Source organism: Plectropomus leopardus, chromosome 1 (assembly GCF_008729295.1).
Source record: "Plectropomus leopardus isolate mb chromosome 1, YSFRI_Pleo_2.0, whole genome shotgun sequence".
Lineage (NCBI taxonomy): Eukaryota > Metazoa > Chordata > Actinopteri > Perciformes > Serranidae > Plectropomus > Plectropomus leopardus.
Window position 1 is genome coordinate 12158880 of NC_056463.1, and position 144179 is coordinate 12303058.

Below are 144179 nucleotides of genomic sequence, written 5' to 3' on the forward strand. Positions count from 1 at the left end.
TGAAATGTTGGACTAAAACCAAACTAAAATGATTTCTAATTTTGTTTATTGATCATTAAAGATAATTAGAACACTTGAGATTTAAGTTTTCCGGCACAGCCCGCAGCTGGTAGAAGTATCAAAATAATAATACAAAAAAACTTGTTTTGAATGTGCTATTATAAGTGTCTCACATTAGCAATAAAAATAATGAGTGTATCTGATGAAATGTCTTTGCTTTGTTTGCTGGTAGGTTTGATTGTTACGGGCTGTACGAATTGCTTTTGTCTTCTTTCCTAACATACACAATGCCACAGATCTGCACAGAAGAAGGAAGACAAATACACTGAAAGGGCTCCACCTGTGCTTATAGAACCAAGGCATCTCATTGTGCAAATTAAACTTTTATTCAGCATTATACAGATGCCAAGTGCTTGCACACCTCACCTCAGATGATAAATCTGGGTCACAAAAAATTCCCAGGTCCCATAAACACTTGAAAAAAATGATTAAGCCATGACCTTTGGCCATCAAGGGAAGGGACAACTATGTATCCATGTCAATCTTTTAGACACATACACAGATGATGGTGCAGAGAGAGAGAGAGAGAGAGAGCATTGATTTTGGTTATTAACAGGATAAACTGATAAACAAAATTTTCAGCCTGTTGCGTTTAAATGGAGGGACTCTGAATCGCTTGTTTGTGAGCAGAAGTTGGTTTTCTTATGAGCTAAAATAAAATGGTCATGTAAACAAATGAATGGGAAGACACTAAGAAAATGAGAAGCACCCCCCTTATGGTGTTCTATAACTGTAGTGACCCATTTTGGTCCATTGTTGTATCAGCGAGTAGCATAAACATGTGAACAGACACAGTCCTTTTGCAGTTGTAAACACACAAACATGTAGAGACATAACACATAGATGAAAATCAGCTTCATTTAAACTGCTCATTTTAAAAAATATAGTTATTTTATGGTGAACATCTATGAAAAACAAAAACAACACTCTTGCTTCCTTTCACAAGGTCCATTTACTAAAGCAATGTCCAGACTGGCTTTCTCAACATGACAGTATGGTCACAGAGATGGATAATGTATAGAGAAATTCCTCTACTGACTTTGAATTCTATTATCTGATCATCTCTAGGGAGTACTCTAGTATTTTATTATGTCAACCTACACTTTGAAAGCACTTGATTCTGTGAAGCAAGTCAATTTCAGTTCAGAGTTTATGGTAAGACAATGGATAAAGCTAAAGTTGTCATAAGCACAAGAAAGCAGTAATTCTTTTTAAAAGCAAAGGTAATCCAATAGAAGCCCAGGTGGGCTAAGAGGCCATCTTTGCAGTAGAGCCTCTCTGCTTTGGGCTGATAGAGAGACAGAGAGACAAGGATTACTGCCATCCAAACACCTGGCCACTCATTGTGGGATGAGAAGCTATAAATCAACTGAGGTCCCCATTTTCGCGGCTCTCTTGTTTTCATCCCTGTCATATACACCCATTCAGCTGAGATTGGTGTATTGAGTTTGCACTTGTATTGAACCTGTTAAGTATGGACTGGGACTGTGTGTGAAGTGTGTGTTTGTTCCATTTTCTTCTCTTGTTGATGTACTACATGCTCAGAATTGTGGCAGATAATAAAAATTTAAGTTTTATCTTTACCAAAAAATAAATAAAAATAAATAAATATTTCCAGAACTGTATTTGTGGACCTTAGTACTCCCCAAAGAGGAAAGTAATTTGTTTAAAAAAAAAAAAAAAAGTTAAACAATAAAAAAATGAAAATGAGCTATAAATTGATGATAAACACTTATCGTTACTGACATATTGTCTTCATTACACCTTTTCTATAGATAGGAGAAATATTCCCTCCCCTGCCCAGTTATTGTCAGTTAAGTGCCCCGGCTGAGCAGCTGCCTCATACCAAACTCCTCTGTGCGCCCACATTACACTGATGCTTTATCTGTCAGACCCACGTTTTAATACCCATGTTTATTGACTGTGACAATTTAGTATAGCACAAAAACTGTATGGATTTTTTTTTATTTCTAGTCTATCAAATGTCCCAAGCCCCCTTAGATGAATGTTTTGTTTTGTTTTGTTTTGAGGTGTTTCTTGTTTTTACCTATATTTACATTTTATTTTGAAAATAGACTGTATGCATTTAACGTGTAAATTGAAAAGCTGTCTCCATGCGTCTAAAACTGACCCTGGAGGGGTACCTAGAGCATCACAGTTGGGTGTGCAGGACCACTGACCAGGCATTGGTATTTTACAAACTAAAGCTGAAAATTTGTTGCTCAGGGGGGGTCTGTTCAGAGAGTGGAGGACCAGATTCAGAAAGATTCAAAAGTGGGTGTCATGGTGGTTTTGTCACATCATATCTAGGCTGTCTTCATAAACTGTTCTTTATTGGTTTTTATACAAAAAAGTAATACAACCACATTTGTACATGTGTATTAGTGTGTTTTTTTTAAAAGGCTGCAATCACATGATCAATGCGCTGACTGGAGTAAACAAGGAAGTAGTCCTGAGTGGTCTTGTAAGATGGTTAGTTGGGATGGTGGAGGGGTCACAAAAATCCAGACTTTCCTCTGGACTTTCCTCTTTTCTAAATCTAACCACAATTACTTCTGTTGCCTAAACCAAGCCACGAAGGCTTCCACTGTACTTCATGGGGCACTAATTTGTATGATGTCATATGAGCTGTTGTTCATATGACACCATTTTATGAGAATACGTTGTCATATCATAAGTCTTACTAGATACATTTGAAAATTATTATAATATATAATTATAATTATATATAATATTATAAATATATTATAGCCCACCTGGGCTTTTATTGGATTACCTTTGCTTTTAAAAAGAATTACTGCTTTCTTGTGCTTGTGACAACTTTAGCTTTAACAATTTATTGTACAAATCAAGTTGATATGTAGCATATACATAGCTACATATATGTATATGTGAATTATAATTATTTTACTTCAGATTTTATATATAGCTGAAGTAGTTTCTTTCGACTCACTCAAGACACACACATATGTGTATGTTTCCTACTTTGCACTATATGATCAAACTAATGTCTGGCAGCAACATGAAGGTTGATTGTTTTTCAGACCATCTGTGCAGAATTTTCCTGGATATGTGCTCAAAAGCATTTGTGGCATTTCTGATTCAACCAGCATGAAATGTTTACACGCCTGGTAGCTCAGTGGATAGAGCGGGTGTCCCATGTATAGAGGCTGTGTCCTCGCTGCAGTGGCCGCGGGTTCGATTTCGGCCTTGGCCCTTTGCTTCATGTCACCCCCTCTCTCTCTCCCCCCTTCATGCTTTCTCTGTCCTATCAATTAAAGGCGTAAAAGGCCCATAAAAATAATCTTTAAAAATAAATAAATAAATAAAAGCGCCTTAGATTCTTGTATTTAGCCCAGATCCTGGTCTTAATTAATACTAGAGTTGTGTTTAATAGACACACTCTTTAACACTGATTATGTACAAGTAGCCAACCCAACGTCTCTTCTCTGTGTAGGTGCTTGCTAGTCTCATTTCAAGAATCTGAATAGAGAAAAGGAGAAAACATAATGGATACAACATGGGACTGATGAGAAATAACCCAAGCCTTGTAGCCAGAGACTCTGAAGGACTGACTCATTCTAATGGGAAGTGCCCTTTAATGAGAATTGCTAGTGATTGTAGGTGGTAGTATTAAGAAAGGCAAAGGAGGATTGAAAAGTCAAGGGTCACATCCGCTTACCTCCTCGGGCTTTGTTCTCCAGTACCACAGTGGTATACAGTGTGCATGGCGCTGCTTGCATTATGCTCCGACATCAAAGAGGACACTCATTTTCTGTCTCTTTAGCAAAAGACCTGGAGATACAGAGATGCTGAAGAGGTGCATGATCATGTTTTTGTGAGGACCAGGGTGGGAATAAGAGGGGATGTTGCTATCGAGGGATAATGTGTGTTTTCCGTTGCTAAGGAACTGTCTGGTAGACCATCAGAATAGACAGAAGCAAGAGAGAGATCAGCTTTTTTTTTTTTTTAAAGAGACTTTTATGGTTTTTGCAAAGTCAAAGAAGATTCTTAAAACTATTTTCAAAAGAAGATTTAACTAAACACTAAAAAAGAAAGTGAGAATGTATTTCCGTTTACTCATAATTTACAATATGCAGTCTCATAAAAAATGAAATGTAGGAGATAATAGCAACATATGTAGTTTGAACATGACAACAATTATAGATTATTATTTCTATTATAAACAAAGATGAATAAAAATGTATTAGATCTGTTAACCCATTGAATCATGAACAAAATAAAATACTTCAAAATTAGAAAAGAAAACAGTAAAAATTACAAGACAATTACCCTATTTTTTTTAAGTAAAAAGAAAGTTAAAAAAAGAAACACACAAGGAAAATGACCCGTAAAAAGTAATTTAAAAGGATGAAAAAAAATCTGTATCATGATTTGAAATAAATATCTAAGTAAATAAGTAAATATGATCATTTTAAATGTAAGTTAGTTTCTGACTTTTTCTTCTCTCCCAAGACAATTTCCCAGGCTATTAAAAAATAATTATCTATATACAGTAATGTCTTGCAATTTGTGAAACATATTTTACCAAGTTTTGGATTGCCTTTTCCCCAATGTTTTTGAAAGAAATCACATACTGTATGCATGCCAATATTTTAGTGAAGAGAGTGTTTACCTGTGTTTACCTCATGTTTACCTTTTTTTCTAGTGGACTGGACCACCTTAAATTACAGGCAGAGTCTCCATAAATTACTGTTTACATCCCAAAATTGTTAGTAATGATCCAAAGATACAATGGAATTAGAATTATGAGCAGTCAGAAAGCGATAAGATCTTTCAAGAGAGAAATTTAAACTTATTTTAAGAATAGAAAATAATAGTTATATAATAAACATCATCTAGCGTGTGAACACACCTGATTATAATGTATCTGTCTCACAAATATTGTGTTTTTGCCAAAAAATAGACAAAATACAAAGGTATTACCAATACTTTCACATCAAACCATCTGCAGGACTGCATTTCTCATAAATATATCTTCTGTTGTAAAGTGGATGTTAGTGTTTTCATGCCCTCCTCACTCTGTCATGTGCATTTATTTTGAAGAGCAGGAAGGAAGAGTAATAAAAAAAAATCTATTTCAACCAGAGATAACCCAAAGTTGGAACTTTTTTGTTAGAAAAGAGGATCTGTTCGAAAATTGTTTCTGTTGGAAGCTAAACAGTTTGTGTTTTGTCCTTTAGAGGAACCTTGCTTCATGCTGTAAAATTGCTACTCTGCTTCTGTAACTTCTGTTGCTAACCTGAGCAGTGCTGCTGCAAGCATGATAAAAGGCTGTTACAATTCAAGAAGCTCACTGCCACAGAGGACATAGAAAAATCCCAGTAAGATTGTTTTCATAAAAAATAGTGATTAAAAATATTAGTCTCCTAAAGCTCAGAGCTATACCTCTGTATGTTGTTTATAAAGGACAGGTAAACCTTCAGGATTTGGGTTCATTCTTAAATGTAGGTCTTACAGCACTGAACCTCCTTGACTCTTTTTTCCTCCCTCCACTTTTCATTCTTCCCCTGTACAGCTGGCAGGGGCGTAGCACCAAATTCTGGGCCCCACACATAGGCAGTCTTTTAATTTATATTTATTATTTATTCTCAAAGTCAGTTTTCGTTCTTTCATTTTTGGAACCCCTTGGGGAAAGACATGACAGTGTATGTTGGCACTCGACAAGAACTTTATTTGTCTTCATACGAACAAGCATAAAACAAAACTGCGAACTCCCTGTGGTGCACAGAATACATTAATAAATAAATAAATAATTTAAAAAAGTTGTACATTTAGAAATTTTATTGAAGTATTAAAAACAGATCAAATAAATAATTAAAAGCAGCATAAACAGTCACTCACTCAGCTTTAGCTGCGTAAAGAAAACAAATTATAGTGCATGGTTGCACTAAACCATTTTACATGTTTAAGGGATGAGTGAAGCCTCTGGTAGTGTAGACTATTTTTTAAATTGAAAGATTGGTCAGTCAGTCAGTCATTTTCTGTAACCGCTTGTCCTCGTAAGGGTCGCGGGGGGGCTGGAGCCAATCCCAGCTGTCATCGGGCGGAAGGCGGGGTATAGAAAGATTGGTCTTTCAGCCAATTTATACAGACAGTTTCTATTTAGTTATTGCACCGATCGCATAGAAATAAAGAATTGAAAAAAGAAAAGGTTATATTCGAGGTTTTTTGATGGCTTCTCTCCCATTTGGGCCTTCAGTAGTCATTCCACTTGTCCTCCCACTGTAATGCCCCTTGCCTGGAAGCTTGACTTTGTCTCCCGCCGTTCAATTTCAATTACAAGGGTCATTATCAATGGCTGTAGATCAAAATGCCTTGGTCCGCAATTAGATAGACCAAAAACCAATCAGACCAACTAAATCTGGGTGTTCACCCGGTTATCTTTGGGTCTGAATTAAGAAGCTGATGTGAAAGTCTCTTAAACCTGCTTTCTTTCAAATGGCTAGCAGGCGACAACTCCACTGGTTACAAAAGGGAGTCTGATTTTACTAAAAAGTCAAAGTGAAAATTATCTTACTTCTAACTTGATTTATTATCTCAGTTAACATTTTCGTAATGAGTTGAGGTCTCATTTGCTCGTTTCAAGTCTTCTTCAATACAGCATGATGTTCATTTTGTAAATTTTGGTCCCATTTAGAGTAGAACAGACAACAAAGCAGGGTATGCTTTTAGGCGTGGCTACGTTAAGACTGACGATGCTAGCATGGTGGTGTCCTGTGGTTCTATGTCAGATCCACCCTCTCGTTTAAATGCAGCCCTCTGGCTCCAAAAAACAAGATGGCAATGTCCAAAATGCCAAATCTGAGGCTTTAAAAGGATGGTTCACAAACCAGTGAGTGACGTTAAAATGGCTATGTCCACTTCTTTTATACAAACTGTGGTTTTCTTTGTGCCTGATCTCTTTGGCAATGAGCGGGGCCAGCTGGTGAATAATACTTTTTACCAAATCCTGTCTCAGGTGCAATAAACAAAAGTTCTAGAGGTGAAATTTGGCTTACAATTTGTAATATAATAACAATGTAAATCTTTGAGCTTGAGGAAAGGTATTAAGTATTTCCAAGGCAAAGGCTCAAGTCCAAGTTAAGTCAGAAGTCATTGGTGTTAAAGTGTCTAATGTTATCAAATGTATGACTCAAATCCAAGGGATATGACTCAAGTCCACACCTCTGCAGGTTATGAATAAAGTAAGCCAACTGAGAACTACAGTCTCTTATTTCACATTTTGAGAGTTTTTGTTCCCCAAATATCTGCTCTAACCTTCACTCTAAGAGGTTTTGTGGGGCTGTAACAATATGATGCCACTTATGCCTTTTATTCTGGAGAAGCAGGCATTAGAGGTGAACTCAACACTCAGCAACCAGTAAACTGTAACAGAGGATTATCTATGATAGGCAACAGGTGAAGTCAGTGATTAGACATTGTAAATTATTGTCTGGAACTTCTTGCTGGCGGCAATGTTCCTACTGGTGTGGGCAGGAGAGAGAGAGAGCAGGAAGGCATCTGAGCCAGTCGCAGCTGCAAGATCAGGACCATGGAGAGCGCCACAGTACAACGTCTTGACATGACGCTGCTGTGAACCAAACAGTGACAAAAGAATAATATTAATATAACATCAATTTAACAAATACATGAATACAAAAACAGAGTAAACCATACAATTTAATATACATGTCATTCTGTGAATGTGGTGGCTAATGCTGACTTTTTTAAATGCACTTGGAGCGACTTCAAAGGTGGTGGTTTTTCCTTTTCTGTCACATTTTTGATGCAGTTGCAAAAACATATTTGAAGGTTGTTTTTGAAGGTTGTTTTTGTTTCTAATCCAGCAAAACATAAGATTTACTCTCTGTGCTTCATGTTGCAGGCTGTATTGGAGGCTGAACCAAAAAGAAAGAGAACAGGCAGAAGCTTGTATAATTGATTTTCAACTGATACCACAACTTCTTGAAAATTTACATTAAATTAAAATGTATTTTTTTAATCTTAAACCATACTCTCAAGCATATAACTTAGATGATTAAAATAAGACAATTAAAATACAGCAAACGTGCGCTGAGAAAACTATTACAAATATTTAATTTATTTCATGGTCTACTGTTCCTTCCCTCTCCCTTTCTCTTGGTCTCCTACTGTCTCCACGTGTCCATAATAAGACCCCCCAAAATATCACATTGCGATTTCTTGCCTCCTTCTTCCTTGTGTCCTGGCAGAAGACTACAATTACATACAGTGTCCATAAATTACTATGTTTACTCATGCCCCAAGCATGGCCTTCACCACAGGTATTAGAGCACGGGGGTGGAAAAAATCGTAAACTTAAAGAGAGAGAAAAGGAACAAATGACAAATATATAATAAAATGTTCATCTGGTGACATTTTATGACTGACAACCATATTTTTATGATAATAATAGTCTCGCTGTCAACTGTATTAAAGAAATATGAATTCAGTAATGACAACTTCAAGCCAAATTCCTATGAATTACATATTCGACTTTATAATTTAGTAATTGGATTTTGGAGGGATATTTTGCTCCTAAATTATTATTAGATATATTTTTTTATGTATTTATTTATTTTCAACTGTTTAAGAACTCTAGCGGCAGAAGATCTCTGATAATTTCCCACATCTACTTAGTATGACTATTTTATATGCATTCAGTGTTATCTGTGGGCAATATATATTTACCTCATATCTTAAATGATATCAGGGGCAATGGTTTCTCCTTTTGCATACAAATGTAAACCAATTCTATTTGAAAATATAAAAAAAAAGGCACCTGTAGCAACATAAATATATAATTATGCATACAACAAATATAAATGTATATAATTGGAACAGAGTGTAAAGTACCAGAGTTGAAATCATATCAGTACCCTGACCACATAAATCAACTCTCAATCAGAAAATTAGTTTTGCAATGTGTACCTCAAAGCCTTTAGTTTTGACATAAAGTCATGTGCACTAATTAACAGGTACGTGGTTATAATTAAATATAGATGCTACAAAGCCAAAAACATCCCAGAGAGAGTGAGACAGCGTTTTAACAGTAACCCAGACCGATTAAATATTTACCTTGCTGACCTTAAGTATTTTGCCTCTGCTCTTACAGATACTCAACCAAATTATAAACAAAGACACATTTTAAGATAATGGAATCAGACTCCTGTTTTAGGCATGAAAACAAACACTATAAAAAGACTCACTAATCTGAAAATCCCCACAAACCACATGGTGAGAATACCGCACATGTAAAGAAAGGCTGGTTATGTGCATTGATGTCTTTGATTAAGATAGTTTGGAGCTGGGGGTTGTGACTTCCATGAGGAAGGCTTATTAGCAGTCTCTAAATGCTCTGGCAAATGGGCTAATCTATTATATACAACATGAAGCACTTTTAAACAGGTAAAGGGGGGTTTGAAAAAAAAAGAACACATTTGGAGATAATTACGCGAACACGCTGGAAGTGAATTCATAATTTACTTGACATTCAGAGTTCTGTATTATATGCTTAATTAGCTCTATTTTGAGATTTCTCGTAATCAGAGCACTTGATCTGCCATGCATAGTGATAGTGTGGGACTATATTCAGTTTATCGCATTTTCTAGAAAGTAAACACATGAAGACAGATAAATATCCCATAGATATAGTATGTACATGTATAACTACAGTATTTTTAAATTTTTGTATTACACATGATGGTTTGCAAAGTCATGTGGTCAGGTGATTCTTTTTTACTGTTAGATGCCACATTGATAGGCTTTGCTCATTTTGCTAATTTTGCTAACAAATTGCAGTCACGAGTCCAAATATGCCAAAATAAAATGTGAAATCATGCACTGGGACACAAAGGCCCTTCTGAACTCACCACTAGATGGTGCTAATGTGTTTCCCACCCCCTGCCTATCAGCAGATGGGTGTGCTTTTGCAGTACTTGAACCATTTCAGGTTAAACACATAAATTAAACATACTCGTTTCAAAAAGTCTTAGATGAATTTCCCTCTGTGGTAAAATTAAGAAAAAGACATTTCAAAGGCTCAGCTTAGTATGAGTCTGTGTGTGTCCTCTGCAACCACAGAAAAAGGCCAAAAAAAAGTGTGTGGTTGCCATGGACAACCAGAGATTAAAGTATAGAGTAAAGTATAGAGGGTACTTTTTTCTTAACAATTGATGAGGGCTGTGGAGATTTAAAAAACACTGGGAATGGATAATGGAAACTGTGCAAACTGAATACAACACATCACTGTAAATAAGCTATTACTTCTCAGTCTATTCATCTTATGGGGGTGCAAAGCAGCTTTTGGCTGCAACAAATAACACACCGTAAATAACTCTGATGCTTGTGGGAAATGTACCGAGTGTAAAGCGCCACAGCTCTGCGTGTTATTTTGCATGTGAAACATCATTGTGAGTAACACCTGTAGGCTCTTCATAGAGTCAGAAGGTTGTCTCCTGTTGTTGTGTACATCCACTGATGATGAACACAACCCATATGCGTACTTCAAGGCCTCGAGTGTCTACAAAGACTTGCAGTAGCTCTGAGGGAATCAGGTGCTGCACTCTCACTTCAGCATGATGCACATCTAAGCACAGGCACCGCACCGCTCTATGGGGATGGGTTGGAGTCTTTGTCTTGCTTTCAACCCCCTTTGATATCGCCTGGTGGGAAGGTGGGGGGAAGGGGAGGTGGGGAACAGGCATTTGCAAGTAAAAGACGGGAGAAGAAAATGCAGAAGTGAGAGAGAGGAGGAGGTAGACAAGGAGACAAGGCGGGTGCAGGGTGGGATCATTCCTCCGCTGATGGAAAGCAAAACATTTACCTCCTGTTTCACCTGTGCTGCCCAGGATCAGAGCACAGAGCCACCATGGATTACTCAGTACATATGTTAGCTTGTTGTTATTTATAAACAGTGCTGTGAGAGAGAAACAGTGGAGTTTAACACCATGGATGAAAAGAAGATACAATCTCGTATTTCCCTGCTACTGTAAATATAGAACACTTAACTTCACCAGTGAAACCACACTATGAACTTTAGGCCTTGTAATAGCATCTTGTGACATGTGATCCTGATCCCTGAATCCTATTGTTAACTCTATGTCCATCTTTATGCTCCAATCTACAGCATCTATATTTCCATTATATAGTCATGGTGCTGTAAATGCATGACATGGAATGCATTATATGGCTTTAAAGCTGCTATAATCAATGTTTTTATTTTTTACAATGGATCATATGGTCATGTGGGATGTTGAAGGGATTGCTTTTAGTGGTCAATCCATAAAAAATCAGCACCCAACTCATCATCTTCTTAGTCATACATCTCTCAACTTTCCGGTTTAGGTTCAGAAATGGACAACGAATCTCCACTTCCTCCTACTGTACAAAAAAAAAGCCACAATATCCTGAAAATGGCCACAGCAGCAATTTCCACTGTATCGAGATCCTGCCTATACACCCGTCTGACCAATCTTGAGCCATTGATCACGAGCACATTGATTGACACACGCAGCTGTCAGTTGTGATGTCAAACCCTCATTTTATAGCATCAGATAACTCTTTAAACCAAACTTAGCAAAAAATGAATGGGTGATAAGAACTACCTAGAATGAAATAAACAATCTCAAGGAAACATTTATTTTTTCCCATCTGCTAACATTGGGGGGGTTAATGACTTATTCTGTAGCTAGCCACCAGGGGGCCATTGAAATATTTTGGCTTCACTTTTGGGGAACTGTCAGGCCCCCAGAAGCTGTGCCAGACTTTGAAGCCAATTTCGTAGTCGCCAAACAGTGTAATTACACCATCATATGATGCCCTTCGGCCTAAAAAGACTTTTTCTCATTGACCCATTATACAGTCTGGTTAACATATTGCAAGAATTAACAGAAATTACACTTTTTTTCTGTTCTCGAAAATAAAGTGTGCCTTTTACAAATGTGACACTTGTGGTCCATTCAGAATGGACCCACAACCCACCAGTTGGGAACCACTGGTTTAGATCAGGCCCCTTGGAAAGCCTCTCAGCCTTGCTTCCAATTTTTCCCAGTCATCACTTGTAGTATTGCAGCAAATAGTCCCCTTTATCCCAAAATGCATTTGCCCCATAGACCACCATTGTAAGAGAGACGTCTGTAAAAGTGTTGACAGGACACTTCAAACTGCAAACATTGTCAGTTATGACTCTTTCTGCTCTAAATTTGTAAAACATTTGTAAAACTTTTCTGGAACTGAAAAAAAAAAAAAGGATTTGAAACTGCATGATGTTACTACATCTGGAGCACATGGGCGGGGCCGGCGGGAGAAACACTACTGCACATAATCAGTGGACCACTTATCATAGAAGTGTAATTGAAGATTAAAAACGTTTTTGGCACACAGGCAAGTATAGGTGCCATCTTGACTTCCAGTAGGTATTATAGTATAGTTCAGATGCAGCTGTCAGGCGGCTGTTCAGGAGAATTATTTGATGAGTAGGGAAAAAACAAAATTGCTTTTATAATCATTACCTTAATCGTCTACCTCGATATATTGTTTGGATTTCTGAAAAGACATTTGTAGCTTTACATTAAAGTATGCTTTATTCTTTTAAACTCTGGATATAATGATATGTACTTTTAGAGAGTGAACTGAGATTCAGTCGTTTAGCTGCTGTATACATAATGGACTTCCCTCTGATTCCTCTTGAGAGCACGGCAGTTTGATGTGTTGAATGTGACTCACTCTGCATTAATCTCCATATCTGTTCACTGAAAATAAGAAAGATGTCTAGAAATGTCCCCCCTGTCTGGAAAGCTGGCCACCGTGGTACCGCACAGCAGTGTCACTCCCGTCACCTTAAATGGGTGGGGGAAGGTCACTCGCTGTTGGTGTCTGTCTGTCTGTGTGTCTCCTCCCTGACATACAAGCTGACCGAAGTGACTGTGGACCAGATGGACCCTGATGTGGATGGCTTGATCAAGTGGAGCGTTATCAGACCACCCACTCTGGCTGACATAAGCTGTGAGGGCTAAGCGTATTAGGAGGCGGGGGGTCCACGGGGACTATGGAGACACTTCAGAGTAATAAACTCATCAGGAGAGAGACAGATACACCTGTTCGCTACAGGGTGACTGAGACAGAGGGCACCGAGAGGGAAGGAGATGGGGAAGATGGAGGGAGGGGCAGTTGGTAGAGACGGAAAGAAGGCGATAGCAGCTGAGGAGGGTTGAGAGAGAGAGATAAAGATGAAGAGACAGGGGCGCTCAGATACAGAGGGTGAGACTGTGACCATCCTGAAAGTCAAAATCGCCTTAGACAAGACGAACTGAGCTGGCCTAGTTGAGTCCAAGTTGAGGCAAACACCAAGGAAGAAATCTCAAATCCTGTTTTTAAATCCCCAATCTCTTTAAATCAAAGTGACAGTGCTGCTCAGAAGTCTTATTGAGTGAAGTCGCACAATCAAGAGTTCATTTTGGGATTATTTTAAGGCATGATTAACAGTCATTATACCCAGCTCTCTAAAACAAGATCTTGAAATATTATGTAAAAATGCGAGATAAATGATTTTCAAAATGCAAATTCAAAGTGGTTTTGTAATAGTCTAGTCTTTACAGACATGGGCAGCTAACACAGACAGGCAGCCATGTAGGGAGAGAAACTGAAGATCAAGTCCAGATAAAGTGAACTGAGATGTAAAAGAGGAAGGAAAGAGACAAATCCGTTCCTTCCACATACAGTGAGCCGGACGCAAGACAAATATAGACACTCTACTAGGTCACCTATATAAAATTGGTTGGTAATTTTCAAAAATCCTACAACACTTGTTCTTTCTGAATCTCCAGAAATAATGCAGTGACCCATATGATTCTATCTCCTCTGTAGAAAATCACTTTGACCTATTTTGATGTAAAGTAGTCCATGTTCTTATTTCAGCCTTTAATCATATAAATGAATGTGAAAATGTAGATGAAACAAAATAACACATTATGACATATGTTTAATAACAGAGGTGTTTTTAGGATCAGAGGACATGGGGGGCCTGATCCTGACCTGAGATGAGGGGGCCTTCCACTGCACTTTTTTTGATGAACAAGCTCATTTTGATGGTTTTTAATTCAGTCATTTACCCATAAAGACAGGTTTTTCTTTTTACTTTACAGATTTGTTGTCGATTGTAAGTATTGAGTAGAGAATACTTAACAAATGCTATCATTAAACATTAATTTATCTATTTTATTTTATTTTATTTATTCATTATTTAATTTACAATTAAATATATGTATTTATGTAAACAGTGGTGGAATATGACTATTCATTCAAGCACACGTATGTGAGTGGAGATCATCAGATCCAGGGCATTTTTTAAAATGAAAATCTAGTTTAGATTTATACATGTAATATCTAATATTTTACAAATTGCAGGACAATTTGCACAGTTCCTTATTGAGTGTTTCCCATGTTTTTGAAAGAAATCAAACCAATCTGCTCAGGTTTTACTGGTTTAAATACTTGTGAAAGGGATTTGAACTCAACACAAGACAAGTGATGCTGTTCCAGGTTCCAAAGGGTTAAATAGTATAGACATTATTGAGTACCATTACAAAAATATGATGTTCAGCTCCCTGCAAGAGTTTTAGGAACATATTGTCCTTTTGCGTTATCATGGCACATTTAATAGTCTTGATTAGTTTAGTTGTGTCAAATCATGCATTTAAGTCACTTGTTTCAGTACAATTTGTCAATTAAAGACAAATCATAGAGAACAAGCTTGTTACGGTTGTATTTGTGGTGTTGTTGCAGATCACCTGTGTATTTAGTGACACTGAAGACGGGTGTGCATCATGATATCCTCACAGGGCTTTCAAAAGTGGTGGATGTAAGGGTGACTTTTTTTTGCAGTTGATGGCAATCTATTGATGTAGCCAATGCGTGTGGGGTGGTTGCAGAAAACTAAATTCAACAATACCTATTTTAACTGTCTCTTACATAACTTTTTTTTTTGTTTTTTATTTCATATTATTTGAATGCTTGCATCTGTTGAGCTCCCCCTGTGCATACCTGAATGGATGGTATGCTCCAGATTGAGAAGATAATGCCAGTCATTGTTTGCAGTGAGGGATAAGGTGGCAGTTCACTGTGGGAAGTGGGGTTTCATTATTAAATTTTATTTCAGCTCCAAGTTTTCTTTGTTGAACTTCTCATCAGTTTTTGTTAATATAATGCCACCTTTTTGCATGGACTGCTGCCCACGCATGTTGCATTGCTCATCATCCTATTCAAAGGTTTTTAGTGTCGAACAGTATCTTTTTCTTCCTTTTTTTGTCAGCACATCATGAAACCATGAGTGGATACATCTTTCATTTTCAAGAGAGATGAATTTTGGGAACAAGTAGGAGAAAACATGAAAATATGATATGAAATAGGATATGACTATGGTTTGCTGTTTTGGCTGATTTGTACAAAACAAAAAAGGAGTCAACAGAGCAGAGTTTGAGCGTATTTTAAATCAGATTTTTCAGATATGTACTCAAAATGGAATTGGGTCTTTCAGTAGCTTTAACTGAACACACATTTTAGTCAGTATCACCTTCTTAAAGCATCAGTATGTGACATTCAGAGCATCAATGTAGCAGTAAATCACTACTTCCTATGTAGAGATATAGTTTATTAATGGCGTCCTGAGCAGAGAATGAAATCATGCTACCTTCGTATGTGTTGTAATCTGTGGTTTGTTGTGGTTGGCCGGTCTGGCTGCGCATGCATGTTAGTGCATGTATGCATCCTACTTGCGAGCTCATTGCCCCCGCTTTTCACTGTGCTCATACAGCTGTTACTGCAGTTGGTGGCATGGCAACTATGGACATTTACTCCAGTACTGTATTTAAGTACAAATTTGAGGTAATTGTCCTTTACTTGAGTCTGTTCTCATCATGCCATTTTATAGTTCTACTCCACTAATTTTCAGAGGGTGATTTTGTGCTTTTTACTTCATTACCTTTAGCTGACAGCTTTAGTGTCAAGTTACTTTACATTTGTGATTTTTGCTGAAATTAATTTTAAAAAATAAGCAGGGTTTATAAAATGTGATGAATGAAACTACCCAACAGTTCATACAAGTAGAGCTGAAACGATTAGTCGATTAATCAAATAGCCCATTGACGAGTAATTTTGAGGCTTTGGGATTTTTGTTTTGTTTTGTTTTTATAGATTTTCTGCATAGAGTGCTTTACCTTTCATACATAATGTACTTTTAACTACATCTTCCTATACTTACTTTTATTTATTCAAAATTTTCAGTGCCAGACTTTTACTTATCACAGAGAATTTTTGCTGTGTGGTATTATGGCTTTTATTGCTGATTTTGGGACGGCGTGTCCCCCTACTCTTTATTTAACACCTTTAGCTCTGTTAGCACTGCTGCTGTTGCACTTTTCTGGAGTTAGCACCATTAGCTGCTAGCTACTGGCTCAGCTGCCTCCACATTGAGAACCCTGTGCAGAAAATTAAATTTCACAGGGAGTTCTTTTTCAGCCTTGTAGCATTTCATACAATATTATTTTTCAGGTGCTCTCTTCCAATTGATATGTGTGCAAAGACTTGGTTTAAGCACGTTAATATGAACATCATCCTGAATGTCATCTCATGTAATTGTGTAAAGCAATACCTTAATTTTCATAAATTAAAATTGCTAAATGAATAAAGAAAAAGGAACCTTTATTAGACTGAGTATTTTTACATTGCCAGGCCTGGAAAAAAAGGAGTCATATTGTGCTAATACGTGTTGATGAAAAGCTATTGTCTGCTTATGTTTTTCTCAGGGGGACTCCTCTGTCACTCTGGTAAGCCCTTTATGCGCTAAATAAACACCTCTGTTTGTTGCTTTAATTTATCTCTCTAATATTAATAAGCAACACATTACAGGGAAAGATATAAGTGGTTGGTGCTAATACAAATAACTATGCAGTTTGATCTCTACAAACGGTTGTGCGACAAACAGTTGTATGAAAAGTATTTTGGACATTTCTTCATCATCTGATCAATAAAAACACAGGAGATGCAGCACTTTTAAAATGTCAAAATATTTATGAGTAAAGCCATCCAGAAGAGAACTGATAGTTGATTGACATTTTTAAATATATGGCATTATACAGTGGATATTAATTTTTTTTATTTCACAATAATTGTGACTTTATTATGTTAGCATCACTATAACCATAAAAGGATGATTTAATCGTTTGGTTGAGGATAGCTTTATACAGTAAAAAATCCAACATATAAAATGATTTAATCATATATAATGAAGGAACAATGAATGATGAGAAATGTTTTGTTTTTTATTTTGGTTTGTTTGTTTGGTAGAGTATGTATTTTTTCATTATTTGTAGAGAAGTAATGTATATGGCAGACCAACATTGAAAATCAAGCTTTGACAAAGGTCACTGTTGGCGTCACCTCTTCATCTCAGCATGATACCTGGTGCAGCAGGTTATTATTTTTTTATTTGCACCACACGGTGAATAAAAGACACACTATAGGCATGCCCATGAGCACAACTATCATTACTGCACCTATTTCCCGTATCCAATCTCAGCTGGACAAATGTGATTTGGCTCTTTAGGTGGATGCTAAGAAGCTAAAGGAAGTGATTACGATTCATCTCTCACATAGTTTCCAAGAGAGTGTTATTCTGCTAAGAGCATGCTGAGAGCATTAATGTATGCATCTGACCCTACATCTTAATTTAAGGCATCAGTATAGAAACGCAGGATGCTTGTGAATAAATGCATGCCTGGCGAAAATGAGTCATAGGTTCCCTGTGGTGTGCAAAATAAATCAACTGGTGAAAATCTCACGAATTTAAACAATATAAACAAATGCCTTTTTATCCGTGTTTCAGGCCTCCACCTGCTGAAGCCTATTACAGCTCAGGATCCAACATGAGGACTGTGATGAGACAGAGTCTGTTACACAGTGAGCGTTGATCAGGAAATATGTCTTGGAACGTACAAACAGTGAACATTTGGTTGACAAACAGCAACAAGCACACTAACAGATGCAGGTTGTGTTTCACCATTAAACACATTCATCCTGTCCAATGCATTCTGAAAAAGTAGCATTTGTTACCTGCGGCAAATGTAAAGATAAATTTGAAATTAACATACTGTATAAACACAAAGAGCATAGACACAGACACTCGATGCACAGTATATGTAGGGCAGCAGTATTTCTATCAGCTCTTTGAATAAACCATTTTTTTTCTTGAGACTTGATGACACTGTAAGCGGGGTCAGGGATTTAAGCTGCTCTGTTGCAAAGATGGCCACAGAGCTGGAAGAAAAGAAAGCGGCTGCGAAGTTAAAATATAGATAAATTCCCATGTCTCAAATTGTAAACTGTGACCATCAGAACTTACCTCTGTGAAACCTCTTCCAGACCAACACAGTGAAGTTAAACTGGCCTTGGTATTTCATCTGAATGGATCAATGCATTTACATCAAACTTGGCTCTCCAACTGGCCCTAAGACCAGAGGGTGTTGAGGCTGAGACAGGACAAAGATTTTGAGGGGTTGGGCCAAGTCAAGACCAAAACCCAAGCAAAACCCACACTGCATGACACACTTACGATAAAATAGGATTTGCAAACCATAAGTACTCCTCAAGTTGATCTAAAAGACCCACTTTCCATAGAAAAACGAAGATTGTGAGTAGTGCTGGACGTAGCACATTCTGTGCCCAAGGCTTTTTTGTGCTGCACCCCAGATGGCTTTTGCCTTTTATTTTTTTCTTACTCTAATGCTCTCCACATACAATTCACTCCACCATACCCATCAGCTCCAGCATGTTCTGACTGTGACTATCACTCACTGATGAACGCAATAAGGTGAACTGCATTGCTAGGACTCCAGGACAAGAGGTGGTATCCCGTCTACTGACCAACCACATTAGATCTTTGGATCAGTTTTCCTTTATGTTAAGATTTTTCAAAACATTCTCATCCCAAGTCGTCACATATCGCTGCTTTGTCAGTGGACTTTAACAGCTATATATTATGCTCTAGGTATCCTCCTGCATCTGCTGTTGACATCCTAGGATGCCACAACCAATGCTGAGGTGTCAGCAAAAGTACATGGTTAGGTTTTTGGAAAAAAAAATAAGCTTGATTTTTTTGAATGTGAAAGTTTTGGCTGCAATTTTGGCACCCCCCTTTGGGTGGGGAGTCCATGTCAGTGGGGGTCCTGAGCCTTGTAAGTCCAGGCCCATTTTGTTGGGAAAAAAAACCTTTTTTCTGGTGTGGGATTCTGATCCTGATCGATAGCAGCCTCTTGAGAGGTCAGGGTGGGGGGCGTTGACCACAGTTTTTCCTGCCTACCTCAGGGTCCTGGGAGCATACAGGCCCTGGAGGGACAGCAAATTGCAATCAATATGCACAGGCAATTTTAGTGATATCTCTCCAAATGTGGTCTTGAAATAAAATTCTCCTTGTCTAGGACTGAGACAAGAGTGAGTAAAAGTGCAGCAGAGACGAGACCTTTAAACAGTGGTTTTGAAACATTCTTGAGTACGGGAACACTGATACAATGGAGCGCAACACTTTAAATGCCTGTGAAGAGCATGTCTGAAAGTGTGTGCCATTATCCACATTTCTAGATTCATTGTGTCCTTTTCTGAGCTTTCAGACTTTACACCCTTTTTTGTGTGTGTCCTTTTGAAACAGATACAAACACTTTTGCCTTTCGATGCATGTGGACAACACTATATACTGGTTCATTTGAAGCTTACTCAAACCTTCATTCACCTTGAGACAAGTTTTTAAAATGTGACTCTAAGAGAGAGTGACAGCAAAGATACAGTGAAGAGATTACTATAAAATATTATTTTTTTGCATTTCAGTTTAATTCAGTAGTTTGGCTTTAAATTTGAGGGAACTACAGCTTCAGCAGTCTCTTAGATGCTCAGAGATTATCCTATAATAATATACAGTCTATGAGGTCAAACTCAGGTTGAACTAACTTTCAGTATAGCGTGTCATATGCAGGTCACCTGTAGGAATGAGTATTAATATTAATAGCTTAGTGCAGTCAGACTGCATTATACATGGGTGCTGTAACTAATGTACAGTACAGAGGGCTTATGTCTTTGAAGAATGAAAGAGACACATCTACGTAAAAATATCATCAGTGCTGCTGTCTCAGCTTTCATGCTATCATAGGCAAAGACAAACGGTGTTGGAAACCAGCTCTTCCCTCCTGCCGAACCACAGCAAAGTGAAGTAAACAATACTGCTCCCCCCTCTCCTTCCAACATGGCAAAGAGCTGAACAGTGTAAAGAAGAAGAGAGGCACAGATTCAGAAGGCAACATGGAAAAATTTATATGGGAGACAAACAACAGGCAGGTAAAAAGTAGTGGTGAAGGAGGTGACAATTTGCTGCTGGAAAAACTCTCCATGTGTAAAAAGTCAGCTCTGATGCCTTTTTTTTTCTCTGACAGAGTAAGAGGAGAAAAAGCTCTGACTCCACACGGTCTGTCTTCATGGCTCAAATTTCTTTTAACAGTGTAACACATTTTTATTGCTCGAGGGAAAGAGAAGTGAAATCAGAGAGTGTAGGAAAAAGGAGGAAAAAGCGAATTCAGAAATGGGTTAAAGAGGCCTTCTCCCTCTTATTACCACCTGAAGAAAGGCCATTGCCATTAGATTGAAATTTAATTTACGAAATAGTGTTTTAATGCAGCTGTTCACCAGCAGCCCATTCCAAATACGCTTTCTGTCAGTGCATTTCCTGAGGGCCATTTAATTGGGCTAATGAAGAAAGCTGCTAATGGCTGGGTTTATCTCTGGCAGCACTGGTGACATTTCATCAAGGCAGTTGGTTTTCCAGGCATTGTTTTAGCCCAGTGTTTAGCGTTGCGCAGTTGGCGAGAAAAAAAGGCGAAGATGTTATTTGAGCTGATTATTGAGAAAAAAAAAACATGATGGGGACAATGTTGTCTTGAGGAAAATGTATAAATCAACTTCACTCAGAGGCAGATTGAATTATTTCTCATTATTTTCCACATGTTTCGCTAATCAGTTAAAAACAAAAAACAAAAACAAACATCTGGCTCATTGGTACTCAGCGTTCAGTCTCAGGCTCTTTGGTCTGGGAATGCCTACACTGTAAAGTCTGACATGTTGATTTTACTTAGAATAATCTTGGAAATCGATTGCCTTAAAAAAGGAAAGTAAATATAGCTACAAATATTGATTTATGTTCACTTTATATCTGTTTATTTTACTTGAAATTTAGCTAAATTTAATTTTTGCATTGACTTAATTTTGTGAAGTTGCTGCAACTTAAAAATGACAAGTAAAATAACTTTGTTCTTTTTAAATGTGTACTTCAGTACACCAAGTTAGTGTGACTTAACTTGATCATACCAAAAAGAATTTTGCCAATGAAGTCAGGAGATCTGGATGTTCTGTTTTCTTAACATGTTTAGGAATGTACAAGTATGACTGACTAGTATGAAACTGGCAGAAATTACAGATATATCGCACAGTACATTTAGTTTACTGAAGCTGTTAAAACTCAAAAAGATTGATTTCATTAAACAGGTCATTTTTCAATTGCAGCAACTTCACAAAATTAATTAAATTGAATTTAACTTAAATTTAAACTAAATATAAATTAAGATTAATAATATTAATATTAATAATTTATATTTACTTACATTTTTCAAGGGAATCAGTTTCCTATATTATTTTAAGTAAGATAGACTTTACAGTGTATATGACCTGAAGACTTCAGAAGGTACACCAAAATATGCATCGCATTTGGATAAACACACACACACACACACACTATGCAGATAGAGACAGTGATGTGACATTTACCTTCATCAGTTATCAACATCCTGACATTAGTACATCAAACCTGCTGTTTAATAATGAGCTTCAGTCGCCTTCCGTCTAATGAATGGTTCTGACACTCATGTCGTTCCCTCCTGTCACAGAGAAAGGTCAGCGGGAAAGTCATAGAGGTTGAGACCCATGTTTATACATGGATCGACTACAAGATTATTCTGAACAAAGCTGACATGTTGAAATAGCAATACCAAATGAAGGGCATGGTTTAACCCTGAAAAATCCGCAGCTCCGTGACAACAGTCGAGTCAAAATACAACAGAGTCCTCAGGGCCATAATCTGACTTTCAATTCCTATTTAATTAGTTATGATGTGTTTTAAATGCTAGTAATACAGATATTGGAGGCTTTGTGCCGCAGTGATTCCAAATACTGTTACACAGCAAGATGGTAGGAAAGCTTTGATTACTGTTGGCACCCTGATGCACTGGCAACCTGTCTAGTGTTTGCCACATGGATATATTACTGAATGGGCCTAACAGGCGCATGCCCAGGGGCCCAAAGTGTGCGGGACCCCCCTGGCCTTCACCTGCAAAATGTCACTCAAATTAACACGTACTGACCGAAAAAGGACTCCGCATTGTCAAAACAACCACAAAGAGACAAGAAACACAATGAGACACAAAACAACCACAAAAAAGACATAAAACAACAGGGAGACACAAAACAATCACAAGGAGGCACTAAACAACCCCAAAGCGACATAAAACATCCACAAGGAGACACAAAACAACCTCAGTGAGACACCAAACAAATGAAAAAGAAACAAAACAACTACTAAGAGACACAAAACATTCACAAGAAGACACAAAATAACCTTAAAGAGTAACGAAATGACCACAAAAATACACGAAACAACCATAAAGAGACACAAAATGACCGCAAGAAAATATACAAAACCCTTAATAGATACATAAGGACTACAAAGACATGCAAAACCACCACCCATTGTCTCTGAATGCACCCATGCCTGTGCAATTAAAGATGATTTTCATTATTGTATAATTTGATGAACCAATACAAATTAAAAGTCCAATGTGACATCTTCAATTTCCTTGTTTTTTGTGACCAACAGTTCAAAACACAAAGCTATTCAATTTACCATCAAGAAAGACAAAGAAAAGTTTCATATTCTCACCACTGAGAAGCTAGAAATTAGTAATGTTTAGACTTTTTTTCCTTTTGAAAAGTGACAGTTGATTGCCAAAATAGTTGGCAAGTAATTTTCTGTCAATCAACTAATAATTTCTGCTCTACTTTCAGTGCTGGGAAAGAACTTTAATGGACAGTTTCTGTTGTTTCTTCCATTTAAAACGGGAACTAAAAAAGGCAGGATGAAATTATGTTTTCAAGCTATAATTGTGAAAGTACAATACAGAAAAAGACTGCGTGATATCATTGTCACTTCAAATAGTTGCTGCAATCATCGACTGAATCTCGTTATTTTTCATCAAAATTTCCCAGGTATTTAGCACTTTTAATAACCTACAAAGATAGTTAACAAACTAATGCTGATTCTCAGGGGAAATAACAGACCATGAATGTTTCATAAATACTGTTTCCAGATAAAGGCATTTATTTTTACTATAACACTATTTTTTTTAGTTCAAACACGAGTCTCTACAGTAGATGATGGAAATATGCCAAATTAAGAATGACTAGTTCTAAGATGCAACATAAAAACACACACAAAAAATATAATTCTCTATTTGTAACCATAACTATATATTTGTTGTGTAACAAAAGAGAAATTGAGCATGAGGTTAATTATTTATTTTATGAAGACAGAAGGGATGCTCTTTTCAGTAAAATGTTCTCTATTTATGTTGATTCTTTTAGATGAACATGAAAAATTTGAGTTATGTTTTATAAGGGGAACCTTGTTTTGTGGCAGGCTTTTGCTGGCCTGGGACAGACGGTAGACTGTTTTGTTTGGGGACTGAGCTGTAAGGTAGCAGATATTTTGGAATAATCACTTCAACTACACTGTATTGGTGTTTGGTAAAACCTTAGACACATGTTTGTGTGTGTGACAACTTTTTCACCGTTATTGGACTATAGTGATCTGCTCTTTTGCACCTAAGCAATGCCTAAAGAAGTTGGAGTTGAAGTTTTCTTTTAAAGAATGCAAAACAAAATCATAAATATGTGTCCACTAGACACAGAACAGAAAATAAATTTAAAAAAAAAAAAACTCAAAAAGCTAGGGGAAGATCCTTCTTATATGAAAGCCAAATCTGTACAAACATATATACATACATATACATGCATTCACACACACAAAGATATGGAAAAGCGCATGTCCTTATACTTGGACATTCTTATCAACCTGTACTAGTTCTGGACTTGGGGACATGAAAAATAAGTAAATAAAAAAGTTAAGTTGGAAAACACGTAATTTTCTCTATTGTGAATATATTCCAAATTGGTTGGTATGTCTTTCTTAAGCCATTTTCTGGTCAAAGCATTTTTATATGCCACAAACAACACTCTCATCAAGTATTTATCTCACTTAGCACAGTGAAGCTCTGAAAAATAATCTAATCTGTAAAGAGTATAACATGCTGAATCTTTTTTTAAATCCCTTTTTACCGGCTGTCTCAAATTACCTGACCCTGTTAATTTAGAGAACTATTCAGTTAGTTCTCCTCTTTTACATTACACTCATCATTTTGTCTCTGCTCTGAAGCCATTTGAATAAATCACCGAGGATAAAAAGAACAAAATGATCTTTTCTGGTTTTGATAAATGACCTAACTGAAAATTTACAAACCTCTCCAGCCTGGCCCCCCCCCCCCCCCCTCTCTCGGCAAAGCTGTCCAACGCACCGTTTCCTTTATTGTAAACAACAATGAAGTGTGATATTTGAAAAAACACAGATGCACCACCGGTGAACTACGAGCCACCAATCATTTGTAGTCTGTACCCAAAGCGGCTTTTGAATCCCTCCTTCTCTTCCCACCTCTTCAAATTCATTGGCTGCCAGGAGAGTAGCGACAATGTTTAATGCACCATGCGGTGTCCGGACTTCAGTCAGTGAGAGGAAGCGTTCTGTGTGCTTAGGGCTGTGTTACGTGCGGAAAATACTAAATCACCACTGCGCGTATATATTGAAGAAAATCACGCTCTTTTTTGACAGCTACGGAGCGACTTGTTCCAGGATGCGGGGTTGTTGCTGACCACCTCCTCAGCAGCTGTCTCTCTGTGTGTTTGTGTGTGTGGACTTTGACGGGAGGACGGAGGACAAGGACAAAATGCCACTACGGGAATCAGTCACTCAGCGCTGTTTCGGACCGGGGAAAAAACTGATCGCCCTTTTTTGAAAAAAAATAATCACTTTGGATCTACCGCACTACACATCTGGATTTCTTTTCTTCTTTCTCCTCATCATAGAGTATTTCTCCGAACAGTTTTCCTGTCATGAAGAACGGTGACTCACTGCAGGCAGAAGGCGAGTCGCTGCATCCTAATCAGACAGCGGAGAGGACTTCAGCTCATTGACATTACAGTCATACTTTTCTGGAGCACTTTTTTTTTATTTCCACTGCGCTGCACTGTAGCCTACGTGTGCAGCGGAGGCTTGTGGCTTTTCTCTCTGCACAGAGGAGGGAAAGAGGGGGAACGGGTGGTAACTGGTAGGGGATGAAACTCTCTCTGAACCCTGCTGGAACTGACTGTTTTTTGTTTTATACATTTTTTTGGACTATTACGGCAGTTTCTTTTGGTAAGTTTGTCTTTTTGTATATTTTTTCCTCCACTAGAAGCCCTTTCTGTTGCTCGTTTCCCAGCCTCTATGCATGCGGATGCAACAGCTTCTTCTACTGAGGACCGTTGAATTTTGCAGAGAGCTAGAGAGAGGGAGGGAGACAGAGGGCATCGGTGGAGAGAATTACACGGCTGTGCTGAGATGTTGGCAGCTCATTTCCGATTTTTTTATAAGGCTCATTGTAAATATCCGGATTATGCGGATTTGTTAATGCGTGTAAGAGGCTCATTTTATACACACTTACTCAAATAGCCGCCACAATAGGCCATCTTCACTTGTATGCCTTCTGCGGTGTTACCATATTATTAAAGTTGCCCTGTTCCAGTTTTCAGTCAGCATAATGTTTGAATGTGCCTCCATCACGCTATAGGGTCAGCTCGTGCATTGCACGTTAGAGATAGATTAAAAACAGGATGTTTGTAATGATACATGGAGTAAATAAGCTACAAGGGGGAATCGTAATTTCACTGTGTATCTGTGCTGCGCTGAGTGTCTTCCCAAGGTTAACTAATTGACAAGCTTCCCCCATAATTGTGGAGATGAATTACACATGAGCCCTGTTTCATTTTTGGCTCAGTGGTGGATCAGATTGTTTTACTGGCAGAATGTCTCCTGTAGCTTAGTCTGTTTTTATTTTTTATTTTATTTGGGTGTGCAATATACATTGTAACATTTTTTTTCTGTTTTCCTTCTTAGGTGGTATGAGTGAACACTTGCAATGACTATTCTGTTTGGAGACCGGATCGCGATTATTGCTCAGATGAGTCTGGGCGCTCAGCTGAATATAAATTAGGTGTTCAGCACCACAGATTGCTGGAAGAGGCAGAGGAAGAGAGAGACAGAGAAAAGACAATCCACTAATACAAATGCCAAGGCCTCACATGATGAACAGAACTCTTTATTTGATCCCGAATAATAGAAACACCAAATTTGAGCAAAGTATCAACAGGTCAAAGGAGGCGTAAACACAACAGATTATAGAAGCCTTTACAGAGTGGGGATGTATCTTTCCATTTTGTTTTTCCTCCTCTTATGGGCTCAAGCCCTGACATTGAAAAACTTGAATTACTCTGTCCCAGAGGAACAGGGTCCGGGGACAGTTATTGGGAACATTGCCAAAGATGCCAGGCTCGGACTTGAACAGGTTGGGCAGGGAGGACAGGGTAAGAAAGCCAACTTCAGGGTGCTGGAGAACTCGGCTCCGCATCTCATCGATGTGGACCCCCAAAGCGGACTGCTGTACACAAAGCAGCGCATCGACAGGGAAACCTTGTGTAAGAGAAACCCCAAGTGCCAGCTCTCCATGGAGGTGTTTGCCAATGACAAGGAGATCTGCATGATCAAAATAGATATTCAGGACATTAACGACAACTCACCCACTTTCCCCTCGAATGAGATTGATATTGACATTTCTGAAAACGCAGTGCCAGGGACACGCTTTCCCTTGACCAGCGCGCATGACCCAGATGCAGGGGAGAACGGCCTGAAAACCTATCAAATTACACGCGATGACTACAATCTCTTTTCCTTGGAGGTAAAATCCCGTGGGGACGGGACTAAATTCCCAGAATTAGTTATTCAACGACCATTGGACCGAGAAGAACGAAGCCATCACACCCTTATTTTGTCAGCCACAGATGGCGGGGAATATCCTCGGTCAGGTACCATGCAGATAAATGTTAAAGTTATAGATTCCAATGATAACAGCCCTGTGTTTGATCAGCCCTCGTATGTTGTGGAAATTCCTGAAAATTCCCCTCCTGGTAAAGTGCTGATTGATTTAAATGCCACTGATCCTGATGAGGGCAACAATGGACAAGTAGTCTATTCTTTTAGTGGCTATGCCCCAGAGAGAATCCGGGAGCTCTTTTCCATAGATTCCAGAACGGGGGTCATAAAGATTCAGGGTGAAATTGACTACGAAGAGAGCCCTGTTATTGAGATTGACGTCCAGGCAAAGGATCTAGGTCCCAATCCAATCCCAGGCCATTGTAAAGTCACCGTTAAAGTGCTCGACAGGAATGATAACTGGCCGTCTATAGGCTTTGTGTCTGTGAGACAGGGAGCCATCAGTGAGGCAGCACCCCCAGGCACTGTCATTGCTCTGGTCCGTGTCACGGACAAGGACTCAGGCAGGAATGGGCAGCTTCAGTGCAGAGTGCTGGGTAATGTCCCTTTTAAACTTGAGGAGAACTATGATAACTTCTATACGGTAGTGACAGATAGACCATTGGACAGAGAGGTGCAGGATGAGTACAATGTCACCATTGTGGCCAAAGACAACGGCATTCCCCCTCTGAACTCCACAAAATCCTTCACCGTAAAGATTCTGGATGAGAATGACAATGTTCCTCGCTTTACCAAGTCAGTGTATCTTCTTCAGATACCTGAGAATAACATCCCAGGAGAGTACCTTGGCTCAGTTCTGGCACATGACCCAGACCTTGGCCAGAATGGCACCGTGTACTACAGCATTATCAACTCCAATGTGAGTGGGGGTGATGTCAACACCTATGTTAATGTGAATGCAGCTAATGGAGCCATCTATGCTGTGAGGTCTTTTAACTATGAACAAATTAAATATTTTGACTTTAAGGTTCTTGCTAGAGACGCAGGATCTCCACACCTAGAGAGCAACGCTACAGTGCGCATTAGCGTTCTTGATGTCAACGACAACATCCCTGTTATAGTTTTGCCCCTGCTCCTAAACGACACGGCTGAAATCCATGTGCCACGCAATGTTGGTGTTGGCTACATTGTCACTACGGTGAGGGCGGTGGATAATGACTATGGTGAGAGTGGGAGGCTCACATATGAGATCTCTGATGGCAATGAGGAGCACCTTTTTGAGATAGATCCAGTGACTGGGGAGGTGCGAACGGCCCATCCATTCTGGGATGACGTGAACCCCATTGTGGAGCTGATCATCCGAGTATCGGACCATGGCAAGCCAACTCTAACTGCGGCAGCCAGGCTCATCATCAAGGCCTCCAACGGACGTCCTCCTGATGGACTGCCACACACAAAGGACAATCAGAACTGGGACATGTCGCTGCCTCTCATTGTGACTCTAAGCATCATATCCATCATGCTTCTCGCCGCCATGGTGACCATAGCGATCAAGTGCAAGCGGGAAAACAAGGAGATCCGTACCTATAACTGTCGCATAGCAGAGTATTCGCACCCTCAGCTGGGTAAGGGCAAGAAGAAGAAGATTAACAAGAACGACATCATGCTGGTGCAGAGCGAGGTGGAGGAGCGGGATGCCATGAATGTGATGAATGTGGTAAGCAGCCCTTCCTTGGCCACCTCACCCATGTACTTTGACTACCAGACACGCCTGCCACTCAGCTCACCAAGGTCAGAGGTCATGTACCTCAAGCCCACTGCCAATAACCTCAGCGTTCCCCAAGGCCACGTGGGATGCCACACCAGCTTCACAGGCCCAGTCACCAGCACTACAGACACACCTACTAACCGCATGTCCATCATACAGGTAAGAGAATTAGCACTCCTCTCCTTCACTGTTATGCCACCATTTTCAAGTCACAACCCCCTCAGAAAGCTTCCTATATCAACATTTGCCCTGTTGTTTTGTAAAAATGAAAAAAAGGAAGATAAGGACAGGCAGAGGCAGAGAGAGCCAGAAGCACAGAGAGAAAAGAAGAGAGGGAGGGGTGAGCATTAGAAGGATTAAACAGTCATTCTGGTGCTCTCACAGAACAGAGCCGGTGACATCGACACAAATCAGTTGTGCTTGAAATATGTCACGGCAGGCTTTTGAAATCAGTTTCCATGTAGAAATTTTTCATTAATCACTCAATCACTGTCGTTTCACTCCTGGGGAATAAAGAGTTTAGCCTGTGGCTGAGATCTAATCAGGTGTGTGGGGGTTTTTAGGACAATTTTAAAATTCATCCCACATAAATTTGCATGTCCAAATCTGATACAGATATACAGAATCACATACCTCTATAAATGCACCTGTGCACAATACTTACAAAAGCTATAATGAAATAACGTGAGTAAGGTTTCTCCAAATAGTGCGGATGCGTGTTGTTCAATCAGTTTAGCTCCTTGCGTTTAATTCTAGCGATGTTAATTCCTAGAGATTAGCAGATTCTACTTATTTTCACAGCTACTTTATACGTCTTTGTGTGGAGTACTTGGGTGCATAAGCCTCTAACGTGATAACTTCTCTGTGTCTTTGGCCTTAAGCCCATTAAAAGTCTGTCGTGTCAGACGCGGATTAGGGCCTGCTTAAGACAGTGGTATGTAACACTGAGGATAATGGGCAGTTGTAGCAAACCCTTTTTTTTGGATGTTAACTTATAGTTCAGCAATGAAAAATTATGTCCTTTAATTTGATAGAAATAATAAACAGTCCTCATTGAGTTTTGTTATATTTACGCCTGTCATTTGGCTCAATTTGAGAATGACATTCCCTCAGGTTACGTCCCGACGGACTGTAACTATTAGTCTCTCCATTAAGCTCTCCGCTGTCTTTTCTATCCCACTATTTGCGCTGGATGTGGATGTGATGATGACTGTGATCAAATGTGACGTGTTCCCACCAGGGAGGAAGGCCACTGTCTGTTGTTCCCACTCAGTCTGGGCCCTGCTTCTATTATGAGCCAGCTGCATAGGGCAAGGGTCAGCGCAAAGACCGTTAAGGCTTCCTAATCAGAGGGACAAAATAATTGCTGGTCCATTCTGCAGGCTGTTTCTCTGCTAATGTAGTGAATCGTGATGATGAATTTGACTGCACGGGGCTGTTGCACATCCATTTTGTGCACTTACTTTTCTCTCTCCCCCCCTTCTGACTGTCAAAGGGAACACAAGCAGGAACTGCAGCAACACATTCCTTAGTGTCTTGTTTACAGAGGGTCCCCTCGACGCATCAGGCGTGCAGGGTGCTCTGTTGTATTATTCAACAGAAACCTGTGTAGAGGGAGATGGCCTGAGGCATTAAGTTTCTTCAGAATCTGTACAGAAGCGTATCACTTCCCCCCCTTCCCCCGCCTCTGTCTCCTCTCTCAGTTCGTGTGGACAGTAAGTAACCCGAGTCAGACGAGAGTGGCTATGGGAAAAATGTCAGGAAACAAAGACAGAATTCCCCTTCCATCGATCCCAAGGCCTCTCAGCCCATCTGTCACTACAGTTGCCACAGGAGGAGAGGCTAAATAGGAAAAATAAATAAAAGAAAGGATAAAGCGGGAGAGCATATCGCCTGCTCAGTCAGTTTCACAAGGGCACCTTAGTGCTGCTGTCTTCATCCGCACCTAGTGGGGTTACTGTAGCTGCCTGCAACTCCCAGTCTCTTGCTGCTGGCCTCTAATGATGTTTTATAGTGGTGCACTGGCAGACAGGCTGGGCTTGGTGTCTAGCTGGGAGAGGGGAATAATATGAACATATCAGCAGAGCTCCGCTGGCCTTATCATTGTCACCGCCGTGCCAGCACCCGGCCCAGTGGAGAGCTTCATTTCATTTCTAAAGAGAATTCCTGGGATAAGGAGATGGATGATACGTAATGATGCCTAATTCCGCTTAAGGCGTTGAAGGGAATTACTTAGTGTGGAATCAAGGTTAAAACCAATCTGCTGCAAAATTCCTCAATGCTCAGGAAGAAGGGATTTCAGGAAATTGCTCCATAGAGTCAGCCTGCATGCGCCCACTCTGTCTTGAATTCGTTTTAGGATTTTTGTCCCACATTATGTTTTAACTCCAGCAGCTGTGCCAGTCTGTGGCCCACTGACTGGTTCAAAAGTTTCTCCGCTGCTTTCTTCCTACTTTTTTTTTTTTTTTTCGTGAAGCTGCCCTCGCTGTTACCAAACATTCAAAGACTGTGTGTCATTACTTTTTTACGGCCCATAATTTATCATATTGATTTGTTTTGATAAGTTTTGAGTGTAGTAATTTGATTCACCATGAAACCCTAATTAAACCGAATCCTGTCTCGGTGGGAGACCATCCATGTTAATAAGGTGCAGGTGGTACAGAGGCAAAGGGGGAGTCTGAAAGGCCATAAAAGCTGCCTTTAGGTGGCGGCATTCTGCCTTGTGTTGGGTGGCATTGAGATGAGGGTGTCAAGGAGAAAAGGGGCTCTGCTGACTTGACATTGTCACTTGTCACTTGGTAGGGAGGCTCCTGCTGCACTAATGAAAAATGTCAGACAGGAATACATTAGGAACACGTGGAATATAGAATATTTCTCTGGAATTGCCTGTATGACACAATTTTGTTAAAACTGTCTTGAGTTACCAAGAACACACTGAATCGATGAAAATGTGCACACATGTTTACTGCATATAAATTAGAAATTCAAGGCAGATTTCTCTTGTAACAATTGATAATAATCCAAAGTCTTTGAATGGATTCTCAAAGTGATTGGCAGCAATAAACCCATTGAGTGATTAAAAGGACGCTTAAAAAAAGGCAGTTAAGAGGTGTGACTGTGATCATTTAAGCAGCGCCTATACAATATAGGAGATAAAATGCTCGCTTCTTTGATCTGTTTAGGTTGAGCATGTGCATGCCAACAATGTAGCTGCAGCAGATGTTGAAAATGGGTGCTTCCAGGAATGGTCTTACTCTGCATAATTTAGGGAGATTGTGTGTGTGTGTGTGTGTGTGTGTGTGAGAGAGGGAGAGAGAGAGAGTGGGTGTAACGTCATTGTGCATTCCAGGCATGTGATTTAAGCCTTTAGCTGGCAGGCTCCGTGACAGAGCCCCTCTCTTTTATGAGCGGGACAATCTTGCATTTGTCCGAACCTTGAAACACCCTTCCTCCGAGAAACACACACACGTTCGTGCACACAAACACACAGATGCACATGTAACCGGGCTTGGGATGTTTTTACGGATTCTACCGAAAAGTCTTATCAAAGCCTCCGCTGTATATTGTATTGAAATTGCTCCCACACTTCAGTGGCCACTGAGGCAATGAATAGAAAAGCGCTCTTTATTTCATTTCTCTCTCTCTCTCCCTTCATCTTTAGATAACTGCTTTCCTCTGGAGCTTTCTATGGAATGAGTTTGGTAAACCTGTATGTACTGAGGCCCGCTTGCTGACAGGATTGAGCAGCTCAGCAACTAGATGCAGTCAGTCTCAACAGTCATTTATAGGAATGAGAGACAGTTCAAGAAGCCATTTGTAATTTGTGTACTTTTGTCCCCCAGTTGAGCTCTTCTGGGCTACTAGGCCAGATTTGTTTTATTTGAGCTTGCCAGTACATAAAAAAATTATCAGCTCGCCTTGGGGTGTATCTTCATATTTCCTCAAATAAACCTGCTGCTACTGTACATAACACTACATGCTGAAATGAATTATTAATAGCCAGTTTTATTTTTCTTCATCTCCCCCAAGCTCATATGATAAATACAACTGAGAGGAAGTGCAGTCAGACCACAAAACGTTGCTCTGGGGAACAGCAGTAAATTATGTTATCTCCCTATAACCAAAATAAAGAAATTTTGTCATTGAATGTTCCCTCTATTAGCTGTCATTAGTGGTATTTCAGTTTGCAGAGGGCTTGTTTTAGCACAGATACATCAGTGTGTCTTGGAGCTGTAGCAGAAGTGTAACGCACAGCACAAAACAGCAGCTATATTTGCATCCTCTTTCATTAATAAATCATAACATTTAACAAATCAAAGGGAAGCGGAAGATGTCACGATAAATATGAGAGGTCTCTGGCTACACATTTGTGAACATGGAGTGGGGGCAGAACACGGGGTGAAACAGAAGCTATTTACTCTCTGTAATAAGCAGCATTTGAGCATTCATTTACTTTTCTTGGGTGTGTTTGCAATGTGAGAGAAGATGAAGATGAATTTAGTAATATTAAGCCCATGCTCTCTTACTACACTTACTATATGTTGCAAAGACATTTTTTCAAGTTTTGGAAAGAAAAACTGAAGAAATCTGCTCCGGTAGTAATAAACACCACCAATGTCTTCATCTTTACCCTCATTTTTAACATTTTCTGTGGCCACTATCTCTGTGAAAACCATTAAACAGGCGCAGGGCTGAAAGTTCTTCAAAGATTTACACAATTAATAGTTCATTTGCAGAAACATATTAGGAGTGCTCAGAAAACTTTGTTTGAGATTGGAGGCAGCTGTGGAAGTGAATGTTTTATTTATCACAAGTTCTCAAAATCCAAGTAACCCTGCTAAATAATTGAGCATGTAGGTCCTTGACTTTGCCCACCACTAAACACAAGTTCCCCTGTAACTTAGAACAACTAATGTATGTTATTGCAATACTCACTATGTTGCAACACGAAAAACATTGTGGGTGACTAAAGTAGTTTAATAATATTGTGAACATACTTTGTCTGGTAGATTCCAGCTGCAGTGTGTATACATTATACTGGTCAAACACTAGACATCCTTTCACCCAGCTGTTGTTCATTCATTTGGACACAGCACTTTTCTGTTCTGCATAATTTCATTATTTTTAACCAACCCTCTGGCCTGGTAATGCAGGGTAACAAAGAGATTTTGTTTTTTTTTTTCAACTGTTGAGAAAGAGACAGGATATGAGAACACAAGTTGACCTCCCTGATAGCCAGATTGGCCGGACACATTAAACCAATTTGCTTGGTTGAATAGGAAGCAGCCTATTGGAGATGACATGGGCACGATAATAAGACTGTGGATTGTCAGTGGACGTTCTTTCGAGTTATTGTGCACTTTGTGTTTGCATGAGTGTGTTTGTGATTGGGTGGAAGTGAATGACCATAACTCATCTGCCTAATTCACTGACACCAGTGTTTCAAAATATCATGTCATACTGTCAGGTGATTTTGTTGTGGAGCAAGTCTTGTTGAGCTTGGTTTAGTTTCTGTACAGACTGGCATTTAAAGCGGTTTCAGATCAAGTCCTATCAGACAGACGCTGTAATTACCTTTTTATTCTATTCTAACAAGGCTACAAAGACTCTGACTTGCCTCACATTTGTGTTTATTGTGGCTGTTTCCTCTCATGACAATGTGTTTTGTTTGCTTGACCCTGCTAATACAGCAGGTTGCCAACATGTTGTATTTCAAATGCACACCTACTCACCTGGATGGATCTGTATGTTTTGTACCCGACAATCCTTTTACTGTAAGGTGTTTTTTTAACATAAACTCCTTCAATACATGACATTTTCTAGAAGAAATAGATTCTGACCAACAAGCAAAAAAAAATCTGTTCATGCCCCCAGTAGATTTTGAACCATTTTCCTTGGTGCTGTTGGCATTCTGCTCAAACAACTCAAGCACAAGGAGCCAACCTAGCATCAACAGAGGTCACAAAAACAAGAGAACAAAACATAACCTTCACAGTGGAGAAATCTTGCCATGTCCGTGTGCGTGTGTATGCATGTGCACACGCGCACATGCCCCTGTGCTACCACCAGCTGTGCTCTGAAGCACCGGTCTTGCTGGGTCCCTCAGATTGGAATGGGCTTCCCTGTAGGGCCTGCCTGCCCCCTGAGGCTCTTAGATCCCTCCTGGGATCTTTAGTCTTAACGTTTTGAGCAGCAGGGTGCTGCAGCTGCTGCAATAGACAGGTATATATGTATATATGAGTGACCTCACAATAATGTGCGCTGAGATGCACAGCACACACAGGGCTACATTGGCGTACATGGCATGACGATGTATTCTTTGAACTGCCAGCAGCTGGGTCTCCTTGCTGTAAATCAAACACTTTCAAAGTCAAACAAAGTGGAACTCGCTCTGCTGTGTCTTGGCACTGGTCCAATCTGAGAGAGCTTTTATTTCTGCCACATCTTCCTTCACTGTGCCCCCTAGGCATGTGCTGTAGAAACAACACGCAGCTCAAAGAATGAGTTATATGAATCTGTTCTCACCTTCTATCTCATTAGTATAAGAGAAATGATTTATCCCTTTCTCCCTGGATCTAACTCTCCTTGTCCTTGCCTTCTACAGTTCAGCACTTCTTCAGCTTCATCAGTAATGTGATTAATTGACTGCAGGGATATACCATGAATACCATCTTATTTTCTCTAATTTCACCTAACTACATGTCAAAACAAGCTACTATGAAGCAGGCTGCTTCTCCCTGCCCAATAAAACCACTGGAGTATATTACAGTCCAGAAATGTTGCAATTTGAGGAGCATTTTTCTAAACGATGTAATCCTGCCAGTGTATGTTTGCATGTTTGTGTGTGTCTGAGAAGGTCTGAAACTCTAATGGGAGAGATCCCACTGTCTCCTCTGTTTCTGCTTATATCTGTGGCACAGTTTGAAACCTGACTCCCATGTCTAAAGCCCTGTGTGTGTCTGAAGGGAATTGACAGCCACTGTGTTTTCGCAGTGGCTGTTATGTGTTTGTGGCAACAGAGGCGAATGAGTCGGCACTCTCAGATGTTATTGCCTAAACAAAAGGCCCCACTAAGTGGCGGGCACACAAGATTTGTCATCAAACGTTTGACAGTGGGTCCTCTCTTCAGGGTAGCAGTGGCGATGCTGAGTGCTAATGGCGTATGGAAAATTGTATATTTGGCCCAGTCTCATCTTTTTCTATTGTACTTCATAGATGTACTCAATTGGCCCCTCACTGGGTTCATGTCTTAGAGAGAAATCTTTTTGGGGCCTTTAGCATTCAGATCAATTGCTGGTTTGCTCTGTTTCTTATTGATTTTTCCTCTGTTTGGGACTGAAATACTGTATTTCATTATCTATCGCTCCAAGCATTGTTTAGTTTAAAAAAAAAAAAAAAAAAAATAGTGCTTGCTTTTTGCCCTCCACTCGCTCTTGCTCTGACTCTCTCCCTTTTGCCTTTCTTTCTCTCTGCTCTTGTCATCTCAGATAAGCGATGCAATTGCTCATGTTACTGACGACCCAAGCCAAATTCATAATGATGAGATTATCTTGTCAACAGTACAGAGTGTATATGTCTGCCGTATTGATCTGTGCACAGTCTTAATAAATGAAGTACCACGATGGAAGCGTTGGCTCAATGATAACTCTGAACACATCTTGCTATTTATACACTCGCGACGCTGCTGAGATGATGATGAATGGAACTTGTGTATTCTGCCTCCTTTTTTCCTCTTGTCTTTCCTTCCCTTCTCCTTTTCCTCAGATTGATGGGGCAAAACAGCCCCATCTCCCCCACGCACACATTGTCTGGAATGCGTCCTCTTTGAGGTCACGTTGACATGCTGAGTCGATGTTCTCCCAGGTGGAGAGACATGGTGCTTCTGTGGGAGGATCAAATCAGATAGACTACAGGGAAGGGAAAGCAGGGATGAAGAAATTACTAGCGCTGGAGCAGGGTGACTGTGTGTCTTTAAATGACTGAGGTTTGAAGGGGGGGGGGGGGTTATCTGCGCATTTGAAGAGAAGGTCAGCGGGGTTTAGAGCTTGAGATTATGTGTGATTGTTTCTTCCGTGGGCTAGCTGATTAATGCTAAAGCTGGCCTGACAGATTCTTAATGCACCATAGACACACTTAAAAGAGACTCAGAGGAGCCGGCGTCCAACACTTTGACAACGGAGCATTATTCTAAAGCTCATTCTGTCAGTTTTTACCTAGGTGTATGGACAATATCCTTCCTGTCTCCTATTCCTCCGTTCCCCGGCCCCTCCTTTGCTCAGATACCTCTGACCTGATACATATACAGTAGATAGGTCACCTTGAAGTGAAGCTGCACAGAGTCCATCTGCTGTGTGTGTGTGTGTGCGCGCGCAAAGAGAGACAGAGAGGGAGAACCCAGGTGTGTGTATGTGCACTTGTGCATGTATTGATATTAGACATATGTGCGCTCACATTCAGTGCGTCTGTGTTTTGTGTGTTTATATATCTGCATTTGGCCTTAGTTCTGGGCTTTGGGGAAATATCAAAAATCCTTTCATCCACGGAACGACTCCTCCTCTATCAATTGAAATGGAATAATTTTGTTCTTTTAATGTTGTTGTTCACGATCCCTCAGCTTCAGTTGTGTTAACCTGCAAACCACATTTTGTGGATGGTTTGTTTCAATAGCAAATTATCAAATGCTTGTTTCTTCAGTCATATTGTGCACAAATACTGGAGAAGAGGGCTTAATAATATCAGTTTGAAAGCAAATTAAAGGTGTGTTTTCAGCAGCCTGAAAACAGGTTGATGATACTCCATTTTTAGATTGCAAGGCTGCAAACGCTCAGATTTTCTAAAGAATTAATTGTAGATGCTGACTTACTGTAAATGACTATTGCTCATTTGGCTATTACCCTAAACACCGAAAAATACAGACTTTTGTTCAATTGGTTCTGTAATGGATTTTTGTATTGTAGTTTGCTTAATCATATTGTTTCATTCAGTTGCAATTAATTATATAAATTCCATCATCTAACATAAAACCTATTTTTTCTTAAAAAGTGCTTTCTGCTTTTATGCTCTCTTGCTGAGAGTTAGATGAGGAGATTGATGAGTGTATCTTAGCAGTTTCATCAAGTCTGCTACGATACAATTTTAATATGATTCAGTGGTACAAGGTACTGACACTAGGCAGCTAACAGCATTTGAATGTTCAGTGCAGAGGTGCACTTGGACAGAGATGGTGACATAGACATGCCATGGGAACTTCAAAATAAGGGTGTATCTTAAAGATGACGATATGTATCAGTGGTTCATTTTGCAAATTGGATATTGGATTGTTAATCATGGAATCAATATATCCAGATTGATTTATCGTCCCGCTCCTGTCTACAGCCACCTGAAGTGACAGTCAGCATTGATTAGGATATAGCTTAGCACCAATTCTGGAAACCAGCAGATACAGCGAGCCTGGCTCTGTCTGAAGTAGGGTTGGACGATATTGAAATTTCCTCGCTGATAGTACTGCTTTAAGAAAAACAACAAGACAACAATGTGCAAAATTATCAGCCAAAAAAAAAAATGTCAGTGAAGAGATAAGATGTAAAAGAGAGAGACTCACTTAGATATACACTTAGAATATGCACTTAGAATATGCACTTAGAATATCTATAGACTGAAATATGCAACACTCAGAAGTGGCCACATTGTGTAAGGAAGCTAATTACAGAGAGATCAAATCAAGGTCGTTTTTATTTAATAACATGTTGAACAACACTGATGTATAGAATGAGGATAACAGATACAGACCTACTTTGCGAAAGCCTGGGTGAGTAAGGGTTGATCTCTCACAATAGGTTGAGTTTCAGTCCTGCTGCTCTTTCTGGGTGGCAGACTTGCGTATCTGATGCCTTTTGAGATGGGAGTGGAGATTTGTGGTGTTTCCATCTTTAGTCCTTACTAATTTATTGCACAGCTTCCAAATCACCTCTTTCACATTCTCTGGCTGTCCTTAATATAAAGAACTGTCAAACTGAGAGTGGACATCTTCTCTGCTGAACACGTGCATTTACCAAACTGTCAAAAATATTGCTTATATGTTATTATAGGCTTCTTGCTCAGTAGTTAAACTACGTCTGTGCTCGTTGGTGACATTCATGCATGCATGTCTTTAAATTTACAGTAGGGCGGGCCTCTTACCTCTGTAACAATTTTTAACTTTTGGGCTGAGTTGGCTTCGGATAAATGAGGGTGAAGCAAGGTCAGTGCTGACTCAAGACTTCAGTTAATGGCAAAACTGTTGTAACTATTGATGAGCAAGTGCTGAATGATTAGTAGCATACACACTAAGATCACACACTGCACCCTTTACTTTCTTTGCACTGCTTCCCTCCCAGTTTCAATGGTATATATTTAATTCTGCATCAAGTAAAGTCCTCCGTCTCCCATTCCTCTTTTACTTTTTTCCCCAAAGTTTAAATATTTTCCCATATCAATAATCATAAGACTGGTCCCAGCTGCACGCTGCCCAGACCAGCTGCTTAAATGTGTCTACACAAAACGTCTCAAGTAGTGAGGGAAAACAACAGTGCTATTTTAGGAGAACTGGCAAACTGCTGTGTTAGGGTTTTTTGTGTGTTGGAATAAATATCTATGCCAAAAGCTACAGTTATCATTTACTCCTGGGGCTAAACTGCCACAGATGTGGATCGTGTTGATAGCAGTACAAACGTGCTGTCTTGTGTTGCCCTTCCTCTTCAGAGCAGAAAAGTTTCCTCCGAGACAGCAGCTGAGACTGAATTGGCTGCCGAGCTGTTGTCACGGTTGTATTTTTAACAGTTAATGCTGGTAGACAGAAAGAAGTAATATTGCAGAAGATAATTGCAAACATAACTGGGCCTGTAATACTTGAGTAAGATTAGAATGTGAAGTGCTTCATGCCCTTTTCAACTGGAGTAACAAAAACACCTTTTTTTTCAAGGAAAACAGAGATGGGTTCACAACCTGCTCCAGTCAGACTCTTTTTGTCTAGTGGACTGTGATTTAGAATGTTATTTTATTCACGTCCAGGTTCAATTTAATGATTTTTTTTTTGGTCTGGTTTGTCTAGCATTGACTGCCAACGCCTGAACAGGCTGCCTCATTATATTGCTCTGCACACAGGTGTGAGTGCACCTCATAATAATGGCTCAGGGATGACACATATAAACACTCTAGTATGTTTATGTCATTAAATACTCATGTGTATTGTGATTTACTTTATTCCAATGGTGAAAATGATTTTTAGTTGTTTGCATTTCTAAGTAAACAAAATGATCTGAGAACAGTTTTTATTTGGGTTTTTTTAATGAGAAGCGTGAAGAATGTGCATAAATGCTACTTGAAAAATCCAAGTACAATCCGATGAAGAAGATGTGATTTAGAGCACAAAAACCCCTGAGTGTAGTTGGAGAAAACTGATCTGCTATCTATTATCTCCCCTTCTGCAGACAATTTTAGAACTGGTTGACATTGACAAAGCTCACACTTCTACTTGTTGCAAATCCAGACTTGTTGTATACAAGATAATAATGCAGCATTAATACAAACATCTTAGCTATGTCTCAAACACAGTAAAACAAAGTCATTTTTGACAGAGTTTAGGGAATTATAGCATATACTGTACCAGGTAACCGGGCCATGTGCAGCATCACTGCCATTTTTGTTGCTTTATTACTTTATTTACCATAATTTTAGTGCTTTGTGAAAGGTCGTTATTGTTAGAATATTACTTGGTATATTTAGGGCTGCACCATGCAAAAAAACAAATTCATATTGTGAGTATTTTGACTATGGGGATAGCAATATGAGTCATGATTTTTTGTGGAATTGCTTTTTTTTTTCAATGGTCACTAAAAAAAAATAAAAATAATAATAATGATGTGATTTTTTTCAGGGTTCTGCGTCAAACAAGCAGTTCCCTCATGTCTGGAATATTATTTGTAGGTTGGGACATCTCAGTAGCAACATGATGCTTCATTTACAATGGTATGTTGTGACACAATACAGTCCCTGCAATTTTGATATTGCACTTAGCCATATTACGATTTCCAAAATAAATAATAAACAAATTAAAGACATGGTCTTTGTCAAATGCTGAAGATAGAAGGGAAATGAGGCACAATAAGTGGTGTAACACTTTTTTCAGCTTTAGTTGCACCTGGTTGTTATGATACGGAATATTCACAGAAGTAAAAATGTCGGTACAAGGTAGAGTATGTCCCCTAGATGAAGGAAAAGATGGAGCATGTGAAAAGTCTGAATTTCTCCTCCATTGTTGCTGTTGTTCGGCTATGTGATGGTTAGTCTTTGTGGTATTCATCCCAACCCTACTCCACAGTGATTGAACAGCTGTGTAAAAAGTGACAGTGAAAAGTATCCGTAGAGTTTTACCCAAAGTGTAACATTTTTTAACTTTTGGCAACCATAAAAAATGGCAAACGTGTGACACTCATAGCAGAATAGACGCTCAGCACCTTCTCAGTATAAATACACGGCACTCCAATGAAAACAAGTAAAACATGGTGGTTATGGCGATTGCTTGCCATACTTTGCTGGCTTTTTAAAAACGCCGTATTGCAATATTGCCATTTTCACCACAACCCTACATATACCCAGTACATCATTTGCATTATAAGAAGAAGTAAGAAGTAAGAATTTATGTATTATTTGACAAGATCTTGGTAAAAATGAAAAAAAAAAACAAAAAAAAAAAACAATGAGTTGTGTATCCTGTCACAAAGGTAGAGATTGCTTGAGTGAAACACTCTTTCTAAATTCAATTTATTTTATTTTATACTGCAGGGCCATTGTAAAATGGGTCACAATCAAATTGGTTTTATTTACTTCTATTTAGCAGGGGAAAAAATAAATAAATAAAAGAGTGCCAGTTGCCAGTTTGCCAGTTTGCTGTAGTATAGAGCCTCAGTTGTGTGCTTCCAATGTGGCAGCTTATTGTAATCTTTACCCGAGGGGATGTTGGTCAACATCATAGCGGTTTATGGGTAATGTTGTCCTTTTTAGTTAGATAAGGATGATTCATTCAATAATAGCTTAATCATCCCATTAATAAATCAATTACATGCACAGGAGTTAAAAAACAGATTATGATATATTTTTTTGTAATTTGTGGTAAACAGATTATTCTGTATTACTATATGCTTATTAAGACAAGCCTTCTGAGCCATTTTGTTTATGCAGGATTTAGTTTAGCCCATCATTTGATTTTTCATGCATCATAAAATAGGCTAGACTGTAGGATCTCCAGCACCTGTAATGGTATGTGTGTGTGTGGACTGTCTAAGTGAGAGAGAAAAACATGTTCAAGGATATGCACACTCTCAAGAGGTTTGCATTTTATTATTTTCTACGTGAGTTGATTCTCACCATGATAATAAAAGGCTTAAGAGTGGAGTTTAACAACGCTTTGTTGACCATCTCCCAGACTCAGAGGGGGGGTCTGTTTATCCCTTGGAGTTTTCTTTTCATGCTCTTTTAAAGTAATTTAGTCTCCAAAATTAAATGACAGACATTATTACAAAGGATGAATGTACTCTGCAAAAGCAACTCTTAGCAAACCAAAAGAAGCACATTGATGGACTCTTCATAGCAGTTCCTCTTAAAGGCAAATGCAGCAATCCTGCATTTACATTAGGTAACTACCTTAGAAATTTGACCAAAGCAGTCATTTGTAGATAGAACAGAAAATGATATCCAAGCCTGCTCAGGCTCTTCCTCAAAAGGAATATTAAAGTAGCAGTTACCGCACAGGTTGAAGAAAATCAGCCTTTAAGTAGTGTTTTTGTCCCATCTCTTGATGAAAAGAGGCAAGCGCGACCGGCTCAGCCCTCCCTCTGCCCCTGCACCCCTCCTTTCCAGTCTTTCCTTTCTTGCTCCTCACCTATCAATAATTTCTGTCTCCTACTCAGTGTGTGGTTGGATTAACAAGTCAGCTCCTTCATTTGCATGTCATTTTCTAACTATATGAAGTGGTTTTGTTGAGATTTAAGATGGTAAAAAAAAAAGAAAAGTTGTGCCACTAAGATGACTTGATGCTTTCCACTGGGCTCCTAATAGGCATCTCTAATGACACTGTATGGTCAACCAAAATAATAGGCAATCAATGTGAGTGGTTGCATATTAATTATGAATATTGTGTCTTTGTGGGTTAGCAGTGAATATGCAAGCGAGAGCTCATGCTGTTTATACAACTGTATATAAAAGCCTCCAAAGTGCTACTTAGCTCTATTTAATGACGGAAAAAATAGCCCCATTCCCTACCAAATGAACACCAACTCAAAAAAAATAAAATAGAATGCAGTCACGTTATGAATTATGGCAAGCTGTCATTAACAAGATGAGAGTTTTGAGTTGGATTAGAGCTGCTTGAGTCACCAGCTTCATAATAAACCAACAGCTCTTACAAAGAAAGTCCCATAGTAGTTGTATTGTACAAGAAACAGCCACAGTACTTCAGCGGCAACTCCAACACATGCAGATGTGGGCGACTTTATTCAGCTTGTGTTGTATTAGATTTGTGGTGCTGAAGTTGAGTTCTGTACAATTAGAAATGGGAAACAGAGGAGAGACTTGTCAGTAAGAGAGATACTTTAAATGACTGATCACTGCGGGAAGGACAAATAATCAATATAGTCTGTAAGAGTCTCGTGATATGTTATCGTTACACTGGCACTAATTCCACATTATGTTCTCCTGTGCTACTGAGGCATGTCCTTCCCATAGTAATAGAAAAATATAAAGGACATTGAAAGGACTGTTTACCATGGTCTTTTGACTCGTAAAAAGGAAAAAAATGGAAAGTGCTGTCAGTTGTTATGGTGACAGCACATGTCAGTGGGGTCGTAAAGTGTGTCACATTGACTAGTTTGAGTACAGCTGTGCACCAATTCAGGTTTCTCTTTTTCACCAAATTAAGACTAATGTTAGCTTAATTCCCTTGTTAGCTCATCATGAAACACACTTCATTTAAACTTGAAAAAGAGAAAAAAAGCCTCGCACTCATGTTTAATGTCTTTCTCACACATTCATTCATTTAATTGTGGAAGTCCGCCATGATTAAAATATCTGCTGCCACGTATTTATTTTACATTTTTGGAGCTGGACCAGTCATCGGGAGCACTATCAGAATATATATGCACAGTTTGGTTATTCATTGCTCCACACTTAGTGCAGAGTACAGGCGCAGCAAACATCAGGTACAGTGAAATTGAAACTTAACTGTCGTTCTTCTGGGTCAAAAAGTTTACTTTCACTCACCTCTGCAGCAGCTGCTCCTCTCATCTATCCACCAGATCAACAGTTCAGTTATCCAACCTGTGACTCAAACTCCACAAACTGCAGCTGAGGAGTAAAAGAACTCATGAAAAGTTCCACCTTTGCTTTAATCACAGACCCGCAAAAACACCTGAGAGTTGACACATAATGATAAAAGTCAATCTACAATACACTCCCAATGATGTGGAAAATACTGGTATAGATAGTAAATTCACTGTTACAATAATGGTTGAAATAAAACCTTACTTTGCCGAGTTTGACATAAAAATGTGCTGATCTACACACTGTTTATCCCCACAGTCTCTCCTTCTCTCAGCTTTTCGCTGAACAGGGGCTCTCGGTGCATCATGTTTCAACAAACATGCAATTAATGGCAATAAAAGAGAACAGGAAGTAACAGTCACAGCAATATTTTAAAAGTCATGTTTTGCTCACTTCAGTAGGGCTGTAAGCTTCTGATCCGAGATTGGTTGGTACTCATGTTCGACCATATTCTCATTGGTCGGAAAATCGCTGGTGTTTCTTTTACAAGGCTGTGCGTCTCTTCCCAGCTGGAAATAACAGTTGTTGTTGTTCAGCGCTTGTATTTGTCCTCTGCGACGGCTGGTCTTTTTGGTATTTGTCTCTCTAGAGCCCTACACTTTGTGAGTTTGCAACTTGCCATTAGTCAGTTTGTTTAAGTTCTTTACAATTAGAAATGGGAAACAGAGGAGAGACTTGTCGGTAAGAGAGATACTTTAAATGACTGATCACTGCAGGAAGGACAAATAATCAATATAGTTCATACAGAAGTTAGCCCGTTAGTTGCTATGGCAGTGGTAAACATAAAATGGTTACTGCTCTGACCATCTACTTACATTGATTTGAATGGGAATGTTCATTCTTTCATTCTTCTTTTGTGTTCCTTTCTTTCTTTCAGACATTTCTGAAATATTTCCCGCTACACAGTGTTCAACATCAACTATCCATAAAATGAAATCTTTTCACAAAACTCGGCAGGAAGCCAGAAATTGTACATGCATCAGGTCCATTTAAAGAGCATGCTACCTCATATGAAACAAAGTCAGAGCTTTAATCATCAGTCACACAGAGTGTTTGCTCACTCATTCATTTGACACTTATGGTTACCTGCCATCCTGTGACAAACATCTTGGTATAGAGGAAAATCAACATAGCTTATGCAGGTGACTCACTGTAGCAAATCATTCTGCAGAAAACCCTGCGGCAAGGGCTTTTTTCATCTTCTGTTATGGTCTGACCAGTGAACAACATTATGAAGTCAGTCAAGTCTGCAGCTGGACTTTGTACCTCACAGATACCAAGCAACAAAAGACGATGTATTCTGCGTTCAAAATATTCTGATAATGAGGGCTGTAACAGTTCCAAAAAATTCACAGTTGAACATGCAGCGTGGTTTGGGGTCAGAGTTCAGTATGTTCAGTATGTTCAGTATGTTTTTTTGTTACAGCTGGGAAAAGGAAACACAGAATTTCTTTTAATTTATTTTGAAAACATTGGCCATAAGTCCTGTGGTCAAAATGCAAAATAAATGGATACAGCTCCTGCTAAAACTAGCAGAACATAAGAAATACAGTAAAAGCAGTGGAGTTCAGATGAATGACCCAACAGACGAGGTGTGAATGTTCATTTAGTAATTTTCTGCACTGAAAAAGAAACATTTTTAAGTCTTTTTCTTAACTTTAACAATAGCATATGTGCCCAAATTCAGCCTGTGCCTCATGTCATTTATACAGCTGCACTTGTTCACACCCAGGAGATGCCATTTTAACTACTATTTCGTACATTTATCCACAACACAGCTCACTGGGGCACTTTTGAATTATACTAGAGGTTGTGTTTGAGTGTTGCTGACATCTGGCAAAATTGCAACCAGCAGTAGAGTATTACAGAGCTCATTTTTCATTTTAGTTTGTTATGCTTACAGTAGGTGGACATATTTCAGAATCATTTTTTGGAAGAATTAGTGCACAGGTTGCACTGTTTTTCTTACCTGTTTTCAACATCTTTCCTTGTTGGATAATTTGCAAATAATGTACAAATGCTGTGTTACAAATTATCACACATGATAATTGTCACCAATGGCTTGCTTTTTAAAAAAAAATATTTTTGATAAAAGACAAAGAAAGTCCATGTGCAGCACACCATCAAAATGACAAAAGAAGATTTTTCAACAGAGAAAACACTCACTCTGAATATCAATATGGATGGTTTAGTATGTAGGATTTAATGGCATCTAGCAGTGAGGTTGTGGAAGAGAAATTGCTCCCATGTGTCCAGGGCAGTCTCACTCCCAACTTGTCAAATTCTGATGGACACTTGGTCAGTGGCCTTTTGGTGTCAAACACCAACACACAGAGGCACTCCTTAGCAGCGGAACAAGATGATCTGGGCAGCGGCATTTGTTGATGCTCCAGGCAACAACCATAGTATAAAGAGCAAGAAAGTCCTCACAGGGCGGGCGGTAAGGGTGGTGGATGGGTCAAACAAATTCTAGACTTTCACCCCAGAGACTGCTGTTTGTGTCCAGTGTGAGCTTGAAAGATTCATAGATGTTTTAATAACGACATGGTGTACTAGTCCAATACTATGCTAATGGATTTTGTCATATTAAGTTAGTAACAGGCGTCCTTATCTTAAGTCAAACCATGATGGTTTTTTTTAAATTCTAAACCTAATCACATGCTTTTGTTGCCTAAACCTAAGGAAGTAAACTTAAAAAGGATTTTTTTTTTACCTACATTGCATTTATTAAGCAAAAACTGTACATACAAGTTGAAAAGAAATGATGCATGTAAGAAGTGTAAACTGCTATGGCGTTCGTGAACATCCCAAATTGATGCAGGAGGGGGTTATCTCGAGTGTCCCTTTTTTGATGTGATGGGCCACTGATGAAAGGTTAATATTTGTTAAATTAGGATTGAGAATGTGTTGATGGACCAAGCATGTAGGAGAGCTATGGTAGCCAGTGTTTGATTTGTCCACTTTGGGTGACTGTAGAAATAAACAGCTCATTCAAGGGTAAGAAAACACAACAATTCTTATTTTCAGGTGATTATACACTAATGAAAACATAATTATGAACATTATATACTACCTCTGCCAATAGATACCCCTTAATCCTACACACTGGCCCTTTAATTGTGTAAGATGTCTTCTTTTAAAGAGTCATTTATGATTAAGCACTGTCTAGAATCATTAACAATGTGTCCATCTGGACTGATAAGACCTAACTGTGGTTGAAATCTGTCTAGTCTCTATTTACCGGCAGCAGCGGCACTTCCTTCCTTCTCAGAAATTCATTTGGATCTGACCTCTTGTAAGTTATTTGGAAGATAGTGGAAGATATTTAGCAGGCAGTAGACTGTGATGGCTTTAAGTTCACTTAAGCCCATTGATTGATTGGTCTGTTATCTCCAGGAAGATGTATAGGACCAGCTAATTAGATTTGATCACTTACAATTGCTCCTCAGCCACTAGGTAATCAATGCAGTCTAATTATTGTCTAGTTTCTCCGCCCCTTTCCCCCTTACTTCCTTTATCATTTTCTCACTTTGTCGTTTCGCTCACTTTTCTGTTTTCCTCTTTTATTTCCTGAACCCCCCCCCTCACCAGTTCCTTCCTCTGAGCTCAATTTCTTCCTGTTTTATCCTTCACCCACACTTCCTCACCATTTGGCTGTTGCTGAGCTGCTTTGACAGTTTTCCAAGAGGAATAATCTAAAGTTTCCTTGGTGGTAATGTAACACACATACACAACAGAGATATAGTTTATGAAATCGAGAACTGCAGTCCAGATATTTTTCGCCTGAAGTTGTACCACGTGAAAATGAAGGGTTGACAGATCATCAGCCTGACCGATTACTGTGGCCGATATTTGGCATTTTGCTGATTATCTGTATTGCGCGTGGTGTTTCATTTAATGAATGCCTATTAATTTAAATAATTAAAAAGTGCAAAGGATGAATTTGAAAAGATGAACTTTTACTTTGTAAAACCTCAGGAAGCTGTTTTTATTTATTTGTTTTACATTTTTACGACCTTATAAAAAAAAGTTGATGGGAACTTGCTGTATTTACGTTGAAAGTTTCAGCTTTGATTAAACATTTCACTAAAGGCATTTTAAACAAAGTGTTATATTCCGAAATGAAAATATTGACAGAAAGATTTTAATTTTTATTGTAAATGCATATCAGTTACAAGTATCAGTTATCCATCTCTTTAACTACTAATTATCGGTGATATCTGATAAACCAATATCTGTCGACCCCTAGTGGAAATTGTCAGCTTGTGGTTGTAAACGGTGTCATCAGCAAAAGTGAAAGCCCAGCTTTGTCCACTCGGTGTTTCGTCTCCCCATACTTGCATATATTTTGGCCCTGTGTCCATGATTTTCATAGCTTCCTCTTGGATACATCCTGGTTATGAACTGGCACATGGTCACTACCTTTTATAAGACAGCTGTGCCAAGGAACATCCCAAACACACCACTCACATTCACTGACATGGAGAAACACCTGCACTCACACACATACACACAGAGTAAGTGCTATATGTGTTTTTGGAAGACAGCAAAGGACAAATGCATGTATCATACCTAGCAGGGTAGGTAGAGGGAGGAGGGTGTACTCTTGTTCCTGTGAATAAAGGAGAGCTGTCCAATGATGTGTGAAAGAGAAGCTGCAATTTGTCCTCTTTCACCACCCCTACCCAAGATATCAAACATACACACACACACACAGGTACAGATACACACAAACACAGCCCTGAAGAAACGGACAGTGCCCCAAAATGCACCAACAAGGCCTGAGAGCAGAATAGCACTCCAATATGCTCGTCCCATTTGTCTCAATCGGCACGCTGTCTGCTCGGTCAGTCTTAGGGTCTCAGTGGGAATACAGAATAGAGTGCAGCTTTTTACACTTACTCAGCCTCACTGTACTCAGTATCCCTCTGACCTTTGTGGCCTTGCTGCATGGACTTGATACAACATATCATTTAGTGCAATTCAACAACAGGCTTTTGCAAGTCTCATCCACACAACCAGTAAAAGTGACCTCTGTTGATATCTACACAAAGTGCATTAACCCAGAACTGCTGGATTCATCTTCTGTTCAATAGGTTGGGTGCGTCTCTGAACCCTTTACGGTCAAAATCTCAACTTTTAGGTCCATAAGCAGTGAGAATTTACAACCTTAAAGGCCAAATATACAGATGCTGCAGTTTGGGTCCATTCAATTTAGGTCAGTTTAGTTCAGCTCAATTCAATTCACTTTAGTGCATTTCAGTTCAGTCCATTTTAAGAAGTCCCACAAGGGGAAATTAGAAGGCGAGAAGAGCAAGCATGCAACATGAAATACTCAATGATACTTGCGATGCTAAATTAATTTATGTACTGTATAATTCAGTGTCTGATAATGATAATAAAACTGCCGGACATCTAGCCAGTTTTTATCATCCCCCGCCTCCCCAAATTATCCTGTATTCATTGTGGGCTCTGACTGGCTAAGTACAAAGCAGCCCATACTGGCCATTATCGATCCATTAATTGGAAAGTGGCCCATTGTAGTGAGAGGGCAGGGCAGTTATGGACAGACAGGAAGAGATGGAGGCTTAAGATCAGCCTGGACTCAAATTGGCAGGAAAGAGGTTTCTATGAAGTGGCATAATGTGCTTTTTATTGGCTTGGACGGGGATGGAGGTGAGGTAGACGGATGTAGATCATATGCAACTTTATATTAGGGCTGGGTAGCATGGAGAATATCAAATCTCATGACATTTTTTTATGACTGGCAATTTTTATTTTCTCATATTCAAATTAAACAAACATACTATGGTCTTCAGAATACATTGTAGTACATGCAGCATCCAAAAAACCACAACAACAACAGTGAAGAAAAAATAAAAACAACCCACCCATCCCACCCATAAACTAAGAGGGGTCAACCTTCTACCATATGACTTATTTCTCACTCTGTTAACAGAAAAACAATATGGATGGACACCTTAGGAAACACCTAAATCTCATGACATTTTTGACCGACTACCTCGATGTTGATACTGAGATGATTGTTACTGATGGTCGGGTTGACGACTGGTGCCTTCACACAATTGATGCAATGAGATTTTAGATAAATGATAATTAGTAATGTGGATATAATGACTAAATGGGACAGCTAAAATAATAGAAATTACATCACTTTACTGTAATGTAGCCTCTTCAACCAGGAAAAGACAACACTCGGATATGACAATATCCAAAATCTAAGACCGTACCCAGCTGGCACCAGATGTTAATATGACATCAGGAAGACCTTGGACTTTTGCATTAGACAGAGACATTAAACTTTGGTTGGAATGAAAATCAGGTTGACGATATTTTAAATGCCTAATGACGTGAGCATTTCATGTTTCGTTTATTATTTTATATTAATATATTGCCGGGCCCTACTCTTTTCAGCATTTTATTGTTCTGTTAATTGCGAAAATTTGTAATACGAGATAAAGTGGAAAGACACATTTGCTCCCTTGCTTTTCTCCATAGGAGGTGTCTACCTGGTTATCGCCTGCATCTTACATTTAGCACCGTGGCTACCTGAAAGTGCTGATCTGTCCTCCCTCTCTGTCTCCACACTGTCGCTGTCTCTGTCTCTCTCTCTGCGCAGTCTTCATCCTCTATGACATCATTCTCCTAACACCAAATTTTCTTCACTGCTGCTTTGTGTGTAAATGTGATTGACACAATGCTGTATTTATTTTTAAACTTTCAACAATTTTGAAGGAAAAATACAGACTTGGTGTGCCAAGGTCTTAAGAATGACATTCATGATTTTTTATTTTATTTTTTATTTTTTTAAAGAAAAATTAAAAAAATAGTCATGGATAATGTGCAACAGAAGTCAGGGGCGTATATCAATTTTACACTCTGTTGAAATACACTAGACCTTTGCCATTTCAAGTTCATTTCATTAATTCTAAAAACTACAGTGAAAAAGGAGAAACTATTTTAATCTATTGTGATGTACATTTCAATATTTGCTCTATGTGCACAGGTGCAGAAAGTAAATGAAATCCTTTAACAATCAAGCAAAACCTTTTTCTGTTCATGTAATGTCCTTTCATCCCGATCGGATTCAGTGCCAAAAGTGCCGAGTTGATTGAAAAGTATGTCCAAGGACGAGTCCCTGGTCATAAAAGTACAAGGGGCACGTCAAATATAAAGACTTCCATCTCCCCTTTTTGAGAAATTCAGGCTGTTATCATTTCAATGTCAAATGATTTCAAGCGTTCATTCTCTTCTTACTCCGTGGTCAGATTCCAACCTTTGATATATTCTGCGGTTGTTTTCTTTTAATCTTGGCGAGGCTGAGGTGGAATAAAGTGTTTAGGTAGAGATAAAGGTGTCGGAAAAAGCATGGAAGGTCAAAGTACTGGGTGGCCTGTCTGACCTTCACACACCATTTTTTCATACCGAGCCACCGCAGAGCATGGATGACATTGAAATACTCTATCGACTGTGAGTCAAGCTGTGCATGTGAAAAAGCCTGGCACAAGGAGACATTACTCACTAAACATGACATTTTACTGCTATCAATTCAGGACAGAGAGTTGTGGACTACATAGGGTAATTATTTGTGTTGCTGTGATGTATACTGCTACAACAATAGGAAAGCTATTTTTTCTCAAAGCCATTTGTTTCTACCCTTCCTACCTCTACCCAGCAGAGACTTTGACATATTCCTGTAATAATTTTAACAAAATATAAACACATTAGTCTCTTTCTACCTGTGTGGCTTATACACCTGATTGCTTTTACATTAGTTGTTTTCATTATTAGTAAGGCTGACAGGCACTTCTGTAAATGCCAGAAAGAAACTGGGATCTTTGTGACCTTTTAGATCAATCGACATGATTAAAAACCCTCATATACCGTCCTTTGATATAATTAACAAGAGAGAGAGAGACGGTACTTTCCAGTGCCAACGTGATTGATCCAGTCTGTAATGCACTACTGCATACAGTGCAGAGGATTGAGGAGTGTTTGTGCAGTTTATGCAGTGCAGGCTTTGTATCAGTATTCCATTATACTGATGTATTTCGTCAAACGGGCCATACTGTTCCTTTGTGCGACTGTAGACTATAGTGCATCAGTGTGTCTTTGTGTGTGTATGTTTTTCTCTATCGATCCACATTCTGTAGGATAAAGCCCCCTGTGTATGATCAGGTAGCCTCATATCGAATAAGCACCACATGGTTCAACACATACAAGTCCCAGTTCTTCGCTAACAATCTCTCAGATTCTGCAGAAACACAAAAACTGTTGAAGCTCAGGTTTTCTCACAGAAATGTTTTGAAAGGAACTAGCAAATTGAATTTTAATTTCAGTGCAAATAGTGCTTTAATTTGGTGATGGGATGTTTAGCTGACAAGTTTTCTATGCTCATCATGACTATTGTCCTATAGCAGCTATTGATCATGTCTGCCACATTTGATGCTAAGCTCTCTCTCTCTTTATAGTATGTGGATAATGAAATGCTCAAACCTAAATTATATAGAGATCACAGTCCTCTCTGTCCTCTACCTCATTTTTTCTGCATAATTAATCATATGTCACTGGGAGATCTTGTGTCTCAGCAGGACTCATTCCTGTAGAGCCCACTACATACTTTTTTCTCTTTCTCTCTCTCTTCTCTGCAGACGGACAATTTCCCCACTGAGCCTAATTATATGGGTAGCAGACAACAGTTTGTTCAAAGGTAAGACTTTGGATCTATAACCGTCACTACATCTCAGACCTTTGTTTTCTTTTCGCCAATAGTCTCAACACAGTGCCACAGTTACTAAACTGACAATTGTACTGAGTCATAGCAGAAGGAGTAAGGGCATGTTCATTTAATTAGGTTTAAAAGTAGTCACTAACAGTGTTCTCTATAATACATAAAACTCCATCACACAGAATGCCTTCTTTTTATTTCATTTTTAGAAGACATCTTTGATTTTTTTTGTTGTATTTTTGTCATGTTGTACTTAAAGGTCCCATATTGTAAAAATCAGTTTTCCATGTCTTTTTTTATATTATAAAGCATGTGTAGGTGCTATATAAATTAGGGCTGTCCCTGAAAGTCGGAGATTCAAATCATCAGTCGGACAACCAACAGTCAATTAAGATTGCCTCAAGTTGGTCAGCCGTTGTTTTGTTTTTTGTTTTGTTTGTCAGTGTGTTGTGCAGTGTGCTTCTGGGGATATTTTGGGCCCCAGATTTTGCAGCGGAGTGAGCGCTCTTGACTTTCTTGCTATTCTTTGGTACAAGCAGATGTGAACATGCAGGCAGCAGCACAGAGGACAAGAGATGATATGAAACATCTACTCTCTTCTGCTGAGAAGTGGTAAATTTAGAGCAAACAGCAACTTAATACAACACAGTCTCTGGCTTTTATCGCATATCTAGTCTATCTAGTCTTGGCAAGTGTAGTTGTTTACTATATAACGTGAATGCCGCTTTCACACTAAACGATTCCCTAAACGTCCGTTCAAACTTTATATTGGGGGGGGGTTGACTATATTGAACAGTCAAATCTGATTTGATGCATAATTCTGAGTCTAGTAAAATTAAAGCATGTAAACATGTTCTAGTAGTAACCCATAATACAAGTATGAACCTAAATGAACCTGAAAATTAGTATAATATGGGACCTTTAAGCATTCAGGGATGCTCATTAATGTTTCATGCTGTCGCTAAACTTCCCCTGATGGTTAAAACGACAAAAAAGTCTTAAAAAATCCTCATTCAAACACTGTGAACTAACAATCTACTTTGTTTGTTTATGTGTCTAGTAGTTCAACATTTAAAGACCCAGAGCGAGCAAGCCTCAGAGACAGTGGTCATGGGGACAGTGACCAAGCTGACAGCGACCAGGACACCAACAAAGGCTCCTGCTGTGACATGTCTGCAAAGGAGGCCCTCAAGTTGAAGGCTACAGGTGTGAAACCACCACCTTTGGAGCAAGGTGAGCCCTCAAAATCCAAGTGCATGAAAAATGAAAGATGTGAGCCATACGCACTTGAACCATATAACTATCAATCCTTTTTTTTTTTTTTATTTTGGTGTAGTTATTTGTATTAACGATTGAGCTCCTGACTTGCTTGAATGCTCGCAATCTGAACTTATACTTGGCTACTTTATTCTCCTCTACTTTGTTCTCTGCACTTTTCTCATTTAGTGTGTGTGTGTGTGTGTGTATTTAAGGGTGTGAGCGAATGCACATTCTATACACGTCCTCAGTTTATCAAAGCAGACAAGCCCATTATGTTTTTATAAGCCCAACTACTTCAGCCTCTCCATTTAGTCCCCCTTCCCTGAGCACCCGTCTCTGAAACTTTGATAATGGAACATGGAAAATGACTTAGTGAGCGGCAGGAGATGTAGCTTCGTAGTGTGGTGATTAAATATGAATAATTATTCTAAGCGCTGTGGGTCGGGCAGATTACACATGACATGTGTAGAACAATAACTCCCCAGATATGAGTTGTTGCAGTGCTCCCCACCCCAGCCACCTCACATGATTAGTGCAGGGTCAGGGGAGGCAAAGAACCCGAGATTATATAGAAACAAGTACAGGGACAGGAGGTGGTATGGTAAATTTCTCACTGCAGCTTCATCCAGTCTTGTACTTTACTGGTGGGCCATTACCTGCTTAGCAAAACAGATATTCCCACAGAAATACAAATTCACTAAAGTCTCAACACTAAGAAGTATCTCAGTGACTGGCTCCAGAAGTACAGTGCGGTATACTGAACATGGATTCTGTGTAATGGTGCTATTAATCCAGGGAACAGAAGGGCTGTTTTACTCTTTGCGGAAGGACAATGACAATTTGTGCAACACTCTGTGCTGCAATATGCATGTCTGACTAGATGGCTTTTTATTTCCTTTCCATTGGTTTTTAGAATTAAAAAAAAGCCACACACGTTGGCAAGAGAAATTGGCCAATTAAAAAGCTCCATATGTTTCTCATTTTGAAAATGTTCCTATTTAATTGTCCATGAGGGACTGACAGAATCACGTTTATACACACAGAACACATGACAAACGCAGCCAAGAGTGTTTTGGGCAGTAGTCAGTCGGTAAAAAAATGTCCCAGTGCAACATTGTTGTTGCCTGATAGTGCCAATCACAGCCTGTCCGTCCACCTTTCTGTTTTCTGTGTGTTGTCTTCGATCAGTATCCTTTTCCCAAATTTGTCGCAACCAAACAGCACAGTGCTTGAAACTCAGGCTGCAACCTGTTTCTCACTCACCACTGCTTCTGCTCTCCCATTTATTGTCACACTCCGCTGTGCTTTCACCCCCGCTCCGCGAATTTTCGTTTCACATCTCCACCCCTCCTTGTTTGGGGGGAATCGATTGATGTGAGATTAGACAGTTAACTGGCTGCAGCTGGCTGTGTTTAGCCAATAACATGTGGGCTCGGCTAAGATGTGGGGGGGAGGGCAGGGGCAGGAGGTCCAGGCATGGTGCAAGAGCAATGATGAGGAGTGAGGGGTGGCGAACAGCGCTCTGGCAGCTTTCCAGTGCATCTTTATTAAAACACCTCCAAAGCAGCAAATTATGCCTCACTTTGAGTTAATACTTACACGAGGAAACAATATTATGGTGTGATCTTTTGCAAATTACATCTGCTCAGGAAGGTCTGCTTTCATGTTTTATGTCTTCCCGCTGTTTAAGATGAATCGTAAGACGGTCACCTTGCGCCTAAGCTCAGGAGTAGTCCCATCTGCTGCTTTGTCTTAAACAGTACAGCTCATGTACAGGTAATTTATTATAGTAATTTTATGGCTAATTAATGAGGCTTAGTAGAGAGAAAAAATGAGAAAGCTGGTAAAGGAATTATGATGTGCTGCTCTCCTTTCAGGCAGTGATATCTGTGGTTTAGGCCTTTGAAACCTGGAGAGACGTCACTTTCCCGGTTTTGCTGTCAGGTGCCTATCACAAGTATTTAAAACTGATTTGGGCCTTGAGAAAACTGGTGTTTCCAAGATATGGGAAAAATTAGCAACTTGGTAAGAAATGCTGCACGAATTGCAAGAAATTAGTAGATTTAGAAAATTACTTTAAAAAAGCTAGGGAAAAACTGTATACATAATTATCATAATTTTTTATTTGAAATTAGGTTACAGAATTATTCTAATTTTGTAAGCCCTTTCCAGGGGTTTATTCCCTTTTTTAAAACTTTCTTTTTCATCATTGTACATATACATATATGTATGTATAAGTATATATATTATTTATTCATTTATTTCTTACTAATTTCAATTAATTTTATGTACTTTACAGTTTTTTCTGTTTTTGGTTATTTTATTTATTTATATAGTTTATTTGATAGGCAGATTTGTGAATAAACATTGTACAACTTCCGCCTCAGGGAAACAAGTTGTAGTAACTGATGTTTCACATATAGAGATTATAGCAATTGCTAGTTTCCAACTCCTGTCCCTAGTTAGTTCTTTCGGTGCTCATTGCCTTTTTTCCATGTTTGAAAGAAATCAAACTGATTTGCTTAGGTTTCAAAGGGTTAAATAAAGCTCTCTGCATGCATGGACTTGAAATGTACACACACAGGTATGTCTATTATCAGATGGGAGGAATAAAAAAAAAAAAAAGGAAACAGGAGCTTGTCATTGGTCACTCTCCCTGGGGTCGATTTCCTGCAGGCTTATTTTCTTCACATCTCAGCACTTAGCATCTACTTCATAGGTCTCTCTCTATCACCCCTCCTTCCCTCCTTCATCCCATCTTAAGTCCTCCGTTTCTCTCCAAGCATAGCCCTCCCAATTACTCTCTGTAGCTCTCTGCTTGCCTGCCAGGACTCTGCGGCCTCATTCACTGGCTCAGTATAAATAGAACTACAAGTGCACAAAGCATGTAGTTCAAGTCCCAATCAATCCCCAACCCTGTTTCAGTTCTTGGCCCTTATAGTCACCAGGTTGTAGCCTACAATGTACAAACAATTGTGTCTTATTTTGATTTTGCCATCCTTTTTTTCTTACTTCTACCTCTTTCCCCTCAGTTTCTCTCTTTTTATTGTGGTTAAAGGCATCAGTAGGACAAACAGAACTCCCAATTTCCGTGCTTGTAATTCATCTTCTTCTCAGATGTTCAGTGTGTTTCCCTCCCCTGACAACATAATCTGGACATCTTCGCACTGGGGACCAGTCTCAAATTGATTAATTAGCCCTGCAAAATTGGTAGCAAAGTATTAATTAAGCTTAAGTATATCAAATGCATTTTTTTGCCAGTTTTAAACGGCGATTAATTGATGCTCCAGCGTGCCTGCAGCAGACGTTGATACAGGCTCGTCTGGCTCCGGCGGAGTGGCTGGCAGCACATCGCTCGCCTCTGTGGAGATGACTGCCATAGTCGCTATCACGAACAGACAGGCGGCAGTGGTGTAGGGAGATGTTTCCCACTGATAGGGCTGTCCGAGGAAATGGAGAGAGAGGGATGATGAAGAAGGGGGGAGGAGGACGACCGTGGAGGGACGCTGTTTGACAGGGATACTGTTTGACTGTACCAGCTGACCTGTCCTAATTAGCTGCGATTGGAGCGTGATAATCAAGCCGCCTGCCTTGTTTTAAAAGTGAGGCATGAGTGGGACAGAGGAGGGGGGGTGGGTGGGGTGATACCACAAGGACAGCATGGTGGATACAGTGAGGAAAGACAGCATGAGATGTGTTTCTATGACAGCGCAGTAGAAGGCAATGACATTGGCATTTCCCCGGTATTTGTGGCAGGGTTATAGAAATCCTCGCCCCCACAACGTCCCTCAGCTCCTAAATAGCTTAAATAAGGAAAATGTCATGCTTTGTCAATTACTCTCACACAAACTTTTGGCGCATACACACCCAAACAAAGATGTAAAAACACACACAGGCATGTATACTGTACACAAATAAATGATGATGTTGTATATTTAATTGTTACTCACCAGACACTGTGTTTATATGACGCTTGTGTTCTCTGTTGGTGATTAATAAGTTATAGAGCAGAGGATGTCAGTGAGTTCTCAGAACTTGGATACATGTATAATTTATATATCAAACAGGGACATCAGCCGAAAATATTTTTGACAGGTTACACTTATTAGTTTATAGGTTTGTGTTTACTGTACAGCACCTCACTGTGCATCAGGTCTGATAGGAACTGGCTAGCTAGAGGCCGCCATTGATGTACACTGCGTTCATGTAATGTCACAATAATGGAAATGACATTTACCCACTTGGAAAATTCCCATGAATAGCCTCTCATGTCAGTAAAACAACTCAGCAACTCTGGAATAATTTTATAACATGAGTTGCTGAATTGATGTCATAAATGCATAAACATAGCGGCAAAAGTCAGCATTTGGTCAATGGTCAGAAACTTTCATTTATTTACGTATTAGATATAAATTTTTGATCAGATGTAAAGTGTAATATGGTATTAATGTTAAGTGCTGCCAATGTAGAGTGGCCTAGACTTTATAAAAATAAAATATTAGCACGCCCACTTTAAAGTATATAAAAAAAAATTAAAAAATAATAATCTGAAAATAGCTATCGACGTCTATCAATGAGCGTTTAAACGCTCATAGCATTAAAATGCAACCCATTTTCTTTGCAGCGTCCATGTTGTTCCCACTATACGACTTCAAAGCTCATGAATACAAAAAGGTTGAAAGAACGACTTCCCAACTACAAAACTCCGGCCTTCCGACATCACATGAAACAGCAGTTTTAAGAAAACCTAGATTCGGCACAGAGGCAATGCCTCATTCACTCCCTAATATCCAATTATCAATGTCTCTTTGGTGGCAGGATAACTTAAAAAGCTGATTTTGGTGACATATAGACAGTGACAAACTGATAGCCTAATGTTTGATTGACGTTTTGGCATAGTGTGGACCTTCATGTCTTTATGAAGCACTTGCAGACTTATAACTCTTTTTATACAATCTCAAAAACTTAAAAGAAAATCAAAATCCTAAATTCTTTAGTTCAACATGACTCTTTCAGTTAAAGCTATCTAAAGCCACGGCAGAGCTGTTGTGTGTTGAATTTATTTCTGATGCCTATAAATTGAAATTTTAGCAATTAGTTACTGTACAGTATTGTTTGTGTGATGTCAAATATCTATCTAGTTATCACAGGATAACTTACTGTTAATATTTTATATGCGTATGCTGCTGGGAACAATGAGAGCCCATAAGAGCCTATTTATTCCTTTGGATATAGCCTAGTGCTGTTAGATTTCACCACCATTATTATTCTCATTATTAGCATTTTCAATTAAATACAATACCCATAACAATAAACCTAGTATATCTTTTAAAAAGCAATTCCATGTAATGGATTTTTAAGTTCTCATTGTGACACTTACAAGCAAAAAGAGGTCACGGCTTTATAGTTGTCCATCTGTAAAATCACAAGAAAATGAAGTCTTTACATGTTGTTTTCTGGAATAATAAGTTTCTCCACCAGTCCACACTGAGACTAAGCAAACTAAATATTCAGACGTTAATCCATCTTAAATATTCACCCATCTTCCCTCGTGGCAGTCTTAATCTTAAGACTCTAGCATTACTGTACTTTTCCAAAGTGTTTCAAGTTCCCTCAATCTCCATCGTTCCTATTTTTCCCTTTCTTTTTATTTGCAGCAATTAATTTTAAAGCATGAGCGAACCTTTGATGAAAAAGAAAATGCAATTCCGTGATTAATTGACTGGTCAGAAGTCAGATCAGATGCCCTTTTCACACTTGCAGCCATGGCAACCTCTATCCTGCTCACTTTGGCCTTCAATAAACCTTTATCTGACTGCTGGAAAAGGGCATTCCATTCAACAGCATTCATATTTCATGGACAGATAAATGCAGACACGTTTACATGCGGCGGGTAGATGTGTATTACCCATATGATTCAAATAATTCTGAATTTTTATTCAAAATGCAGCATGATCACTCGGTTTTAATCTCAGCATTTGCATGCATGTCATTTTTGTCACAAAGAGTGTACTTAGGCCAGTACAGCTGATAAACAATACAATTCATGTTGCATTTGCTAATGCATGTGTGTGTCATTTGGCGGTGTTTATATTTATAATGTATAAAATATCAAATGCTTTTATAATGGTGGACCAGATATACCTTTTATATGTAAAACTGTACACCAATTAAACCAAAACAATATTATTAGTGGATAAATAGTGGTGGATCTTCCCAAAGGCAACATTGGTGGTCTAGGGTGCCACTCCAAACCCCGAAAAATATGTTAAAAAAAAAAAAAAAAGAACATAAGGTATATGGTGGAGTGGATGGAGTGGAGTGTATGTGCAAAGAAATAGTGTAAGAGAAAATAAAAAGGCATAAACCATATCAAATAATCAATATAAATAAAAATAAGAGGACAAAATTTGAATTTTGGACATAATGTAAGAATTTTTTTGTTTTTTAGCTTTTGTTAGTTTTTTTAATTGCGTTACTTTCAGATGAGCGCTTGTTTTTAATAAATACAATAATTTTAATTTTAATCATTTTTGGGGGGGTTGGGGGCTTGCTCAGGGCACTGAATAAAAAGTCTGGCACTGTGTGTGAAAGATGTATTTTAGTCACTCGGATAGTTTAAGTTGTTTCTGAGCTTTCAAAAGAAATCCTAAAAAAGTGATGGCTGTTGTAATTATGTAAATGATGATTTATCACCATTTGATGAATAAGTTTATGTCTTTCTTTGTGTTAAAATAGTAATTTCTACGTGAGTTCGCTTCCCTCTTAAATTATTGTTTAGAATATTGAGTTTTCGGCTGAAGTCAGAGAAGGACGGAGACCGACAGGGAGAAAGAGAGAAACACGAAGTTTCGCAGCACAATTGAATCTGAAATGAACAAAGCAACACTAAATCTGGCTGCTCAAAGACAGGCTGCTTGAAGACGCACTGCTTTTGTATCATTTCCAGTGGGCCTTGGATCCAAAATGGACATGTGACGGAGCCACAGCACAGCCAGAACGTGACTCAGTCACATCTTTTGGGCAAAGTGGCTTTTAGACATTTATTCATCGGATGAAAAAAGCAACCATTAATGCCGTTATGGTCGTCTAAAAAAAGCTGGATCAGTGACATGAGAAAAGACAAAGATTTTCATTTTTCTTTACCATCAATAGCTGTGATATTTGCCAACAGCTTATGATATTATGATGTATGATATATCTCTTATACCCTTAGATCAAGAGGCTTTACTGCAATAATGCAAAAGGAACTCTTAGTCCTTTATAAATGTATATAATCTATAACAACAACAAATACAACACAATAATTTCTCAGTGATATAAATTTGTATTTAAAAAAGTGCTTTTATTCCCCCATAAATCATCACAGCCAGAACTTTTCTGCAAGTGGAAGCTGAGCCTTTAATTTTTACATAAAATTTTCTGTTACCAAGCTTGCGTAATCAGCTAAAGTCTCCATCAGGGTGTACTCTCCAGTGCAGAGGGGGCATCGTTAAAGTGCTATTCCACACACAGTGTTAAAGTAATTGTTCTGCAGGTTAATGGACAAACATCTGCTGAGAGAGAGGCTTCATTTGAGGAGCATTGTAATTAGTTAGTTTACAAACATTACTCCAAACAGGTAGCATATGGAGGAGTCATGGTTTCATGTGATGCTATCACATCTGTCTGTTTAAACATGATTAATTAAGGCCATCAGAGTGTGTTTACAACCGTTGTTCCGGTGGAGACATGTACGTGCGTCACTGTAGTCAACTCTCTCATAGCTGCATGCTCACTGTTTGTCATCATTATTAAAAACAAACAGGATATATTTGGCTTCTCTTCATGAAGTATTTGTAGTGTTTTAATATCAAACCTGAAAGGAATGATGTAAAACGCTGTAGCATGACCTTGGGGAGTAGATTAGAAAAGCAAGCAACATCTGAAAACAGCAGCCAGATGCTCATGTTTCTTGTTACGGTTTGTGCGAGCCATTGGACAGAGAGGATTTGTCTCTGAGCCTTTCATCTTTTTCCTGCTCCTCATCTTCTCAGCCCTCCGTGGCCTGTCCCTGGCTGGGCTGATAGCCTGATTCATGGCAACATCACCAGCTACTTTCCTGGTGAGGAGATTGAGAACCATCAGCAATCTGGACCTCTCCAGGATGCATCACACAAAGTCAAATAAGATTTGTGAGTGTGTGTTTGTGTGCCCGTGCATGTGTGCCAGATCGTGTGCTCACCCCATTCTTAGCGGATATGGTGGTATCGCACAGCAGTGAGGCGATTTGCGGCTAAGCTAGTGGAATCCTGTGGAAAGCCTAAAATCTTGTGGGGTGAAGGGAGGGGAAATATCACAGTCTTAGGATTTCTTCTCTCTCATTATGGAAGATTTATAGGGATTAGTCTATTTTCTTTAATACACGAAGTTTTATTAAATTCCATTGTTATGATTATGGTTCAGGAAGGGTAATGTCCATTCTTGTGTCCTTCCTCTTGTGCTTAGCGTGTGTGATATTGGGGCCGGGCTGGCTGTGGGGTGTGATTTCCACCTCTAAACCTCAGCCCGCCTGCATGGTGGCTCACCCCCTGATCCTCATTCAGTCAGTGAAGCCTATCTCAAGCACTGTGACACCACAGTGTTGGGGAGGATTGATGAATATCTTGGACTCTTAACCACTTGGGCTATAAATCTCTGGCATTATCCCCTCACCCTGGTCGCCGCAGTGAATAATTATGGCATGTTTATGGAAGCAATGAGTAAAAATATGTCTTATTTCACTCTAAGCACCATTACAGCCTCTCATCATAGCATGATTGGACTTCTCATCTTGAAAAAAAAACTGTTAAATCCCAATGAGAGTGCTTTTCTCTGGCCCCTTCAAATAAGGGCCGGTGCCCCTAAATGCTCACGGCTGCCCAGCCCTCTCTTCTCACACTGCTCTGTAATGAGAACATTACTGGGTATTAATCCAAGTGTGTGTTCAGTCATATTGAAAAAACACACAAAGCCATTAAATGCTGTGGAAACGTTATTCAAGACCTATTTGGGAATGTAGGCGCACTGAGTATGAGGATTAGTCCAGAGTCATGGAGATTTAAAGTTAATCACTCTTCAACCATATTGTTAAAGTTCCATCCACTGTTAGGGCCAGTAAACCCTCAGTGATATTCTAGGTTTTTGGGTTTTTTTGTGTGTGTGTGTGTTTGTATTTTTTGTCATTCTCTGGAAAGCAGATTTTACATGCACAGTATGAAAGTCTGACAAAGGAAAATCAGAGTTTTCTCTCTGAACACAATATAGATTTTAGAAAAAAGCCTACTCGTTGGAAAATATGTGAAAAGACTGAGAACTGTGTAGTACTGCATTGTGGAGTCAGACTGGTAAACCGTTTTTCGCCATTTCTGTGTCCAGGATTTTTTAGACTCTTGTTAGCAGCTAACTCAGAAGCACATACATGCATACATGGAGACGTCTTTGTCATAAGCTTCACCTGCAGATTAATTTGAATGCATTTCCCTCAATGCCTCATTTGTGTGTAATGGAACTCCGAAAGTGAGACGACTGTGGGCGGTTTGATTAGTTTGCATATTTCATGTTTATAGTTCACACATGCACACAGACTTGCTTGCTGTAAACACACTTTTAACCTGCCTTTTCTTCCAGAGTGTATGTTTTCACACAGGAAATAAAACCTGCCAAACTTGTTCTTCCACATGTGTAAGATATATTCCCCAAAGCAACAGCAAGAGAGATAATCCGGTGTTTTATCAGCTCCATCATTACGGCAGACATGTTTCTGCTCCCAGTTGTTCCCTTTGTAATCACATGAGCAACAATAATAGATTTGGTGTCTGTGCTATAAAAGAAATTAATTAACATTAACACCCCAACGGCATTGCAGCCTACGTTTTTTATTTTGTTGCCGTTGTTTCCAGGCATGGGCTTCTCACTGAAAAGCTGAGTTAAATTTGTCATTACAATGAACACAATTAGGATGTTATCCTTACTTTTGATGCTAAGATAATGTAAGATGGAAGGATACAGAGAGTAATGATGAAGATGAAGAGTGCAGAGAGTGAAGCTGCAGTTTTTCAGCTTATAGGTGCAACCAAGTGAGTAAAAACAGGCTTAGAATCAGTGTGGTGCAGCCTGGTGCTTGTTGGTTAGATGCACAGACTGACTAACAGAAATAACGTCAATTCAAGACTGATTTGTACAAGTCTGAGTGGATACGTCTTGGAACAGGCTGCTGCTGTACATTTGCACTGTCCTTGTCTACATTTCTGTGCGGCGTCAAGAAAATCACAGCAGTCGCAGCATGTGAAATGCCCAGCTTTCTGAGGGGTTAAATGAAGAAGCTCTTAAGTTAGTTTGTTGTCACAGTACCTCTCTAAGAGTATGTGTGACGGAGCAGCAGAGGAGCTGTTCCAGTATCTGCTCTCAGCGGGTGAAACATGTTGTCCAGCACAGCAGTAGGGAGGATACTACGGAGCAGATTATAATGATACAGAACGTCGTCACTTCCTGGACCAGAGCCACTCAGCAGCCATCTGTCCTCTGTCCACGGACAGCCGGGCATTTGTGCATGCGTGTGCTTGTGTAAGTGTGTGTGTCTGTGTGTGTGTGTGTGTGTGTGTGTGTGTGTGCGTTGGATGTAATTTGAGACATAAACCACACTCTTGCACATATGCTTTGATAGCCTCTTTTACTTCCTACCTATCATTTTTCAGTCATAGACACCATCATCTCTTCCAGCACTAATGTAAGTAACCTGAAAATGTCATTGGTGGCAAACTTGATGATTGTTGAAGCAGTTTCACTTAAAAACAAACAAACAAACAGTGGATCCTTGTGAGTTTCAGTCAATTTAAAATTAAATACAAAAAGCTTCTTGTTGTGTACTTCACTCAAATCATTATATATTGAATTGAAATAAGATTTTTATTGTCAGTTAATCGGTATATGTCCTTATTTGCAAAAGATTGGTTGAATAATTATAGAAAAAAAAGATTAACGGTAGTTTACCCTCCTTGACGGACTTCTGTTAATAGCCTTTATTACAGTCGAGGTAGTTCTGCCATCTGTAGTTTCTGTTTTTAGTTAGATCTCTTGCAGACAACAAGAAACTAATACGGCAAGAGTCCATAAAATAAAGGGCACATTACAAAGACTACAGAAAATGAAATGTAAGATAAATATTTGTAACACTTTTTGGTTTAGTTGTATATTTCGAGGTTGAAGTAAAGACTAAAGAAGTTTTTCACTGCTGGATAGATGTTTGTTTTGTTTGTTTGTTTTTTTTTGCTGTTTATGCAGTAGAAAAATGCAAATACTTTTGAGACTGGTGCTACATGGCCATAGAAAACAGAAGTAAAGGGTTGTGGCATTGCTCAAGAGGTAGAAAACCTTCAGCTGACAAAATGCGGAAGCCAAAACAAAACAAACACTCCAGCTAGTGGGATGACATAACGCAAGCTTTGACATATAACAATATGGCAAGCAGCTGCTAACAAACAAACGTGAACTACATTTCAGGTGTAAGCTAAAATATGCTTCTGGAAATAATTTAGGCAAGAAATGAATGCAGTAACACAATCTTGTTTTATATGTGATCAGCTCTGCATTTTGATTGGAGTTAAGTCTAAGTTTGATAAAAATGAGGGGACGGATCTCTCTCTCGATCCGCTTCTATTCTCTTTGTGTCCATGGTGGTGCTGTGCATATCAAAATACAGAAGTACAATATGTAGTTTGAGCAACAGCCCTAGATCCAGTAAATAGTATGTATCCCTTTAAAGCTATGTATATTGAACGTCTATACAGTGTTTTTACATGTTCTTCTTTACAGTAAAACGCTGTAAATTGGGTGTTATACCAAATGCTCCCTGTGAATTCATTGGCACATTTTGTATTTTCAATATGTTACTTTTTGCTTTACCCTTACCTGAATTTACATCTAAAATATGATATCAAACATTAGACTTCATTATAGAGAGACAGATGGAGAGACGAGTCTTTTACTTTTGAACACTGATATATTGCATCTGACAAATTCACACCTGTAGCCTTTTCTCACAATTAGAGGAGCTGATTCTCTCATCAGCTGATAACTATATTGTGGGAGGTGAAATCAAGGCTGGCACCGATCTTTTATTCACACGACTCTGTCTGATCCCACCAAACGTATTTCACTTTCACTTCCGCCGCTTGCTTAATTAATTATTGTAGTGTGTGTGTGTGTGTGTGTGTGTGTGTGTTATCTCTACGTTTTACTGACATTTTTCAATACCAAAACAGTTTTTTGAATTAGCAAACTGGGTGGCACACTTTTCATATTTTGTGCGACTCAATAGCCGTGAACCATTCTCTGTCCTTTGCGCTTGATACAAGAGGCATCTTTGCTACTGACAATGTGCAATTATTTACAAACCGAGACTGAGCGGAAAAGCGGCATCTGTAAATGTGTAGTTATATTAATTTTTTTTTTTTGATTATCTTCCTCGAGTTTTGGATCACACAATGCTGTGGTTTCACAAATATTGTGCCCAGTAATGCCATATTGGACACAGCAACATTATTAATTACAAAAACTCCAAGTGGCATGATTGTTTGATCAATTCCACGCAGGCAGCTACAAACAGGGGGAAATTGTTCAGCTTTGATTATGTGAAAATGAATGCCTGGTAAAAAAGTTTCCCTAGACAGTGAATTCAGCACTGAATCAGGAAGACACAGGCGAAGGGGCCGCTTTGTCCAGGCTGTTTCCTTTGCTGATGTGAATGAATATTTGTGGTGCCCTGGGGCATTGTTTCCCCCATGTTACACTGCATCAGGAACCAGAGAGATAAATGGGCCCGGCCTGTCCAAGGCATCAGGACTTCTTCTCTGCTCAACCATAACTAGTAATGTCCTTTCATCCACTGCCTGCAGTGCTATAGATAATGGAGTGTTTCAAGAAGAGGAAACGCTACAACAAAGAGAAGGGATATGGTTTATACAATTACAGTGGATTTGGATGATCAGAACTGTCAGAATAGAAGACAAATTGGGTATAGAAAAGAGTATATAGAGCAAAGTACGGTGTATTAAATAAGTACAAACTCAAATAAGTTGATTGTCAGTAGGGCTCGGCAATAAAACAATATTAAATTGAAATTGTAAAAAAATAGTTTTTTTGTTTTTTTACTTAAGAGATTACTCTATTATTTGTCATGACTGTAGATGGAACAATTAATCGAGTAGGCTCAACTATTAAATAAATTGCCAACTAATTTGACAATCAATCAATCAGTTTGAGAATTATTTTTGAGAAAATAAAGTAAGAATTCTCTGATTCCAGTTTCTTAAATGTGAATATTTTCTGTTTTCTTTCCTCTATAATATTAAACTGCATATCTTGGGATTATAGACAAAACAACACATTTTATGACATTATCTTGGGCTCTGGGAAACATGTATCAATGTTTTTCACTGTTTTCTGACATTTTTTTTAATAACTAAATAATTAATTGAGAAAATTATGTTGCAGCCCTACACTTAATCCACTTAGACATCAACATTACTGATGATTAAATTTCAATAGCATCAATAGTCACAATAGCATTACTGAGGTATTTGCAAAAAATATAGTGATATAAATTTTCTCCATATCTCCCAGCCTTAATTGAAAGAATAAAAATCTAAAAAAAAGAGGGCGATTATGATCGAAGGAAGAAACATGGCAACCAGCTGATAAGTGGTCAGATGATTAGAAGAAGCAGCTCATGGATGGATGGATGCGTGGATGGATGAAAAGGGGCGGGACAGCAGGCCGGCTCTGTGGGAGATTGGCTTAAGTAGCATGGTGCCTGGCCTCCTGCAGTCCCTGATCCACCTTTTGAAATTCAAAAGAAAAACCTGTCAATGTAAACACAAACCCTGCTACAACACGTCTGAACCCACACACACACACACGCCAGTGTGTGCAAGTATGTCCCTGTCATTAGGCTGACCCCTGCAGCTGTAATAAATAAGCGTTAAAGCATTTGCGTCATAAATAGCACTTTGTGGTATCTGTGTGAATGGCAGTACGAGCTAGCTGTATTAATTCATCAAATATCTCTGGTACACGTGTGGCACTGTACCATAGTTTTCTCACTGTGACGGAGATTGAGAGAGAGAACGCGTGCATGTGTGTCTTGGAGAGTATGTGAGAATGGTGACTGGGAGTGTTTTTCTAAGATAACCTCAGTTTGTTACTTTTTGATCCTGCTAAATTAAGATAAGGGGCTTGGTTAATTAAACTGTCACATGGCAGTACCTTGAGGAATTGCGAGGCCAACACAGCTTTAATTGGGTGGCTGCTATTGTCCCTGTGCTACCTCCCTTCCCCGGGAAGCAGCCCCACAGAGGGGAAAAAACACCCTCGTGGCCACTGGCAGAGGAAGGATGAGTCAAAGGAGTGATGAGCTAAAACATATAATGAAGAGGGTTGGGGAAAGACAGGGTGATGTGATCTTAAATGTGTCAAGTATGTTCCCTGCTCAACCCTATGTAATTTGAAAGTAAACTATGTAGGGATATCAGCTACTGTTTTTTGTTTGTTTGTTCTCTTTTCAAGAGTTTGATGTTCAAGATTTTCTCGTTTTTTCCTTTTTTTTCCCCTTTCATTTGGACTAGAAATTTTTCCGTATATTTCGGCACATTGTTTGCAAATTTGTAGCTTCCCCTTGGATGCTTACAGCCTGGCACCTGGTCACTACTTTTTCATAAAGCCATGACTAAGGATGCCCCACGTTTATTAACCTTTTACTAAACAGTTAAAAAAGAGCCATATGAAATACAAAAGGACAAAAGGCCTTTTCTTTTAGTCTGGATTTCGGATTAATTTAAATATTTTATGATGCAAATGTTTTGCCTTTTATTTTATTGTATGATAGCATTGCTGACAAACAGCCAACTAGCTGCATAAACCTGCATAAACATAGGCCCACTGCCCTCCCTTCTGGTGTCTAGCTAATGTTAGCCTTGCCTTAGCCTACCCAGTCGCACCACTCATTCTCAATTACCGCTGGATGAAAAAAAAATTACTGCTGACTAGATGGCATAGCTTCAAAAACATTGTGGCCACCCTCTGGTCTCCTTCTGGGTAACCCTTGTGAGTAAGCAGCTTCATTTTGAGCTGGCAAAACCCCTTTAGTGTGGTTAACTAGCATATCGGTATGGTAGCACCACTAGCTGTTCTGACACTGCTGTAGGCGATAACGGTGCTAACAGGGATAACAACTGACAATACTAAAGGGGTTTGCGGTTCAAAATTGGGCGGGGGCATCCTGGGCAAAACTGGAGGGTGGGAACAATATTTCCACATTAATGCTGTTAGCAGTAATGTACGGTGCTGCTCCCTAATGTTAGCTGCCACCAGACCTGGGTGTTGAACAGTGCAGCAAAATTAAAACTAGCAAAACTGATCTAAAGACCAATATGTGAACCAGTTAAAAATAATCTCAGTGGTTAACTGTTGACATCCCAACCTCACCTGCATGCTCGAACATCCTGAACACAGAAATACAGGCAGAGGACTGAGTCACAGGTGTTGACTGAGGGGGAATTACTTTTTGATGAGTCTATGAATTGTTTATGTATTTATTTATTGTAGGAAAAGCATGCATATTGTACATTTAAGCCACTAAACATATGCGATGCCCACAAAGGCTCTATGACTGGCTGCAAAACAAGTTAGACTTAAAATAAGCAGTTTTAATTGCTGCTTCAATATGCATGAATGAGAGTTGTGTAATTTTCCGTACATTGCAGTAATCTCTGCGGCGCATTAGTTGCAAGGCAGGTCTCCAAAGCCCCACGGACAATGTCAGCAAGCTTAAGATGCATCTGTAATTACCAGCAGCCAATTAACAGCTGACCTCGCCATCCCACCTCGAAACCACAACAAAGATCTATTATGGAGATTTAGAAGGCTTGCAGTGTAAACATGAACAACTAAGTGTGATGGATCTTCATACAGAGCTTATGGGTGTTTGTGCTTCCTCTTTTGGTTCACACACACACACACACACACACACACACACACACACACACACATACACATACACATACTTCATTGAAATTCAGACCACGCTGAGGTAGACAGTTAGGTGTGTTGCAGATGTTTATTTAATTTTTTTTTTTTTGCTGTAATAGGTTTTAAAGTGAGCACCACTCAACCTATATATGCTACTCCCACTAGTTACCACCAGATTCACTCATGTTTTCAGTTTGTTGGAATTGGCAAATTGAAAATATTTATTACATCGTCCTTGAGTGCAGCAATACATTATTTTAGCTGAATTTTATTACACTTTAGGTGAAATGCAGCACAGACATTTTTCTGCAGCGCCACACAATGCATCATATTAATTGAAATGTCTGCAGTTGTATCTGATGCAGTTTTAGAAAACAAGTGGGATTATTGTGGGATCTTAGAAACAGAAAATAAGCATTACTGAGATCATTATGGGTTCGTAGAAACATTGTGAGGTTTTTGTTGCTGCTGGGGGAAGTATCCTCGATAGCCCATTTCGGGGTGATGTTTTGAAAACAGTTGTCCATCTGTCCCTGAAGGTGATCAAAATCTGCCTTGATTAACAAGTGGGAAATCTGGCTGATGGTCCCCTGCACTGCCTCTCATCCCCTCCCAAGTGGGGATCAAAGAGGATGAAGTTTTGAGCCTAGGGATAATCTAGTTCCCTAGATTGTGATAATGCTGCTCAGGATGATCATGGGGATGAGAGCTATAGTTTGGGTGTGCACAAGGCTATGGGTCTGTACTTGCATATACTTGTGTGGCTGCCGCTGGTGCTCAAAAGAGAAGAGGCACACAATAGCAGAGCGAGCCAGTGAATTAGTACACGTCGACTGATAGAAAATACACACTCTTGCTGTAGCTGTATCCAGGCAACCACATCAGAATTCAAGACGTATCAAACAACAGGTGACTGCCACCATCTTCCTTTTCAGCTTTGAGGTGCTAAATTATGACCACTTGTGCTCTGTTATGAATTATAATACAACGATTTGAAGTGACAAAAAAATTAGACAAATCCTACTGTAAACAGGAGCTTACTTCATTTTTGCACACTTTGTTTACCAGAAAACACATTTGCAGTGTGAAATGTAGTCAAAACATTTAAATTTCTTGCAAATAGGTGTGACTTGACTGAATTAGTGCAAATTTTCTTTGCCTTTGCAACTCACAAACAGTTTAGGAATTGACAATGAGCTTAAGCTCTGCTAAATCTCATTTTAGTTTTAAGTTCCCTGTTGTTCCGCACGGTCTCTTCCCACCCTGATCTGTGTCTGGTGTTGGTGTCCAGCTGTTCCATCAGCACGACAAGTGGTTCAGGAAACTCCCTCATTGTTCACTGACCAATCGCAAACACACCAGAATGCTGTCAACGAGCATTTTCCACCCAGTGGTTAGCATTTGCCTGCACCTGTGGTTTTAACCCAGAGGGCAGGGGATGCAGGAGGGAGGTGGCAGAGTGGGGAGAGGCTGGGCATCGGGGTGGAAAGGCAGTCAGGGTTGGGATTAGGCTGTCTTTCTGTCTGTCGAGATTAAAGGAAATAGATTCATTGTGAGCCCCCCCCCACCACCCCCCATTTTGTCGTGTTTTCCTCAAAATGCATCAGAGGACAGCTGAGCCCTACCACCAGAATTTGCATTTTTGTAATTTGCATGAGCCTATTCGAGCTTGGAGGCAACTTACGGTTGTGTGTGCATGTATGCATGCATGAGTGTGTGTGTGTGTGTGTCTGGGCATGTGGTTCATAATTTGACAAGCAAAATAAAGAACTTGTCCAAACAATTTTATAGACATGACTGGAAAGAGACTGCATTCATGGAAATCTTGTTCTCAAACCAACGAGACAGTTGAAGCATTTGTTGTCCAACATTTACTGAAATGTTAAGAAATTACTCTAACTGCCTTCACTGACTTACAACATGTTGTAACAGCATATCATGCTGCAGTGGAGCGCCTGCTGTGGAGAGTTACTAGAACAGATCTACTCTGCACTGCAGTGCTTTTCTGGCCTCGGTTGTGAATCTTATCAGGCGGAGTTGTGGTAGTGGATTTTGTGTGTGTGTTTGTGGGTGTATGTGCCTGCATGTGTGTGTCCATGCCCCTCTGGAGTCCATTAATCCCAAATCTAACAGACTTACTGCAGAGGCATCCTGTGATGTGTGCTGAATCCCTCTCTGGAATATTTGATGCAGCTTCCATAATATTCACTTCCCTTTCCCTCATCAGGAAGACACTGTTTTGTTTTTCCCCCCCACGATGCCGGGGTTGTCCGTCAGGACAGGTGGCTGCCGTGTTATGAGTTTGTTTACAATTCAGGTGTGTTTTCGTCAGTTCTCTGATCTGTAATTTTACATCTCTGAGCTCTTTTAATCCTATTCTTATCTGGTGTAAGCCTTCTAATCTTTGACCCTAATCTTAAACCACCACATAGAATGGGGCATCATGGATTGAGGAGAGTTGTTTTTCTCACCTTCAAATTCAATGCATACATTTGTCAGAGAGAGCTGTGGTCCTCTCGCCTTTGGGTTTTCTTTCTCATGAGCCGGGTCTGAGAGGTATTCATTGCTATATATTTCTATTTATTTGTGTTTTATTGCAGTGGCCTGGACTTGAACCCAGCCTATTTTAAAGCCTTGTGCTCATAACCCACTAGTCTCCAGAGTGAAACAGATGGAGAGGCAAAGAAAGTATAAATTAGATAGTGAGATGGAAAACACATTTCTATTTGAAATGATTATCCCCCCTGACGGGTAGACTAATAGACCGTTATTGCATTTCCGTCAGTTTCTTTTAATCTAATCATACTTATAAACAGACGAGTGAGAGTGATAGTGTGCGCACATGTTTATCCATACAGAGACACAAGCAACCAGTGTCTAGACGGCAAACACCAATTTGGCTGGGGCACGGGGGGAACATCAATGCTAAAGCAATGTTGCTGAAACACTAGGCATGTTCCTCAGTCTTGCACGGAGAGGAGATTGTAGTGACAGACAGACGGCAATAGGAGGAGGAGGAGGAGGTGCAGCAGAAATAGAGGAGAGGTTGGCAGAGCACACTGTGGCTAATACATCCAAAGTGTGTCAGTTAGCTCTCTAAATGTGTTAGGCCCCGGGGCTGAGAAAGCCAACACCATCGACTCAACCTACCTCTCTCCACCTTTCCACTTAGCCTCTGTTCAACACTCGCCAATATCCTTAGGGGAGCTACACTGCTGTTCATTGGCACAATTGATCAAATGCCTACATGCTAAAGTGTACAGTTTTCTTATTGCACATATTAGTCTCATGAGTGCATGCGCTGGAGGATTAATTTAGAGCTGTGTGCTGCTATGCGGCATGGCAGGTAGCTTTACAGGTGGTGTGTCTTCACACTTTTTTTCTCTGTCTGGTTGGCAGATGTAGCACACAGGCAGTCAGGCTGAGGGCGATCCTGTTTTAGTACAGGAGGTGATGACACTTTTTGATAGTTTGATACTTCACACAGTATCAATGTCATGTATGGTGTCAAGAAAAAGTTAAACCTTTATACATTGTCAGTGTATAAGATGGTGTACATTATCAAAGAATTAACTTCAGTATTTTTGTAACGTACTTTCCTATGTTTTCATATCTGAATGACTGAAAGGAATATTTTTTTTTAATTTAAAAAAAACCCCCAAAAAACAAAAAAAAGGTCCAGTATTGAGGACGCTGTAGCTGGCAGCGACAGACAGACTGCATTGTAACCACTCTGGGCAATTATGCACCATCAAATTACGTCTACTGAAAGTTCTTTTTTTTTTTTTTTAAAACCACTGATAGGCTCAGATTGTTATTATAAGTCTCTGACAACATTATGGAAGGGATCCCTACAGAGAAAGACTTTTTTGCTAACTAGAAACAACCCAGCAATAGCTGTTACCAAATTCACCAGACTCTATTTAAAGAAATTTTAGCATCTATAGAGCTTATCTTATTGTCACATATAACTTGGTGAATGAAAGGATCATATCAACCACACCAGAGTTGGTGATTGGTAGAACAATTGAAAGATCAAGCAAGACGTCTTTTGTGAGTTTTGTTTTGTTTCGCTCAACTTTGAATGAAATGTGTTTTCTCTGGGATCCTCTAACAACCAGAGCCTCTCAGTGGCAAAATCAAGCGCTCTTAGTTGATGTAAATTGATGGTGCATAATTTTTGCTGCTGCCAGCTGCAGCCCTTGCTTAGTACTGGTCTAATTTTTAAAAAGTTGTTGTTCCAATGTGTTACTTACATACAAAAACATGGGCTAACAGGGTCCAAGTTGAAATATGCTGAAGAAACCCTTTAATCTAGCCAAAACTTTTTTTCCAGCATTGACATACCCCTTTATTTGTCAAATTACATGCAAATAGTGCATATTTCCATGTGATTTACACACAAATAATACACACAGTGAAAATGCCTGACTCTTTGTGCTCCAGTGAGTGGAAGAAAATTGTTTGCACACACTGGTAAGCAGGCTTAGTCTGTCAGATTAGGCTGTTTGAAAACATCTGACTGGTGTCACATCAGGTATGTGCGAAAGCTCGCAAAATTTTTACACATGCTACGGATTCTGTTAGTTTAGCTGAATTAATGTAAGAGAGGTACACAACAGATCTTTGCAAGTGTCACAGCTGTTCTCCTGAGAAATACTGGAGGTTCTGGTGGTGGTACAGTATGTACCACAATCTGCATAATTGAATCTGAAAGATAACACAGTAAATCATCAGCACATCTAGCTCCAAACATAGTCAGGCTAGGTTTTTGACTGTAGCAGAAAACTTTCAAACCCCGGTTAAGGATTTTGATTAATTTGTTGCATTTGTGTTGAAAACATGATTTCTGATATTTTCTGTCACTTTGTTCGTTCCTGAAACATTTAACATAACACAAAATCAGCCAAGCAAGCAATGACAAATTCATTCCTTTTGGTTTTTGCTCCTTCTTAGATTGCATTAGGCTAGATTTTCAAGCCACTTGACATGTTTCACCTACATAACCTATCTTAACTGAGTCTGACCTGTTTCAGCCACTACAATGAAGGTGTTGTTAGTGGTAGCATGCTGTGAAATAAGCCTAGGTTTTGGATTTTCACGAATTCATAAATGTCTCATTCTACAAGAAGAAACTCAATGCTATTAAATGCTCAAGGTCATTTGATACCACAGAACCTGAATGCAATAGTAAGGACAACACTCTGCTCCTGTATAGTGTATGTGTTGTTGTATCACAGTGATGGTTCTGTTGAGACAGAGAATCAGAAGCACTTTCCCTAATCCTGCTAAAGCAGTGCACATGGGAATGATTACTTGCACAAAGCCATGACACCCTGAGTTGTTCAAATCCCTTTTGTTCAAAAGAGAGCGACAAACAGAGATGCAGACAGAGAGACACAGCGAGAGAGGGAGAGAGAGAGACAGAGGGAGAGAATAAAAGAAAGTGATTTAATTTAGCAAATGTGACAGGATTGTATGATGTCTGGTGGGTCTTGTTATTGTATGGATTTACTGAATGGAGCCTCAACAATGCTGGATGTGTTTATTTCCTTGTTGTTTTGGGACAGTTATCAGGACAGTAATCTCTTTACAATAAACAGGACGAGGTGTTGTTATCGGAAGCATTCTGATTTGTGCTTGTTGTCAGAGTAGTATTGACCAATCATGTTTGGGCAGGGTTTGGTTGGATGCAGGTAAAGAGTCTGTATGGAGAACAAAAGAGATGAAACATATTGGGTGAAATGAAGTGCAGGGACCCATTTGCTATCAACAACAATTTAGCCTTTTATTTGCTTTTCTAAAAGATGTATCTGCAAAAGCATGCAAATATCTTTGTATAAAGAATACCCAGGGGCTAAATTCTCACAAGACCAATAGCTGATGCGTTCAGAGACTGTGTCTACCATGACCACTGCACAGAACAGGAAGTTCTTGACCTGGACATCCACTATTCAGATATCCACTGGTAAAACTGGGACCCCTGAAATATTGGCTATTGCTCCCAGAGGCTAAATCATTGTCAGACCAATAGCCAGTGGGTTCCAAGATGGTATATTCAATGCCCAGTAACTGAAAGAGGAAGTCCTGGTCCAAACATCTGTTTTCTGGATCCTGTGGCTACGCCAAAACCCCTGAAATGTTGTCCATTGCCCCCAGAAGCTAAATCATTGTCAGACTGATAGTCGATGAGTTCTGAGATTGTTTGGATCATGATTGGCTTACAGAAGGGGAAATACTGGCCCAAATATCTGTTCTCTGGATATTTGCTGACTGCACCAGAACCCCTGAAATATTGGCCGTTGCCCCCAGAAGCTAAATCATCAGACTGATAGACGATAGGTTCCAAGATTGTGTCTACTATGATCAGCCCACAGAAGAATAAGTTCTGGCCCAGATATCCATTATCCGTATATCCATTAACTACACTAGAACCCCTGAAATATTTGCTGCTGCACCTAAAAGCCAAATCATTGTCAGACCAATAGTTAATAGGTTCCAAGATTGTGTCGACCATGATCAGCACAGAGAAGAAGTTCTGGCCCAGATAATCGTTATCTGGAGCCCCTGAAATATTAGCCATTGCCCTCAGAGACTAAATTGCTGTCAGACTGACTGACGATAGGTTCTGAGATTGTGACCAGCGTGATTGGCTTACAGAAAAGGAAATTTTGGCCTGAACACTTGTTTTCCAGATATCTGCTGGCTACACCAAACCTTTGAAATATTGGCCACAAGTAGCTAAATCGTTGTCGGGCCGATAGCAAATGTGTTCCAAGATTTTATATTCAATGACCAGCACCTGGAACAGGAAGTCGTGGCCCAGATGTCTGTTCTCTGGATATCCACTACTTATAACAAAACTCTCAAACGTTGGCTTTTGCTTCAAAAGTCTAAATTATTGTCAGACCGATATCCAATGGGTTTCAAGATTGTGTATACAATGACCGGTGCCTAGAAGAGGAAGTCCTGGCGCAGGCATCTTTTTTCGAGATATACGTTGGCTTCACTGGAACCAAGGAAATATCAGCTGTTGCCCCCTGAGGCTAAAGTGTTGTCAGGCTGATATCCGATGGGCTCCAAGTTTGTCAGGACAAGGCCACTGCGCCAGATCTTTAGCACTTAATCAGTTAAAGAAGAGATACCTCAAATCCAGAGTGTTGTAAGTAGCATCACTGATGTGGTATGTTTGGAATGTAAAAATTTGTTGGAGTGAAGCACTTCAAAAGACGACCCTCTGTGAATTAGCAACAAAAGGTTTCCCTTCATTCTTTTCTTAATAGGGTGTTTTAAACCTGTTTTCTCCTTGAATAGAAACGGGATTTCTGTAATGAGCTGGTGAGTCATAGATTCTCTCTTTTTTTTTAATTCCCTGCCTCCTCCCTTCTCTCTCTCTCTCTCTGTCTTTCTCTCTTTATTTCTTGCACTCACTATCTCTCTAAATGGGCCAAGGCAACTCTCCTTGCTGTCTACTGGGGGAAGGAAGTAGATTAAGGCTATTAACACACACAAGGATGCTGATCAGCCTTTCTGGTCTCTGGTCTCATATCTAGTCCATACTGTGCTCTCTCTCCGAGGGCTCTGCAGTTATAGACACCCTTCAAATACGTAGTGTTTGTATTTTTGGTGTGTGTGTGGAGGAGGAAGTGTTGTGTGACTGAAACAGCCCAGTTGATTCCTACAAATATGCCCAAATACAGTCTAAGTGTGTCACACAGCGACCAAAGCGTCAAAAAGAAAAAGAAAAAAAAAACGTACTCTCACTCACATCTGCAAACAATAAGTAGTAGTGAGTAGAAATAAAACATGGCGCAGGCATGCTGTGTCTGTTTATGTTGTTTTTGAGTGAACATGCTGCGATGCACACACAGTAACGACAAAGCACACACAAGCAAGCTATATTTAGATGACAAACTGCCATAAACTCGGGCTAAAGAGGGAAGAAATAAACAAAAGAGAGGGAAAAAAAAGCAAGGCGGTCCAGAAGCATCCCCTGTCACGGTGCAATCCCCCATGTCCTAATTACACGGGCTTAGAGGAAACGGAGGATTAGCCACTGATTCACCACGCTGCTCGCCTCATCTTCTAATAAGTCTCCTTCTTGTCTCCTTGCCACCCTCTGTGCCACCCTTCATGTCTCTCTTCAGGTAAAGGTAGCAAGATACTTATGACCTGTGGCTTTCAGTGTCTCTTTGTTCCTTCCCGCTAACATGTCTGCCTCAGACATTACAACCTAATCCCATTTTGAAAGTAGGCTGGTCAACTGGCTTGTTTTGTTAGCTGTTCTTATTATTTGATGTTTGATATATGGAGACAGTTTACGTTAGAAATAGAGGATCACATTCTCATGTGTTCATGCTTTGTTTTGTATTTAGGCCTGTGGGTTTTTGTAGTGCACATTTTGGCACCGTGTACAATGTGTCTGTTTATTATTGGGTAAATATGCTGTCCAGAATTTTTTTTTACATTTAAATTGACTGTATCTTCGTTGTCTTTCTTACAGTTATTTGCTACATGTGTGTATATAACATATAGCACAATATTTTCTATAATTTTGAACTTTTCTCCTATAATATTTGAGTGATTATATGTAAATATTTGTTACATTTATAGACTTATTAATTTTATACGTCATCCCAGCTGGCACCTGTCATCATAATATGACATCAGAAAGATGTTGGAATCTTATGGCAGAAATTTGGCTCACAGTATTTTAAATGTCTAATGATGTTAGAAGTTCATGTTGTGTGCTACATTGTGACATTTTGTAGATGTTGGGTTTAGTTTTCCATACCTTACGACAAATGTAGTTATTCCAGGTCAAGATGATATTAGATTTTTGTTACTTAACAACACAACTTAAAACCAGCAATATATCGGTATCTCTTCTATGTCAAATTGAGGTTGGCATTACATGTTGTCCTGACACTGTATTTTGGTGACCAAACTTCACAACCTCAATCCTACAAAGTCTACAAACGTTGGTGGACAGATGGGATTTACAGTTACTGCTGTCAGTCAAACATATTCACAGCAGAAACAAACATGTTTACAGCCTGGTACAAAAAACAATTTTGGTCTGTATTGCTAATTTAAACATTCATGACATGGGGATAATTTATTGTATAACTCACCCATCCAGCCCTCACTTCTGCACAGCTTCACCCTCTTGTCCAAACATAGTCACTTCTGACTCCAAAAGCCAACATGGTGAAAGCCAATGGGTGACGTCTTACTGGCTACATCCATTATTTTTCATACAGTCTATTGTCATACAGTATATGCATATATTACAGTTGCCCCTGTAATGCTAGACTATCATATTTATTTTCTTCCAGGTTATAGCTTTTCCATGTTAAGTGTTTGATAGATATAAATAGCTTGATTTTAGCAGGAATGATGTGAGGCTTGTTCCTCTCAGACATCTATATCTAATAGCTTGCCTGTGGCTGCTCTGCTGCAATTGCTCCGCCATTAGAACACTTAAGGACTGAGAGAAAGAGGGGTTGAAGAGTGAGCTGTAGCCAGAGGAAATGTGAATTATACAAGGTCTTAAGTCGCAAGTTGGAAAAGAGGCCCAGGTCTTTTGATTGGCTGAAGCAAGGATCTTCCTTGACTGACCGCTGTTCACTGCGGTCAGAGTGCCTCTGACTGCTGTGAACAGTGAATGCACCAAGTCGCTGTATGCATGCACAATGAAAAAAATAACTAAAAAAAAAATTCTCAGTTCTGTTTTGCCTTCAATGAAGAACACTTAAAACTTGGGTGAATAGGCTGCTCAAACACAGCAGTGGGAATTTTCTGTTAGATGTTGTCACGCGTCACAGATGTGGTTACAGATAAACATCAGTTCACCTGTTCTCAGCGCTTTTTTGGTCTTGGATCGGTTCCCATGGCTGTTCATTACAGTCGAACCTGTTTGTTGAGGTTGCTAGTTTTTTCTAGTGTGAGGTCTGATTGTCAACAGATAACACAGAAGCCGTGAGACCTCCACCCCACCCCCACCCCTCCCACTTTATTCACACAGTTTTCTAGAGGCTGACCTTCACTAACTATCAAAGCTGATAGACACCTTTGATAATTGAGATTGTAGCATGCAGCATGACTCAGCTGCGAATGATAAGTCTAAAGCATGTACTGAAAACACATATACAGCGAGAGAAAGCTATTCATATTTTAATGGAGCATATTTAAATGAACTACATTAAAAAACAATCAATATAGACACAATGACACAGGCAGTCTAAGTGCACATTATGTCCTGCTCTATTCTGACACAAACAGGCAAGCGCACACACACATTTACACACATGTGGCAGCCTTTATATAACCAGAGAGGTCACTTGCAAACTAATTTGTATTTATAAGGACCACATCATGCATTTTAGGGCTCTCGTTGCGGCTTTGTGTTAAAGGGAAAGTGCTATTTGAGAACATCAACACGGCCATCCGGACGCCCCTCATCTCTCCAACCCACAGACCTTTCTTCTCACCCACAGCACACAGCCCTGCTTGCTCGCCATTGATTAGGCTTTGTGTGTTTGTTTTTGTTTGAATATGAGCTTATGCTCCTCTTCCTCCTCCTCTCGGGTTTTTATCCCTCTCTCTTCCATGCATAAATACTCTCTCCTCGGGGTGTTCTTTGAACAACTTAGCCTGGCATTAGCTGACGGAGGGGCCTGCAGTTTGTGAGGGAACGCCTGAAGAGAGGACGTGTTTGATCCTGAGATACATGTCCTTGATTCAGTCTCGGCATTGCCAGCCACCGGGCACCCCCACCGCTGCTGCCAAGCTTTTCCTGCTATGCATCGGTATTCTCTCGCCTCCCACTGTGATAAAAGCTATTACACTGGAGAGAAGTATCCTTCTCATTGTGCTAAGCCACCCACTGCACAAAACAATTCAGACCTATTCCCTCAACATACAGCCACACTCAGTAAAGCTTTGAATCAATACTTGTATGTTCGCCAACGATTTATCACATAATGTCACGAAATTGTTTTAATTTAGATAAAGCTACATTATTTCAATACACTCAGTTGGTCGTTTGCTCTGAAGCCATGAATGAGAGCTTCACCAGCTGTATTTAAAACTGCACTTTACTCTAAATTACCATTTAAAATCACATTGTGGGCACTATTTACTGTTGTTTATAGATTTCAGCAGGTAAAATGCAGGTCCCACAGCAAACTATATTGAATATACTAAAACAGTATTTTCATGGAAATATTATTTTATTGCAACCTCTTGAAATAATGTTGACAAAACAGACTTGCCAACTGTAGAGGACAACCTGCTTCTCCAGCACCGCTCTGCTCCAGAACATACCATAACAGTATCAGATTCAGTAATACACTAGAGTAATGTTCTCATTTTCACCTCAGCAATGCTGTGTAAGGAGAAAGGAATATAAAATATCTTGCTCTATATCTGAAGTGATGAGAAATATCACATTTTGATTTCTCTGGCTTCGAATCTTGGTAAAACCAGATTTACAGCAGAATAAAAGACAGAGCCAAGTTTCATAGTGAAATAGTAGTTCTTTTATAAAGTCATTACCACATATTCAAAAAGTGGCAACTGTAAAATCTACCTCCACAGTGAATACCATATTCATTTACAGCTTCTTTTTTATGCCTTACCGCCAGCAACAGCCATGGCTGGAAGCATCATGTTTTTGGGTCCATCTCATTCTTGTAAATGCGATATCTCAGATACGCCTTGAAGGAATTTCTTCAAATTTGGCACAAATGTTTAATTGGATTCAAAGATGAATTGATTTCATTTTCATAAAAAGTTAAGGCCACTTTTACTATACATCAGGATCTGGAGAATGCTTTGAGGGAATTTCTTAAAATTTGGCACCAACATCGATTCGAACTAATTAGATTTTGATGATGGAAGGTCAAAGTCACTGTGAATGGGATAAATCGAGGATGCCTTCAAGAAATTTGTTTAAACTTGGCACAGATGTCCACTTGGATTCAAGAATAAAATGATTACATTTTGTTGGTCAAACATTAAGGTCACTGTAACTTTGCATGTGTGTCATCCTCACCTAATGGTGATGGTGCCTCGAGGAAATTTCTTTAAAGTTGGCACAAACATCCACTTGGACTCAAGGATGAACTGATTACATTTTGTCGATCAGAAGTCAAGGTTACTGCGACCTGGCATCTGTCTCAACTTCGTAAATATGACATCTCAAGAACGCCTTGAGGATTTTTTTTTTCTTCCAAATTTGGCACAAACGTCCTCTTAAACTCAAGGATCAATTAGTTAGACTTTGGTGGTCTCAGGTTAAAGTCAAGGTCGTTGCAACCTTGCATCTGTTTCATTCTCTTAAACACAATAATAATAATTTGGCAAAAATGTCCGCTCACAAACATGGCCAGTATCCATGAATTTATACACTGATCATGACAGCATTTCACACAGTCTTGTCTAATTGAAGAAAACAATTAAGTAATGATGTGTTATATCCCAAAGGTCAAAGGTCAACTTCACTGTGACACCATAATGTTCTGCAAAAACAATTGAAAATAACACACGACAATCTATAAATCTGGACAGATATGTAACTGCAACTTGAGAGTTTTGCAGAGGCATTCAACTGTGGCAGTAATTGGTTTGTATATTGTCCCAGGTCAAATTTAAATCAAACCTTTATATGTGGAGCTACTGGGGTGGCCCCCTCATCCATCTCTTAAACTGATTCCCTCAAACACAAAATCTAAAAATTCCTCTGTTTTCATCCAGACTCAATGTTTGTGTGGTAGAGTGGCGACCTGAGAAGTCATAAGATATTTACTAAACATTAGGCACAGTCAGAGTGGAGACTCTCTCATCTGCGCAGTTCAAATATTTAGTCACCCTGATTGGCTGAGAATGTGTGGAGGGGGGTTTGCACGGATCAGCTGGGCTAGATAGCAGTAGGCGAGGAGATTAAAAACACAATAACACACACACACACACATAAACACACACTGTGAGCTCCCTCAGGTGAACAGGTGCAGTCATGGTCTGTCACAGATGCTCTGCGCAATTCGTCAGCTGCCTTTCCTCCTGTCCACCTTGGGTGGGTTGGGGGATATTCACCACAACACAACCACGAATACACAGCACACACACAAACATTATCTTGGATCATTCTCCATTCTCATATGCTCCTGTCGCAGCTCGTAGGGCTGTCTAATGACTAGCCAGGTGTGCATGATGGTAAAATGATTCACCACCACTATGATGGATGCTAAATTGTTCTGTTTGTAGCTTTTTGAACTTACTAAACAATGTACCACACCATGAGTTTGTGTGTTCAGCTTGCTGCTGCTGCTTTGCTAGCAATAGTCTGTGTGTATACAGCTCTCTCTTGTTTCCTCTCTCCCTCCCACCACAGGAGCCACAGTGTGTGACAGAGGGACATTAATCACAGGGCTGGGTAATAAAGCGAGGAGGGATGGGCATGTAGGGCCAGGGGGGCAGGCGTCTGGAGGGAGAAAAGGGTGTTTAGGGAAATCACACCATGCTTTATGACACACACTGATACACAGGCACACTTTTACACTCACAGGTTTAGGTGCACATCCCTCATGCACCATACTGGAAGCTTCCACTCTGAAAGTTTGAGAAATGTAATAGAGGAGAGGAGTGAAAAAAAAAACAGAAAACGAGGATTCCAGAAATGGTGACCAGTTACTTTCTATTAATCAGTGTCGAGGGAGAGCCCTGTGCCTTCTTGCCCACCTGTGTGTGATTTTACGTGGCCCTTGTTAATTAAGTGTTAATTTAGTGAAAGCCTTTTTTCTGGAAGGAAAATAGAGAGGCGTTGTTTTGTTTTTTTTCTTTTTTTTCAATTTGGAAAGAGATGAGAGGCATTTTATGGCTCAGTAGAAGAAGCACCTTCTCTGTTACTGTGATGCTGAGATGGCTGCGGGAGCTTTTCATAACACTGATAACTCTCCTGATATGAGATGGTGATAAAAATGTGGCTGTTTGTATATGATTACGAGCTAAATGGCACAAGGACACATAATTTGGTAGTCCACTGACTTTAACTGTATTACTTTTTTGGTTTTTTTTCTTCAGCATTTATACTTGACCCCTTTGGGTTATTGGAGTTTTTAATATCAACCTCATTCCATCTTGACATTTTACAGTGGACACTGGGCTGTGAATCATACCAAGTGGAACTGTGATAGTGGATATTGTGTGTGTGTGTGTGTGTGTGTGTGTGTGTGTGTGTGTGTGTGTGTGTGTGTGTGTGTGTGTGTGAGAGAGAGAGAGAGAGAGAGAGAGGGTATATATCACCACCTCCAATTGTTTGTTGTGTAGTTTTCTGTTGCATCTGCACTTGCATGGTGCTCCTTAAGGAGTATTAGAAAAGGGTAGGTTGAAAAATGAGATACCAATAATAGTTTCCTTTTCTTGTAAATCCACCAGCTACACAACAAAGGCTCATGCTCTAGTTGCTTAAGATCAGCGCATTCGACCGACAGAAAGCAGAGAGGATAACATTGTAAATCGGGCTCTAAAAAGTAGTTAAAATAAACTCATACATGCACATTCATGGTCACGCTTACAGACAGAGACATGTACAGGGGATAAATATACAATGCAAATTAAATGCACAATAGATGTAGTTCTCTATTATTTCACCCTTGCCTTCTTGTGTTTTGAATATATTGGGCAGCCATTACACGCAATGCCAAGTGCAAAATATTCCAGTTTTTTGCCCTTATTCCAAAAAAAGACAGTATTCCTACTAATCTTTGTACATGCCTAATGAAAATTAACATTCTACTAATATTCCTATTTACATGCAGCTTTGCACATAGATATTAATGTCCCTTTACATGTTGTTTATCACTTTAAAATATATCAAAGTACAATGGCTAGAGCTGCTTTTGTCAGTGGTTGACTTACTGGACCATGCAAACACAGACCCCCTCTTTCAGGGTTTCCTACACATTCATTTATTCGTTGTGGCCCACCACGATTAAAACATCTGCCGCCACATATTGATTATATATTTTTGGAGCTGGATTGTTCATTAGGAGTGCTATTAGAATATAAATACTATTTGGTTATTGATTGCACCACACTGTCGGAGCACAGAACATACTCTGGGCACAGATGGAGCAGGAGAATGCCAGGTGCAGTGAAAATGAAACTTAATAGTTAATTACACTGAATTTAAAAGTTTGCTTTAGCAGTAACTTCTCCTCTCATCCATTGATCTGATCAATGACTGGATCGACTGTTCAATTATCCACCCCACCACTCGAACTGCCGCTGAGGCGAAAAAAGAATCATGGGTATGATAAAAAAAAAAGGGACACATACTAGATAGAAAGGTTAACCAATTGACAACCACCCCACCCACCTCCATTTATGACATTGTCATATTTGGATTAATAGTGGAACATTAGCATGTAGGTAAACATAGTCACAGACTCTTTTTGTTTCACTCTTTGTTTCACCCTTGTCTAGTCTAACATTTTTTTGTATGCACTCCTCTGCTTTTAAATTGAATTCTTTATTGAAATTACTCATTCAAATTATTCCTAATTTATTCTGCAAGAACAGCTTCTAAAATGTCCCAGTCACTTTAAAGAGATACATGTAGGGACTGATTTTTGCATTTTAGATAACGCACCTCATTGGTACCGAAAGTAATTAACAAATCCTTCATTCATCTATCTTATGCTTTCACTGGCCTATCTCAGCCCGGGTGTCATTACGAGGAACGACAGTATCTGATGTTGACAAATGACACAGTGAATCCAGATCATTTACTCCTCATTCTTTTTTGCAATGTTGCTGAATTAAGAGTCTTGCTGAATTAGTAAAGGTTTCTTTGACACTGTGTGTCCTTTTTCTGTCATTCTCAGATTTCTGAGGGCAGCTTAGTGACTTTTTATATCTGTTTCATGTGCTCGTAGCAGTAAAGATAACTGGCAGCTACATAGCTGTCCTATCTAACTCATTGGTACCCAGTCTTGCTATCCTGCCCTAAAGCAAGACAATTAACCCTGCCAGAGGTAGTAAGATAGCTCTGGCTGCTCGCTGTTAAAAAAAGCTTCCACAAGTACAAAAGAGAGTGTGGAGTTAATTAAACTTTTTTGTTGGCAATAGAGGCGTAATAAATATCTGATTTCAATCAGGGATTCAGGTCAAGTGTCTACAATAGGGCTGCAAAGATACAAACATCAACTGTGTCTGCCTCCTGACCGGGCAATTCCATCAGAGTTTCAGTGACACTTTCCCTGTAAATGAAGCTGAGACTTGCCTCTTCTCTTCTCTCTGAAGTCTAAGATGTTTTGGTCACGCTTTCTACTGACTAATCTAAAATCCTTGCTGCATATCATTGCACCGTCCCCTGTCGTTTTCATTTGTTCCCATTTGGTTCAGGGCCAGTGTAGTTATAAGATGTACTGTCCTCTTCAAGGCTCGTTTGTAAGATGAGATTTAAGGACAAATTTTTCTTCAGCCATATAATATCACTGCCCAAGATTGCAAACTTGATAAAAAGAGTGAACACTGAGAGATAAAAAATACTGTGTTCCTGTTGTAAGCACAGATTGATATCTTGAGGTTCGAGTTATCTCGAGGGTTTTGATTTTACAACAAATACTTACAAATAATTTTATCTGAGAAATGAAAGCAATGATGTTGCACAAAAGATAAAATGATAAATGGAGGCCATCTGCTAAGAGGATATTAACATAAAACATAAAGTGACTGGACAGTATAAGCAGGTGCTAAAAAAACTATATCACTGCTGGAGGAACGGCCTTTTAATAGAACTAGGCTGTGTATGCAGTAGAAAGGCGCAGTTAACTTTTGAAATTGGTGCTACATGACCAGAGAAAACAGAGAAAAGCTACAACTACCAGATTGCACTGTGCCGCATCAGACCAAAAAAACAACAGCTCAAGCTGTTTCTGTTTATATTTGATAAGTGCTGCTTAGTGTTGCCTTTGGATCTCAGTTTTTTTCAGCCTTGGTTTTCACTGTGCAGGAAGCAGTATGGTGCCCACTTCCTGTTTACAAACTAAGCTATTACAGCTAAACCAGCTCGTTCTCATTACAAAGTTGTAAAATACTGCCACTTTTTCAGTGATTTCGCAGTAAGATCCCAACACCAAAAGCCACCTTTCACTTCTGTGTGATTCGCTGCCTGGCTGCATCAATGAACGTGGCTGGACAGAACCTCTGTTGGGTAAACGCAGCACTAAAATGCATTTCTAAAACCATTTCAGGCAAGAAATAGGCTGTGCAATGACATAATCTTGATTTATTTTTGATCAGCTCTGCTTAGTTTTACCATTTAATTCGGCCTGACTTTTAGAGAGACACAGAGAGGAGTGGGTCTGTCTCCCGATCTGTGTCTTTGTGTCCGTGGTGGAAGTACAGCCTGTAGCTTTGAGCAGCAGACATGTTTTGCATCAATTTGCGTCATCGTATCTAGGCACTGGTTAGATAGAGGGAAGTTTACAACAGTTCATCTACTCATTCTACACACATTATTATTTTCAGACAAAGCTGGTTAGAAAATGGTGAAGTATCCCTTTAAGTGATAGAGATTTAGTAAAGCCAATATGGTAATTTGATTCTTTTTCCAAATGATTTTCTGCATATTCAAACATAATGAATAAAGCAGATTATTAGTGTGCTCCATCATTGTACCACATCAAGCCATTGACCGAGAGGTGAATCAAATTGTGTCAAATGATTGCATGTTTGAGTGCATCCATCGGTGTAATTTATCCTGGACCATAGAGCTGAGAGCGGAAACTGGAGAGGCAGCGACTGAGCACGCCCCTGGTAGCCAAATTATCACAGGCAAATGTGTCCTTGGTGGGGGCTCCTGTTGCCCATCCCAGAGAGCTGGTGCAGCCATGGTGGGGAGGCAGAGAGCGAGAGAGAGAGAAAGAGGGTGGGAGGGAGATGAATGTCACCCTTGCTCTCATATGTCATATTGTTAACCATAGATATGAGGAGAACGCCTCAAGGTTGAACGTGCAGCCGAGACATGAATAATCTATCAGAGGTTTCCTCCAACTAAATAGAGGGAAATGTGTCTGCATGGATTATTTATGCTTTAATATGCACACGGTGAATGGACAATCACCTCTGAGAGCATGAAGACATCGTAGGAGCCTAGTTAATTGTGTGTGTCTGGAATGCACGCAGGCTGGCCGTGTGAAAGGCAGTGGTTGTCTTAAGCTTGGTTACACATAGGGTCTATATTTTGTGGCTGGGTGATGAATAACATTCATGGCGTGTTCTGGTTGGAGAGTGTATTTGGGTTTGTATTATTTATGTACAAGCTTTCGCCCAAATCATCGATCTTTGTGCTTTGACACGTTGTTTGTACTTCCTCAGTCAAAACTCGAAGCACTCGTGCGCAAACACAGGCACACGCACGCAAATGCCTTTCAGTGTGTGCAGATGAATTCCTTCACCCCCGCACCATTTAAATGCAGTCCATCTCAAAGTGGTCTGGCCTCCCGCTTCCCAGCTCACCTTATTTCCTCTTCAGATGACTGCCTCGACATGGGAAATGTCAGGCTCTCTTTGCCAGCGCTGTTTGGCTTCTTCAAACATTTGTGAAGTGTTAAGCTCATCTCTACAGCTTAGGAGGGCAGTCTCTTAGGAATCTAGGCTGCTGACCCGCAACACAGCAAAGACAGCCCAGCCAAGTGCACTCAAGCTCAGCCACTCTGCACGCTCATTTGCATCAGTGAAAGATTGTATTAGTCCTAACTTTGCGGTCTTTACAGCAGCACTCTCGCCGTGCTTTAAAGGTCCATGCATCAGATAATGGAATTGATGGGGTGTCTTTACAACTCGTAACAGTCATGTTGTCTTCTCACATTCAGCAGAGAAAAACAGTGGAAACAGCTCTGCCTTATTCTCACTCCTTGAAATGTTACCCTTACACAAAGCCTGAGGGAACTTTTTCAGTCCTTGCATTATTATAGGAATCAAAAGTTCACCTCCTGACTGTGGTTTCTGACTTCAAACCACAACAGACTTGTTACAGGAAGATAAATTATACAGATTTATAATGTGGTTTTGGTCCCAAAGTCAAAATAAAAAGATTCATCATGAGTAGTCAAGGTTTAAACCATTAACTTTCAAAGCAGGAGGTAAAAGGTGACAACAAGCTGTTTACTGTTAATTATAAAAGCATTGAAATGCTGAGTCTATGACTCTGTTTTAGTTCAAATACTGCCGTCTGCTGCTTGTGCTTATGACACTTTCACTGGGTTACACAAACGTCAACAAAGCTGAAATTAAGCTTCTATGAATAGACTTGCCTAATTCCTCTTAACAAAGAAAGCAGCCTCAGTTCTGTTACAGTTTTTGTTCCAGAAAAGTGTATTTTAGCGAGCGAGCAAGTGTTGCGTCGCTATAAGAAATTGGAAGTGGGGTGTTTGTCTGCAGCGTTTGGCTCCACAAATAGGCAGAGATGCATTGCATATCTCAAAACCAATATGCAAATTGGCTTGAGCTGCTGCATTTGTTTAGAAGCTTGTGCAAGCAGCCTTTGGTTTTTTACTGGGGAACTGTGTTAAATGCTGCTGTTTTATTGCACTCTTGGGTTTGTCTAACCTGTAGTGTCAAAAATATCAATTTATCAATTGATGCTGCATATTTGAATTTATGTCAATACTCATTTTCTACAGCATCTACACCGATAGCAGCTGCACTGTCCAGCTTTCTCTTAGTCATTCTGCTGTTCTGTAGGGTTGAAAATAACAGGACCACATTAAAGGATATGAGTCCTTCCTTGTAATATCTTCATTTTTTGTTCCTTTTGTATTTTTTATTATTTAATTTTGGAGTTGTATAATTTGATTTTGTATTTTTGTTCTATGTTGTGTGTCTATAGCCTGTGTTGCTGCCTGTCTTGGCCAGGGCACTCTTGGAAAAGAGATCTTTTTTTCTGGTTAAATTAAGGTTACATAAATGAACTGAATTATCATGATATTTAGTTCATGATACAATAATATTTTGGTTTTAAATGTTTTACGATAAGCTGAGTATTGCAATAACATGTATTATATGCCTTTTTTCAACTGCAAATTATGTCACATTATATGTCTACAAAGGAACACTTTATCAACATCTGTTTTATCATGTAAGATAAAGTTTTCCCTCTATTCATCTCACTTAAATTCCATATCAAATCAATGAATGCAAAAGACAAAGTATGCAATGAATGTATTTCTGGACCATCACAATGTCCCCTGCTGTTAAAAAAAAAAACCCTTTCACTTTGGACAGAGGTGGCTGCTGTGGAAAGGTTTGCTTTTGCTAGAGGGGAAAGAAGAGAGGGAGAGTTTGAAGAACTAAGCCATTTCCCACTGGCGAGTGATAAGTTTTGCCAAGCAAGTTTGCAAATACGCTTGTCAGTGTGGTTTGGCCCTGTAGTCATTGTTAAGGAGGAACGTGCAGAGGCGTGGCTGATTGGAGCTGCTGGCTAGCTGTTTGTGTAGTTCAACACCCTTTTGCAATATTTGCAGGCTGTTTTTGTCTTTTCGGTTATCTTATCACCTTTATTACTTTCTGATTTGAGAAAGCTCAAATGCCGCCACATTCCCGATTTGAAACTGGAGGGTGCATCTTCTATTTCAATACTGCATGTTGCAGAGCTTTTGCTTCGTCATATTTATGTTGGCGAGCTGTCTCTAGTCCCTCGACATGACATAGGACATTGAGCACGTAGTGACGGGACACGTCGAGCAAGCGACCCTATTAATAATTAATAATAATAGAAAATATAAAACTCAAAACTTGGCGTCCATGTATCGATACGATATTGCTTTGCAAAATATCATGATACTACAATGTATTGGTTTTTCCCCTACCACTACTGTTCTCTGCCATTAACAAAGATCTTATTATCTTTTAGTAAAACATTTTTTGAAATTTTCCCTCAATGTGAAGTTTTGTTGCTTTAAAGGTATAATATTAAGGTAAAGCTTTCATAAATGTGTAGCCATGTGTTTTTACTGCAGAGGCTCTGCCTGATTTTAGTATTTTCTTCTCATTTTCTGTGTTTGGGACATTTAAAGGCGTGTGTCCTGACAGCACTTAATTGTGCCCGGGGCTGTGACCAGTGACCGCAAGCAGCAGACATCCAAGAGACGCAGCAGCAAAAAACACAAATATAGCCAGGCAAAGCGTCAAACTAGACTGAACCTGGGGTTGGCTTTTACTTTCACTTTCGCTGGCGAGTGTGTTTACAAACAGTAACCAACAATCCTGCATTGTACCTTTAACTAACAGGGTCATTGATGGAGCTTTGTAAAGGCAGCTTGCTGAAATGTGTTAAGTTGCATTTGCAAAGTGTCTTTCTGCACACAATAAATGCATTAGAGTCAGTTGTAACTGACCACTTACTATATATTACACTGTGTGATGTGTGGATGAAGATTAGAAACTAGGAAACAAGTTGTACCAGTTTCATCCGTATAGTCCTAACTGTTAGGAACACGTCGTTTTTTTTTGTCTTCTTGGTTGTCTTCTCTTGGTTTCATCCCACCCGGCCAATGGAAAAATTCCATTTATGGGACAACAGATGCTCCGTTTTTTTTCCCCCCCTGTATTTTTCACTTCACGCCCAAGAGGAGAAAAAAAATGGGCTCCTCTTTTTATTTTATTGTTATTTTTTTAACCAAGTTCTGGATCTGTTTGACACATGAACACTCCCATAATCAGCCAGAGTGTGCATCCCTCTGAATAGAGATGAAAGAGGGGAACACACACTCACACTTATACACACATGCACACACACACAACAACAACAAGGAGTGCACAAATAAACAGGCACAAACACACAGGGAGGAAGCACAAGCCATTTGGCACAGCCTCTCTGTCTAGGGAGGGCTTCAAAGCCCACTGACATGAATTTATGATAACGGCACTATGCCTTTGCCAAACCTCAACTGTTGTTGTTTTTCTCTCACTCCCTCCCGAACCCTTCTGTATGCTCTGCCATCCCCTTGATCAGAGCTTTGGAAAATGCTAGCAGGTGTCCCCCAGTCCCTTGGAAAAAGTCTGTGTATGTGTGCACATGTGTATGCATTTACATGTGTGTTTGGAAAAGGACACTTACCTGGCTGTTCCTTTTTTACATTCTGCTTCTCTAAATTTGAGCTCCAACTCTTTGTACAGTTCAGTTTTTATAATGCCACTATGATTCTATTACCCTCTCGCTGTGTGGTTTTACTCTCCTCTGTGAACACTACCGGCATGAATATCATTCTCTTCTCCATCCAAACCTTTTCAATTCAATTCAATTCAATTCAATTCAAATACCTTTTTTTTTAAAGATTATTTTTTGGGGCTTTTATTGCCTTTAATGGACAGGATAGTTTTAAGTGTGACAGGGGTAGAGAGAGAGGGGGAGGCGACATGCAGCAAAGGGTTGAGGCCGGAATCGAACCCGCAGCTGCTGCAGCAAGGATACTGCCTCTGTATATGGGCCGCCGCTCTATCCACTGAGCCACCAGGCACCCTATTCATATAGCTTTATTAGCATAAACAAAAAATGGTATTGCCAAAGCAGTTGACAAAATAAAATGAAAAAAACATAATTTTACACATATTACATACATTCATGCATTATTTATACATATTTAATTTACAGGTCTGTCTATCTCTCTGTATGCATATCTTTATCTATCTGTGTGTGTGTGTGTGTGTGTGTGTGTGTGTGTGTGTGTGTGTGTGTGTGTGTTTGTGTGTGTTATAAATAAATATTATAAATATAATATAATATAATATACTAAAAAGGTGCTGTAAGGAGATGAACTCCAGCTATTATGTGTTGTTGTGTCGGTTGACTCTTTTTCAGGTTTTGATATGCACCAACATATCTAGCTGCTTCTACGAAGATCTCACAATAATTTCTCCAAGTAGATAGATATAGAAAATACTGGAGTTTAAATTTAGTTTTTGTGAAGAACTTTGTTCTAATATCTTAAGATGTGCTACACTGTAGCAGGAAATGTTGCTCTGTCTCTACCTTTCTCTGTGGACAGAGCTGATACAGTCTGTCTCCCCTAGGCAGCCAGGTCTGCCTGTGTCAGCCGGTCTCTATGGCCAGGCAGCTAGTGTCTTTCTCAGTTTCTGATCTGTCACAGTACTCAGATTGCCATTGTGTTTTGTCTGTTTAGAGTTGAGAGAGAAGTTAGTTTTTAGAAGTCCAATGGTTGATGTAGTTTTTCTTTCTTTCCCTTTCTTTCCATCTGCAGATGAAGATTGTGTGAATTGTACGGAAGAGTGCAGAGTACTGGGTCATTCTGACCGCTGCTGGATGCCCCAGTTCCCCGCTGGAGGAAACCAGGCGGAGGGTGTCGACTACCGCAACAATATGTTTGTGCCAGCGGGGATGGAGACTGTGCCCGAGACGGAGACCTATGAGACTGTCAACCCCAACGGCAAGAAGACCTTCTGTACGTTTGGAAAAGAGAGGCGTGATCACACCATCCTGGTCGCCAATGTCAAGCCCTACTTGAAGGCGAAACGTGCCCTCAGTCCACTCCTCCAAGAGGTACCCTCGGCCTCTGGTAGTCCCACAAAGGGTTGCTCCACCATGTCTCCCTGCTCTTCAGTCAAAAGCCCAGCTGACGGAGCTGAAGGCAAACCTCCTCCAGCCACCTGCTCCAGCCACTACGGGCCTCCTGACGGTCAGTACCTGTCACCAACCAAACAAACCAGAGACCAGGGGGTCTACCCACCCTTGCCTCCCTCAGACCCGGTGGCCAAGGTGCTCGCCGAGGCCCGCTCCAGGATCAGCCAAGAGGCAGCAGGTGAAATGGAGTGTGTTCTGGAGCAGGTGGAGCCCGACGCGAGCCGTGACAGAATGGACGCTGACCAGGTGGTGAGGGACATCGACAAATTATTGCAGGACTGCAGAGGAAGTGAGGCCACTGGCACACTCAGGAAGTGACACAAGCAACAAAAAAAAGTATGGATGTAGAGAGAGGAATATGCTGTTCCAAAAAACTCTCATGCCAAAACTGACACCAAAACAAATCAAAAAGGTTAAATGGCTCTTACGATAAGAGCTCTTTTCACTGTATTTGTTGTCGAAAAGTACCGACACTGGACGGACGATGGGAACATTTATTATGTCAGTCATTTGGCGCCAGTTTTGGTGCTAAGATCCCTCCCAACAAAGAGGAACTGGGTAACAAACATCTGAATTCTGCTGAATTTATAAACTATTTTGTTTTGGATTCTTAAGCAAATTGCAGAGGCTTATGCCTCTGGCACCTCGCAAGCTATTATCTAAGTGCCCACCAGCTCATAACTGTGTTGTTCATGGTCTCTCGTGAAATCCTACATATCTAAGTGTGTGTAGGTGGATTTCTGTTATGTGTGATGGCCATATAAAACTGAATGAAAAAGGACTATTTATGGTCAGACATGACAATCGATGTGGAAACAGTGAAACAAATTTGAATCTGTTTGGGATGGTGACAGACTGAAATACACAAAACGACCTTATCTTTTCTGACTTTAATGTAGGTGTTTAACGTGTGATGGATCTTGTATCTGAACATGAAGAGATTGGTTAATCAGGCTTGTGTTGGCAGGGTTTGGTTATGGACTCGGGGGACGGAGGGGCTTAAATGCTACGCTGAAGGAGAATTATTAACAGTGTAACCATGTTTCACCTGTCATTTGTAGCCACATGTGTAAGCTGTGTCTGTCTCACGCCTCTATTTAAACATTCATGTTGCTGACTGGTGTACTTGCATGCACCAACTTTACACACATTTTACACATGGGCACTACACTTTGCGCCGACACACTCACACGCACTGACACACACGCAAACACACACACTAACGCTTACACACAACTGGCCATCTGTGTAATTGTCTTATACACAAACATCATCAGCTTTCAGTCCCTTGTGTACAGTGAATTATCATGTGTGTGACAATGCCTTAAGGCAATCATGAGTTGTATAAAAAGGGACATTTTTTCCTCGACTGTGAAAAGATGATATCTATATGGTTATATAGATGACTATATGTATGAATCCATGTATAGTGTCCAAATATTAACAAAATATTTATACATTTTTTAAGAAAAAAAGAAATGAGGAATCTCAGCAAAAAAGTGTCCTTGAGTTAAGGTCAGGCACGGGGGGTATTAACTCAAAGAACTGCAAAGGACACTGCCATTGTTTCGAAGACAAATATCCAAAAATATAAACAAGAAAATGTCCCTTCACATTATCACTATACATAATATCATTATATGTGTAAATGTATCCAATTTAGATGTGTTTACATAAAAAAACTGACATATTTTTATTGATTTTACTGCAATTTCTGTGCATTTGAGCCAAATTGTTATGTGTACAAAAGCTATATTGTGTATTTTATTAAATTAATATATAGTTGTGTTGCAATATACATGGGCTTATATTGTATTTGGCAAAAGTTGCCTTAGTAGCTGTCGAACTCTGTGAGTTTGCTTTAGTTTGGGTTTTTGTTGGTGTTATTTTTTTCTCTCCTCTCTATTCTGCGTCTTTGCAGGCTGGCTTCAGTGCTTTTGAGATGTCGCCTCTTTTTACCCGAAGGTCCAGCTGGATCAAATACAATAACTGTTGAAAGCTTAATGAGCCAGCTGATTGAGAATACAATTCAAACCAACCAACAAAAAGCAACAACCACAAGATAACAGTCTGAATATTTTTACTGAGCAGATTTTTACAGGGCAGCTATTTTCTTTAACAATAACGTATGCGTGTCTTGTGTTCATTATGTTCTTACTTTATTTCCAAAAAAGAAACCTGCCATATGGAAAGTGGAGTGGTTTCCTTGGTGATCATAAAACTGCCTTACTGTCTCTGCGGAGAGCTTGTTGTATCTGTGGAGCTTGTGACTGCTTCTAAAGCCCTGGTCCACCAGAATGTGCATTTTCTATTAAGGACCAAAAGAGGTTCTTTTTCAGCAGTCTGTGTTGTTTATGTATGTACTTCTTCTCGATACATGTTAGAATTCCCATACTTTGCAGAGAAACTTGACATCTGAAATTCTATCTGAAGTTACTTTGGATTTGATGTCTTAGATGTTTAGGTACACGGTTTATATAACCAAGTGTCTTCACATTCAGGCTTTCTTAAAAAAAAAAAAAAAAAAGATACAGACATTTATTTTTAAAAATTTTGGCACATTTCGGCCACTCTCTGAGATAAGAGAGGTGCTTTTTCTAATATACTCTGACGGTAAAATAAGCAGAACAGTAGGCTATTAGACTAGATGTGTTTTGGAAAAATACACAATCACCAAATCTATGTAAGACACAGCCATGAGAGGGAACAGTGACTTCATATGGCTCCCGGTGTGTTTACTGTGAAGTGTTTCTGAGCCGAGTTGGAATCTTGACAGCAGATATAACACATTCTGTCCTGCAGACATGTCACAGCGGAGTATTTTGGTATTTCTGTTCCCTTTTTTTTTTTCTTAATCGAGGTACATGTTTGGACATTTTCCTGTCATCCTGCCACTCTTTTGCCTACTTGCCATCTTTTTTTATTTCGCTATTCATCTGCTTACTTTTCTCCTCTTCAGCTGTTTGCTTTCCTCGCCTCCAAGGAGCAAAGTAACTGTTAGCTTTTCTTCTCTCTTTCGTCTGTAAAGTATTTGGTTTCGGTTTACCCTTGCTCTTATCCTGGGAGATGGCAGAGCCTTTTTTTAGAGAGGGCTTGGAAGATTTGACAGAGTGAGGAAAATATTTATGGTTATTTTTAAATGAGATTTTTTTGTTATCTCTCATATATCACGGATGAATCAAGCAGCAAAGCTTGACGTTCACATCATACAAACAGTTAAAATGTACTGTTCAAAGTGCGCACTACTACTGTGATCCTGACAAAAATGCACGCGCACACACGCAGGCACACATATACACACACGCTCATACAAATAGGCACTTCAGCAGTACACTGCCTTTCATTTAAATGCATAGTCCCTTAAAGGTAAAGCGAAGGCTGAAAGAGAGGGCGAAACACGACCCAGACAAATGTGACACTTCCACACTTTTCTTCATGCTTTATTTTCTTTTTATCTCATTGTGCTCAGTCTTCATGCCGGATCAAGCATTTTCTCTACTCGGTGCATGTGCTCGATTCACTTTCATGCCCCTCATTGTTTGACGAAACAATTCCTTTCTTCTCATTTAATTTCTGTTACCTGTGTGCTACAGATTCAACTCAAAAACCTCTACCGCTGTGGTCTCTCTTTTATTTGGGCATTAATTTCAACAAGAGGTCACCCTGCGTCTTTTTGCTCAGTCTGGCTACCACAAAACAGTCGCTGTCACACTTCAGGCACATCTTCAAGTGCTGTCCCCTCTAATGGTGTTCCCCTGGCCCCGGCAACTGTCTGTACACTCACAAACTGTGCGCAGGAAATGAGCTGGGTCCAGTGGATGGAAGGTATTCTTTAAAGCCATGGCCCCTCTCTCAGGCTATTTGGTGTCTAATAGAGCAGAGGCTGCTGCTGCTGCTGCTGCTGCTGCTGAGGTCAACACATAGTAGGAGATTGAGCATAATGCAAGGCCTCTCATTATTGTCTAATTACACACTGTTGGCATCATACACTGTTGGCAGTGCATTACTCAAATCTAGAGTGGGTTATTTTTGCCCACTTGAGACTGTTGGTTTTACCAAGTGATTAGGACTGAGCCTTGTTGAATGTGGCTAACCGCCTCTGGTGTCTGACTCACACCGATGCAGGTGCACACGCACCCAGACGGCCACTGCTTCACACATAGAGACAACATGTCATTTTGGTTAGTTAAAACAAGCACCCAATGTTTGTCACTGTCGTCCCCTCCCCCACCCCCTCTCCCTCCCAAAGCCCACACTGATAGCATCGGGCTCCACGCTACAATGGGCAACTGGTGAAAAGACCAGAGACATTCATTTGTATGGATTATTTCAACTGCTATTGTCTAAAGGCTGTGTTCATTGTGATCTATCTGAAAAAAAAGATGAAAAGATCAAATAAAAAAGCAATTACTAATAATGCTTGCTCTTGTCCTTGTATGAGTTGGTTGAGGTATGGCTAGTTGTGGCTTTGATTTAATTTCTCTTCTCCCAAGAGATAACCCCAAGCACCTGATATTTTTGTTCTCTCAAGCATCTGCGCAGCCAATTTTGCCTTGTCAAATAGGATTGCACTGTTTACTTCCACAGTGCCAGCTCACTTTGGATAAGATAAAAACTTGGCTTTTTCAACTGCGTTCTTTGGTCTTAAATGCACATATGCATGCAACTCGTACCCACACACACTTAAAATGTTGCTTTGGGCAACTTCATTCGTTACATTAGTTCACATTTTTGCCACACAAAAGATTACTGCTGTGTTTTTTTTCCTAATTGCTCAGAGGCAAATAAATTGATGCTTGAAATTATGTGTACTAATGCTTCTCAGATAAGATGTTGCACTCCACCCTTCAGCTAGATTCACATTCAGAGGCCAATTTGAAGTCTCTTCAACACTGGCCTGTGGTTAGAGAGATATACTGTATGCTTCCTTTTGCTCAGTGAAATCTGGTTTGCCTAATTTGTAATTAATGGCTATTAGGTGTAAGTTGCTCAGAGTGGAACATACGCTGGCAGTGGCAGATGTGACCTCCTTCATGGTGTTTAGTTCCCCAAGAAGAATGGCGAGCAAACTTTTTGGAGCTGACTGGTGCTTAAAGTATTAGTGCTTCGGAATGGGGTTTTAATGTCCTTCTTTCAGTGTTTTCCAATACAAAATGACAGACCATGGAAGCTAATGATAGGCCATTACATTTATATCAGGAAGCAATTCCATCATCACTGTTTAGTTGCAGATGTACATATGGTTGTATGCTCTTGTGACTCTATGCATTAATCGGCATACTGCTGTCTAAGAATTAAAGTTAGTCATTTCCCAGACTACAGTCTTTCTAAATGCTAGTTCAGGAAAGTCACATCCTGATAACACAACTTGGTCTTACTCCTAACTTTTAAAATACCATTTCTTGGTCAGTGGTACTTGGCATCAGATGTCACAGTCTGCTCTGCCTCTCTCTGTTGCTATGGGATTTTTTTTTTACACATACTCCGCCCCCACCTCTCTCTCCACCTGGCCACTCCCCCTCATCAGCCTCATCACCTCCACCTGGTGCTCCCAGCTGCTCTTCATCTCCAATCAAGCCAGTATTTAAGCAGCCGCACTCCACTCACTCTTTTTCAAATTGTCTTCGCTTCCATGCCTAAGCTTCCAGCACTCACTTTCGGACTGTTTTCCTGGTTTCGACTCAGCTCTCCTCTGACCACCTCTCCTCGTCTCTGCCCCAGTATACCTAACAGCCTTCTGTTTCTGAACACGGGTTCTGCCTGTGCACATCCTGGTCCCACTGTGCCTGCGGTTGTGCAGTGTTCTACTGCTTCAACTCCATGGACAGAGATCGCCATTCTTCTGGCCGTCTTCAGAGCCTCCTGCCAAGCAAAACATTTCCTCCATGTGAGCACCGTTGGTGTTATTGTTCTGATGTACATCAATTCCCCACCTGTCCTTGTTGATCCCTTTTCCTGCTCCTACTGGATTCGTCTGCTCTGCTTCCTGCCTGCCTGACACCAGCTCTGCTTCCTCCTTGACCATGTGCTCTGCCTGCCCCTCTCTGGACTTCCCACTTTTCCCACAAGCTCCCTGCTGTAACTATTTCTGCAACTTACCTGATACATTCACCTGCCAGTCCGCTCCACATTCACAGTTTCCCCACTCAAAGTCTAAAAAATCACCTGTGAACGTGAAATCATCCCCGTCTCTCTACAAACTCTGCTTGACCCATGATCTCTGCTCCACCCAGAACTGATAACTAATAATGCAAAAAGTCAATGTAGGGTACTAGTGTGTGTAGCATGCTACTATAGCAACAAGTCATGTGATGTTACATTAGATAGTAACAAAAGGCACATGGCAACGTGTAGAAAAAAACATCACATTCATACGGGAAGCAAACACTAGACTCCTGCTTAAAAGTCTGGGGTTTGTTCATCCACCACCTCTCCTGCAGGTCTTATGGGGACCTTTGTGCTCTTTATATTATGTTGTTTCAATCTGATGTGTTTAATGCGAAAGTGACAGGGTCCGTCCAGCTGCGTTATCAGTTGAGGCTGATGGTCTGCGTATAAGGTGCTGCAGCAGGTGCCATCAGTGAATAATAACAGCCTGTCCGGCTGCGATCTGACCTGTTGCTGTCCAGCAGCGTATCATGTGGATACGAAGGTGGTTTTTGGTTTTGGGATCTTACGCTGAAAGCCCTGCAAAAGCGTCAGTATTTGACATCTTTGAAATGAGAATGGGCTGGTAAGGGCCACTGACCAAGTGTCAGTATTTGATGAGATGAAAGTGAAGATGTGTTGCATTACAAAAAGACTTCCTATACCAAGCCAGTGTTACTGATGCTGAAGAGATTCAGTTTTAGGAAACTTTTTTAAAACTAAAAAAAACTAAACTAAATTAAAATAACCTTGATTAATGACTCATGTCTGTCATGTTATTCGGCTCAGAATCCATCTCAATACACTTTTATTTTCAAAATCAACTGGGATGGTAATAGTGCTTCGTGTGTGTGAAAATTCAGTGCCAAAAAGAACTCATTCAAATACATCAATATAAATTATTTGTGGAATTATTTATTATTTGAAGAGGACTCGATCAAATTAATTTTCATTTTGAACACAGAGGGAATGTTTTACCCCATACTGGAATTGCGGGCCATTGGTATGCACCAAGGCTTTTCTCTGTTTGTATCTAACTAGCTGCCTCAAGGCAGATATTAATTAAAAAGATAGCAGAGGTACTCTCTTAAAAACACAATTTCTGGGACTACAGGTGCCTCATGCCATGCTGTCTCATTTGGCCTGGTGGTAAGAGCTTCCATTAAACCTACAGCTTACCTTTAAAAAATAACAACCTTGGCCTCTTGTGCGTGTCAATCAACTTCATTGATAGTCTCTCAGAACTTTACAGATCACACAACTTGGAAACTTTGACAGAGTGGGAAATGGTAATGATGTGGTTGGAAAAGTGCAGCAACAAGTGCACAATGGGACCAGATCTGAGTTAAAACACAACCTGAGCATGATAAAGAAGTCGATTTATATATGTCTGACTGACAACATGCATCTATCAGCAATAGACTCATGCAAGGGCGTAGATTACGTTTCAATATTCTGGGGCAAACCAGTGTGTTCTCATCCAAAGTCATCAAATACTGAAACTTACACAATGCTTTTTGTGTAAGATTTGGACACCAAAAGCCACATGTTGCGTCCATGTGATCTGCTGCTGGTCGGCTTCAGCTGCAAATGTGGTCAGACAGAACTGTTCGTGGTGTTTTTATACACCGTCTGATGACCAAGGGGCACCCGCCCTGGGAAAATGATCAGCGGACAGTCGGCATCAGTTGAGGGCGCGGCCGGACAGAATCTGTCGCAACTGCATGATACTCCACTGGGCGGCGTCTTGTTGAAACACTGCAAGTAACAACTTAATATAAGGAGCAAAAGGGTGCCTGTGGGCCAGGTTCAAGGGGCAGTGGATGGGTACAACAACCCTTGGACTTTCATGTGCTTGTTTGCGCTGACATCACGGTAGTGGCATCCTGGAGTGTCAATAGCTGACACCCAAGGACAAATAAAGCATATTATGTAGACATGGTGGTCCACTGCAAAGCAGCGATAGGTAACGACTTGGGGTGAAAACATGTTAGACAAACATCAAATGGAGGGAGTTACTGGTCCTTCACCAGAACATTTTGAGCCTCAAACACTTAATTTCCTACATTCTTTTGAATGTTTTTTCTGTGTCAAATTATGGTGTAAATTTCTTTCATGTTTTTAATGGGGGAGACAAGTGCACATGTTAGTGCCCCATTTGTCGCCCCCGAAATCATCAAATAAGGATTCATGCAATAGAAACAAGTGATAATTACCATGACAAGATCATATATGTTTATTAGTTACCTAAGGGAAGAAAATTAGCATGCAGCTTTCACTTTAGTCCACTATTCATATAGATATTTAGTCTCAGGCTAATTGACTTAGAGACTGCAGAGTAACACTACATAGAAAAATCATATTTCTGCATTTTAATCAAGGTCCTTGATCCAAATAACTGTGCTAATGGGATTTAATCAACCACTGTTGCGTATTGAGCTGGCTAAAAGGGCAAATGGAGAGAAGATCCTTTCAACACGAAGAAGAGAAGGTATTCATCACATTCTAGTTAAAGGACAAGAGTTCTCCTTTTATTTGTGGTAGTGTTCAAGAAGGTAGGCAAATTGAAAAATGTGTGTGTGTGTGCACACGCGTGTGTGTGTGTGTGTGCAACTGTGTCAAAGGGAAACTGTGTGTGTGTGGTTGCGTAAAAGAGATGTGAGAGAAACTGATGTAGGAAATATGAATGTATCTCTCACAACAGGGACACTCATGCATGACGACTTTGATTTGATGCCAAAAAAAAAAAAAAAAAAGAAACAGAGTAGGTAGCTATGGCCAAAGAGTCTGAGTGGGTGTTTAAGAGAATCACTTTTCATCAGACGGTAGCACACGCAATCATGGCAAACAACGTCACATGCCTAAATAACAATGCACTATGAATGTGCCATAACAGCTTTTGTGGCACTCTGTGAATCCAGACTGCAGAAAAAAAGAGCTATCCTTAAGTCTGAACAGGAAACATTTTGTTTATTGTGTGCCTTTTGATGACATTTGACAACTTTTTTTTCTTCACAAAAATAGATCCAGCATGACTTGCCAAATGAAGACAAAAACACAGCAATTAACATATGTTTATAACATTCAGCAATTCACTGAACATGTGACTGCACCCAGCGCCTCAGACTGCCGCTTCTCTTTCACATCCGAGCCCTTCTGCAGTCACCTCGACGAGAAGCAGTGTGTTAAGTGTTCAAGTGTTTCCCACCGGAAGCGAAATAGAAAGCAGCGAAATAATGGCTCTAGACAGCTTTGGTGAAGGAGCCAGCTCACATCAGTGAGGGGAAAAATGCTAGATGAAAAGGTCAATAAGCAACACGGGAAACTTAATATGAAGTAGACATGTGAATTCCATCACATGGATTAGTGCCCCTGGCAAAGTGCAGGACTGACTGACACTGCTGAATCAATTCATAAATATCAAATATCTGGTGTGTAAGACACTCAAGAACTAAGAGGACCTTTCACTAAATGCCACCTAGACTTTAAAATGAATTCTACTCACCTATTTTGTTCCCTGTTACTAGTACACTTTTCCACTTGTAGTGTTTCTAGTAAAACTGCATCTGAGTTTCTTGCCATTGTAGCGCTTTATTGAGGCAACTTCTTTAGATGTTCCAATGTATTAGTCATATTCTTTATCTTATTTATACAGGCACTGGCTGCTTCATTAGTGTATGAAACAGTTCCTTAATTATAAATGCTTACTTTTTTATATTTGTTCACATAAACAGGCAAACGCCAATGTTGATTAAATGTTAAAAGCACAAAAAAAAAAAAAAAACAAGCTGAACACTTTGATTGTTATGACTTGTAAATCTGTGGGACTAATGAGGATTTTCATTAAGTATGATATACCTGGATCAGTTATTTTAATACTCAAGTGAATTTATTGTTAGACTTTGATAACTTGCCATGAGGCCATCACAGAGGATGTATTGGATGAAAGAGAAGACAGATACTTAAATGGCTGCATGATAACAACAGGATGTGATTTGGACAGAATGTCAGGAGGGAACAGGAAGGTCAATATTACAGTAACAGAATATGACCTTGGGGACAAACGTCTTACTATTGAAGCTGTTCTCCTTTTGGCAGACCTGCACCATTGATCCTTTGCTCTAATATCAATTAACGATGCCATCATAATTAGCTTCAGCACAATGTCATTTTGACAATGTTCTTTGCAACATATCCTGAGCTACCCATTTTGACTCTATATTTAAACATCTAAAAAGGGAGGCTTGTGGAAGTGTGATATTTGTCATAAGTCATGTTAAAGTGAGTGATAACAATAGAGTTAGAAAACTTTTCATGATATAATCTCCTGTTAAAAGACTAATTTTCTAGTCTGACGTCTGTGCAACCCAGTAAACAGAATATGTACGGTGTTGTGTTGAATTTCACTCTTATAGCGTAATGTGAACACACACTCAGACATGCACCCCCACACTCAGCAATTACTTTTGCTGCATGATAAATCTCATGATAGGAAAAATAAATTAGAGGGGCAGATAATTGAATTTACCTTAATAGCTTGTGCTCTTTATCTGCCATATTGACTCTCTTTGTTAAAATAAGAACATAAATGACATTTCCAAGCAATTATGTGATTCAGTGCCAGGAGGTCTGTCTGTTTGGTATTTCTCATCATCAGCGCTGCTGTTGGGAGGCAGGTTTGTGTGAAGTTAGGTAGAGAAATGCACAACTTTATCACAACATCAGACAAAGATGCATAGATTGTATTATGGAACTAAATGTATTGATTATTTTATTTTCAGTCAATGTACATTTTTCTGGTGTGAGATGCCGAGTGTTGGAGATAACGGCTGTAGAAATGTTTGCCTTTTTTTTGATGTGATGACACTAAATGTCATTCAGCTTGTGGTGCACAAAGTGCCAAAAAATATTGAAAAATTCTGCAACAATATTTATTTATAGAAATCATCCACAGACGTTGTTATGAGCAGTTTCGTGTAGGAACTATTTTCTTTCTACTAAAAACTCAAACTGTATTACTGCACAAAGGCAAAGGTGCATCTACTGCTAGCTCAGCTTGTATGGCTCAGTTTACATCTAGCTTCTGCTCACTGATAGGATTGGTAGTGGTGGGGTCGCATGTATGTATGTATGTATATACACTGACAAAAGGCTTTAACTGGCTAAAAATAAAACTATATGCCTATTAATATATATAACAGAGATTGGGCTACCTAAGACTGCATGGTACAAATATTTATTGCATCAAAATAATGTATCAATAGGCTTTAATAAAATAGAAAGCTATACCATAAATTTCAATTAGGTCTATTGGCATGGGCTTTAATTTACTTCAGTCACTGAACTCAACCACAAAGATTTATATGGGATGGACCTTGCACATTTGCTTTGCAAAGATGGCACATGCAGAAAAAGAGAGAGAAAGCAACTAGATGAAGTTTTTGGCCTTTGTGGCGATGGACATACATTTTACAGCCGGAACTGGAAGAAAATCAGAGAGAATTGAGATACCATTGAAGCAACAAGGAGGTTTCTGGATGTTGTGGGTGTTTCAGGTGAAGATGTGCAGCAGCTTTAGAATAGAGTGGGGAGTGTATGGGAAGGGTTCTCCTTCTTCTTATTATTATTAGGCCTAGTGGTGGTAGTAGTAAAAGTAGTGTTGCTCATAACCTTGTAAGTAGTGGCCTTAGTAAGTCCTGTAGGTGGCAGTAATGCGACTTTTTGGATGACATTAAACACCAACGAGGAAAAAAAAAAAGAGAGACCGAGAGGGAGAGCATGGGTGTACTAAACACGCATGAATGTATTATAGTGAAGTCAGAAAGCAGAAAAAGTTATTATTCCAAGTTTAGAAATGTGTAAAATACACGGATCTACTGACCCGTCTAGCATGCGTGATAGAGGTTAATGGCAGCCGAACGCGGCCGAGTGAGCCCGAGTGAGCCCGAGCGGGTCACCTGCCGGCGGCGCAAACGACTTCCGAATTAGCACCTCGCTAGCTTGAAATGCTATATAAAAAGCATAATCCAGCGGCTCTTTTAGACTTTACAAACGTTATCGAACAGGATGGTTTACATCTAGACAGGGATATAAGACGCTTCGCGGAGTGTTTGCCGCTCACAAAAAATATTTACGGATTTACAGACGAACAGAGAGACATACAAAAGAGCTACGACACTCGTTTTACGGCATGCGCGGGAGGTTTACGGCACCCGTAGACCAAACACAACACACACCTTTACCACATTGGATGTTTATGGAGGGCTGCTAGACGTACTACTACTGCTACTACTACTACTACTACTGCTACTACCACTGGATCTGACTTCAGAATTCCCAACTTGGATTGTTTTTGCATGAAAACCTGTTTTAATTGGTCGATGGACCCATATGGACTAAAGGACTAGCATTGATCAAGGGATGGACACATGTTCGTGGGACTTGATGATCGCGTCACAGGTAAGGATTCAGCGCTTTTTCCATCTCTCTTGTTGTCGGCAAACCTAAATGAATTAGCCTTTAATGAACTCAGCGTTTCCAATGAGGGGAAAAAAGCGAGCTAACGAAGTGTAGCATGTCCATGTTTGCATGCGCGGTCGAAGCAGCTAAAACGCGTTAGCTTTTTAGCAAACTAGTCCACTCTGTGTGACAGTGAAGCTTTGGTTAAACCTCAGTAGGAAGACTTCCTCAAACCATTTGTCAAACACAGTGCTGTACCTGGGCAGTCATTACTTCAAATAATTGTTTGATTAGTAGCTCTTACCTGATTATTGTATTTAGAGCAGTAAGGTGTTATATTACTGCTTTACAAATAAATGTAGTATGTTTACATTAAGGCTTTACTTAGTAACAGGTAAACCCAACTCAGAGGTTGGCAGGTTTCATTTTAGTAGAAAGAAAATATAGTAACTACACACAGATCTTCAGTGACTGGGTTGTAATTTTAGGAAAGAGGCATTGCCTTTCAGTTTATCACTTTATTTTTATGTTTTAAAAATTATTATTATTTGTGCTTTGAGCAACACAACACATGCTGCTGAGAGATGGCAGATGCGAACTAGCTCTTTGATATAATCTGGTATCGTGCATCAAATGGTAAAATTTATGTTTTAACCTAACCCTTTGAGACCTGAGCAAAAGTGGTTTAATTTATTTCAAAAACATGGAAAAAAGGCAATGAGCAATTTATCAAATGACCCAGAAATTTGCAAAAGAATTAGTTCAATTGCAAGAAAATTCAAAGTAATAAATAAATAAGGAAATTACCTGTAAATAAGTGCCAAAGATTGATATTGTTTTCTGTAAATTTCTCTGTTTATTTATTTATTTAGGTAACTTTCAAAACATTTCTCTCTCTCTCTCTCTCTTAAAAAAAAATTCACGTCATTTTCTTGTCACCTTTTACCATTTCTTTCCAAATTGCATATTAGCTTTTTCCCCCATGTTTTCAGAAGAAGTCAAAACATTGTGCTCAGGTTTCAAAGGCCTAAATTTGTGAAAGGTGTCTGAAAGCAGCAAAAGAAAATGTCACCCCGGGTTTCTGAGATTTAAACTGTACATGGTCCCTTTTAATTAATTAAAATAAATAAAAATAAAACAAGCCAACTTCCATCTTGATCGATTACATTTGAGTGAAAGTATAGATATCTCTACGGCTGATATGTCCAGCGCTTCGGAAACTGCACCAAAAAACTAGATTGATAAACAGCACTTTAAACTAGAGGAAAATGTGTATTTTTGATTTTGGGATGAACTGTTCCTTGAAGATAATTAATTGATTTTGATATCAATTTGCTAATAAATGCATTGTCACAAAGGTGGCTCACTGAAGGTGTACATGTCTGAGACATTTTAGGCATGATATTGCGTTAAAGGTGAAAGTTTGTGCAAAGTTGACAGCTTTAGTGAAGTTATGACGGCTCACTGAGAGTACTTGAATGAAAGCTTCTGCTCGAATAATACTTCACTTTGATGGCTGTGACTTTGGCCTTGAGAATCAGTTGACCACAATGAAAATCTGTGAGACATTTGTCCGTTGGCACCTTTTCAAAGAATCAGTTGTGGTCAGACCAAACTTTTGTATGGTATAGAATATACAGCGACGGCAACTGGCAGCTTTTTGTCGGATCAAAGCCTCGTGTCTCTGCCTTCCTCCCTTTGTTTTCAAAGTTTAAATATCTCTAGTATGAACACAGCAGTGGGTATCATGCAGGGACGCCGGCCCCTCTCTGAACTACGAGACACGGCTGACAAAGGCGATTAAAGCCTCTGACAGCATGCCTGCATGTGATTAGACCGTCCTTTAGAGCTTTGAATCCGCACCACCACCCCCAACTATTCCCCTAAGTTGCACACTGAAACACTGGTGAAAAAGTAACACGCAGTCCGCATCAATGAGGAGTGAGGGATAGAACGATCAAATGGGAATCAGCAAGGGAAAAACAAACAAAGAGTTGCTAAATAAGCTGGGCGGCATACAGAGGCCTTTTCCTCGGCTAATGGCTAGTGCAAATAGAATGGGCCTTGAGGGATTTAAAGGGCTGCGGCTGACAGTTAAAGCAGTCTAAAGCTGATCTACAACAAAGTGAGAATGTGATGCATCCGCACAGCACCAACCTCGACAGGATGAGAGGGTGTAAATAACAGGAACTCCCCAGAGATGTGTGCCACATAACACAAAGACTCCCAGGTTTGGGTGTTTGATTTGTATGAATGCTATCTGACATTTACTTAACCAGCTGCTGAGAAATTATCTTTTAGAGTTGTCAATTTGGCTCAACAGTGGTGCAAGCTTGTGTCTGTCTTTCACCATTTAAGGTGTCACTGCAAAAATCTGCACGTTATAATTTGCTTGTGCTTTGTATGGAGCAGTCAGGGACTGTCCATTATTTTAAGCTTTGGGAAGGTCTTGTGTTTTTTTTAAATTTTTATTTTAGCTTAGGGCAGGGGTATGCAACTTTAAACCGTTGTTTTTTGTATTTATTCTGAAACCCACATCTCCCCCAGCAGGTTTGAGGGGCATTTTCTTTTTTCAATGGCCCAAATTACACCAATTATAATAGCTAGAATGCTGTATATATATATATATATGTATGTGTGTGTGTGTGTGTGTATGTCTCTCTCTCTATATATATATATATATTATAGTGATAAGAGGGTCATGTATTTTCTCCCAGCCACTAAAGTTGGTTCAAGAAAAAAATATTTGTAACTTTAGGGAGGGTCAAGATAAAAAATAAAACAAAAAAAAGTCACATCCCGGTCAGCCCCCTACTTTGATAAGTACAGTCCCAAATGCAACTCGATAAAGAAAGCGGGCCTAACACTGAGGCACTGCGATGAGATGAGCATTTTGAGTCACTATGAAATCCTGCCAGCCTTAGGTTATCCAGGAAAAAGAAAAGCGTTCCATTTCCATTTATGTCTCTTTCTGTTCTTATCTAGTCCAACATTCCTGCCATCACATCTCTGTTACCTTAATGGAAAACATAAGAGATGGCCTTCTAATGTTTCCCCCCTCAGATATACTGCTCTTTCTCTGCCTCTCTCTGTCTGTCTCTGCCTCTGGACCACCCAGACTATCACAGCAAGTGACGAGAGTTTGTGTGAGCGAGTGTGTAACTGTGCGTGTGTTGTGCATCGGGCTAGTGTTACAACTCAGATCACAGCCCAGTGCACATCTGAACACCCTGTTTTCAAGTGTCAGTTGAGTGGCAGAAGGACAGCGACAGTGCTGCCTCAGATCTGCTGTCTGTGTGACACAATGTGCCCGACACCAGTTTACAATAAGGTGTGACATTGTACATCAGAGGAAAAGATGTGACCGCGGGCAGATGAATCAGATCCAATGACTTTATTTTGTTTCTGAGAAATCATGTCTTATTTGATTGATTTTTTGATCAACATACTGCTCAACAGATGAAGGTATTGATAAAATAATTGATTTACTTTCAGCAGCTTCACTCACCAAAAGTGTCCAGCACACATGGGCCAATAAGAGAAATCCATATTTCAAAATTCAAAAGGAGAATAAAAATGCACAAATGCTTCATAAAAGCTGTAGTGTAACATAAATATTCAGCCGTAAAAAATCTAGAAAGATATTGCGAGCTGTTTGGATGGAAAAATTTGACATCAGTGTCTGTGGTTTGCATTGTACGGTGAGTGACGCTACAAAATTGAGTTATTGCAATGTTTTGTGTGGCAATCTTGTTTTTTTTTTTACACTGATAACTATACTATACTATATTAATATTGCAAATACAAATTAAACTTTTTAATAGCCTGCTAGAATAATACAATGAATTGCTTTTTCAGTCCACTTGATACATTTTGATGCAATAAATATGACTTAAGTAAGCTGAACAGGCTTTAAACTTAATTTTAGTGGAATATATAGATGTTGAAGAAGTGTTTCATTAGGGACATTATTTGCTGTTGAATAAAATTGCTTAAATATTGCAATGTTTTTATTGTAAGTTAGCTAATTAAAATGCAATAATATTTTATCATGATTTAAGTATTGGATGAGATTTGACAATATCAATACTGATATTGATTTTTTTCTCATTATTAAAAGCAGCTCGTGTAATTTCAGTGTGGTGGTCGATGATGGGGGGACTTACAGTTAATTCTGACGTTTTTGCGGGTCTGTGAATGCAGCTCAGGCGGGAATCATCATGAGTGGTTTTTTTTTCTCTCGCTATCTCTATCTTAAAAAAACACTCATTTTATATTATATATATATATATATATATATATATATATATATAATATATATAGTGCAGTAGTGCTGATGGTGGGGGGCAGAGGTTTTAGTCAGATAAATGAATGTGTGGGAAACTCTGACTCATGTTCTTTTTAGTTCGTCATGATTTATAGGGTGAAAAATACCTCTGCTACAGTATCAGCTTATAATGAGCAGTTCCTTTTTAAAATTGTAAAATTAACCAATGCTTAAGATCTGATTTGACTAAAATATTTATTTCGCTTCTCTGCACCTGGATATTTCTTGCCTGAGCCGCTCTGAAAAGACTCTGCCTGTGAACTCTGTCTCTGCGTGGGGGGTCTGAGGCATTTCCCTCCTCCTCCCTTTGCTGTTGCAACTCCTAGATCTCTTTCTCACGGTTTTTGCCATCACTGCAATTATGTGTCAGAGTCAGAGTGTGTGGTGCGCTGTGCGTGCACGGTGTTGTTTGAGTGCATATAACACAACAGCAGCAGTGGGGGAGTTCGTGCACTAGATGTGTTCACTATAACGGGACATTGTTTACAAAGACAGTTTTACTCTTGAAATACAAATGGGTGAAATATAAAAGAGAGAAATGGATCCTTTTTTGGTGTTGATTCTATTGAGGCTAGAATCATTTTTCAAAATGAAAATCTGTAGCATTGATATTTTGGTATCAAGCTGCAAGTTTGCATATTGTCTCCTATCAACAGTTTGTGTTGCTTTGTCTTAACTGTGACGGTATTCTGTCCAGCATTTTTCATGATCTCTCCTTAACTGATTAGTTTTTCATCCAGCACAGTCGCCAGGATAAAATGTTGGCACGGGCAATTCTGAAAATCATGGATATCGTTACAGTATGTATCATAACATTTCCAAAGTGACATATTTCAGATTACATGTCAGCTGAGTTTCGCATCAGAGAGAGGACGGCTTGGTGGATTTTAAGACTCCAAAGCAAAACAGGTGGGGAGACATTACCCACACAGCAGGAAAGCAATGTTTGACACCAACAAGTGACAAAACTTTTTAATTGGAGTTTGAGGGGCGTGATTGTGGTGATCGAACTGGGTATTTTAGACCAAAACATGACATTTCCTAACCCTAACAAAGAGGTTTTTTTGTTAACCTAACTACATCTTAACCACAGCATTGTCACAACATAAAATTGAAAACTGAAAAATAAAGTTTCAACATATCTGTTACATAATGTATGAAACGTACAAATGAAGCATATCTGTGGTTTGCACAAACGTACAATGCCATCATTTATGCTTGTGAATGGATTGTTTACTCTTTAAAACAGAGGTGGCAGATCAGAAAACCTTAATTTTAGTTGGATTTGACAGCCCAATATTATTTTTCAGTTTCATAGAAACAGAAATGAAAGAAAGGTGTGATGTGAAAGTACATTATCAGGATGAGTGGAACAGCAGCAGTCTTAGATTGGCTCTCTAAAACAAGATAACCTCAGTGATGATAACTTACTTCTAATCAAATGGAAATACTATTCTTAGAACTGCTTCTAATGGAAAATGATGCACAAACAATGAAAATTGGCAGATCGAAATCAACAATGTGACTCATTACTAAAAGTGCATATACAGATATTATGGTGCAACAAACGACTGATCGAATACTGTGACATAAAAATGAACAAAAAATATTTTGCAGTTATCAGGTTGTCCATTTCATCATCTCCAAAGTCATTTTTTCATGCAGAAACTCTTTAGAGGGCCAGATGGTTCAGCCCTGACGTACATGAACCGTTAAATTTCAAAAGGTTGAGATGGTGCCACGGGTGGCAAAGCTGCATCTGGCATGGTACTGAGAGGCCTGTGTGGTACCTAGACCACATCCACTCCTGATGGCATCATTCAGGACTACTGGGGCACAAACTGATGCCCACTGATGACTGGCAGGGTCATTTAAAAAACGCCTAATGCTTACAAAATGTCAAATAGAGGAGATAGTGATTATTTATTCTTGCTTGCAAAATATTACAAAAAGGTATTAACCATATCTGGCTTAGTTGTATGTTTAAAACAAACTATTTGGAAAGCAAAATCTGTTAATTCTATATGGAATTCCAAAGATTTTTGATTGAATTTCACTGGGGTGAGCACCTGCTGTGTATTTTTATAGCAGTGTTTACGAGACACTGTCTCGTAGTTACTGATGTGTGAGCCCTGAGTTGTTTTTTTTTTTGTATGGAGTAACCTAGATGTGTTTTTTCCCAACACTACTGAATATTTTTAAGCTCACATGCAGGCCAGTTGCACAGAAAAACTACTGTTAGATACACAGTGAATACAAAATGATACCCCAAATCTTTAGAAAATAAATGGAAGGATAAAAAAAAAAAATAACCTGACATATTTGGCCTCCTCAGTGTTTTGCTTATCCAAATGTGTTGACCCAAATTCAGTGTGAAGTGTGCGTTGGATCAGGAGACGAGTGATGTCATTACTCCTTCTGTTATAGCCCAGCGGACCACACGCATATGTTCCATGGCAGTTGGTCATGGGGTGAGCAGATTCCTTTTTTAGGTTTGCAATATTGTAATCAAAGAAATGCCAAATGCAATGCAGTACAGTTTTTTTTTTCCTATGGACAAAGTAATCCAAAGGACTTTGAACATGATACTACTGCAAAACATGCACTGCTTTATTGTCCTCGAAAACATAAAAAAGCATTGAAAAATTTGAAAGAAATGTCCAAAACAATCCCTGCTACCTCAAATAATACACAGGCTAGAAAAGCACGCGGTTGATTAATTTTTTAAAGCCCTCCATGCTTTGAGCACAACAGAATTCCACTCACCCTCATCGTGTTGGGGTGGCAGCGTAATTCTCACTGGCAGAGATCTCGAAACCTTGGCAAAAACAACCATAACTATCTGCATGGCTTGGAAAAAGCTGGGGACACATGTTTATGTGTGATTTGGGTGAATTGACATGAGCTGCAGCTTTCGCCGTGCGCTTGTATTCCGATGAATCAATTGCTTGGCGCATGAAAGCGACTACAAGGTGCTGTGAGGAAAACAAGACTTTCTCTTGGAGAGCAGACGGCACTCAACAGACGCCTGCTTGTTGTCACACGTAGGTTATGTAGGTCAGGATATGTAGACTGGCGAGTACAAAGGAGAGCACTCAGAACCACCCCTCTAAAAATTGTTCATGAATACTGCAGGGTGACGCTTTGTCTTTCTGCTGCACCGAACGTACCCTCGCTTACAAGACAGCTGTGCTTCGGAAATGTGCTTCCCAGCCTGCACACAAGCTGACAGGTCCTATATATCGTATTCTTTTTAATGTTTAAACGCCTTTACTGCCATACCAAAACACAGTACTGTACTTTCCAACAAGCTGGAGAAATAGGAAAATAGTGTGCATGAAGCTTGTTTGAAGATGTAAGTTGGAATTTGACTGACCAGGTTGAACACGCTGTAAAATCTGACAAGTTGATTTTACTTTAAAATATCTAGGAAACCTTGAAAATAAGCTTTGAAAAAAATGTTTTTGGCTGTTTGTTAAGTTAACTTAAAATTTAGTCATATTTATTTAATTTTGTGAAGCTTTTGCAACTTATCTGTGACAAGTTTAATTAAACGCATCTCTCCAATTTAAAGCAACTTCAGTGAGCCAAGTCAACTGTGCTATATAATGTATTCACTAGTTGCAAACTAGGAGATCATATTTTATTTTCTTTAACATGTTAACAAAACAGAATTTGCAGATCTATAACTTCATAATTGTAAAATCTTTGTCAGGATCAAGTTAAATCAGACCAGCGTTGTGTACTGAATTTGCTAACAACTGGAAAGAACAATGTAATTGCAACTGTCATTTTTTAATTGCATCAACTTCACAAAATGAAATAAAATGCAGCTTAATTGTAACTTAACTTAATTAGATATAAAGTAAAGCTTAAATTAAAATGAATAGTTATATTTACTTTCATTTTTCAAGGCAATGGGTGTCCAAGATTATTTAAAAGTAAGATTAACTTGTCAGATTTTACAGTGCACACCTACAAGTCTGACGTCTTTACTTGCGGAGTTGAAGCATTTTACCGACATTATTTATCTAGTTTGCACAGCTGACAGCGTAAAGCTTTGCATATACAGTTAGGCTCGACGGTGGAAGTGATGATGTTGTGCTAAGCTCTTTAAGGTCACAGGAGTTTCAAATCGCAGAGCAGGTGAATCACTCACCAGACACACCTGATTAAAATTAAACCTCTCAGCGGGAGATGTTGCCTCGCTAGAAAAGATGTAATTTTGGGAAAAAAAGAAAAAGTCATCTTTTGACAGGTGAATGTTGGGGAGTTTTGCATTTCAGCACGGAGCCTGACACTTGTTTACGTAGTAAGTTCAAAGCTGCCCAGCTTACAACCTGATATAGCTGCTTATTTGGATGAAAAGTAAGACCCTGTATAAAAAAAAAAAAAAACTCGATTAGCATAAAACCTTTGATTTAACACAGATGAATGCACAGGAGAAAGCAACAGCCGCTTTGTTGAGATTAGAAGAGTTTATTTGTCACATTAGTCAGAATTACCTGTGTTGGTGTCAGCCGCATGGAATGGGAGCAGAGAGGAGGCTTGGGGAGAGGAAAGGTGAGAGTGAGAGGAGCACATTAAGGGAGACACACTGTAGAGTATAGGTACAAGGAAAAGAAGAAAGAAGGAAAGGAAGAAAGAGATGTATTCATTCAGCGCCTTGTTGCCTCTTGAGCTGCACCCTGACCTCCTCCTACTGATAATAACCAGCTTTGCACACCGAGCTGCAGGAGAGAAAGAAAAGCTGCCTTTGCTCCCACTTCCTGCTTCCTAGGAGGGCGCGAGTGTCGGAGAGGAACCCGAGCAGCTCTGTTGGACTGAGCCTCTCCTCCCCTCAGTGTGGTGGCTGGAAGGATGTCTACTGTGACAGCTGGAGGTCTGTTGTGATGAAGGAGGGCTGTGGAGTTAGATAAACTGCCAACTGATGTCTGCTTTAAAGGAGATCTGGGGTCTGTGATACACGCACTCATGCAAAAAGACCATTGGCGGATTATCAGTCAATGGGCCCCTGGGCGCAGATATGCACAAGGCCCCACCACCTCTCATCCATAAGCACAAAACACATAGATTTTATAGTTGTTCATCTTCTCTTTGTTGTCATAATGCAACTCTCAGTGGTTTTGTGTCTTTTTGTTAATTATTTGGAGTTGTTTTGCATATCTGTGGTAATTTTGAGTTTCCCAGTTGTGGCTTTGTGTCTCTTTGTAGTCATTTAGAGTCTTGGATCTCTTTGCAGTTGCTTTACGTCTCTTTGCAGACATTTTGTATTTCTTTTTGGTCTTTCTGTGTTTCTAGTCAATTTGCATCTATTTACGGTTTTGTGTCTGTCTGCATTTTTTGTCTGTTGTTGTTTTGCCCCATTTTGTAGTCGTTTTGGGTCTCCTAATGGTAATCTTGAGATTTCTAGTTGTCATTTTGAGTCTTTTTGCAGTTGCTTTTTGTGTCTTTTGGGTAATTTTTCTGTATCTTTTTTTGTAGTTGTTGCGAGTCTCTTTGCAGCTGTTTTGCATTTCTTTGTAATCATTTTGTGTCTCTTTTTGTGTTCTTGGTGACATTTATGTGGGGCTGCACAATTATTCAAAATATTATCGAAATCGCAGAATGGACAGGCACAATATCCAGACTGCAGGAACTGCAATTTTTAGATAGATAAATGTAAACGGTTCACAGTATTATAAATGAGCCATTTTGCTGCTTAGTATTTCCCACAGAATTGGAATTTATGTTTGACAGTAACTGTCAATAGGGGGAATGGTCAGTAAACTTTTCGTTTGATCAGTCGATCCACTCACAGCTGATCAAGTTGATGGATAACAGGAACGGCTGCTACAAATCCAAGAGAAAGCAGATTTTTACGCCCAGCTCAATGAATGGTTAAGTTTCACTTTTACTGCGCCTGGCAATCTGCTGCCCCATCTGTGCATCTGAGTATACTCTGCACTCCTAGAGTGTAATGCAATTAATAACCAAACTGTATATTTATTGTAATAGCATTGCGAATGAGAGCCAGATCCAAAAAAAGAAAAAAGAAAATCAAAATGTGGTGGGATGTGTTTTAATCGTGGCAGGCTGCAGAGGTGCCCCAGCCTATAAATCATATTTCAGACATAAGAAAACATGCATGAAAATCATCAATTTCTTTTTTCTTTTTGTTTAATACAGCAAAATGCAGTGCATATATTACCATTTTCACTTAAATCACGACTCACATTGCAATTTCAATATCTGTCAAATAATGGCAATACATTTTTTTTTTTGCACATTGTGCAGCCCTAGTTGTTTCTTTTGTTGTCATTCTGATTCTCCCACTGGTCAGTATGTGTTATTTCAAATGACTTGTAGGCGACAGCCAGAGGGCTCCTGACACTTCGGTCCCTAACCTTGTGCTCAGTACGCCTGTTCAGTAATCCATCTGTTAAAGACTGAACTAGACTGAGAGGGTTGCAAAGGAAGAGTTGAAAGGAGAGAAATGTATGGCAGTATCATGTTGACTTCATTCCTTCTTGCACCGTCTGGTGTGACCTCTGCATGTCCCTCTTGATTACCATAGAGGTCACATCATGATAAATCCACCATGTAAACAAAACGGAGGGGGAGAGAGCGAGAGGGCACATCATCAACCAGTCTTCCTCACAAGTCCCAATGCTTGTTTCTCTCTTTGGCATTTTGTTCATCAGCAGATGCTACAACAGATGAACAACATGATATTGACAAGGTCGGGCTACGTTTGTGCCTCTGTAAATAAAAAGTGGGCTAACTTTTGGCCATCATGGCTAACTACCAATGATTATAATGTTATCTGTAGACTGTTTATTTTTATTTTTTTCTTGCTTGGAGGAAGAGGGAAGAACAGGGGAAAGAAAACTCTTGATGTGTACCAAATCAAGCTCTCCTTTGTCCTACTAAAGTTCAATTTTCCCTACGTGGTACTCACCGCACAGCTAGTCATCACTTCCCCAGTTCTTCCAGACAGAACCTCTCCCTGCACCTGGTTTTGTTTACCCCTTCTTTTCTTGAGGGTCAATTGGGTAGCAAAGCTCTGCCAGCATATAACAAGAGTTTCATGAGCGTTTTCTGCTCCTGCGTTTGCTGGACATGTTTTTGTGTGCCTCGGTCTAGACCTCTGCCTGCTGTTGTGTAAAATAAGGCTGGCCCAACACGAGTAAGCTAATAAAGTTATGCCCTACACTGCTGATGCTACAAGCTCATGCTATATTTCTTCCTATCTATTTTGGCACCTCTATTCATTAGTTTGTGTCTCGTCTCCTCTTGACTTCACACTCTTTTACTAACTTTTCTCTTATTTCTCTCCCCACCCTCTCCTTTTCTATCTCCTCCCTTCACACAAGTCTCTAACCTTGTCTTCCTGCTTCGCAGTGTTTTCCTGAAATTAGAGTCACATGCTGCCTCTTATCCAAATATAAGTATGTGGCAAGCCTCCGCATTTAGTTGTCAGTCAAAACTACAAGCCTCCACTCATCACTGTGTCATAGGTGTTGATGAGAAAAAGACTGTAACCTCTATTCTCGTATATGAGCATTCGGGAACAGCTCAGTGGCCCCATCAATCCCGCCTCCACCAGCCTGACAGAGCCGTAATAACACAAATCGCTGTGACTTTCAAATGCAAAATGAAGGTAAATCAGTAGTCGGCTCACATCCTTCGCCATGCTCACAATGATATAAAAAAAAATGAAGCAAGGTGATGTAATGAATAATAAAATTTACTTTCATGGTTACAGTATATTTTCCAAGACAGATTTCCAAGGAGAGCTCAGTGTTTTTTTCTTAATACAATACAACAGATTTTATAATGTTGACTTAAGAAGACGAGTTGATGTAAAAGATATTTTTACTCACACACACAGCTACAGCAGGCAGTTGAAAGCTGACACCCACTCAGAGGTTTTTTTTTTTTTCTGTGTTGGCAACTTCGCAGCTCCCCCTGGAACAATTGATGGTTCAGTGCCTTGCTCAACTGCACTTTGATGGTAGCTGTTGAGGCTAAGAGTGATATTCGCTCGTTTTTTTGTAGTCAGTCCAGAACTGGCAAATTTTCTGTCAGAATGCTGTTTCTCTAACCTCAGAGCTACCTCTGGAGTCAAGTGTGCATGATCCTAGAAAACTATCAAAGCTTGTTTTGAAAATGTTTCACTTTGTTTAGAGGAAGGATGCCGAGTGATGCCAGATTAGGTTACCCACTCGCCGAGTGCCGAGTACCCCTGACAATACAAACCTGTTAGTTTGCATTGTGTTGTTATTTTATTGGATGTAGTGAGTGTTTTTTTTCTGTGCTTTTATTCATGTCTCACTTTTTTTTCCACTACAACATCCTTTCAGACTCTTGTTTGTGATGTAGGTCTATTTAAATCACTGAACTTGAACAAGCTTCACCTATCGGCAGTTTTCTAATGGTTTCCCATCATAGAAACAGGCTTTGAGCATATGCTAAACAGATCCTGCCCAGGGGCTGTCCTTGGGTTATTTTATCAGTAGTGGCTGTCATAAGCCCACTCCATCACTGCATGAGAAGCAACAATAAGGCCATTGTGGTTTCTAATGTTCAGCGGCACTGGCCATCATTACTACTGCTTTAGTGTCGTCAAACATTTGTGACCTTGTTAATATTCATAATAGGGATGTAAACTTCTGGTTGAATGGTCAATTAGTTGGTTGATATGCTCGTCTGACCAAATTGTCATTGGTTGGACAATTGCTGGTGTTATTTTGAAAGGCTGCGCGTCCACAAAAGGCTTTCTTTTCTGAGCTGAAAAGGGCAGTTGTTGTTGTTGTTGTTGTTGTTGTTGTTGTTGTTGTTGTTCAGCACATGCAATTTTTCCTTCATGACAGTTACTGTGTTTGTCCTGCCCCTTCTCCACTGTGATTGGAGGCTGGTGACAGTGATGAGTGCAGCGTTTTACCTAAAGTTAAACACTTCTCAACTGTCGTTTGTGATCAGAAAATGGTTAAATAATCACAGAAAACATTCAGTGTATATCATTATGATTTTTTTTAAAGATTAAGTCCCCCAAAAGATAATGCAGTTCAAGGCTGTATCGTGAAGCTTCTGAATGGATACAGTCACACCAGATCTCTTGTTGGAGTGTCAGAATGGCAAACATTAGCTTGAGCACAAAACGCTACCAGGTAGAGAGCACTCAGTGCATCGTGGCGATTTAGTTAACTTAGAGATTACATGCAGATTTTTTCCCCCATCGACCAGCCGACTGGTTGAAGAGCAGGAAAAAATTGAAGTTGTACCCTACTATTACTTTTAATTTGAGATTTTGCCAATTTTTACTAAATTTTTTTTTTTCACATTTTCAACTCCAATTTCAGGCTCCCTCTTAAAAACAGTTGCCTGTATCCTGCTGCAAGAACAGCAGTTTATAGGAAATGGGGTCCGCATGAAGCAAGGACAGCTTATTATATACTTCCTGCAGCAGACAATGGAAAGATAACTGCGGAACAATGCATAAGTGCTGCTGAAGGTCAGTGATAAATCCCTGACTTTAATAAAAACAACTATAATGAACCCTGCTTATACTGTTTAGAATCTGCACTTTGTTCCAGTGTAAGCTGCTAATAAGTGATAATGATATCTGCTGATTTTCTCCTTGTATATTTGTTCATTTGCATTTGTGGAGGAAAAAGAGGTAGGGATCCTAAAATTAGCCCATTGTTTCCAAGCTAACAACGGACGGTGACTCACCAAAGTGACTTGGTGGGTATGCAGGTTCTGCAGTCACTGCCAGGCTGGTGCATTCCTTAACTGCAGTAATGAATCCATCTCTCATTTTTATAGGATGATCATGTCACATACCGCAAGGCTACGGCTGGTCAGGAATGATCCCACAAAGATGACAAACTCAACATCCCGTTGCCTTCCCTGTCAGTAGATCCCATTAAATAAGCAGCAGGCTGGTATAAGCAGGGACAGCACGCTTCAACTGGAAGGCCTACTTTCAGGACCCTGTGACTGTAAACATCCAACTTGTTTAAATGTCTTTGAGCAGGATAGTACCCTGAGAGTGTATACTGGCCCTAGAGGAGCTGCTCAATAGACCTCCTCTATTGGATTTTAATAACACATAGCATAAACTGAGATGGGATTAGAGTTGCAGTGATGCACCGGTTTCAAGGCGATGTTAAAGTTGACAATTATCATACCCCGTACATTTGCTTGTTTGCAATATCGAAAAAGAAAATGCAGCTGGATGGAGAATCTCAGCTTTATTTTTGTTATTTTTAAAAAAGGGAAACATTTTACACATACCTCCATTTAAAAAAAAAGAAAAGTTTCAAGTCTTAATGTTAGTGATGAAACATTTGTTCAATCAAAACTAACCTTTCTATTCCTCTAAGAGTCATTCTGACTGAAAATAACAATAAATCTGTAATACCGTGAAGCAGCGACATATTCAGAGACTGTTATCGTATCATGAAAATATCTCATACTGTTGCATCCCTAGATTGGATAAAATCTGAATGAACTGACATCAAACTTAGTCAACCTAACATGTCTGTTCAACATTTTCCTCACCTTTTACCATCTGCACAGCTGTTAACTAAGCCCATTTTGAGGGCAAAACAAGGTGCAAGTCAGTGTGAAAAGATTAACCACTATTTTTGTATCTTTTGAACACATTACACATGTTGAATCATAAAACATCTGCCAGTAATACCAAGATAATCACTGATGCTAAATATAGTTCGACCTGTGCTGCCAGTATCTACCGGCAGAAGCTATTAGGGGAAAGAGGTGTTCAAGGGAAGCTTGCCAAATAGGATTTCAGACAGAAATTCCCCAGGCCAACTGTTTGGGTGTGCACAAAAGGTTACTGCCGATGAGTGAAGTTGCAGTGGCTAAATGGAAACATTGAACTGACCTCCATTTTGCAATATTTTCCTTCATTTGACATCTTGTTTTTAAATCTATTATTTATATACTGTACTGTACTTCCTGTGTGCCATGAGGCCTCTGTTTGGATGGGAAGTGCCACAATAACAGGATTGTCTGCCTTTTGTCCATGCATACAGTAAAGGAAAGCAAAACAAACTGGCTATATTAACGAGGACAGTAGAGAAACATGACTGAGGAGGATACAAACGTTTCAGCATTGCAATGTGAAACACAGTTTAGAGAGGCTAGTTTATGGTAATCATGTAAAAAAAAAACATCAACCCAAACCTACTGTTCAAGCAACCTTTGTTTCTTTAATTATGGTGAGTTAAATTTGCAGTGTTTTTAGTGTAACCACCCCATCTCCCCCTATAAATCTGTATTTATTCCTTTGTTGTTGAGGCTTATTCCCAGTGTTCCCATGTTCTACTTTTAGTAAGAATGTACAAAGTCATAGTACAGTATTAACCGTCTGTTTTTAAATAGCAAGAGGACAATGTTACAAGTCGCTGTGGGACAGCACTGCAAGTGACATAGTTGTGTTAAGTAAAGCCAAACTGCTGAAATTCAGTTTGTGACAACCTTATTAGGACAGTGGGGAACAGCTTGTTTTCTTCCTTCCGTACCATCTTTCTTTAAAATGTTACGACAGGTAGTTGAAACAAGTCGTAGATATAGTAAACTTTTTTATTCTATTTATCCAATTTAAATACAGCACTCTATGTAAAAGAAATGAATATGGCCCCAGCAGTTTGGAGTGCCCCCTCTGGTGACAAATATTGAAGGCTGATATTATTTTTCAGGAGGCTGTGGCATGCTTTTTTAGCTAGCATGAAGGTAGAGGTACCTTGCAAAACTAGACAGCCACACATCCATTAGTACCCACCATTCCAGCATAGCTTGTTGGTAAGAGGGCTAAATAACACTCCCAAATTAGGCTAAATTTTGACGAGGGACCAACTTTTATGGCCATTTTCATAGAAGTCATTTGACCTCTTAACTCAATATACCTTGTCTTGTTCCTTAAAATCAATGTACCTTATCTTATGTTTCTTCAAATTAAAGCTGTATGTTGCTCTTTTTTAGGAAAAGGACAGTCAGCCTATTTTAAGAACATTTAATCGTCTATCATGAAAACGTAACTCATTAAAACAGGAGTGCTGTACTACTCCAGTGTTATTCACGGAATTTGAATCTATGCGAGCGGTGAACGATTCACTTTCACTTTTCACTGCACCTGATGTTCTTCGAGTTCGTCTGTACCCAGATTATGCTCTGTGCTCTGAGAGTGTGGTGCAACGACCAATCAAACAGTGCATATATTCAGACAGCACTCCAACTGAACGGTCGAGCCCCAAAAACAGAAAATCAGTTCGTAGCGGCAGATGTTTTGATTGTGGTTGGCTGCCACAAATAAATGAATGTTTTGGAAATCCTGCATAACACATTAAAAGACTGTTGTGGAACATGTACATAACTGTAAAGGTATTAGTCTATGCACATCAGGTAATTAGTGACATTAACTGTAAAATAAGAAACAATAGTATATCTGTATGTCTTAAATTCCCACATTGACATAGTTTTCAGCTAGCCTCTGTACAAATAAATAATTTATGGCTTTTGGTTTTGATGTGCCACCCCAAGATTTTCAGTTGCTCCATCCAACCTGACAAATTTTGGGGGGTTGCCACTGCATATATTATATAGTAGTAAAATGGATACATTTTGCTGCATAGATTTAACTTTTATGTCTGCAGTCATTACTACCAGGCTGCCAAACAGACATTGCCTCTATTGCCCAGTTTATGTCAGAACACTGAATCAGAAAAGTTTTTTGCCAAGTAGGTTTTTTGTCAATTTTCCTTGCTTATTGGTGCATTCAAAATACATATCAAGGGCAAATAAAGGGAAAAAATATTGCAAAATTCAGGAGTATAGACTAAACTAAGAATACAAAAAATACAATGAAATCTGAAAAAAATATTAACAACCCACAAATCAATTTTTTTTAGGTCAGCAGATTTTGAACGTTACCATATGATGGTTGCAGTTCTGTCAGATAAAGAAATCTTCCTTTTATTGTGTTGGCCAAAGCAGATAAGCAGAGTACCGTTCTTTGGCTTCACTATCCTGCCTCTGGCTTTAGACGGTGTGTTGATGTTCACGGGGTGCATTTGCCAAACTCCTGAGCAAGAACAGCTGTAAGCAGTTTCAAAGTAATAGGTTTTTGGCTTAAGATGGGTAAAGAGGGCATGTGGTGCTGGTGATGCACATTTTCAAATGATTTCCTCCATATTTACTTATTAATATGACAATGCCAAATTGTGGGTGTCAAAACCACAAACCAGATTTCAACTTTAATTTATGGACAAAGGATAACAAACAGCACAGTACAAGTTAATATTTACTTAATAAACATAATGAACTGTTAATTTCCATTCTCTAGAATAATACCATGGCTATATTTAAAGCCCATCAACGACAACAAACTCAGTGGTGTGTTTTGTTTCCCACTATAATGCACCTCTTTTGAGGTATTCTTGTTGAAGCAGAGGTAACTGTTTATCAGGAAAATAATCATATTCATGTATATTAAATAACTAGTTTTTATAGCACACAAAATTAAACTCTAGCAGCTGGAATTCCACAATTAAGAGGCATGAGACAAAGTTAATATGCAGTCTACCACTTGTGGCTTTTGTTTTTTAATCATCACACACCACGCTGGTGTAAACGCCAACACCTTCCTCATCCGAGAGCATCCAGCAGCTGTTCATAGATCCCTGATGCACATAATTGGCTGGAAAATACCAACCCCAGGCTTAACATAAAGGCAAAATAATAGAATACAATGTTTACATGAATTCAACACGGAGAATAAATGTAATACAAGAATGTATTTACATGAATACAAAACCTCATAGATAGCATCCCCCCTTTTCCCTTTAGTGCAGAGATGATCTGCAAATGCAGCTTGTGCAGGCATTCCTTTGTACATGCAGTGCTTCATCCATACCATATAATCAATATTCATTGCAGAGTAACATAGAGTATATGGATCAGTGGCAGGTTAAGGAGCCCTTGGTCTCTGTTACACTATGAACATTCAATTTGGTGATAGCTGAATATACAGTAAAAACGTGAGCAGTTTGAAAACCAAGAAAGACAACATGGCAGTCAGGGTTCCTGCAGATCCTTAAAAGTCTTATAAGGCATTGGATTCATGAATCTAAAAATAAGGACTTAATTGGTAGTAAAATGTCATACATTTTTCAAAAGTATTACAAATGCTAAGACATTGGAAGTAGGATTTTATTTAATTATTTTTTTTCTGACATTGCATTGTAAAAATCTCAAAATAGTTGTGAACATCTATCTATTTATTAATTAATTAATTAATAATATTAATAACTTACCGTAACCATCTTCTTAAACTCTTTATGATGGACGTTACAGCAATGGACTAATTGCACATACAAAGAGAAACACACAAAATCGTTAGTAAAAAAACCCACCAAAAATGCTTGGTATTTCCCAATCGAAACCCAATCTAACTTTTTTACTGGGCCAAAAATGTAATGGTTTATGTTCCAATAAAAGTTTGGGCAAAATCTTTCTTAACTCTATTTATAAAAGGTTGGTTTGTGTTTTTTTTTTTTTTCATTTTTGGGAGATTAATGCAACACCTTTTTCCCCTGAAAGTACATAAGTATTCTGTGTACTATAAGACTTCACCTGACTTTCCATCAGCATGAGGGTGAGTAGATAAAGGCTGAATTTTCATTTTTAGGGTGAACTATCCCTTTAAGCTTTAGGAACTGTTGGCAGTGAATCCTAACTATTTGAAAAAGGCAACATATGTCAGGTTTAACCTCATCTCTTACCAGCCTAACTGCAGCCAAACAGGTCATAGTCTGCATCATCAATCCAAACCATCTTTGCCTGATCCAGCTCTGTAATCTAATACATCAGGGCGTTGCTGTCTGGCTTTACTGAGCAGCAGGCCAATTCCCATGGTCACCTGAGCAGATCATTACTTTGGTATAAATTATAAGAGTGAACTGTTTAGTAATAATCCTTGCATCTGTTTTCCAAAAAAACAATTTAGGCATTGCAGCCCTCGACAGGCTTCCCCTCACATTAACCATCCTCTATATGCCAACAGGCTGATTTCACTGTACAGTAGAGGGCTTGAAATCAACAGGCCATCTGTGGATAGATGGAAGGGAGGGCCGGGACGGGGCGGCAATAATTCTCTATTCCAGATGTGACCCTACGCCAAGCTTGGCAGGACGAGGGCAGTGATCCGGGGGGGGGGGGATGGAGGGAAGGTTGCAGAGTATGACTGCATTGAGTGGAGAAGGACAAATTTGTTGTGGGCACAGGACAATGAAGAAGAGGGTACGGGATGATAGAACGGCTGGCTTTGGGGGCGATGTGGCAGCACAATAAGGACTGAGAGGCAGCCAATCACTGGTTGGAAAAACAAACTTTGGGGACTGAGGTGGGAAGGCAGATGGGGCAGGAGCCAGGGCCAGGCGAGGACAGCCATATGCGAGAGGCAGCTGATGTGTGAAGTATTATGCCCAGCAGTCACCCTCTCTACATACTGCTGTGTGTGAGGGCACCTTGGCCCCCTCAGAGCCACATAGATAAACACTCTCCAAACCTCCTCATTTATAGCTTCTCATTTGTTTGAGGGGGGGGGGGGGGGAGCCTGCCCGTAACCCTGGCACTCCTGCAGGAATGAATTACAATGTTTTATATTGTGTTGTGTTTTAAGGTAATATTTTATTCTAGAGCTTCCTTGACCTCTAGATTTTCCTGGACAGATGCAGAGAGTGTCAGACTGACTTTTTAATGTCCATCAGTGAGCCTGATTGTGATTCATGCCAAACATTATTGAGGGACATGCAATTTTTTGTCCCTTTTTTTTCCCCACAATTGTCCTTGTGTCTCCTCTCTTCTCAAAACAGCATCTTTGAGGCCAGCTGGGAAAACTTTTTTGCTCTCCATTTCAGTTCTATATTTAATAGCCTTTAAAACAGCACTTTGAAAAATTGTTTACTTTGTGGGACCATACATTAGCAATGGGCACTCGCCATTTTTGAGAAAGCCTTTTCACAGCACAGAGTCTCTTGATTTGATGAAGATGTGTGGTAAAAACAAAACACCAGATTTGACACAATATGAAGCACTCAGGAGGAACACGGCGCCAAAGAGATCCTAAGAATACTCATGTTGGAACAGATTTTATGGTCTTATGCTTATGATTTACACACTCACTCTTTGTCAGGAGCTTGCCGTTGGGGAAATGTATAGCTTTCAGTAACAGTGAAATTTGAAAGCTATTGTGGTTTTGTAGCAGGCCGTTTTACATTTAATTACACATAAGGACTTTGTTTTAGAGCAGTACCCAAGACTGAATTTAGTTAAGTGATCAACAATTATGTTAACTAATTCCCCAAGTGATGTAAGACAGGAAGACCGTTAATGTTATTCTCAACCCCCAAAAAGAGAGTACTGGATAGTTACTGGTTCTTTTTTTAAATAATCTGTTCTCATTATAAGAAGTGTATTCAGCTGATCCTTGATTTATGAACTCAACACTGGCGTACTTGTTGTTTTTTAAGATTCATATTCAGCATAAACATCTCATTTCAATTCTGCACCTACCCTCTTTGCGATTCTGCCTTCAGAATACAAATGAACACTTTAGTGTGGAATGTTTCTTTATTCAATTTCACTCTCAGTGTGGGAAAACCAAAGACTTGAAAGTTAACAGCAAAATCATTTGGTGTGTTTGGCACCAAGGACAGCTTGCCTATAAAGAGATGGAACAAAAATAACAAAATACTAATATCTACAGCAACGTTCCTGATTTTCAAGCAGTTGTGTGTGTGCGTTGTATTTTTACGCCTGCAGGGAATCAGGCAATTGGTTATGTGTGTGAGTGTGCGATTCTGTTTGTCTAAAGCTAACCTCACAAACAACTGGGCCAATCAGCCTCATATTTTGGGTTAACATCTATTACTGTAAGTTCAAGGATTTCTTATGGTTGCAGTTATTTAATTGTTGAAAAACCTCTTTTATTGACTGTTTAATACTTTCGTCAACTGCTGACTCCTCACTCCTTTTAACTGCCCTGTAAGGGCCGCAAGTTTTTCACAAGTGTCTCGGCAAAAATCACAAGCCTTATTACTGCAGCAGGTTAGACTCTTACCTACAGCTGCTGCAGCAAGCGCACAGCCGTTTGTTCTACGGGTTGACATATATATATTTTTTCAGGGCCCATACCGTTTATTAGTAGTTAATGAGACTGATAACAGATATTTGAAACCAAAATGCATTTACAACAAATATGAAAATCCTCTGTCAATACTTTAGATTATTTTAGAGAATTTAGATTATAAAAAACTCCAACACAAAACTTTGTTTAAACGCCGTTGGCAAAGTTTTTTTGAAAACGGAGACTTTTAACATTATATACAGCAGGTTCCCAGCAATGTTTTTGTAAAATCAAGTGAAAATTTAAATGAAAACTGAATACATAAAAATAGCTCCCTTAGGTTTTACAAGGTAAAAGTTCCTCGCATTCTGACACTTTTTTGCACTTTTTAATTAATTAATTTTATCGTCCATCTTCGAAATAAAGTGCTGATAGAGATAGTAGGCAAAATCTCAAATATCTGCCCCCAAAACTCGACCCGGCCGAGATTCTGTGGACCCCTATTTTTACCATGGGGTGCCCACTCTATCAGGTGACCTACTACGTGCTCCTGCCTTTTTAGTTTTGGTCATTCTTGCATTATACTTGTGCTTGTACCATACGTGAATAGGCATTTAAATGGTTCCTTTATTTGTCTTTATTGTTGTTACCTGCTGCTTTGTTGTGCGGCAGCGTTCAGACAAACTCAATACCATTAAAAGTCCAGCTATGAATACATGCATCAAAGATCTCTGGCTGTGTTTTAGTCATTAAAATTACATTCAATCTTAATAATTATATCATATCTATTTTACGTGCAGTACTTACAGCAGCTTTGTGGCTCCATCAAAAATGGACGGGGCATATATATTTTCATTAGCATCTGAAACATGCTGCAGTGCGTCTGCTTAAATTAGACTACAATGACCATCTAGAGTGGCCACAATGAATCAGTCCAGTCATCTTTTACAGGACCAATTGTAATAATGAGAAATGATCCAATATATGTACTATCTGAGGAGTCTACAGGGTGATGGTATGATGTAAGATTTTGCTTGATAGCTTTTTTAGCACTCATGGAAGGCTTAATACAAACACAAAAAAACACTAAAGATCCTATTTTCAACCACTATAATCTTAGCAATTATTCAGAAATGTTTTGTAGTATTTGTCTTGCAGTTTAGGACTGTTCACTAAGTTAAAAGAATACAATTTGTACTGAGAATTTGGAATTTTTGTCCACCATATATAAACTGCACACACAGGTTCTTTCTGTTTGTGAGATTGATAGAGGTCACAAATGTAAACCTGACCTCACCCAAAAATCACGTGTTCCTTGGATCAGTGACTCTCACCAGACTGTTGAAGAGTACTACTGACAGCTCAGTTTAGTATTTAAGGTTTAAAGGAGAAGTCTTGTTTTGATGTCTTAAGAGTGTCGACTTGGCACGAGCCTTAATGGCTCACTGCACATTGACCGTATATATATTTTTAAAAAAACAGCAATTTGTGCAAAAATATTTTAAATTAGCTTTGATCAGAGACCTTCTAAGGTTTTTTTGCACAGATTTGAGTGTGCATATGCTTTTTCCTGAAGTTTTATAGTTAACAGCTCCACACCTCAGCTAAATCTGATACCAGGTGAGCAGTGTTTTTTCCCCCCTCTATAAATGGACCATCTTTAAAGAATTTCCCTCTGCCCATTTGGCAATTTGATGCTTTTTTAATACTTTGCCATGAATTTGATTGCGGTTAGGTGTAATGTAGAGCCAGAGTGCGTCTGGCACTAACTATCGGCACAAGCTCACAGTAGAGGGAAATGAGTTTGATGCACTTTACTGCAGTAAACTGTTTCCTAAATTGGTAGAGGGTTCACCTTGGACCATTAAAACAAAAAAGAAACGAAATGTGTTATCCCTTGACAAAGCTCATTAATTAAGATGCAGTATATTCACTCAGAACACGTCTGTGTGTGTTAAGAAATAAACATCTGTAATGGAGCCGCTCTGCTGAATGCACTGCTTTTATTGGGAAGGAAAACAGGTGAATTTATAGGTCAAGGCTGATGTCAATCCCTACCACGCCCACTGATTATGTTTTCCTCCTAATCCCACCCGGGTTCAGACTTTGCCTCTGGTTATGGAACAAGCACAAACACAGCCTGTGGGCTCCTGCCTGCACAATTTATTTTGGGCAACAGAGCCCTGAGATGTTGGATTCTCTGGACAGGTGCACAGTCAAACCCCATCCCTCATTTTACAAGGTCACTTTTTGACCTTGTCTGAGCACAGTTCTGAAATATCCCAGGTCCTTTGAAGGATGTACCATTTCAAAGCACATGCAGCCTGTACTGAAACAAATGAGATTGTGTAATACCTCATTATAAGTCTCTCCCTCATTAAAGCCATGGGTGTGTAGGTGTCTTTTTGTTCCGGGAGCTCAGCCTTTCAGGCCTGGATCAGTTTTACATTTTTAAGGACCCTCTCTCTGCAAATAAAAACTTACCTGGCCATGATAAGAGATTTTTGGTGATTTCACACAGGGTTCCTGCGGATCCTTAAAAAGTCTTAAAAGGCATTTAATTCATTAATTTAAAAATAAAGCCTGAATATAGTATTAATATGACTTAAATGTATCTTTCAAAAGTCTTAAAAATGCTCAGACATGGTAGGACATGGTAGTAGGATTTTATGAATCTTTTTAGTAATGTTGTGTTGTAAATTCTCAAAATAATTGGTATAATCTACTTTCTTTCATTAGATTTTTTTTTCTTTTAAAGATTTTTTCTTGGGCATTTTTGGCTTTATTTGACAGGACCTGATATGAGCTTGAAAGGGGAAGAGAGACGGGATGACGCGCAGCAAAGGGCCACAGGCTGGAGGCGAACCTGCGGCCGCAGCGGCAAGAACGTGGCCTCTGTACATGGGGTGCCTGCTCTTTGCACTGAGCCACCAGGCGCCCCTTTTGTTAAATAATTTGATAAATGCCTTTTCTTAAACTCGTCATGATGGGAATCTGAGCGATGGAATCTCGCATGCAGATTGAGAAACACAAAATTGCCCAGAAAACAGGCCAGAAATGCCAGATATTTCCTACTGCTGTTGGTAAACAAATAGATACCTTTATGATAATATAATATCTTTATTGCTATCCATGTGTTCCACTCTGAAAAGTGTTGTTTTTCCATCATTTTATGTAGATTATCTAACATTTTGACTTTACCAAAAAAATAGTCATTATTATGTTACAATAAACAATTGGGTAAAATGAAATTGTCCTTGAATTTTTTTTAATTAGAAAATTGACCTTAAACTTAATTCTGAGTGGAGTGGTTAAAAAGTCTTAAAAAGTATTAAATCTAACTTGCTTTGAGCTATCAGAACCCAGATTTCACGACCAGATCTACGGGCAGCACAGAGGTGCAATGACACAGCTGTAAAATGGGTTGGACTGGGGGCATAAATTACCTTTGGGTGTGGTCGGGGATGTCATCAATCTTAATCAATTAAATCACAACTTTGTGTTCCCGTAAAGAGCAGTACGCTCACCACTGCACTGCGTTAACAGTTTTGTAATAAAGAGTACAGTTCAGGAAGGCATTTTATTGAAACAAACTTATAAAAGCAATTCAGAGAATGAAGTGTGAAACTGTAAGCTGCAAAAATGTGGCATCTTGAATTCTAATACAAACGTGCATGTGCAACAACAACTAACCATGAAGATTCTGTGATATTTGAAACATTTATCAGTGAATACTTCAAAAAATGACTGAAAATGCTGTTTCAAGCTTAGTTCCCTGGCCATATGAGATATAATCCATCCACTGTATTCTGGGTCTACCCCGGGGCCTCCTACCAGCTGGACGTGCCTGGAAACCTCTAACAGGTGCTGCCCAGGAGGCATCCTGATCAGATGCTCGAACCACCTCAACTGGCCTTTGGACATGAAGGAGCAGCGGCTCTACTCCGGGCTCTCTCCTGATGTCTGAGCTCCTCACCCTTTCTCTAAAGCCCAGCCCCCCCCCAGCTTCATTTTGGCAGCGTGTATCCATGATGTCATTCATTCAGTCTCCCTGCTCTCGACCATATGAAGGTCAAACGTAGATGGAGCAGTAAATGTAGAGCTTTGCCTTCCTTCTATACTACAACGGATTAGCGGATTAGCACTATGGCCACAATACTGCCAACTGCAGCAATCTATGCGTCCATCTTGCAGTCTATTTTACCACCACTCGTGAACAAAACCTCAAGATACTTGAACTCCTTTGCTTGGGGTAGTAATTTACACCCAACCCAGAGGGAGTAATACACCATTTTCCTGCAAAGAAGCATGACCTCAGACTTGGAGGTACTAACTGTCATCCTGACAGCTTCAGATTCAGCTGCAAACCGCCCCAGTCTCTGCTGGAGGTCACGGTCTGATAAAGCCAACAGAACCCCATCATCTGCAAAGAGCGGAGATGCAAATCTCAGGTCCCCAAAATGGACTCTCTCTTCCCTCTGGCTGCGCCCTAAGATTCTGTCTCTATAGATTAAGATGTATAATATAATACGTTTGACTTTGTGTCAAATATACACACACACAGCTCTCACTTTGGTTATACAAGGACTGGATGGCTCATAATCGTCCCAGTACCCCCGTAAAAATCTCCTGGGTGACACCGTTGTGAGTCTTTTGAAGTCCACAAAGATAAGTAGACTAGATGGGTAAACCTCCATGACTCCGCCATCAACCGTGCATGGGTGGTGAGCTTATGAAATCAACTGTCTTTATTTATTGGCTGCCTGTAATTTAAACAAAAATTTCAACATTTAAGTTTCATGAGCTCAAAATGGCACTCTGAAACATGTCAGATCTTTATTACATTAAAATTTTTTTCAAACTGACAAAAACTACCATTTAAATGATCCATATTCACAAGTCTATAGACACAAATATGACATATGGTGTACAAATGTCAAATATGTAAGTTCAAAGCATTTAGTGCATGGAATTTAACACTTTCAAAATCTGATTAACAATTTTAAGTGTTTTCACGTGCATACATTGTTTGCCATATGCTGATATTCTGTAGTCACTGACTTGACTACAGGTACAGGTGATTTTATTTTAAGTTGTAATAATGAGCAAGTAGTTAATTGATTAAGTATTGGCATTGACAGTAATAAAGTAGGCCTAGAGCATCCGTGAAATTTGAAGTGTAGTAATCTATCATGATAGCAATATTTTATGATATACCGCGCTTATATTCACAGAGTCATCTCTCATTATTCCCATCACTTATTAAACATCCACAGTTACCATTTCTGCTAGTCTGTACAGCGATACTGGATTAGACCTTCACGTTGTTCCCTGCTTCAGTCTCCATCATTTGTTCAAGTATGCTGCTCAGTCATGCAGCTCATGTACGGATTGCTGGCTACTCTGAATGAAAGATCTGATTGGTTCAACTTTGTAATTCCACTTATATCAATTAATTATGTGTCAGACGCATAAGACATAAACAGCTCTGTGGGAGGTCACTCCATTGATTAGCTCAAGACTCGTGCTGTGCACTTTTACCTCAGTGACAGACAACTGCCAGAAAAATCCTGCCTTTGTATTGGTGATTAAATGTGTGCCTTATGACAATGGACCTCAATAAATGACAAGAATTTAAATGCGCACACTAAAACAGCATCTGGTTTACTTATGACAAATTATGTTATTCCCATGAGTTTTGCTGAATGCATCTATATTCCTGGGATGATCTAAATACTCAACCCTTGACACTTATGGACAGAATGTGCACCAATGCAGAGCAATATCTGCATTACATTAAATGCCAGATGTTGCTTTTAACATCACTCCAGGGTTTTAAGAAGTATCGGGAAAAGCATATGCATGGACATGTTCAAAATGATGGTTGAATATTGTGTGCAGTTGTGTAGGTGTGTTAGAGTTTACATGCTTGTGTGCTTCTTTTTCTTGTTTTTTTTTTACACACTTAAGTTCAACTTCTTTATAATTATGATATGAACAACAAGAGAAGCAGTTGTTGGCAGTGTTCATTAAATATGTATTAAAAAGGACAGTAAGAGTAACTTAAACTCTAATTGTGCAAGTTAAAATACAGGGCTACAAAATAAACAAATAAAATATAAAACAGAGTATAAACATATTGTTGTGCACAGCATTTGCAAATGAATAGACTAAATGTAAACATTAATGTAGTATGGGAAGTAATAAATACAGAGGTGTAATAACTAGTAAAAATATGGAAAGGGACGTAAAGTGACAGTGTAATGGTGAAGTGTAATGATTGAGCATGGAGTGATGAGCTCATGAGTTCAGTAGTCCTAAGGGAGGCGGGATGAAGCTGTCCATGAGTGTGACGGTGTGGGACCGTCTGCCAGATGGCAGCAGGCAGAGCAGTCTGTGGTTAGGGTCCCTTATTATCCTGTTGCACTGTTCTTCCACTGTAAAGATCCTCCATGGATGGCAGTTTTCACTATCTTCTGTAGAGCTGTTGTCTTGCAGTCTTGGTGGTGATGACTTGAGCCCAAGTCAGGTCCTCACTGACTCACTACCAAGTCTCTCCGCTATAGTCTGGTTGATGGAGATGGGGGTGTGTCTCGCTCTCTTTTGCTTCACGTAGTCCAAGATCAGCTCCTTAGTTTTGCTGACATTGAGATGGAGGCTGTCAGGGCCTTGACCCCTCTCTGTAGGCCATCACTCAAACATTAATACATTTTTGCATTTCTATACTAGTAAGGATGCACACTGACAATACACTGTCCAGCCTGTAATCCTAATCTATCATTTTGTGTCCCCTCTCTATATTATGGGTCCAAGAACGTAGTGCAGGCAGAACTCTTCATGAGTTCTTTCTTCTCTTCACTGCAGTGAGTGGAGTTTTTAAGTCGCATGGTGGCTAACTGATCAGTCGATCTGATCACAGTTTATCAGATCAGATTAATGGATGGCAGGAGTAGCTGCTGCAGAAGGGAGGGAATGCAAACTTTAAGAGACAGCATGATCAATGGTTAAGTTTCACTTTCAATGCATCTGGAGAGCTGTTGCTCCGTCTTTGCCCAGAGTATACTCTGTGCTCCAGTAGTTTGATGCAATGAATAACCGAAATTATATACACACACACACACGCACACACACACACACAGCATAATAGGGCCTCTTTCACCTATGCTTGTCTGTGTTTCTGGTAGTCCCCTTCATATATATATATATATATATATATATTCTAATAGCACTCATAATGGTATCCAGCTCCAAGAATAGACCATCAATATGTGGCGGCAGATGTTTTAATCAGGGCAGGTGCCACGGATAAATAAATGAGAGGGAAACCCTGCCCTATAACATTCTTGCTCCTCCTCAGAGTCCCCTTCATATTTACAGTCTTCTCAATTCGCTCCTTTCTTTTTGGTGCTGGAGAAAGCACAGTGAATGGTTGTTGGGAATGTTCTCATCATTGAACTTCACTATTTTCACAAGCCAAAACTAAAAGCTTAGGTGACGTAAACGTGTGATTTTGTTGGAATGTCAAGATGAAAGAGAGACTGACTCAAGACAGCTCTGACTGCGGTTTATGTCCACCTTAGACCAAACCATCAAGATCACGGTGCCTCGACTCTACCAAAACTCTAATGATTTTATCCAAACATTGGAAATTTGTCTGCAATAGTTAAAATGCTTGAAAAGACGTTTGGTGTAAGGCCAGCATAAACAATTGGTCCGAGACTGCCTGAAAAGGTGGGTCTGAGTCCTGGTTTCAAGCATACTCTGATGTGGATCGCTTGTTATCACATTGGATTCATTTCAGTGATGCATTACTTGCTGTCAGTTTTATATCTCTCAAAATGGGTTCATGTAGCACTGATGATGCAGGATAACCAAAACTATCGAAGGAACGAGTGGTCTGTCAGTCCCTATGACTCAGTGTTTATGAGAGAGTCCCCGCTTTGTTTATCTCGGGTGCACACACAGGGCCCTTTAACCTGGGTCCTCATAGGAGAAATACACACACATGTGCGCAAGTGCACATGCACACACACACACACACTTAGTTATACCGGTGTGTATTGTGTGTGTATATACAGATTTCAATGTCAGAGAGTTTTTTCTGGAACTGTACCCTCACTCTCTCCTTTATTCCCATTCTTTCTGTATTCCCAGAACTATGCAGCTTATTGCGCCACGCCAACAGCTGGGCCTAGATGTACGTGCAGATGCATTTTAAACAGAGTCAATAAATCTATATCAGTTGCTTTCTGGGGCTCTCAAGTGTGTCTTAAAAACATATACTGTATGTATCTCCTCTTGTGCCTTGGGAAATCGGCTTTGGTCCAGTCGAGCAACTTAGTGCAACATGTCTGCCATGTCACAGAGAGTGCACTGCTGGGTTAGTTTTCCTTGTGAATCCAGTTTTTCTTTTTTTTTGTCTTATGGAGAAACAAAATATGCAGATACCTCTGTTTGTACAATTAAGTCAATTCCACAAACGCCGTTGAAGTAATGTCTTTAGCTCAGCTTGAAGTGATTTTGTATTCATGTGAAGTATCTTGATTCTCCTAAACAATGTTTTGCATGCAGCCAATCTGTTAAATATGAAATGGTGTAGATGAAACATGTTTTTTTGGATGATACACTGGCTATTGGACTTAAGGGCTTTTAAGAAAACTATTGACAATTAAACACTGGATTGTGCATCTCAAGTAGTTCATTGATTTGCATCTGCAGGGGAATGTAAGTAAAACAATGCTGTGTGGCTTTTACCAAAGATGCAATTTAATCACTTTTTGTTCTACCAAATACTATCCAGATGGCCACTCTTTAGACACTAGAGATTGTGTGTTATTATTTGAGCTTTCTAACAAATTGTCTGTCAAGTATTGATAGCCAATCCAATATTTTGGATTAGTTTTCACAAAGAGCAAAGGTATTAAGTCCCGTTAGAGCCATATTTATGTCAAATTGATATTGGCAGAGGTGGCCAAATTTGCTTACAGATTTCCTTTATTTCATGACGTGACGCCTTAGCCGTGTGACTGAGTAAATAATGATCAGCTGTGAGAGGAGGGGTGGGGCCTAGTCTTTTGTCTCGCTAGCAAGCAAGTTTGAAAAACGGGGCATCGGTACAGTCTTTTGACCTAACGTTAAACAGACAGATTTTGTCTGTGACAATAATCAGCCGACTGAAAACAACAGAATCTGTGACTGCAGCGTTGTGATTTGGACTGTTTTTAATGTGCGAGTCAGGAAACAGAGCCCTGTAAGGATGGTACTGTTTTTAAATGGTAAAAAAAATCTAAGTACACTTAACACTTAGGTTATAGTAAACATAGATTGAGATGAATAGTTATATTTTCTTTCCTTTTTCAAGGCAGTTGGTTTCCAAGATTATTTTATGATCAGCTTGTCAGATTTTATAGTGCACATAGTTGCATAGTACATATTTTTCCTGGCAGACACAGCTAAGAGTGACTAGCTGCATTTTTTCCCCTTACTTCATCTTGTTGTTCCACCTCAGTAAAGGTTTTTCAGAGCACATGAATGCTTCCACCAGTTTGATCGTAGCCATTTCTCACCTCCTGTCATTTAAGCCTCGCTCCTAAATGATTAATCTCAGATCATTCACACCTGCAAATAATCACGGCCAACATCATTAACCTGGATGACCCAGTGTTCCCCGTCCAGCTCATTTTTCCCTACTGCTGAGCCCGTTCTTCTGCCATTCATCACTCCATCCTGAAATAATCTCCAAACACCATGAGAGCAGAACAGCATGTCTTATTGATCTCCCGTCAATGCCTGGAATTGACCAAGGGGAAAGTGATCTAATGCTCACAATTTGGTGTAAAAAAGGAAAAAAAATGAGACAGCGCTCTGTTACTAAAAGTATTTATACCTGGAGAAAATATTTAGATTATGTTGGATGCTTAAAATACTGTTTCACCTATTTAAATAGCTGAATTTGTGTTACATTTCTTTGGAATGCCCCTAAGTGTCTTTTTCTTGCTAATAATATTTTTTCTAAAATTATAAAGTTAATGTGTTGCTGGTAATATGACTAGGGGGGCATAGTCAGCCTATGGAAACAGGCATCTTCGTTTTCTTTCACCATTTGTTGCAGTGCGGCTCTGCACAGCCTAAGGAAGTCTGACTTAATACAGCATTTTTGCAAAAACAAAGATAGAGGCAATGAAAAAAAATCCATCAATATATGCAGTATGTGGTTGTTGCTTTACTGCACAGACTAAAACTTAGACATCATGGTAACAGGGATTTAGTGTTCAAAGTTGAATTTAGCTTGAAAGGGGAAATCATCTGTCCCTGGCAGCATTTTGGAGACCAGACTCTTCTTCCTGCCCATTAGAAAATTGTCTGCTGCTTTTAAAATGAATGAAGTGAGCTGATGTGATGGGCCATTACTGAACTTCTTCAGCTCCATGATAATGCATTCCCACCATAAAGCTGCATTTATTGTGCAATGCTGAGCCACAATTGGACAAAAATTGCAAAACCTGGGCACACAAACAGGTGCTTGTATAACAGATCAGACTGTCTTGAAACACGTGTAAGCAATACATGTATATTTTAGTTTAAAAACTAATGCTTAATAAGTGAGTTATTTTCATAATGGCAAAAATATTAAAAGGATAATACTAACAACTTGTATATTCCATGATTGAAATGGTTTGTGCAGAGGCAAGAAAATATTGGCACAAGGCAAATGGTCAATAATGCATCCAGTTATAGAGTATAATTTGGCATTTCCTTATTTTGTGAGCATTTTATGACACATTTCCACTCAACTTTTCTCTGCAGCTGTCCTTCAAACATGCATCACCGTAGTTAGCGTTATTTCAAAAGTCTGCTTTTTGTAATTAAATTGCATGCTCAGATTATAGGAAATAAAAAAAACTTGAAACAACTAATTAATACTAGTCGGTAGCCCCAGACTTGACTTTACTTCATTTTACACCTTTCCCATCAAAATTAGCGCAAACACGTGGGTTTTTCACAGGTAAACCCTGCTTGATGTAGGTGATAGACTGCATTACTACTGCCAGTAACAAACCTGTGAACACAGCACTGCAGCCGACGAGTCTGCCTGTCGACTTGTGTCACAGACAGGCAAGAGAACATGTAAAAAGTAGACAGCAGTAGGAAGAGAGGTCTGTGAAAACGGTGCTTACTTCTCTTTATATATCTCTTACCTATTCAGTATAACTTTCACACTTGGTGTAGACAAATATGGAATAATGTTTCAGCGCTGCTAAACCAAACGGAGGAGATGGGCAGTAATTAGTGATGGCACGTCATTGCATCTCACTAGTTAAGGAGCCAAAATTAGGGTGTTCACCTGTGTTTCCATCAATGCCTATCGATGCAGAAGGTGATTAAATCTTGTGTCTGCTGCAGAGTTATTTGACCCGGGTGTGAATGCTGATCATACGCATTCCCATTGCATTAAAAAGCCAGATTTTAGTGGGGTTGGCAGGTTTTTTGTGCAGTGGGAATGAGGCTTTAGCTTTGCAACATGTAACAGGGGTAAACTGTTATTTCCAAAGCATCCACTGGTTGCCTGGCAACTGCAACCTTATGTTAACACTTCAGGTAGTCATTGCAGCTAATAAAGAAATACCTTAAACACATAACTTTCCATAAAAACACATTTTTACACTTCAGTTTAATCTAGAACATTTGCATCAATGAGCTTTAGCGGTGCCAGTAGGCTTTTTGTTTTTTATACACTGGGAAGCACAAGGTTAGCTGTTTCTTCCCTCCTTCCAGTATTTATGCAAAGCACCATTTAGGGCACTCGGCCCCCCTCATCCCCAGGTCATTGAATACAGACACTATGTCGCGGCCCTCTGTGTGTGATATCGACACCAAAGGCACTCTTTAGCATCTGTATGAGTCGCACTAGGCTTCTAGCTAACTCCAGCGTAAACCCATCTGAAGCAAAACTTGACACTGAGAGCAACTGATGTATCATACAGAGTGAGAAAGTGGATTGGCCAAAAAAAAAGGCTTTCATTCAGAAGACCACAGTTTATGTCCCCTGTGAAACTACAAGTCAGGACTTTTTTAAGGCAACAACACATAACTTATGTACAGCAGCCAAAACATGATCTTTTTTCCCTAAACCTAACCAAGTGGTTTAGTTTCATACAGATGGGAAATGTTTTTTTTGTCTTTCCCCAGTAAATAATGATCACGTCAGTGGTCGTAGTGTAGCCCATAGGATTACTTTAACATGAAACTATACAACATATTATTATTTTTCAGTGGAATTGTGTCTTATATGATTACATGTGACACATTTTTTTTTTTTGCTGCATTACATGAGTATGTAGTCTTTAGTGACTGTTGTACTTTTTATATAGGCTTACTTATTATACATGTGACTTAACATTCAATAATTTTCATTCATTCATTCATTCAATGGAAGAGAGTTTACCAAAGCATGTATTCAATAGCTACCAAACAGTCAGGAGTGATTTTTATTTTTATTTTACAAGGGGTGGTTTTGGCCAATGCCAGGCAGTTTCTCTGCTATTCAGATGTTAATTGGAGTCATTGACACCTCTGCCATTATCTCTGCAGATCTGATCAGATTGGAACAATCGACACATTACAGACAGCACGATAATAAAGTCCAAAATACAAGAATTTGCTGTAAGGGGTTTCTTCAGAAATACTTATAAAATATAGTTTAATAGTACAAAATAACCACAACAGAGCTACCTATAGGACCATCGCTTCACCTAAAGGAAAAGTTACAATACACCTCAGATATAGACATAAACGTGTCTCCACACGGAGCTGCAGTTTTCAGTCGTCCTCACACACGTCTGACAGACATGCTGTTACTGTAAACAGCTGTCAACGCTGGAGTGTAACAGCTCACATTTGCTCTATGTACACATATAAATGCAACCTTAGAATATCTTAACACTTTAAGTCTATTTTATTTTGTTTTACATGAGTAACTATCACAATCTGATGTAAGCACTGCCAAAACACGGGTGACCTGCGCTCTATTGTGCCTAAACACATCCTGTGTGGAGACAGATGGAGAGCTGAAGCTGCTGCTGTGCTTCCTGTGTAGACAAAGTGTTAGAGTGCTACGGCTCTTCTTAACTAACTCTTGGCAAGACAGTGAAAAACTGCAATTCCCTGCATATGTCAAATTTTTCCTTTTAATTCAATCATTCACATTAGGAGATGCACCAAAATGAAACCTGACAACAGAAGAAACCCTCTGGTTTCAATGTTTCGCAGAATTGTTGACCACAAACTGAAAATAATATCTCCACACAATGTAATGTAAATATATCAAAGTACTCTCGCCACCCCAAAGGTCCAATGAGAGCTGTAGATCTCCCTTTTAATGAAATTGGAGAATGCACACTCGGCCCAGTGGTTGCTTTTCATTGTTTCACATCTAAAACATGAGTTTTTGGAGCTTAAATGTATCACTGTCTAAATATTTATTGAGCTCATTGTGTAATACTTAATTGTTCTCTTCCATGAAACAGAAACTTCAAACACTACTTCCTACTCATCCTGGTGCTCTAAGGCAATGTTTTAATTCCTATTACTGCACCAATCATTTCACACAATTTCAACACTTAGAGATACTTGTAGTTGAGGAACACAGAAAATGAGCAAAATAAAATATTCTTCCAAGGTTTTTATCTTAGACGCGTCTCAGTTAAAATCCACTCTTCCAACTGTTGTCATGATAGAGTAACAAACAAGAGACCAGATCCCTTTGCATCAGTGCTTCAAGAGGTACATCTTTCAAAACTTTTAAAAAAAGAACCACTCGTCAAGTACGTCATTTCTCAACAGTTTCTTTTTTGAAGGAGAAAGCATTGTGCAAATCCAGGTGCTGATTGTGATGACAAAAATATATGTCAGCCTCTCAGCTCAGGTTGAAAAACAGCAATGTGCTTTTGTTTCGCTGTTGTGTGTTACTCAGAAAATCTGTCGCCCTCTGTCACAATTTACACTGTATTTTCGATGTCTCTTTTCCTCGCGAGGCCTTGTCTCAGGTCTCCAGACAGAACCTGTGTGGGAGTGATTGTTTCATACTGGGGACTGAAGATCCTGTCATCAAAACATCACACTGGGTAGCGAGCACTGCCTCAGCCAGACATCAGTGTCTTGGGCTTAATCAAAATCGGTTGAACCCCGGAGTGACACAGTTATATCAATCAGCACTTACTGGTTGTAGCCAGGCACTGATGGCGCCCTTATGTAAACCTCCTCTGAGTATCGTATGTCAACATGTGCTGCTATACCACAGCGGGATATCATCTTTAGTTAAAAGTGCTGAATATTCTTAGATGATCTGGAGAAGACATCCGCAGTGTACATATTGTTTATCTTTGACTGATGCACAATGCAGAAATGCAATATCATAAACCCTGTCACGATGAGGATTGCATGCATTTACAGGAATACGTGATCGTCTCTGTCACTAGAAATAGGTTTTTTTTTTGTTGCCGTCAGGGATTGTCAGTTCCTTAGAGATTGCCCTTTGTCTGAGGTGATGGATGCACACTGCACTTGCGGTACCTGCCAGTCTCATTCTGGTCTTTTTGCATTTTGGCTTTCTTTGAGCTGACCACCTTCTGTGGCTTTCAAGTGCCAGATGTCTGCCAGATGAGTGTGCTGGTATCTGCACACACATTCACTCAAATTTACTGTGTAAATACACATTATCACCCCAAGCACCAAGTGTTATGTGTATATTAGGGATGTCAGTTTTAGATAATATTGCTTTCGATAGCCCAACACTCATTAACTAACAAGCTGGTTCTTTTATTAAAAAAAAAAAAAAAAAAAGCAAAATCTAGTGAAATAAGAGGCTTTTCTTTTTAGTGCGGTGCGGTGTACCTGCCCTAGTGATAAAACAAGTGGGTTATCGTGTAAAAAAAAAAAAAAGATCTTCTTAAGGAATTAAAAACCTGATTGTCACAAAAGATCATAAATATAAGTTGATTCTTAAATTGAATTAAGAAAATATGCGAATAGTATATGCAAGAGAAGACAAGTTGAAAAGTCTAACTATTACATTACAGCTGTGTGCATGTGAGTGTGAAACAGAGAAAAGGAGTGAGAGAGGGGTGCATATACTTCTCCATACCATAAGAGATAGAGAATGTTGTCCCACAAATGAGAAAAAAAGCAGAATTGCACCCACTCATGGCCAATTTATCATCATGTAGGTCAGACGGCCTTCTTCGTGTATGTTGGCCCAGCCCAGGTGCGAGCTAATTTTAATGAAGGAGTCTTGTTGCCCTACATGATCAATCAGATTATCTGTAATTACAATTGAGAACATTTTTTTTGTTCTGAATTAGTTCTAACTTCATGACTCTAATAGAATACAATACCAAGGTAGTGCTTTAAAACGGAAGTAAAAATAGGCATTTATTGTTTTAAGTGATGACCCATGGTCGTACCCATAGCGTCAAATAGAGCAGCCTGGTCAGTGGCCCTTGGCTTCTGTTACCCACACACAAGGACCTCACGGCATCTACTGGGATAAAAATCCCTCCTCAGGCATGTTGTGTTGGATCTTTACCCACACTGGTTGTGTTTGCAATAAAAACAACACGGTGTCTTAGAGTTCAATGTGAAATACAAATACGTTTACTGTAAGTCTTTAAAGATTACAGACAAAAACCGAGCTGGTCCCTGGGGCAGACTAAATCATCTCAGTGTTGCATTCAACTTTAATGCCGTTCACATCTGCCTCCTATTATGGGCCTGGTTGGAATTGCCCTCCTATAGTTATGACCTCTAATAATTTTAATTAAGTTACTTCTTTTAACAACCTGTGACATATAACATTTTTTCTCAACCTCTGAACATCGTGACCGCACCTGAGAGCAAATGGCAAATACATGCAGCATTATCTTTAAGATCACAGTGAGAATAACAATAAAAATATGAATTAGTGATTATATGCGTATTATTCT

The 144179-nt window shown here is 39.5% G+C and overlaps 1 protein-coding gene across 3 annotated transcripts; it reads left to right on the plus strand.

The window, feature by feature from the left end:
• The first annotated feature begins 25028 nt into the window (after positions 1 to 25028).
• On the plus strand, positions 25029 to 98476 carry pcdh17 (protocadherin 17). 3 transcript variants are annotated; one of them, XM_042492722.1, is made up of 5 exons: positions 25029 to 25693; positions 26432 to 29231; positions 53099 to 53157; positions 54236 to 54408; positions 93750 to 98476. In XM_042492722.1, exons 2-5 carry the CDS (start codon positions 26736 to 26738, stop codon positions 94445 to 94447), a joined length of 3426 nt encoding a protein of 1141 aa, XP_042348656.1. In that variant the 5' UTR covers positions 25029 to 25693; positions 26432 to 26735; the 3' UTR covers positions 94448 to 98476. The 3 variants fall into 3 exon arrangements, with proteins under 3 accessions (XP_042348656.1, XP_042348666.1, XP_042348673.1); XM_042492732.1 differs by having other exon boundaries at positions 54239 to 54408; XM_042492739.1 differs by having other exon boundaries at positions 26432 to 29021.
• Positions 98477 to 144179: the final 45703 nt, after the last annotated feature.

Coding starts and splice junctions, on each gene's coding strand:
- pcdh17 (XM_042492722.1), top strand. CDS start 26,736: ATGTATCTTTCCATTTTGTTTTTCCTCCTCTTATGGGCTCAAGCCCTG. Junction 53,158..54,235: donor AGACAACAGTTTGTTCAAAG/GTAAGACTTTGG, acceptor TTATGTGTCTAG/TAGTTCAACATTTAAAGACC. Junction 54,409..93,749: donor ACCACCACCTTTGGAGCAAG/GTGAGCCCTCAA, acceptor TTCCATCTGCAG/ATGAAGATTGTGTGAATTGT.